At 37.8% G+C, this 144,179-nt stretch overlaps 5 protein-coding genes across 9 annotated transcripts in view; 2 read left to right on the top strand and 3 right to left on the bottom strand.

Annotated features, from left to right (window-relative positions):
* Window positions 1-1,373, bottom strand: part of LOC140139832 (large ribosomal subunit protein uL2m-like) — an 18,404-nt gene extending 17,031 nt beyond the window's left edge. The window contains exon 1 of the mRNA XM_072161576.1: window positions 1,279-1,373. The gene's annotated coding sequence lies outside the window, so the exon portion shown is untranslated. The remainder of the gene's footprint in view (window positions 1-1,278) is intronic.
* Window positions 1,374-1,423: 50 nt separating this feature from the next.
* LOC140139829 (DALR anticodon-binding domain-containing protein 3-like) lies at window positions 1,424-24,903 on the top strand. Its single transcript, XM_072161573.1, has 11 exons — window positions 1,424-1,534; window positions 9,793-10,024; window positions 11,507-11,683; window positions 12,899-13,044; window positions 13,856-14,393; window positions 14,695-14,941; window positions 15,811-15,893; window positions 18,134-18,263; window positions 19,553-19,725; window positions 24,068-24,136; window positions 24,750-24,903. Exons 2-11 carry the CDS (start codon window positions 9,812-9,814, stop codon window positions 24,867-24,869), a joined length of 1,896 nt encoding a protein of 631 aa, XP_072017674.1. The 5' UTR covers window positions 1,424-1,534; window positions 9,793-9,811; the 3' UTR covers window positions 24,870-24,903.
* Window positions 24,904-33,038: 8,135 nt separating this feature from the next.
* LOC140138962 (beta-1,3-galactosyltransferase 5-like) lies at window positions 33,039-34,178 on the bottom strand. Its single transcript, XM_072160742.1, has one exon. The coding sequence runs from the start codon at window positions 34,176-34,178 to the stop codon at window positions 33,039-33,041; it is 1,140 nt and encodes a 379-aa protein (XP_072016843.1).
* Window positions 34,179-60,135: 25,957 nt separating this feature from the next.
* Window positions 60,136-101,254, top strand: LOC140139826 (far upstream element-binding protein 1-like). Of its 5 annotated transcripts, none has more exons than XM_072161569.1 (21): window positions 60,136-60,309; window positions 65,118-65,265; window positions 66,173-66,212; window positions 67,620-67,685; window positions 69,262-69,317; window positions 69,798-69,869; window positions 71,999-72,056; window positions 72,619-72,763; window positions 73,782-73,925; window positions 74,789-74,875; window positions 75,691-75,793; window positions 80,235-80,335; window positions 81,660-81,930; window positions 83,935-84,086; window positions 85,300-85,394; window positions 86,333-86,480; window positions 87,981-88,200; window positions 88,697-88,792; window positions 89,918-90,138; window positions 94,548-94,607; window positions 98,800-101,254. In XM_072161569.1, exons 1-20 carry the CDS (start codon window positions 60,223-60,225, stop codon window positions 94,560-94,562), a joined length of 2,325 nt encoding a protein of 774 aa, XP_072017670.1. In that variant the 5' UTR covers window positions 60,136-60,222; the 3' UTR covers window positions 94,563-94,607; window positions 98,800-101,254. The 5 variants fall into 5 exon arrangements, with proteins under 5 accessions (XP_072017670.1, XP_072017669.1, XP_072017667.1 ...); XM_072161568.1 differs by having other exon boundaries at window positions 80,217-80,335; window positions 88,697-88,786; XM_072161566.1 differs by having other exon boundaries at window positions 80,217-80,335.
* An 8,114-nt stretch (window positions 101,255-109,368) lies between these two features.
* On the bottom strand, window positions 109,369-122,377 carry LOC140139830 (peptide chain release factor 1-like). Its single transcript, XM_072161574.1, is given in 9 exon segments — window positions 109,369-110,488; window positions 111,334-111,390; window positions 111,393-111,431; window positions 111,434-111,449; window positions 111,764-111,927; window positions 112,989-113,172; window positions 114,151-114,239; window positions 115,683-116,907; window positions 122,210-122,377. Coding segments are annotated over 8 exon segments (1,857 nt in total). The 5' UTR covers window positions 116,626-116,907; window positions 122,210-122,377; the 3' UTR covers window positions 109,369-110,123.
* Window positions 122,378-144,179: the final 21,802 nt, after the last annotated feature.

The raw sequence follows: 144,179 nt of genomic DNA, 5'->3' as shown, positions 1-144,179 counted from the left end.
CTTCAGCGCAGCGCGTAGTAGGCGACCTTGTCACTTCTACACGATGGTAATTCACCAGCGCGTACCCGGACCACGGAAATTTTATATAATAAAAGTAAGCTTACTTAAATTTATTTCACTAGTACACATATGGTCGCATGTCACAAATAGGTCACCCAAAAATTGAGCAGCCGTAACATGAAAACGCTTCCTTCACACTTCAAGTTAGGTTTATCCTAAAAGTATAATACCTATTGTAGAAAGTTTGATGTCATTTTGTAGATAATTATGTTCTTTTTCAAATACAAAAAGCCCCAAGTCAATTGGACAAGTACTTTGAGATTTATACCCCAATATGCAAGATGTGTCAATGGAGCAGCCGGTTCGGGAGAGCCGGTTCGGGAGAGCCCCATATGGTTATACACAAAATTGGGAAAATATGGCAAACTTCAAACCTTTGTATCTTGAAAAGTACAACTACATGTAGCATGGAACTCAAATTGCACATATATCATCCTGGATTGTAGATCTACCTCATAGTACATCAACTGTAACAAAAGATGTAACCAATTAATTGCCTAATTAAATGCCAATTAAGACAGTTTTCCCAATATGTTACTGTACAAAGTGTGCATACTATGCTCTGACATTTCTAAATTGACTATCTCTTGCCCGAGTCGCCCTGCTTATTCACAAGAACACATATTTTAAAGGAAATTTGATGAGGAATTCAATTATGCTATTAGTTTTAGTGCCAGAAATGGAGGAAAAAAGTTTTGATTGAAAAATGTCATAAAAATTGTGAAATTATTTTACAATTTTTGACCACCCTGTATGTTTAACGCAAGGGATACTAAACTCTTTCTTCCTAATTTGTTTGAAGGACCCATGCAATGTCTTTCTGAATCCATATTTATTTTGAATTACATAGCTTTCAGAAAATGAAAAATATGGGGTTCACCATGACAAGAAATAAGCTAATTTTGTTGTTGTTCCACCCTGTATATTTCTCACCCACCCTGTATTATGAAGTTATGCTTTGTTGATTTGGCATCCTTGTAATATAAGCTTTCCAGAAATATATACTTATAATGGTCTAAAATGTATTCATTAAAAGTTGTGTTGAATTGAATCAAAATAGGTGATATTTTTCTCATTTTACATCATGTTACACAAAAGATGACCAATTCATGACATCCGACCATATCTAAAATGATTGAACCCCGGGATTGAACACAACACCCCGAATATAGTGATGTAGTTTTCAACCCGTTCATGATTTTCACACTTCATAATTACCATGCTCCGCGTCGTTACGTTTTACTTAGCTTTTTCCATACAGCTGCACGTCGCCGGGGAAGTGAATTCGGCAACCCCACCGATCTTACTACAGGCTGTAAATAACAACTTGATAAATACTGCACATGCTCAGATCAATCATTCAGTGTGCAATATTGCAATTGTATGTGTGGTATCTATTGAAAAATGTCTAGATATTTCAGTAATTCCAAGTTACTAAGGAATCAGTCCTGAGTGACATTGTTTTTTCACTTACGTGAGTTTTTTTTCCTTCTAAGTTCTAGTTCCAGCATGCTAATTGCTAAGAAGATATAGATTTGTTTAATTGAATAGATCTGCTGCGCATTCAAATTGCATTGTATTGCATCGTAATTTCATTTGTGTTCATGCTAATTACACTACATGAATTCATGTGTTTTCAAGCAAATTCATCGATAATAGGTGATCAAAAGTGATCGGAATGTTACAAAACTACAGATCGCATTCAGCTTACTTCATATGAGATGACCTTTGGAAAAATACGGCATAATTTGCCATGGTGCTTGCGGAATGCCATGCAGTAAAATATTAAAACGTTGAGGCAATTCATGATTGACAACTAAAAATTGGCGTGTCGTTCGTATCCTCCGCTGTCAATTTCTTATCCACTCATTAGTCCTCACAAAAGCTTGGTGTTGATTACGTAGTGTGTGGAGGCAAATTGCAATATTAAAAAGTACAATGAAATAATGAGTAGGGCGGGCTCCATGGCGGGTTTCTTCTTCATCGTACGTAACAGTATTGTTCTCCAAAAAAAACCGGAAGCTTGTCGTCTGGCGCTCTAGCTGAAATACAGCAAGATAACGTAAATGTAAATCTGTATTTTAGCTATAGTATCTCGAGCTAATGTAGACGTTCGCCTTTCGTATCTCTTTCCTTGTTGAAAAAATTAACGTTGTGAAGACAGGACATCCGGGCCCTACTCTGCCATGTTTGGCTGAGTAACGGTACATGAACATGACCTTTTGTGCCTAGTATAGATATGGGCAATTCCACAGTAACTCGTGCTACACTTTATGGCGTCCTTTTGCATACTTTGTGCTCCAGCTTTTAAGTTGATTTGATTGGAATCTGAATTTTTTGTATTTTAATACCCAACATTCAAGGCTAGATCCTCATAGTATTGCTACTCAGGATATCAACTTTTGTATGTATGGGACAGCTGTAAAAATCGGTAACTCGTGCTACGAGCAGAGGACATGCTTAAAAATCACTCATTTTTATTTTGATGGTGTGCTAAAACAAAAAACACTAAAGCCTTATTGATTATATGATAAGTAATTGATAATAAGGTTTGTTTTGGTATACCTTAAAAAGTTGTGCCCCTCATAGTTTTACATTGACTGGCAAAAACATGGTAACTCGTACTCACGGTAACTTCGTGCTACAGTTTGTCCGCCATATATAAAATGGTATTGTTCATCTAAATGTCAATTTTTTTTTGATAACAATTCCTCAACAACTGATGATGATCAAATAACTCAATCTATGTACAAATAACCCATCTATGTACAAATAACACTATTCAGTGTATGTACCAGCATACAATGTACCACACACATTATACAAACATCCCAGCCTTACATACACCTTGCAATTGCTTGATCCTGTTTGGATATTTTATTCTAGGGCTTAAATTTAAACAGTTAAATTGAACAGTCAACAATTGATAAAACTTTTACTTCCATGTTATTTGACTCTAAATTCCCTCACAAAACTTGTAATGTTCATGGTTATTTGCTCTGTGTAAGTTTTTAAAAAATTGCTTTCTGAGTTAAAAGAATGTTTGGTCATCTTTTGGTTGAGACCATTTCCTGCTTGGTGCAAATACTCTACAGTTTGCCCGATTTCAATCACTTCACTAAGCTGGAAAATGAGCCTCATTACACTCAACAACAAACCAATTTCCAATACAAATCTCAGAACTATACAAATCTCAGTATCAACAATGTCACTGTGGCTGTTAATCTCAGGATTTCCAGTAGGCCTATCTATTTTGTTTGTTTTATTTCTTCTTTTGCCTGGGTTTATACTCATTCAGTGGATGTTTTAAGGTATCCTCTGTTCTTCCATGAGGCCCATATTAATTGATTGGTTCTTACAATGTAGGCTAGATCCTAGGGGGTGGAGGGCTAAAAAATTTGGTTGCATCATTTTGACCAGGTATTGATAGTGGGATATATGCTAAATAGCATGTTTTTTTAGAGAGACTGTACAATGTAAAGTCTTTGAGCTTAAAAAAAAAGGACTTTATTGGTGTGTGCAAAAATTTGGTATAAATAAATTTACACTATTTTGGCACATGATCGGGGTGCATGGAAACTGGTTCCTTGAATCTTATCTCTATCTTTGCCTTCCATATTTTTACTTTAATTTTCCTGCGACAGGAGGTCACTTTTCTCTTTAATTTTTGGCCCACACACATGTGTGGTTGCCTGGTTGTTTGTTTCTTTCTTTCTTTGTTTGGCTGTCCTGGCGGAAGCAAATTCATTAATCCACTGTACAGCTCCAACACAATAACTACAAACTTGGTACCGGTATGGTGATAGAATAATGGTGGCTTGATGTGCTGTGTAGTTTTGTGTTATGTTATTTGCATTTATGAATATTAATGAGCTTACAAATTTTGCCTACATTTTCATTAATCCACTTTGCAGCATTATAAACACATCATCATCAGTCGGCTGCTGGAGCAGCGACTACTAGCTTTCTCCAACTAATGCGATCTTGGGCAAGCGAAACAATTTTGTTTGGCTGCAGCATCCCTTCAGTATCTCCCAGGAGGTGCTGGACATACTGTAAAGTACAGTGTCTTGCGGCCGTCCCGGTTTCCTCTTCCCATGTGGTGGAATATAAAGCGCATATTCTTTCACAGGCTCGCCATCTTCAAGCGCAGTATATGGCGAGAAATTTGAGTTGATGAATCTTGACTCTGGCAACCAGTGGAGTGGTGTTGGTCAGGTTGTAGATGGTTTCGTTTGGAATCCGATCCACACGCTTGATGTTTAACATGACTCTGTAGCAAGATGTTGCAAATGCATTGATCTTGTTTTCCATGTCCTTGGTAATTACCCATGACTCGCACCCGTACAGAAAGACAGTAACACACGTTGTCTGAAACAGCTTGATTTTTGTTTCGATTGGCAGGGGACGGGCTTCTCCAAAGGCGTTCCAGTTTCCAGAAAGCTGCCCAGGCTAGTGATTTACTTCTTTTTAGGTCTCCAACACTAGAGCCCATCTTGGAACCCAAATACCTGAAGTCTGTGACATGGTTGATGGTACTACCATAGACTTCAAGTGCTGGTTAGGCGTTACAGTTTGCAGTCATATATTCTGTCTTAGGTGCGCTGATTACAAGGCCTAAATCTGCTGCTGCAGTTGCAGTCCTAGTAAGCTGTGACTGGGCCCGGTCTATGGAAGATTCCAGCAGGGCAATATCATCAGCAAAATCCAGGTCATTCAGCATCTTGGCAGGGTAGGTAACAATTCCAGCGTCAATTCCAGAAGTTGATTTCATCAGAAGGTAGTCTACCAGGATAATAAACAGGAATGGTGCCAACACATCACCCTGAAGCACTCCAGTTGTTACTTGGGAAGGCTCTGAGATACTGCCATCTACCATAACGGCACTATTGGAGTCTTTGTAGAGCACCTGGATGGCATTGACCACAACCTTTGGTATTCCATAATGCCGCAGCACTGAAAACATGACGGACCTGTTGATGGAGTGAAGGCTTTTTGAAGTCCACAAAAGTGACTGTTAAGGGAAGTTGGTACTCCTTGAAGCCTTCCATGATCCTCCTCAAAATGTGTATTTGCTGAGCACAGCTGCGACCAGATCTAAAGCCAGCCTGGTTGTTTCTCAGTAAAGGATCAATGTGGGGTCGGATCCTGTTCAGAAGGATCTTGTTGTACACTTTTGCGGCAATGGACATAAGCGAAATACCACGGTAGTTTGTCATGAGAGAGAGGTCACCTTTCTTTGGTAGAGGAATGATTACATTAGTAACCCATTGACGTGGTGGTGTCAGCGTTGAGAATACTTACATACAGAATTCGAGAATCATATCAATCATGCTATCCCATCCTCCCTGAAGTGCTTCTGCAGTTATAGCACAGTCCAATCCTGCTGCCTTGTTGGTCTTCATGGCTGCTATTGCTTTGACTACTTCTTCACGAGTTGGGGGCTCAGTGATAATAGGAAGATCTTCAACAGCTGGTGCAGGAAGTTCTGAAGCTGCTGTGCCACTGTCGTTGTTAAGGAGTGAGCTAAAATATTCCTTCCATTCCTCAAGCAGTTCATGGTCACTGGTTGGAGCTGATCCATCTCTCTTTTGACTTTCACCCCTTTCCTTGAGTTCTTCCCAGAAAGCGAGTGTATAATTTTCCAGGTGGTGGTATAATTCCCCATCTCGTCGGCCAGCTTCAGGTCTTCCATCTGCTTATTGAGGGTAGCAAGCTCATCAGATTTATAGGAGTTGTTAAGGCTGGTGTTCAAGTTCCTCCATCTTTCTCTAGATTGACGAGACTTTGAAATGGAGTACCGCTTTTTGGCCTCATCCCTTTCAAGTTTAAGTCTGATGGTTGCATCTGATACCCAACTTGGTAGTCCGCATGGCTCTTGCTTTCCAATAACTTTCTCGGCAACTTCACGGACCGCTGTTTGAAGGTCTCATACCTGTCAGAGATGGGTGTGGTGTCATCCATGCTCAAGATCTGGAATCTGTTTGATAGCTCCAGCTGAAATTCCTCCTTTGTATCAGGATCTTGCAACTTCTTCCAGTTGAATTTTGGTCTCTTGCAAGGTTTTCCTTTGCTAGTTCGCAGACTGGCAGCTAGACGGATGCTCACAATATGATGATCGGAGTCCACTTCTACTGAGTTGTATGCTCGACAGTTGCGGAGAGAATTTACCCACTTGCTGTTTATTAGTATGTGATCTAGCTGTGCATGGGTTGATCCAGCTGGATGGGTCCAAGTCCAGAGACGGTTCCTGGGTTGCGGGAATCTCATCTGGGCGGTCTGAGATTGTACTCCTGGCAGGTGTTAACCAGGCGCTCACCATTGTCATTTGTTGAATCATGGTAGCAATGTGGACCAATGACCCAAGGATGGGAAAGATGACGTACTGTCTGTTCCTATTCTGGCATTAAAATCGCCGAGGATGAGATGGATGTTGTGTCTTTTCATACCATCCAGGTGGTCAGATAGAGATGAATAGAATTCCTCCTTGTCAGAAGATGTTGCGCACTCAGTGGGTGCATATACAACAGTGATGCTGAGCTGAGGGTTGCCATGGAATGTTACAAATAGTATCCTCTCGGAAACAGCTTTACAACACTCTTAAGACATCTGTGAATGTGCTTGGACATGACCAGACCAACTCCTTCGTGCCTTTGCTTGGTAGCAGAACTGAATGATAAAACCCAGTTCCTATCATCTGACCAAAGTTCATCGGTTGGGCTTGGTGTAATGAGACGATGTTCTTGAATTCCGGCAGTGTCAATACCTGCATGCCATCAGCACAGCCCATGAATAGCTGATGCATTTTCCCTTGTTGATTTACAGTACGGACATTATAAGTAGATATTACAAGAGGTTTGAAGGTAGACAGGCGACAATAATCAGGGCCAACAGTTCGTGATGGTGTGCGGAGTTCCCGCTGGTCCGTCATGAAGTCAACAGTAGACTGCCGCTCATCTACCCTCGGTATTTTCGAAGATTTGCTCGTAATCATGAATTTTGCTGGGAATTATTTTGGTCCAGTCCCAGCAGCATTACGGGTGATCAGCCCTGTTTCAGCTTATTTCTGGACACACAGCAGCCGAGATCTACCAATATGTAGTAGTTCGCCCCTGATCTGGAGCATGTTGGCCAGTGTTGGAAGGTTGACCAATGATGACATGTTCAACACCAGCCTAATGACCGTTGAGAAGTAAATCTTCCTCTTCCGCTCTTTGGCCCATGATGAAGATTTAGAGCCATTGGGATAGGCTACTCCAATATGGGCAAATATTTTTTTGGAGACTCTGAGCTGCCCAGTAATCAGAGTCCCGAGCTTGGCCTCGTTGATGTAGTCCAAAGGAGAGCGAAGCAATACGTTTGGCATCAACTTGGATGCAGGAGCTCCCGGGAGGTGTTGAAGTTCATTCACCAGACCGCCTTAGGGGCTCCACTCCGGATTTGTGTAAGGTTTACTCCCTAGCCTTTGCCTCTCCCGAGGCGCTCACAAGGCAGTGAGGTTCATCCACATTTCTACACTAAACTCTATGATTGGGACAGGAAGAAAGAAAAGATGAAGAGGAAGAGGTAAGAATAGACACAACACAAGCTGGCACCCACACTAGCTTTTACCCGACAAAAGGAAATGGACGATGATGTCCGTCTGTGGACAACCTTTTAGTCCACAGTCCGGATTTAATTGACGGCATCGCCCATTTCCTGATGCCCGTGTGGGGTTACGCTGTCACCTTCACACTGGGGATCTGAACACAATAACCAATCAACTTCAAGCTTGGTTTGGTTGGATATGGTGGCCTGATGTGCTGTATAATTTTGTGTCATGTTATTTGCATATTTATGAATATTAATGAGCTTATTTGCATATTATTTTTATTTACAAACCTTTGTTATTTACACACTTTTGTGTGTGTGTGTATGGGCACCTTAATTATGAACTGCATAATTCTAGTTTGTCAGGGGCAGGCTGCCCCCCCCCACTGGCTACACTGCTGCTATAAAGCTGTTACCAATATCATGGTCACATATAAATGCATATTCATATAGTTGGAAGATCCTCTATTGCTGCCAAGTGGTAGATTCTGCATTACCTTTGCTGGTACAGGGGGAAGTGGGCTATGGTAACTCGTGCTACATCGGTAATGCTACTGGTAACTCGTGCTACAGTTTTTAATGGGTCATTATTATGTGATGGATAGTGTTTTGTATATTAATTTCTTATTTTACTCAAGGCACTACTAGTAGAAGGAAAATAATAAGTGGCATCAATTACATTGCCAACATTTTGAAAATACATAAAAAAATGCATCTTTCGGTAACTCGTGCTACGCCATATTTAGTGCTATGAAAAAGCAATGAAATAAATATATTAGTTGGGGCTTATTTATTTTGTGTTGGATGTTTCTTGAAGACCATATTTCAGAGATATAAAATGTATCAAATTTAAAAGAAAAGTGCCCATGTTTAATAAAATAGGCCCACTTGGAAAATATCTAAGTTGAACAGGAGTTTTTCACTTAAAATACACTCTCCAAAGAAACTTGAAAAAAACCACCAAAATGTTAGAAAAATGCCGAAAAAAGTTTATAACTTGAACCTTACATCTGTTTGGAATAATATAAAAGTTAAAAGAAATATATATTGGCAATTTCATTTTTTTGAGTCATGTCCACTTTTGCTTGGAATTGCCCATATGTAAATTAGTCATTGTGTATTACTGTGTTTATACTCGTGGGTTACTTGCTGCATGCTTGCGTATCATCATCAGACTGAATCATTGTCGTTTACAACTGTACAAGTTATGTGTGTAATTTTAGTGAACGTTGACCGACAGAGGGTGTCAAATATAGGCCTACGTGTGGCTTTTGAAAAACAGCGAATCATGCGCATGCTCAGCATGCAAACATGACGGCAATTTAGTACACTGATCATATGTGCGATTCAGTTTTATGCAAATGATCATAGCCCAAATAATTCAGTCCTAGAATATACATTGAATTTGAATGCATACATGTATTTACATATATGGTCGTGTTCTGGACCCGATCTGTTTTGCTTCTAAATGTGGATGGAAACTTGGACAAAAGAATTTAAAAGCACATGGAAACACTGATCATGTCACAGTTAACTTTTTAATCCCCTATTTTTATGATGTGAATCATTCTATTGTGGACCATCCTTCTTATACTTGAATGCTTGGATAACCAACAGCTTTGACAGATCTTTTGACTATATACTGGTACCTCTGTTAAAACAGACAAAGATCTTCTTAATGTCACAAGATGAACTTTCTGCATATAAAATCTCATTTAAAAAACCAGTCTCTTGTCTTGTCTTGTCTTGTCTTTGTACTGTCCAACACCAACTGTAAAGCTCTGTAAAGGCGAGTCAATATATATTGGAGTCAGGATATTGGAATATATAGTTATTTGTGGTTGATGTATTTCTTGAATTACTTTTGACGGGGCGCAGGAGTGTTTGTACTGGAATGGTGAGATGACCCGTGACTGCTTGCTGGAAAATTGTCAGGCGATCCGTCTTTCTTCTTTAATAGTTGGAAGAGACTCGACCCAATTCAGTTTGTTTTTAATTGCTGTGATGCTGCTCTTTCTTTCGTACTTCCCGCTGACAAATCTTGACTCCTCTATTCTACTCTGAACATGAATGCCAAATTATTATCCAAATGTTCTCCATGTTTGTGTAATTTTATTCATGTTTTTTTTTTAAATTTTGTAGATCAATATCACAGCAGTGAATGTCAGTAATGGACAAGGAATTCCAAAAGTTCCCCAAGGCAGTGGAGTCCTTGCTGATATTGCAGAGTTCCCAGTGGAATCCAGACAACCCCATGAAATGGAAGAGCAGCAATGTGATGAAGTCCCAGGTGGTGAAAGCCAATAGGAAGGTCAGGGATGGAGACTTCACTGTGTCTGCTGCATTGGTGAAGCAGGCTTTGCCTTGTCAAGAGGTGAGATTGGTTTAGAGTTAGGGTTAACTAGAGTTAGGATAAGCCAATATAGAAAGGTCAGAGATGGAAACTTTACTGTCTGCTGCAATGGTAAAACAAGGGTCAGGGATGGTAACATCACTGTGTCTGGTGCATTGGTGAAGCAATTAGCTTTGCCTTGTGAAGAGGTGAGACTTGGTTAAGGTTAGGATTAACTAGGGTTAGGGTTTTCCAATAGGAATTAAGGTCAGGGATGAAGACTTCACTGTGTCTGCTGCATTTGTGAAGCAAGCTTTGCCTTGTGAAGAGGTGAGAATGTGTTAGGGTTAACTAGGGTTAGGGTTATCCAATAGGAAGGTCAGGGATGGAGACTTCATTGTGTCTGCTGCATTAGTGAAGCAAGCTTTGCCTTGTGAAGAGGTGAGACTGGATTTAGTGTTAGGGTTAACTAGAGGCAGGATTAGCCAATAGAAAGGTCAGAGATGGAAACTTTACTGTCTGTTGCATTGGTAAAACAAGCTCTATCTTGTGAAAAGGTGAGAATGGGTTAGGATTAACTAGGGTTAGGGTTAATAGGGTTAGGGTTAGCCAATAGGAAGGTCAGGGATGGAGACATCACTGTGTCTGGTGCATTGGTGAAGCAATTAGCTTTGCCTTGTGAAGATGTGAGACTGGGTTAAGGTTAGGATTAACTAGGGTTAGGGTTTTCCAATAGGAATTAAGGTCAGGGATGGAGACTTCACTGTGTCTGCTGCATTTGTGAAGCAAGCTTTGCCTTGTGAAGAGGTGAGACTGGATTAGGGTTAACTAGGGTTAGGATTAACTAGGGTTAGGATTAACTAGGGTTAGGGTTAGCCAGTACAAAGGTCAGGGATGAAGCCTTCACTGTGTCTGCTGCATTGGTGAAGCAAGCTTTGCCTTGTGAAGAGGTGCAGAGACTAAGTTAGGGTTGGGGTTAATTAGGATTAGGGTTATCCAATAGGAAGGTCAGGGATGGAGACTTCACTGTGTCTGCTGCATTGAAGCAAGCTCTGCCTTGTCAAGAGGTGAGACTAGGTTAGGGTTAACTAGGGTTAGGGTTAGCCAGTACGAAGGTCAGGGATGAAGACTTCACCGTGTCTGCTGCATTGGTGAAGCAAGCTTTGCCTTGAGAAAAGGTGCAGAAACTAAGTTAGGGTTAGGGTTAACTACTAGGGTTTAATAGGATTAGCCAATAGGAAGGTCAGAGATGGAGACTACACTGTGTCTGCTGCATTGGTGAAGCAAGCTTTGCTTTGTGAAGAGCCTGTGAAGAGGTAAGACTGGATTAGGGTTAGGGTTAACTAGGGTTAGGGTTATCCAATATGCACTGAATTTGCAATCACAAGCAAGCTCTGCCTTGTTAAGAGGTGTGTTTGGGCTAGGGTTATGGTTAACAAGAGTTAGGATTAGCAATCAGGGATGGATTGTGCATGATAAAATGTATCTTTTTAATATTTAACTTTTGTTGATAACTTTCTCTAGCAAATAAAAAGTTTCATCGCACACTTAAAGACGGAAGGCCAGAATTGGACTTTACCAATACGAGATGTTGTCATGACAACCAAGGGACTCTTGAGTATCAAACTCCACAGACCAGGTATCTTCCAAAAAGTACTTACAGAAGTGTTCAGTCAAGGAGACAGATATGGAGAGTCACAGGTAGGCATGAACACATTTGTTTACATTGAGGGCTCACTTCGGTACAGAAGTTGTGACCGAAGACGCTGTCTTAACTACTGTTGTAATCCAATGGGAAAATGACAAAAATGTGAAATTTGACCCAGAACCTGAATCTTCGTTGGAAAAAAGACAGATGTGTAATCTTTGATACATGTATTATCATAGTCAGATGTAGGTTTTTATACTAGTGAAATATTTACACCTGTTGCTAAAATGGTCCTCTGTAGTACACAAAACAAAAATCAGCCCTATACGAAACAAAATCACTGAAAATATCACTGGAATCTAAAATATATTTCTGAGATGAGTAACACGTACTGTATAAATAATCACTGAAATATCACTGTAAAATTAGATCATTTCAATAGGATTGTTGAATTTCAGGGTGATTAGTGGAATGAGCTTGGACACTAATCACACTGTCGAAACCTGCCAATTCCACTGAAATGATAAAATTTTCTGAGGTGTTTCGTAGCCTTTCTGAAAGGCCGGTTGGGTATTTTCCCACAAAAAATACCCAGTTGTAAAATAAGCGCCCGCCCGATGGAGCCGCCAACTCGCTACGCCGCTCCCTCCCACTTGACAAGGATCGTCGGGAGGATAGTGAGTCGTCTTTGTCAAAGACTAGTGTTTCAGTGTTCATTTTAATGTTTATTACAGTGATGCTATTTCAGTGTTACTTTTGTAGATTTTATTTCATAGTGATATTGGGTCACAAAATTTGGGTTAATTCAGACAGACCAATTTGCTCATAATGTACAAAATGTAGCTAATTTTACCCTACAAACCTGATTCAGCCATGGATCCAGCATGGTCACAAAACAATATACATATTTCAGTGTTACTTTCAGTGATTTTATTTCTTAGTGATATTACGGGAACACCTAAAAGCCATTGTCATGTTGGGTCACATTTTGGGTTAATAATTCATCCATACCAATTTGCTCATAATGAAGCTAATGATTCACCCGTGGATCCAGGATGGCTATACGGGGTTCAGAGGAGCTGTTAGTGCCCAAACATTGTCAAACGTAGGCTGATTTTGCATGAATTTGTGAGAAAATACGTCGGAGCCTAAAATACCCAATGGATCTGCTACTGTGATTGACCATACATTTGTTTACCGTTTTTAATGAAAATAATTTCAATTGAAAATATCCTACTCCAAAATGTTCTGATTATCCCATTTTACAGGAAGATGGAACCAGTGGGGTAGTGGTGATCAATAATGCTGCATTGATGTCTCATCCAGATGCGAAATCCTCAGATGAAGTTGGTTTGGACAAACTCAGATGTGTTTTGTTTTGTGATCAGTTGAAGAATATACTTCGGAAGCTGGGGTAAGTTTACCATTACTTCTATGATACAGGTGTGCCAGCCAGCTATCATGTCAATGTGTGTGTGTGTGTACTTTGCAGAAGCTCAGACCAAATTTTCACTTAATGTTTGGTACTTCAGACATCAGTGCTGTTGTTTTTGTTGTCACATGCGTGTTGACAAACTACCCTTCTATGCGTGTGGGATTCAGTTAGCATGCACAATTTGCAAGCTGCGACCATCGAAATGGGCTGTTCCGGTATGAAATCCATACAGTTGGTATAGAAGACAGGACCTTAATCTCAGACACAGGGGGTGTCAATTTCAAATGGAGTCACGCAACCCAATCAAGTAACAGCATTTGAAATTCACACTCCCTGTTTTGACAATTAAGGTCATGTCTCCCATAGGTTGTGTATTGGTTTTCAAATAGAATCGTCCAATGCTTAGCTCTGTACTAAGATTGGCATCACATCAGTGTCGAATTGTTTCGACTTATATTTAACTTTTTGATTCCAAATCTGGTTTTGAGTCCTTTTTAAATCACTTTTAATTGATCTTATCTCTTGTACAATCATGTTCCTTTTTAACCCTCTGAGCACTACCTGCCGATCTAATGCCTCTGATTGGTCAATTATATGATATCTTAATTTTAATCACCAATCAGAAAGGAGCTTTGCAAATAATTCATCCCAATTTTTTTGCATGGTGAAATTATTCTAACAATGTTGCTGATTGGTCCAATTGATATGAAAACTTCTTTTTGACCAATAGGCAAGTAATTCTCATGGGGGTTAATGTGTAATAGTTGTTCACTTGTGTATTTTTTTTCAGATTCACTGTTCATGAAGTATGCAAACACCAATCTCCAGGATTTCGAAATGCCTTGAAGAACTTTCAAATCCAACCGCCTTCATTATCAATTGACCAAGAGAGACGGACACATATAGCGTCAAAGTTGATCAAAAAAGCAGCATGCTCCAAATTCAGAGCAACGAAGAAACAAACACACAAAGAAATGCCTCCAAATTCATCAAATATGGAAGTTGGCATTTCTCAAAATGCTGACCCAAGTAGAGAAAATACCGAACAAGTATTCAAAGCGATGAAGACACAAACTGATGACGACAAAATGTCTGAAAATTCATCGAATGGAGAAGTTCAAAGAAGTGATAAACATGAACTCCTATGTGGGGATTGTGTGTCTTTAGATTTAAAACAATATTTGACAGATTGTGGTATAGAACAAGGAAAGGGGAATTTTGATAGGAATATAGATATAGCCAAAGTCACTGATGGGGATGGCGATGGTACATCAGTATTACAACAGTGTATCTGCTTGGAGGAAACTTGTCAGTCATTAGGAGCTGAGGTGAGTACCTGATGTGTTAAAAATATGATATGAAGAAAGAAATTCTGGGGTGAACCAAACCTGCCTGGTTATCAAGTTAATCAGTGACAAAGTTATTGCTGAATTTGACAGGTGCTAATTGATGTTTTAATGTTATTGCATCAATTAGCACCTGTCAAATTCAGAACTAGCCTTGTCACTGATTAATTTGATAACCAGGCAGGTTTGGATCACCCCAAAAGAACTGCTCTGGTGAAGCTTCCTCTTTAAACCTTTGGTATTAAGTTTAATAATTGATTTTAATTTGCTTATTATTTTTCAGACCAACACGAAGGTGATTCATGTAGTACCAAAGACAAAAGAATTCCATCAACAGCTAGTCGATTTGACATGGAGAATAGTTTCTGATACAGACGGTAGTTCGCAATTACATGCAATATGTGGTCCTGTATTGACAAGAGCATCATCAGGTGGTAGTGAAAAAGACATGACTGTGGAAGAGTTTTACAGCATACGTGAAGCTCAAACGAGGGAGGCATCTGTCATGAAGTATGGGGATGAGGTTCAAGGTAAGGGCCAAAATGGTGTTGAGGTACAAGGTAAGAGCCAAAATGGTATCATTTCCAATGGCTTAATTCAATCTGCAAATTAAAAATCACACAATTTTTGGCAAACATATTTTGAAACTTTTCATAGTTTGTTCAGAAAATTTCAACCAAAATCAATCAATTTTGGCTAAAAGAGTCTTTTGGTTGATTGAGCCTGTAGAACAGTGTTTTTGTTTTTGTTTTTTTTGGGGTTTTTTGCTTACAGCCATACATGTATATTGTACATATGTGACAAGATCCATGGAGGCCAAAGGAGGCATTTTTGAAAATTGAGTTACTGTAGTTATTAGGCCTACATTATGTATACATACAATATACTATCATTTACTGAAAACACCAAAGGTCTAGCATTGGTTCAAAAGTTAAGAAGTTTTTTGATGTTGATTTTCTTATGTATTTTACTGTTTTTTTACTCCATATTTTTGCCTTTATCTCAGTTTCAAATTTACCGCCTTTGGCCCTCATGGACCAGATCGTGTCACATATTTGGTCAATTATTTTGTTATATTTATTAATTTTGTTATATTCATTTGCCAAATATTATGAAATAGTATTAGTATAAACTGTCAGGAAGTTTTCCTAGTCATGAAAAGCATGCATAAATTGCTTTGTTTTATCTTCTATCAGGAATTTTAGAGGGATTCTTAGAGTCTCTGGATTTGAATATATAAAATATTTTTAACAGGAGACTTGAAAATCGACCTCTCCATTAATTGCTCTCTGTCTGTGATCCTCATCAGCCATACTATTCACAACCTGTCCATAAATTGCTGTGTATCTGTGATCCTCGGCTATACTATCCTGTATTCACTACCTATTGTTCTTTACAGGTGATCACTGGAATGAAGTCATCAAGCATCTTACAATAGCGGGCATCAAGTTTGAATTACTAGGAATGCAGCTGAATAATCAGGTAATTTATGATCATCTTGGCGCTATACTTTAAAACAACTCATACAGAAGAGCAATCCAAAACAAATTGTTGACAATACCACCCTATGAAGATTGTGTCTATGAAGGTAGCAACAAATGTGACCCGCTCTGATAAAACCAGGAACAAGTCGCATTTTTGACATTTCATGATTTGAATAAAAATGTAAGCAATAAGCTTTGAAATGGTACCAAAATTATATAAATAGTATCAATACTTTTCAAGATGGATAATTTTGCAAATGATACCTTGAAATTTTTGCCCAATTGCTATTCTGAATAATGGACCAATTAGTTTCCTGCCTTACACAGGATTGAATAGGGATTACCCTAGTTCAACTGTTATTTATTGATTAAATAAACATCTTTTTAATAGGTACTTTCAATGATTTGAAAGTCCACTTAGTCTTAGTCCCACAGTCAAATACCATGAAATTAAGAATGCCAAAATTTGATATTTTTTTATGGGAATGTCATCTTTAAAGGCCTATAACTCAAAAACATGTCTGGCGACTTGTTCTTGCTTTTGTTGGAGCTGGTCACAAATGTGTACACATACAATTTCTTTAATCTGTAGCTTTGCACATGGGTAATATATGATGTGATCTATGAAAACCCTTCACATGTCACATTATCCTATTTTGTTTTAAAACTCTTTATTTTTTCAATCCTTCTTAAATTCGGTCATAACTTCTAACGTTGAAGTGACAGGAACAAAATGAAAACAATCCTAAGAGAGTTCTAAATCTGTGTTTTTTGTCTACAAAACTCAAAAATTAAAAATGTCACCATGGGAAGGATTTCCACAGATCACATCACATATTATGTGACCATTCTGTCAAAAGCAGAACTGATGGGACCTACATGTTACTGGTTACAAAGTTTCTACCTGCTCATTAATAAACACATAGATTGGAATTTTCCAAGCCTGGCCCTCTAAACGTACTTGAATTCAGCTAACGCCGGTACAACGTTCAAACCTGGCAACATCGCTCATCATACAAGCGAAGTGTCTTTTGTGTATGCTCGCGCTATTTTGAGTTCACTCACACAAACCTGACTATAGCGTCGACCCCCATAGGCAACATACTTTCCGCGGTATGATTGAATGTGTGTCCTGTACCGCAATGCAGTCTTTATGGTGCCAATTATTTAATAAGATATTACAATTAGAGGACTGCAGTAGGGGGGAGAGTGGGGTAAGTTGAGCCACTTTTTACATTTACTTTCTCTACGCTCAAATAAATAAAGCAGGACCCAAATGCAATGTTACAAATGAAACATATGTATGTTTACTTGGTTATGATACCACAAAATTGTAATCAATATTTTGCACTTTCGCACAGTGAGACGCCAAAAATTATTTGCAAATTGGCTCAAGTTGAGCCAGTCGCGGGGGAAAGTTGAGCCACCATAGAAATGCACAGTATATGCCATAGCTGTGAAATTCAATTTTGCCTTTTTTTTTAATTGTTGTTTTCAGGTATTTATTTCGAAAAATAGTTTGATATAGAGGTAGTTTGATCTAAATATTGCATACAAGTTATTTCTGACAAGATATTACTTTGAATAAAAAAATTGGGGAAATTTCTGCAGGTTGTTCCTATGCTCAACTTGCCCCATGGCTTTTGGCTCAACTTACCCCATGTGACCCTTTTTGTCAACAACCGAGCCTCCCACCTGACTAAAACTTGTTTATACAGTTGTAAATAGTTTTCTAAAATAGTGTTCATATATCACATCCTCAATACCCAGAATGCTATCATTTTAGCCTTTTTCTTTCTGGGTGAAACATTAAAAAAATTGGTTTTTGCCAAAAGTTCAACAAAAGTGTGAAAAATGAACTTTCTAATGCAGCTTTCTTACCCTATGTGCAAGTGATTCCATATTACACTTGAGAAGCCTTTGTTATGTCATATACAAATAAGTGGAACTGCAAAGTAAGATAAGTTCTTAATTTTCTTTCTAGAGGGGGTGGCTCAACTTACCCCCTGGCTCAACTTACCCCACTCTCCCCTAAAGTAAAAGAAATCTCTCAAATTCCTTGATTTGGAGCCAAACAAATCAAAATCAAATCAAATTTTAGACATAAGCAACATGTCGGCACCCAGTTAGGTCTGAATTTATAAGAACAGGTCACATATGCAAGTAGCTCCAGAGATAATCACATACCTGAGGTATTATGGTCTCAGCATTTAACATTGCTGATTTTCTTATCCTCAGGTCAAGTTAGATGTGTCAGACTCCAAACAGAACTCCAGCTGGCCTGACAGTCGTGATGGTGTGTTTGTCATGTATAACTATGCAAGGTTGGCGACTCTCTTCTCCAATTATGACCAGGAAGTTACAAATGGTAGGCGCAGTACTACTCCCCATTCCAGAAAAATACAGCACTTATTTTGGGGGGGATTAAAAAAATATTATCTTGTTTTGCCAAATGAAACATAGCTCAATCCTAATCATTCATTTAGTACTAACTGGAGATAAAAGAAATTTATCTAATTTCTTGAAAAAGAGCAAAAGTCTAAGCATGCATTTAAAATCGTGAGTATATGCCAAAATTTTGCTCTAATTTTCACTTTTTTGGATAAATTATTGGTTATAAGAATGAAACATGTCTTTTCCAAAAATTAGAATGCATAAACTGAAATTAGTCTTAGTACAAGCTAAGTCTTTGGACTTGATTGTCACAGCATACAAAAACACCCTAAAAACACATGTTTTTGGCCCTTGTTTCCAAAAATTGTCCAAACATTAAAATTTGACTTTTATTGCTAGAATAGGACTAACTAAAGGATTAGGATTTAGCTATGTTTCATTTGACAGAACTTGATAATATTTTATTAATCCCCAAAAATGATTGCTGTATTTTTATGGAATAGAGAGCAGTGTTGGATTATTCAGCTACTTGCATGGTTCGCCATTATGCACTATGTGCGGGAGAGCCTCGAACTGGCAGCATACATTTCATGTATGCTGCCAGTTCGAGGCTCTCCCCGCACATAGTGCATAATGGCGGAACCGTGCAAGTAGCGAATAATACCTCATTTGTCAACTTTGTGGGTTGACTATATCTAATGAGAAACTTATGGGTTATAAATGTGTCAGACTTACCACCAGAATCTGGAAGTATGAGACTGGGCAGTTGTGTGCGAGACAGCACAGTTGTGACCAAAATAACCTTTTGACCACTTTCCAACTACCGTATTCGTTCCAAAAAGCCCCCAATAAGTGCCACCCAGGGTATTTTCAATTTGCTAAAGGGTACCGTTAATGTTGGAGTGACTGATAGACGTTGATACAGTGAAATAGCTTGAGGATTTGAAGTCCTTTGTAAACTTGCAATACATTTACTGCATCAGAAAAGCTACTAGAACGTCTCGGGACCCTATTATAACGTATGTAAATTTGTCTCTAATAAACGGCCCTTACGAAAAAATTAGGTAAAACAAGTAAAATATAACCACCCAAAATGACTTTGTAAAGCGCCCTGGGTGCTTATTGGAATGAATATGGTATGCCATGTACCAGTATCTTATCACCACTCTTCAAGGTACTAAAAAATTAACATAATTTAACTTTCTCTTTTTTTCAGGTTTTTTTGTCTCAGGCTAAAACACCTGTCTCTTTCTTTCTTTTCAGGTACATACCCGCCCTTACCAAGTCTTACCAGTATAGATTTCGCCACACTCAGAGAAGATCAGGAATGGGGACTGCTCTTCAACTATGTCCTGCAGTATCCCATCATCCTTCAAGATGTCTACCAAGAGGTCATGTCAAACTTAGGGCCAAAGGTCAATCTACAGATGCATAAGGTATATTTACTGGCTACAACCACATACTGATGTTATGACTTGGGATTAGTTTGTTTGCAGTAAATCATACTGCCTTTCTGACAGTGCTTCTGATTGGTTACTTATGATCTAATCCACCAAGTTACCAATCAAAATAGAGCTTTTAGACCTAATTTTCCGGGGCACTCACATAAATGGAATGTACGCATGCGTGACCGAAAAAAACAAGTTACGCGAATGACGCATTTATGAAATAAAATCACTAAAAAATCGCTGAACTAACAAAAGTATCGGTCAAACTGAAACACCTGTTCAAGTTTGATAGATTCAGTGGGACTAGTGAGTTTCAGTGTGCTAATAGGTAATTCCACTACCGTAAAACCCCGTCTACAAGCATACATAGTGTTTTTTATGAAAGCTAAATTAATTCGAAGCCAGCGTAAATATACCAATACAATAGATTGGTCTTAAAATAATACTTGTTTGTATATGCTTGGATCCGTAATTTATTTGCTCATACTCCATAATGGCGCCTGGATTAATGTAGCTTTCATCAGAAGCACTCTATATGCTTGTAGACAGGGTTTTACGGTATTGTACATTTCAAATGCAATCACCCATAGGTTGGATTTCAACTGGAATAGTCCTATACCAGTAGGCTATATGTGAAATACTGAAAATATGCTAGGTGTATTTTTAGTATTTCTAATATATTTTGTGCATTTTTCAGACATTTGGGTGTATTTCTGAGACATTTTGATGTATTCCTAAAACGTTTGGGTGTATTCCCAATATATTTAAGTGTTGTTTTTGAAACATTTGGGTGTATTCCTAATACATTTGGGTGTATTCCTAATACATTATTGGGTGTATTCCTAATACATTTGGGTGTATTCCTAATACATTATTGGGTGTATTCCTAATACATTTGGGTGTATTCCTAATACATTATTGGGTGTATTCCTAATACATTTGGGTGTATTCCTAATACATTATTGGGTGTATTCCTAATACATTATAGTGTATTCCTAATACATTATAGTGTTAATTAGTAGGTTTTTAGCGGGTTCGCCATCGGACAAGTTTAGAACTGTCAAGCTTTTGTCAGGAGTAGCTCTGACTTCTTCAGGACAAAGTACCTAAGAATGAGACATGTAGACCGCCCCTTGTCTACTGATGACTCTGAAAAGAGCCGTTTGCTGAAGACTGCTCCTTGTCAACAGAAACTAGCAGATCTCGCCTATCTGCTGATTTTGTAAGTTTTGGTGGCTCTGAAAAGAGCCGTTCAATGAAGACTGCCCCTTGTCTCTACAGAGAACTAGCAGATCTCGCCTATCTGCTAATATAAAGGTTTTGGTGGCTCTGAAAAGAGCCGTTTGCTGAAGACTGCCCCTTGTCTACAGAAACAAGCAGATCTCGCCTATCTGCTGAATTTGTAAGTTTTGGTGGCTCTGAAAAGAGCCGTTTGCTGAAGACTGCCCCTTGTCAACAGAAACAAGCAGATCTCGCCTATCTGCTGATTTTGTAAGTTTTGGTGGCTCTGAAAAGAGCCGTTCACTGAAGACTGCCCACTTCCTACATCAAGAACTCGCAACATTTTGTTGAAAAGGCAGGGCAAATACCCATAGAACCAGGTGACTTATTGGTCAGTTTTGATGTGGTATTATTATTCACTAATGTTTCAATTGATGATGCTAGTAAGATTATAGGAGATATCTTGCGTGATGATGATACACTTAAAAACAGAACACGCATGACAAGCGATGAGATCGTAGAACTTATGAAGTTATGCCTCACATCTACGTACTTCAAATGGCAAGGGAAATTCTATGAACAAAAAGAGGGTCAGGCAATGGGTTCACCCCTCTCCCCAATAACATCTAATATCTTCATGGAACACTTTGAAACCAACGCACTAGATACGTATCCTTTGAAACCCGTTGCTTGGTTTAGATTTGTTGATGACACATTCGTCGTCTGGCGACATGGCAAAGACGAACTGGTCAAATTCCTAAGTCATCTCAACAATCAACACAAGTGTATCCAGTTCACAATGGAGATTGAGGAGGCGGGTGGCATACCTTTCCTTGATGTCAAAGTGCAGAGATCAGACACTAGCTTGAGTTTTGCCATATACCGAAAACCCACTCATACTGATCAATATCTTCATTTTAACTCTAGTCACCATATGTCTGCCAAGAACAGTGTTGTCAATACACTGGTTCACAGAGCACTGACTCTGTGTGATGAAGAACATCGAAAAGATGAACTCAAACACATTGAAAAAGCGTTGAACAAGAATGGCTATCCCTCAAACCTCATTCACAAGGCAATCAAGAAACAGACAGGAGAACGATCAGAAGAATTGGTGGACGATGAACACAAAGGCGTTACCTTCATGCCATATATCAAAGGTGTATCAGACAAAATCTGTCGGTTTCTAAACCGATCAGGGTCAAAACATTCTACTCTAGGTCGGCCAAATTAAGAGACATCCTAAGCCACCCAAAAGATCCTCTGCCCAAGGATCGTGCACCATGTGTGTACTCTATACCTTGCAGTTGTGGTGAGCAATACATAGGCCAAACCAAACGACCACTAAAGGTCAGAATATCTGAGCCAAGAGCCACAAGACAAAAGAAAGAAGAAGGCTCGGCATTAGCTGAACATGCTTGCAAAGAAGGCCATGAACCTCTGTGGGACGAAACAACAAAACTGGCACAAGTTTCTCACTTGGGGATGAGGTTGACCCGTGAAGCGTTGGAAATCAGAGTTAATGAAACTTCTACTATCAATAGAAATGACGGCAAAGACATCAGTCGTATGTGGCGCTCTCTATTTTCAAACAACCAATCACAGAGCCGCTAATCTGTACCACGTCCGCAATTAAGTGATATAAACGCTCATCGTGCATACAATCAATCAGTTGGTCCATGAGTGGCCAAACGGTTCCTGGTAAGCCGTATACTTCTATTACAGTATATGCAGTCTACATGTTCTCTGTTGACAAGGGGCAGTCTTCATTGAACAGCTCTTCCTCAGAGCGAACAAACCTTTAATTTAGCAGATAGGCGAGGTCTGCTTGTTTTCTGTTGACAAGGGGCAGTCTTCAGTGAACGGCTCTTTTCAGAGCCACCAAAACTTACAAAATCAGCAGATAGGCGAGATCTGCTTGTTTCTGTTGACAAGGGCAGTCTTCAGCAAACGGCTCTTTTCAGAGCCACCAAAACTTACAAATTCAGCAGATAGGCGAGATCTGCTTGTTTCTGTAGACAAGGGGCAGTCTTCAGCAAACGGCTCTTTTCAGAGCCACCAAAACCTTTATATTAGCAGATAGGCGAGATCTGCTAGTTCTCTGTAGACAAGGGGCAGTCTTCATTGAACGGCTCTTTTCAGAGCCACCAAAACTTACAAAATCAGCAGATAGGCGAGATCTGCTAGTTTCTGTTGACAAGGGGCAGTCTTCAGCAAACGGCTCTTTTCAGAGTCATCAGTAGACAAGGGGCGGTCTACATGTCTCATTCTTAGGTACTTTGTCCTGAAGAAGTCAGAGCTACTCCTGACGAAAGCTTGACAGTTCTAAACTTGTCCGACGGCGAACCCGCTAAAAACCTACTAATTGTTATGAATTCCCGTCGTAAAAGCCTATCCCACAATTTAACATTATAGTGTATTCCTAATACATTTGGATGTATTCCCAATATATTTAAGGGTTGTTTTTGAAACATTTGGGTGTATTCCTAATACATTAGAGTGTATTCCTAATACTTTAGAGTGTATTCCGAATACATTTGTATGTATTCCCAATACATTTAAGTGTGTTTTTGAGACATATGGGTGTATTCCTAATACAATTGGGTGTTTTTGAGATATATGGGTGTATTCCTAATACATTTGGGTGTATTCCTAATACATTATTGGGTGTATTCCTAATACATTAGAGTGTATTCCTAATACTTTAGAGTGTATTCCGAATACATTTGGATGTATTCCCAATACATTTAGTGTTTTTGAGACATATGGGTGTATTCCTAATACAATTGGGTGTTTTTGAGATATATGGGTGTATTCCTAATACATTATAGTGTATTCCTAATACATTATAGTGTATTCCTAATACATTTGGGTGTATTCCGAATACATTTGGATGTATTCCCAATATATTTAAGTGTATTTTTGAGACATTTGTGTATATTCCTAATACATTTGTGTGTATTCCTAATACATTTGGGTGTATTCCTAATACCTTAGAGTGTATTCCGAATACATTTGGGTGCATTCCCAATACATTTAAGTGTGTTTTTGAGACATATGGGTGTATTCCTAATACAATTGGGTGTATACTATGACTCTTCTCTTTCAGATCTGTGGTTTTCTGGTAAGCCTGAGCAGAGATCTGAGTTCATACTACAGCCATGTACACATTTTGGGGGTAAGTTTGCATCTGGGTTATACAATCCTAAGTCAGTTTATAGAGTAATAGTAATTAATAATTACCTGATTATAGGGAAACACAGCAAGATTGCACATGCAGTTAGTTTTATTCAGTTGCATGACATCAATCCGACCAAGGGAATAAATATGCGAAATGTTATTTTTACTGTAATCATGACACAATGGCTTTCACAATTAAAAAATATATATTGCCTCTCGGATCCATGACTTTTGAAATTTTGTTGAAATTTTATAAAAGCTTACAACAAAATTACAAAAACCAAGATCACCATATTATCGGGTGCATGGCAAAAAAAATATGGAGGTACACTTTTTGGCTATTCCAGTTGACATCCATATACTCCCTATGCAAAACATAACACAGGGAGTATGAATTTCAAATTGGGTTTCCTGGGTAGCATGTGTGACTCCATGTGAAATCTATACCCCCTGTGTGGAAGATTAAAGTCATATCTTCCATACAGGATGTATGGATTTCAACTGGAATAGCCCATTTTTCTCTCAGTTCATGAGTGACATTATTTTTGTGTGTAATCTCTTTGGATGATGCCAAAATAAACTTATATAAGTCTCATTTTTCTTTGTTGCAGGGAGGTCATTCTCATCTTTTACCAGTCATGTTTGCCAGACTCTATCTGATGAAAGCTATTCAACAAGTTATAAGAAATGGATTGTCTCTTCTCAATATTAGACCTCTAGAACAGATGTGAGGTCTTGATCAACTTATTCATCTTTTGCCAGTAATTGTAGCCGGACTCTATCTGATGAAAGCTATTCAACAAGTTATAAGAAATGGGTTGTCTCTTCTCAATATTAGACCTCTAGAACAGATGTGAGGTCTTGATCAACTTATTCATCTTTTGCCAGTAATTGTAGCCGGACTCTATATGATGAAAGCTATTCAACAAGTTATAAGAAATGGATTGTCTCTTCTCAATATTAGACCTTTAGAACAGATGTGAGGTCTTGATCAACTTATTCATCTTTTGCTAGTAACTGGGTGAAAAATGGTATAGCTCTGTTTGATGCACTATCACAAAACAATGTGATTTAATAATGACCCATAGATATATTCTCAAGTGCAGGATATCAATTTTGTGGAAAAGTTTGAGTGTTACTTATTTTAGCTAAATCATAATATCTCAATGATGCAATATGCTAATTTCATGTGTTTTTTTTTCTTGTTTTATTTTGGCAAACACATTCAGAGACAATACAAATCAAGAAATTGTAAACACTTCTGGCCATAGACTATGATAAATAAACCTAAGAGAAAGGGGTTCAACATGGGTAGTGTTTTTATTTGGACACCCTGTATTACAAAAGCAGTTGGAAAGCGACACTCTGTGCTCTAGCACCTCAAATAGGCAGCTAACACCTTTAACTTTATAAAAAATAATCAGATTTTAACATTTTTAAATGAACATAACATTAAAAAATATGCAAATGACCAATGTCAAGCAAGACTAATAAAGATGACTGAAATATAACACAAAGGAAGTATGTCGTATTGATAGCTGTGAGGTGTCATATTTTTATTTATGTATGTGTACAATATAAACTGGCCAAATTGGTTATAAGGCAGCTATTGCCGAGGTCCTTGGAGAAGTGTGTTGACATAAAGCCAAAAAAAATTGTTTGCTTGCCTTCCACCGACCGACCCAACATTGGCCAAAAATTTTTAGTTTATAACTTTAATGGTTTTTTATTACTTTTTCTGCGTCTAAATTTCATGTCAAAGCTAAATTTGGCCAACAACATTTTTCTGGGGAAAGAAGAAAATCATTACTGTAAATCCATAACATTTAGAACTATCCATTCATGCATCGATATTTCCAAAATCGTTCTAATTGAATCAATTTATGTGGTGTATCTTACCTGGTGGGAAGTATTGATGTATCTTTCCATATGACCAATGTTCATTGCCTACAGGCATATTCAGAAGTCATTATAATATTTAAAAGAATTTTTGCGACAGACCGATCCACCCCAAAAATCCCACTGGAGGGAAAGCAAACTTTTTTTTTTCTTGCCCTAGCAGAAGGTGTGTGGGGATGTACACTCTGTGAATGTAGTAGCTGTGGGTGCTTTTTTCTTTGTTATAAAATGCTAGAGTGAACAATGGCCAATGAGGAGCACAGGTCAAGATCTTACATAGGTACCTATAGAAGACAACTACATGGGCCAATCAGTGGTTCACATCAGCTTAGGAACAACAAGAGTGAAGGGGTACAGTGAAGCATCAGACATGTGAAATAAGATGTTTATGCACACTGCTTTCGAAGGGTGGTGCGCCGTTGTAGATCGTTCTCAGACATGTCTCTGACTACTCCATCTGATAGGTTATTCCAAACATGAACTGCAGTGTGGATGAAGGTCCTGCCAGTAGATATGTTCTAGAAACTGGTACGGCAAAAGCCATGGCAAGGCATGGACAAGCTGGAGCGGGGAGCTTTTCTGACACATTATCTTCAGATCTGGTGGGCACAAACTTGCATGCATTTAGTAGACGTCTATTGCTGCAGCCACTTGACATCTTTGATGGAGAGATGTGATGTTCAGCTCTGTACATGCTTCCTCTTTGTACACGCCTGTGATTCGAAGGGCTTTCCTCTGGATAGAGTATAGTAATCCTAGAGTGGTGGCGCTGGCATTCATCCAAGACTGAGGCTTATTCCACCACACTGCGAACTTGAGCCTTATAAACAGTTGCTCTGCCTCTGCCATTAAGTTCATTTGCAAATCTTTTTCAGAGCACCCAACTTCCACGGTTGTTTGATGTGATCATTTATTAAATTTTCTAACAAAACTTTATAAAATGTTCAATTCTAGACCTGCACAATATGTACATATATTTCCAGCTCTTTTAAATACATATTTTCGTTTCTTTTTCAACTTAAGTCATCTTTTTCTGCATCTTTTTATTCTGTATACTGTGTGCAAATTAAGGGCGCTATTTTATATATTTAGCCAAAAAGATATTCCTATCATTTCATGATAAAAAGTTGTTTGAAAATTTCGTTGCTATTTGTTAGTTCTTTTTCTGATGTTTTAATGGCAATATATCGGTGTCTACCCCTTGTAAAGATGAAAACATGATTTAAGATAAATAGCGCCCTCAGTGTTCACCTTTTCTTAAAAGTGACGTAGTTTTGCATGCTATCAAACAACTGTGCTTCTGTTCTGCTCTGGATGGGATGTTAGAAATGTGCTTTGTCCAGGTCAGCTTGCTGTATGTCGACTGACTCCTGGGATCTCCAGCTCCTCCTCAGCCAGTTTGGTGGTACCAAATTAAATAGAAGAGGTATCTCTCTTTCTTGATGTTGCCATTGCCTTACATTTTGATGGCATGAAGGTCACCTTCCATCTGTCTGCCCAGAGTCTTATTTCCTCCAGGTCTCTGTTCATGCAGGCTAGCAGTAACAGCTTCAGGGTCGTCTCTAGATATAATCTCTAAGGAAAAAGGTGGAATCATCTGCGTAGAGGTAGAGTTGGTCATCACACTCATCACCCAGGTCATCAATGAAGACAGAGGCGGGCTCAATATTAACCCATGGGGAACTGATGTCTTGAAGGAAGCACTTAATGACTGGAAAGATAACTGGCCAGATAACTTTGATGGAACGATCTGGCAAGTAGCTCCGGCAAATCTGGCAAATCCGCCAAGGTGAGTAGCTTGCCGGATATTCCTTTTGCCATGATTTTTGCATTACGTTTCACTACCTGGAGAGAATTGATCAAAAATTGAATTCCCTCCTGAGAATCGTATCTGTCAAGGAGTTGACCAGATCACAAGGATGTCATTATAGCTAGAGGCAGTATATAGCACAAATGGGTCAATAAGTTACATAAAAATGACCTTGTGTGGTATTTGGTTCCCAGGAAGTGAGTTTTGCCTGAAGCAATTTGTGGTTAAATGTTGATCCCTCACTACAAGAGTTATACCGTCGATGATTTGGTTGAAAAAGGAGGTGAGCCATGATCAGTCCATGTAAATGTGCTTTGTCCAGGTCAACTTGCTGTATGTCGACTGTAACTCCCAGGATCTCCAGCTCCTCCTCAGCCAGTGGTACCAAATTAGTGAGTGCTCAACATCTTCTGACAAGGAGGAATTCTATTCATCTCTATCTGATCACTTGGATGGTATGAAAAGGCACAACATCCATCTCATCCTCGGTTATTTTAATGCCAGAATAGGAACAGATACTGTAGATAGTCATCTTTCCCATACTTGGGTGATTGGTCCATATTGCTACCATGATTCAACCAATGACAATGGTGAGCGTCTGGTCAACACTTGCCAGGAGTACATCCTCAGACCGGCCCAAATGAGATTCCCCAACCCAGGAGTCGTCTCTGGACTTGGACCCATCCAGCTGGATCAACCCATGCACAGTTAAACCACATTATAATAAACACCAAGTGGGTAAATTATCTCCGCAACTGTCGAGCATACAATTCAGTAGAAGTGGATTCCGATCATCGTATTGTGAGTGAGATTTGCAAGAGACCAAAATTCAATTGGAAGAAGTTGCAAGATCCTGATACAAAGAAGGAATTTCAGCTGGAACTATCAAACAGATTCCAGGTCTTGAGCATGGATGATGCCACACCCATCTCTGATAGGTATGAGACCTTTAAGACAGCGGTTCGTGAAGTTGCTAAGAAAGTTATTGGAAAGCAAAAGTCATGTGGACTGCCAAGTTGGGTATCAGATGCAACCATCAGATTTAAACTTGAAAGGGATGAGGCCAAAAAGCGGTACTCCATTTCAAAGTCTCGTCAATCTAGAGAAAAATGGAGGAACTTGAACACCAGCCTTAACAACTCCTATAAATCTGATGAGCTTGCTACCCTCAATAAGCAGATGGAAGACCTGAAGCTGGCCGATAAAATGGGGAATTACACCACCACCTGGAACATCATACACTCGCTTTCTGGGAGAACTCAAGGAAAGGGGTAAAAGTCAAAAAGAGAGATGGATCAGCCCCAATCAGTGACCATGAACTGCTTGAGGAATGGAAGGAATATTTTAGCTCGCTCCTTAACAACGACAGTGGCACTGCAGCTTCAGAACTTCCTGCACCAGCTGTTGGAGATCTTCCTATTATCACTTAGCCCGGTCCAACTCGTGAAGAAGCAGTCGAAGCAATAGCAGCCATGAAGACCAACAAGGCAGCAGCATTGGACTGTGCTATAACTGCTGAAGCACTTCAGGGAGGAGGGGATAGCATGATTGATATGATTCTCAAATTCTGTGTGGAAGTATTCTCAACGCTGATACCGCCGCGTTAATGGGTCACAAATGTCATCATTCCTCTACCAAAGAAGGTGACCTCTCTCTCATGACAAACTACCGTGGTATTTCGCTTATGTCCCTTGCCGTAAAAGTGTACAACAAGATCCTTCTGAACAGGATTCGACCTCACATTGATCCTCTACTGAGAAGCAACCAGACTGGCTTTAGATCAGGTCGCAGCTGTGCTCAGCAAATACACATTTTGAGGAGGATCATGGAAGGCTTCAAAGAGTACCAACTTCCCTTGACAGTCACTTTTGTGGACTTCAAAAACGCCTTCGACTCCATCAACAGGTCCGTCATGTTCTCAGTGCTGCGGCATTATAGAATACCAAAGGTTGTGGTCAATGCCATCCAGGTGCTCTACAAGGACTCCAATAGTGCTGTTATGGTAGATGGAAGTATCGCAGAGCCTTTCCAAGTATAACAACTGAAGTGCTTCAGGGTGATGTGTTGGCACCATTCCTGTTCATTATCCTGGTAGATTACCACCTGAAGAAATCAACTTCTGGAATTGATGCTGGAATTGTTACCTACCCAGGTCGGTCAAGCAGGTATCCTGCTAGGATGCTGAATGACCTGGATTTTGCTGATGATATTGCCCTGTTGGAATCTTCTATATCCCGGGCCCAGTCACCGCTTACTAGGACTGCAACAGCAGCAGCAGATCTAGGTCTTGTCATCAGCGCACCTAAGACAGAATATATGAATATATCACAGACATTTACAATTACGGGAATTCGATGAGAGCCCAAAGTTTTTGGTTTGCGCACACCTCTCCTTCCTCGTTTTCTCCACCGTTTTCTTTTTGTGGTGTGTACAGATGAGTGAAAAGGACAGGCATATTGGAGTACGTTTTAGGGATTCCAAATGCCTACATCCACAGAAATACCACAGTCTATTGCACTAGTATCTAAACCAGGTGGTTTAAAATCTAATGAATGAAGAAAGTTCGATGTATAACAAATACGATCAATATTGGTATTGATGTTTAACAGATTTGTTTTGGTGTTGATTATACGTCGTGATTATACAGATAGTATCGATCAAAAATCCAATGGAGGTAACTACGGAATATATTTAATGTACAGTACATACCCAATCAATTACGGCAAGAGTTTGCATAAATATCTTAGAAATTGCACAGAATCCGGACATAAAACTCACATCATATTCATCCTGGTATAAATCCCCACATAAGTAAAAGTCATTTCATCCCAAAACACCAAACACAATTGCACAGTTATAAATCGGTAAAAATCACGGAGCAGTTGTACGTTGACGGAAGCGACCCGGTCAGGCGCTGCATCAACCATGGGCCAAAATCTTAGGCGTCTAAGATTTAATTGGCCAGTAATTGAATACGCTTAAGATGATTAGTTGTTTGTGATTTCTGCCCGGATTTCTAGCTCTATGATTCGTCGATTTAAGTCCATGCGCTACAATGTCAAAATTGTGGCTACATCATAGATATCTCGGGCATCTCAGAGCATTACCTGGTTTTTTCCATATGAAAGTAATTAAGGTGTTCCACCCTGGTTCCATCAAAGCTTTCGTCGTGTGCTGCCACCTAGCGGTGGTTCCGGGAACGTTGCGTCAAGAGTGATTGTTGAAATATAATACTATTATACTCTAATTAATAAAAGTTTTGGCATTTTATAAAGCCGATTATGTTATATTATTTGATTCTTTGCTTGTTCCTCTTTTTTGCCTGTATCTCACCCAGAGTGTATCTCATCTCAATACAATGTCACAATATGGATTACAGTCTATGAATTAGAAAAAAAGAAACAATTGGTATTTTTATACTTTACCAATAAACGATTGGAAAATTGATTGGATAATATTGACAAATATGGTGTTGTGTTATTTGATTATTGAATATTAACACATGTTTGAAGTAAAAAACAATGCAGTTGTAACATTTAAATCAGATAAATGCTGGATAAGCAAATTATACAACTTATCATGACATGGTCTGATCAAGAGGCTGTAAAGTTTAAAAATACTAGTTAAATTTTGTCGTTGTTGTTGTTTTTTTGTTTTTGTTTTTGTTTTTTGATAAAAGTCTGTTTATTCTTACTGTTTTGTAGTTTTTCTAATTTAAAGTGTTCTATGAACTCCAGGAGCCTCTTTGCGGTAGAAGTAAACAATAATGTAAACGTTTGGACAAATTTAAAAAAGTTTCTTCGTTCAAGCTTTATTTTTTTCGGTCTTTCACTACCTTATTACATTTCCACAAACTCAATCAAACCCCATTCCATGTTTTATATTTAGGATATTTCGTATCGAACTTCTTTAATTCCTTCAACATTTCAAATTATTGCCCAGATATCACATTCTTTCATTCTGTTATTTATTATGATGAACAATACATATGGTTTATTAAGTAAAATTTAATACTACAATGTTTCTACCATTAAAGCAAGACCTGGAACAGTAAATCTGCATGCCAGCTCAATCCCCAATATATTGAATAACAATAAACACACACACACACACAACAACAACAAAAGCACCTGTCTGACTTGTCAAAAAAGACCTAAAAATTGTAGGTCTTTTGGGAAATATTTGGTATATCTTACATACTAAAAGTCAAAGTCTCCATATATGATCCATGGACGGCTTTTCCTCCCAGCTACACTGATAGCCAGACTAGAGTCAAGTGACTCTCTAATTTGAGTAAACTAGAACTGACTCTCAAAAGGAGTCACTTGACTGTCACAAGAGAGTCAGTTGACTCTACCTATACCCGTGGAGTCAACTGACTCTACATTCAGAGTAGTCGACGGAGTCAAGAAATATATGACTCTTTAAGAGAGTCAGACTCTGGAATAGTTTGGCTGTTGACACCATGGAATCTATATTCTCCCATCCCTAAGGGATGGTGGTTCAGCCCAGGTATATACTTTGAATTTTTTTTATCTTCATGAACATCTATGTGTACATTATTTTGTGCTATTTCCGAACTGTCGGAGTGAATAGAATAGAATTTGGGTTACTCTGGATGCAGAGTCCAGCCACTACGCGACTCTATGTCTAAAAAAAATGACTCCATATTGGGAGTCAAATGACTTCTATGTAGAGTCATCAACGGTAAATCTTCCGCGGAGTCAAAAAATGTATGACTCTTCAAGGTTGTCAGATGACACCCAATATGGAGTCATTTTAGACTCTGCTTTTAGAGCCACCTTGACTCCAGTTTGGCTTTCAGTCTACATACACGTAAGTATACATTACATATCATTTCAGTTTACTTAAGGACTGTTAAATATCAAAAATTTACAAAATATCAATTTTCAATAATTTGCCATGAAACTTGTATTAGCATAAGCTCATATATATCGCAAATTTCGAAACAAAATTGTTTGATATCATCAGGAATTCTTCGTATTCAGAATGTAGTTTGGTATGTTTGATATTAAGTAAGACCATCTTCCTTTAGGAAGACGAGCGTTAATAAAGTAGGTCAGAATATTAGCTAATATTTAAGGAAAACATTGCATCATGGTAAAGTTGTCTCAATTATTCCGCAAATGACCTTAATTGACGTAGATATAATTGCAATGGTCATGAATCATTAATTTTTTGGACACTGTCTCGGATCAAACTCGCTCCATAATGTCCAAAACTTGTATAACTTATCTACAGGCTCGAAACTAGAAACTGTAAATACGTTTGGAAAGTAGCATAGTGAATTGTAAGTCGACTGTTTGGATTGCAAGGATAGTGACTTCTGTGTATATCGATGGTCTCCAGTTGCCATTACTCCTAGTGTCTTCATTAGCATCCCAATGAAAACATCTTCAATATGGAAATAAGGAACATGAGGAGAGATGGATACAGCTTGTTGAACCAAGTCTCCAGACATGAGATATGCAGCTCCTAATTCATACGGTGGATACGTTGGATGTGGGTACGTATCCAACGATACAAACCATTTACCCGTCCAACCTGAAGTTGATCTAACTGGGTGTGTCCGTATCATTAAGTGTCCTTCAAATAATGTTGTATTAGACAATTTTTCAAGATTTGGAATCATGTCGCTATCAATTTTCAGCACAAATTGTGTGGACCTGCAGAATGTGTTTACCCATTCCAACCCCATCATCGTTTTATGCGTTAAATTATTGTATGTATCCATAAAATCCTTCATGCATATATCCCGATGTGCTTTGTTTTCCTTCGCAATACGGAATTCAATATTGGTATCGGTAGTATTGGCTAATAGGAACACAACCACAATGGGCTTGCCAGACACGTGTGTTATATTTCCCCACGTCTTACGAATAGCTTCACGTCTTCCTATCTCTCCTGGTCTTGTTGGTACCATTACCACCAAAAATACACTCCCATTGGTGTTCCTGGAGCATAAATCAGAATTAGAATAAATATAATTAAATCTAGATCGATTCAACACTTTTTCCTCATAGAACAGTGTATTCTTCACATCATGACGGTATTCGGATCTCTTTGCATTGGAATTATTTCCCGAATTATTTGTCAATGAGCCATTAGAAGGTGCATCGGATGCTTTTATCGGATTGACATAGGACAATGTTGTACTGCTGCCGTTTCGTAAAGTTTCCACATGTGCTGGCAAGTGACGTAAAGCCACTTTGTTCCCAAAAGAACTAGAGCTCCACAAATAAACCCACATCCACATCACGGCGATGGACAGAGTAACAAGACAAAAATCCCGAGCTGCAGAAGCTACCATATCCAGCCAGTGGATTTGTAGGACACTGTACTATACTTTGATCAGCTCTTAATCGGCGGGAATTATTAGGCTTTTACCACTACGCCGAAAAGAAAACCCACGTTAAGAGTGATATAGTTGATTTGTCTGGTCTATATTTTGCTTGTTAAAGAGAGTAGACAAAGTCTAGGACTTCAATAAAAAATTTGTAATACTTCTGGCGAGATATCGCACGACAATTCTCCAAATAAAATGTATTGATATTAATCCGCGATGTTATAAGGCCCGCCGATTACGAGCTGATTAAACTATATATAAAATGTCAAATCCTGGTCATTCGAAAGGCATTTACGAGGTGTGTTGCGTAGCATGAAAATCACACAAACAAATGAACTGACTGCCCAGTTTTGAAATCGTACTGGTTTGGTATTTTCGCTGATGACTCTTACCCTTGATCTCTTGCGGCTGTGAAACCATATGTCGTGAATATGTCACGATTGCCACCACATCATGCACAACTGTTGTTTGAGATCCTTTGTATAGTTCCTCGATCGCGAGTAGTTCTCAATTATCCATTCATACAGAGCCAATCCCCTTCATTTTGATATATTCTCCACCTCTTAGGTAACTGTAGAAGAGTGATATTAAGTTCTCACTCAAGTATCCATTTAAAGCACTCTTCCTGAGCTCATTTGTAACTCGGAGGTATAACAATCCCTTAGAGGAGACCGAATAATTAGTTCTCAATTATCCATTCATACACCAACTACAAGTAATCAACTGTTTCCGTCTGTTTCCATCCTCTACCTCAGAGGTAGCTATCCCTGGCCCTCAAAAGAGCGAAAATGTGTGCTTATATCGCACACACCATATTAAGAGAAATCACCATTTCAGATGAAACCATCGTGTGTTTGTATGTGACGAACGCAGGGTTGAGGTCGGCATGATCTGATAGTCCGGTGTTCATGTCTTTATATGGCTTCCTGGCATTCCGATAGTGTTGGCTCTATAACTTCCTAGGCTCCTTGGCATCTGTTGGTTTTTTTGCGTTGAATGCGTTCATATGCAATTTTCTGTCCCATATCTGCTACTCGTTGCAAAGAATTTGGAACAGAATTGCACTATGACTGATGGTGCAAGTATTTGTACAATGTCAACCTATTTATTCACTGAGGAAAACACGTAGTTTTGAAGGGAAACGTTATTATTTTCTCCTTCAAATGCTTGTCGAGTAACTGCAGCAAGTGCAACACTGATGAAATTTGTTTTCACGTGTGAACGTTATCTGGTGTGAAATCCAATGTGATCTATACCTACTAATACCATGGATACTCACACAAATGTAACTCCTATTAATTAAATGTAACACCTATATTAATCGATAGCTGAACGATAGACAGGGAAACACTGCTGCAGTGTCGGGGAGCTGAAAATTACCTTTGTCAACACCTGCAACCCCGGTTACAAAGAATCAGCTGTTTCTGGTGCTGGTGTTGGCTCCCAGGTGCGGGCTGGTATTTTACCAGAGTGAGGGAATGAGCGCCCTCTGCCTCCCTAGCTCAGTTGCTGAACATGCCAGCTTTAGGGCGGAGGAAACCATCAGGTTCAACGACCAGTATAATGCATATGTCTTTGCCATTTGTTTTTGCTACTGTAACGATGTAGACAGTACAGCCAGCGACACAATCATGATGAGATATTACTCCGTTCTTTCTCCTTCTAGTTACTCATATCATGGTGTTCATGGCATTTGTTGGGTTAGGTTTAATACCAGGTCTTTCAAGAGCACTTGTGAGTTATGTGCCGGCCGGACTTTGTCCTTAAACTGCTGGAGAACAGTGCGGTAAGATCGGGTGCTGTTTTTCTGGTAGGGCTAGCTTAGTTCCAAGGTCTCTTGCCATGAACATCAAGCTCCATCTTCATTTTCTTGAGTATTCTAAGGGGTCAAGGACGTAGTGATTCTCTTCTTATTGGAGAAGCATATCCCAAATGGCTACGTATTTTCATCATGGGCAAAGAGCGGAAGAGGAAGATTTCCTTCTCAACGGTCATTAGGCTGGTGGTGACCATGTCATCATTAGTCAACCTTCCAACACTGTTCCAGATCAGGGGCGAACTACTGCATATTAGTAGATCTCGGCTGCTGAAACAGGGCTGATCGCCCGTAAAGCTGCTGGGACTGGACTAAAGTAATTCCCAGCAAACTCTACGATTACAAAAACTACATGCAAATCTTCAAAAATACCGAAGGTAGATGAGCGGCAGTCTACTGTTGACTCCATGACGGACTAGGAAGAACTCGGCACACCATCATCACGAACTGTTGGCCCTGATTATTGTCGCCTGTCTACCTTCAAACCTCTTGTAATATCTACTTATAATGTCCGTGCTGTTAATCAACAAGGGAAAATGCATCAGCTATTCATGGGCTGTGCTGATGCAGGTATTGACATATTGCCGGAATTCATGAACATTGTCTCATTACACCAAGCTCAACTGATGAATTTTGGTCAGACGATAGGAATTGGGTTTATCAGTTCTGTTACCAAGCAAAGGGGTGGGTCTGGTCATGTCCAAGCACATTCACAGATGTTTTAAGAGTGTTGAAGCTGTTTCCGAGAGGATACTATTTGTAAAATAGCATCACTGTGTGCCCACCCACTGAGTGCTCAACATCTTCTGACAAGGAGGAATTCTATTCATCTCTATCTGAGCATCTGGATGGTATGAAAAGGCACAACATCCATCTCATCCTCGGCGATTTTAATGCCAGAATAGGAACAGATAGTCATCCCCGGGGTAGTCATCTTTCCCATCCTTGGGTCATTAAAACGTTTCATGACCTTTATATAACCCGACATTTAAATGTTATTAAAATGTTTTGAAAAAAAAAAGAACATTTATGTGGTGGGTTCAAATATTTTAACATAATGTTATTTAAATATTGACAAAATATTTGTCAAAAATGTTTGCAAAAATAGTTTACAATAACATTTTTTGAAAACATTAAAAGAATATTGTTGTAGTGTGTTTTCATACCAAACGTTTTAAAACGTTATTATGGCCTTTATATAACCCGACATTTTAATGTTATTAAAACGTTTTTACCTAAACCAAAAGCTAAAATATAACTTACTTAAAACGTTTTTAAAACGTTTTTGTGTTTGCTGGGTAGACAATTATATCTGTCTGTTGAGCCTACTCAAGAAGCTGTTGATGCAGGCCTTGCCAAACTTGAAAACTGCATTGATGATGTTCGCGGGTGGAAAGGAAGTAACTGCTTGAAGTTGAATTACTCTATTTCTGAATTTCTGAATTGGTTCAAGACAGGAATTGGAGAAAGTCAACATTCCGCACATTAGGGTCGGATCTTCTTAAATATTGAATCATCCACTGACATAAGAAATCTGGGTGTTAATATTATTAAGCTGTGTTATGTTTGACACTTCATTGAAGGCCGGTTCAAAGTGAATATTCGAAGGCGAATATTCGGCTTCGAATACGTTTTGGGCGTCAAAATATATGCGGCTTCGAATATAAAACTATGAACCGGAGAAAGATATATTTCTACAATTCACAGCGTTGCCCGACTGTTAACAAGTATTGCCCGTTGACCAAGGTAAGCAAAATTTAGAAAATTTCTTTAACAAAGTTAATAAAATCATAATGGGTCAAAATAGGAGCAATGGCGTAACCAGTGGGGGCCGGGGTGCAAGCTGCCCCCGCGGACACAAAAAACCTGGAAGAAGAGTCAAAAATTGGGAAGGGGAAAAGGGGAAAGAGAGAAAAGAGGGAAGAAAAAGAGGGAAGAGAAAGGAAAAGAAGAAAAAGGGAAGGAGAAGAGAAAAAGGAAAGAAAGAGGGAAGAGAAAGTGGAAAGAAGAAAAGAAAAAGAGGGAAGAAAAGGGGAAGGAGAAGAGAAAGGGAAGGGACTCAACGGAGAAGAGAAAAGGAAAGAAAGAGAGAAGAAGATCTATATAATAGGCCTACTACTTTCATTGTGAAATTTGTACTCTGAAACACTGATATTTTCTAATATGCCAAAAACCAGGAGCTTCATGGCGCTCAGCCCCCTTGACCCCCGCCTGGGCTTTGCCCCTGGACCCCACCGACTCCACCCGTTTAACGCTTTGTGGCAAGCGAGCTTTCTCTCGAACATAAATACTAAAATTTTTGATCAGAAATTGGGGAATTTTTCCATCTTGCCCCCCCCCCCCCCCGGAAGGTCAGGTCTGGTTACGCCCCTGACCTGAATAGGATTCAAAAAGACTGTTTGTTTTTTCGGGGCATTTACGACCTGCCTGTAACAGGCGCAGAGGTTGACCCATACCTTCTTGTACGTTTCAACTGTAAAGCAAATCAACAAATGAATGAGTCAATAGATAAATAAATAAATAAATAAATAAAAAATAAATAAATAAGTCAATAAATACATAAATAATTAATTAAATAAATAAATAAATAAATAAATAAATAAATAAATAAATAAATAAATAAATAAATAAATAAATAAATAAATAAATAAATAAATAAATAAATAAATATATAAATATCATAAGATATGATTGAAGCGACGACAAATATGACAGCCCTCACAAGTGTTATATATGAGACCACCCACGGTGACCCACCAAATATAAACTGAGATCAAAAAGAAACTTATAATTTTTCACAAGGTCATATCTTGAAATCCTGTCCATCAAATTCTACCAAAATTACACACATGTTTACTTCAATACTCTACTCTTAACACATGTCAGTAACCAAGCAGTTATCCAACTGACACAACAGCAAAATGCACTGACATGGAACAGCTTCCTGGACCACATTCACAGCCCAGCCCTGTTTCATGAAAAAAGTGTATGAAAAGCAGAAAGCAGCACCGCTTTTATCATCTGTGCAAGGATTTTGTGTGCATTCTCACAGATTTTTTGAGCTGGATGCCAAATGTTGGGCTGTGAAAGTGGAGGAAGTCCAGGAAGCTGTCCCATGACAGTGCATTTTGCTGTTGTGTCAGTTGGACAACTGCTTGGTTACTGACATGTGTTTTGAGTAGAGTAATAAAAGTAATCCTGTGTGTAATTTTTGGTTCATTTTGATTGACAGTATTTTAAGATATGACCTTGTGATTCTAAGTTGTAAAAAATTATAAGTTTCTTTTTGAGCTCAGTTTATATCTGTCGAGTTCAACAAAATTCAACTCCCACAAATATATTTCCCGGTGAATACTTTTTTCATTGGCTGATATCCACTTGAGATCGGTATCATCAAAGTAGTATTGCTCTCATTTCATGATTCATTGAGCAATCAATTTTGGCATTTGACCGAAATACGCGTCAAAAGATAAAAAGTCTCGTTCCGAACTTGTGTAGGCCTACAATGCTAGGGCCTAAGTGTGTTTTAATGCCTGATTCACAAATTATAGAAATAAACAAGAATTTATTTTAAAAGAACACGCAATGATAGGGTACCAACGCTCGTGGTTTTGGTTGTTCTGCATAGTTTATGAAGATATTCATTGTGTTGCGTGCCGAGGTTCGGGGCCACAACGACAAAAGGGTGATGATCAGAATAAGACAAATTGGTTTCATGGTTTATTTCAGGAACAGTTTTATTAGCCTTTTATTATTCATCTTAAAATCACTAACACATGCGGGATTCCATCGGTCTTTCTCCTCCTTTTTTGATCCCGCCTTATCGGGGGAGAACCCAACAAGAAAAGTCGGAAGAACCGCTTTGGCTGGAGGGGCGCACGACCATATATCTCCACATAACCCCTCGCCTCCAAGCGAGATCCACCGAGCTGAACTTATTTACTTAAAACTTTGAACGGCATTATTGCAATTGTTACTTGATAAAGACAACTACTCCCAATTGCTCACAACCCAACCAATGAAGGCAAGATTGTGTGCAATTCTTTTTAACATTAAAACTGACAAATATCCTGAGATTTAAAACATGGAAAAGGTAACATCAAAGTTAAAATGTGGTAAATAACATTTTAAGTAAGCAGTGGTAATCACATTTATTTACAATGAACACAGGTATATGCAAAGGTTGAGAAATGATACGAGCACCAAATTCTACATCAGTGGAGTGTGCGCACAAACCACCAAGTAGAAGGGAGCCTGGGAGGTGTATTCATAATTCCCAAGGGTGATCAAGCCCAAGAAACCATGAATGACAACAACCTAGGATACTGAAAAAATATGAAGAAATGTGAAAAAAAAATTTGTGAAAATTTCAAGACCCAAGTGAACAAATCTCCCCCCTTTAATTTTTGTAAGTGAACACGCTCAAAAATCTGAAGAAAGTTACCCATACCAAAAATATGGCAAAAGACCAGGGATGGGTCCACGGGATCTCTTTTTTAAAAGTAGAAATACCGATTTTAACCGAGATATTTACAAAGTGCAAACTATGCACCAACATGGAAAAATGGGCAAATTTGAAGTGTCTGTATCATTTCTGAAAAACAAGTTCTCGTACTAGAAAATGATTTACATTATCAAGTATTCCATTTATACACCATGTTATAGTGTTTGTAGTGACACAATACATTACAAAGATTATTATGAACAGTACCCCAAATGGATTGGTATATCTCTAAAAATGGAGACAATTAGTTCTGTATCATAATACAATAATACATTTCACTGTGTCATCTATCTGAGGAAGAACATCATCCAGTGAATAAAATGAATCCTAAACTGCCACGCAAGAACTTTCCATAGAGTATTTTGGAACTCTGCATAAAAGAAAGTCAGAAGTATGCACAAGGTGATTTAGAACACTTATATTATAAGACACTGGAGTAAAAACTTTAAACGGTAATCTGATGATTTTATCATCAACATGAACTTTCCACAATTTTACCTGGCTTGCCCATATGTGTACATTTCACACATCACAGTACTCATACTTGTACATATCAGAAACCTACAAAACATATCATTTACCAAGCATTACTCACATACATGTTTCCCTTACCCTAGCTGTACATGCATGTACCACCCATTTCATCACACATTTTGAACTGAATACCAAGACCTTTCATACACATTGTATACAACACTATATAAAACATTACTTGAAATGACATGACTTGTAATGTCAACCTACATGTATCAAAATCCCACCACACCAGTGGTTGTAAATATAAAAGCAAAATCTGCTTGTTTCTTGTGCAAATCACTTAAATTTGGATCTCAATTTGGAATGTCACCAAATTAAAAGTAAAACTTTATAATCATCTGAAAAAGATGTTAAAACATCTAAAATGTTGCTGTACTTTCAGCAAAAACACACCATTTATGCCACAGTAGTAGTACTTAAAGCAATCTGAACTTCAAGAAACAAAATATCATACCATGACAAAAATATAAAATTAATTTGTACCTATTTTAACAGTCATGTTGCTCCTGAATCACATTGTACTGTCAAGAGCAGGTAAAACATGTAACTTTTATATGATAGACAGTTTATATAGCGAATGTCCACCGCTTGAATCCTAATGTAAAAAACGACAGTTTATATAGCGAATGTCTACCGCTTGAATCCTAATGTAAAAAACGACAGTTTATATAGCGAATGTCTACCGCTTGAACCCTACAAATGTAAACAAAAACACAACAATTTATATAGCGCATGTGCATCAAAATAAAGTCATTTTTACAGTCTTTTGGAGCCTCGCCATTTCACCATGTGAAGGCCTAGAGTCAAAATAATGGATTTTATTGCTCAAATATAATGTATGACACTTTGTCAACAAGAAATTAAACATTGTATGTGTTCTGTACCTCAAAATTATGTTTACCATTTGATACATGGCTCAAAACACCGGTCTGTGGTGATGTGCTCACATCTCCATACAAAGGCACCCAATGATTTATAAAGCATTTTGTCATACATCATATAGCTGGACACAATCAGACTTTGTACAATGTACAATATCAAACCCTGATTCATTGAATCATGTTTATAACAGCAGCAAATTTTTGTGAAAGAGAAAAGGCCCATTCCATGTCAACTCCAGGGATGTGCCGCAGCACCTCTTCAATTTTTTCTTTTTCTGTGTGGTGGTAGATATTGATGAGAAAGTAAAATCCTGAAAATTTGAGCTTCATACTCCATTTCGTTTTCCATGGCATCAATTTAATGAAATTTATGGAGAAGTCAGCAAAAACTAATGTGTTGAAGCCATCGAGAGCGATGTTTGGAGGTCCATAAATGTATCCAAGGAATATCTTTAAAACTTTGAAAAGTATGTATCCTGGGGCAAATTACTTCTTGGTGTAGGGAATTCAAATCTGCTATCAGAAAACTTGTAACTCCTTTACTTTAAAAGATATAGGGCCCTCAAAATGCAACTTGTCCAACCAGGACCAACTTTGGGGGGTCAGAACTCCAAAAGTAAAATAATTTTATTGTCCATTTTTTTGCCAGTCAGAGCCCTTTGGTAGGACATTACTCTTAGGGCCCAATCTTTGAGCAGTATTAGAATACAGTTTTAGCTAGCAGATTTGAATTTACACCAACAAAGTACCAGGATACATTTTTCAAAGTTTTGACCCCCCTGGTTCCCAATGTTATACATTTATGACCTCATCAACATCGATATGTTGAAGATATTTTACTTGACAACATTTCTAAATTTCAAATTGATGCCACGAGAAAATTAAATAGCGTATGAAGCACAAATATTCAGGATTTTATTTTATCATCAATATCTACCACCACACAGAAAAAGAAAAAATTGAAGAGGTGCTGTGTGCACATCCCTGAGTTGACATGGAATGGGCCAAAAGTATCATTTGAAAACACACTGAAATTTCTTGCAAATACAAACTTGTGTACTGGTGATGTGGGAAGGTGGGATTATTTACCTAAAACAGAGATGACACAAATTTGCAAAACCTGATGACACAAATTATACTTGAATCTATAGAGTGAACACCGCTGCAGTACACATAATAATACCTCACCAAGTTTGTATAGAACACTGATACATGTACTTACATGTATAGATTGACACACCCAGGAATTTTAGTTACACATGTCTTGGACATAAAATCACTTTGTACCATGACTGTTCATCTATCTGACACAATTAATTTACACATGTTGTGTACCAAAAATCATTTTGTACCAAGAGTGTACATCAGGCATGAGACTGCACTTTCCTAAAAAAATTTTTAAAATGCACATGAAATTGGGCAAAAGCACCAAAAACAGGCCTAAATTAAGTAAACATGCAGAAATTTTGACTACACTGAATTCAGTCTTAAAACTGATTATTCTCATGCCTGTGTACATGTATCAATAATATGCACTCATGTTTATATAGTAGGGATGACCAAAAACACAGTGTGAACTCTACCAAAATGGTCTCAAAACAATACTGCAAATCTGGACTTAGTACCAAAAAAAACTTGCATCCCTATTATAGTGTACGCTTTTTCTTGTTTGTGCATCTGCTCGTGCATACAGGTATCTTGTCTGTAGAAGTTTTGACAAACTGCTGACAAGAAGGATTTAGGTCAACAAACTTGACCCAACTATTGTCTTTTGTGGGAAAATTTCGCCATTTAACGCGATACTCCCAGTCATCATCTAGTGATGAGTATCGCTTTCCCACAATCTTTTCAATTTCAAAGTACACATTTGTTTGCTGGGCTGATTCACAATTATCTTTGTGCACTGGCGCTGTAGTGTCTTGATCTGGTACAGAGCTTGTAGCCTGCCCAGTGTCCTCGCTGTCATTTCCTGGCGCTACTCTATGGATTACTTTGTCAGGTGCAGCGGACACCTGGCCTGTACCACTTTGTCGTGGAGAGTCATTTTTCTCTGTATGTACAGGTTGGTTCATGTCAGATGGGTGTGTCATATTGTCCGCAGGCTGTGCCTGCCCACATCCATCTAACTGGTTATCTGGACGTCTCTGAACTGCCGGTTTCAGGCGATTAACATGAATCAGGCCAGTAATTAGCATGTTATCAGCTTTCTTGCGGAGACGGACATTAACATCAGACAATTTCTCACAAATGTAGTATGGTCCTGTCCATGGAGACATAAGCTTGGCTGACTGCTTGTTGTCGAGAACAGGTAGATATAAAAAACCTCATCTCCGACTAGAAAGTGTGGATCATGAGCAGTTTCCTTCCACTTATCAGCCATGTATTGTTTACGGGTTTGCATGGTAATTTCAGCATCCTCTCGGGCACATTCAACCAGATGTAAAAGCTCTGCTACATATTCCTGTGCAGACCGTGGTAGATCTGGGATTTGGGGAAGCAATGTGTCAAGAGGAGAGCGTAAATGTCTTCCATATGTCATAAATGCAGGGGTATAACCGGTACTATCGACACACGGCGAGGTGTTGTGGACAAACTGCACCAAAGGCAAATGGCGGTCCCATGTGTCATGCTGCTGATCTAGTCTCTTTGCCAATGATGCCAAAATGACTGACATACACCTTTCTGATTGGCCATTGCACTGTGGGTGGTAACTACTAGTTTGTGTCTTGGTGATCTGCAAAAGTTTGCAAGTTTCCTTCACAATATTTGACAGGTAATTTGTCCCTCTGTCAGAGTGGAGAAATTTGGGGGTTCCATGGCGACAAATAACTTCTTTGAGAAATGCCCATGCTACAGTGTGTGCTTTGATGTCAGGAACAGCCACCAACTCTACATACTTTGTAAAATAGTCAATAAACACAATCACATAGCGGTTGCCTGTGTGCTGACAAACAGGAAGTGGTCCCAAAATGTCTGTACTGATGCGTTCAAACGGCATGGTAGGCACTGGCATAGGTATGACCTGTGCACGTACTCTCACTGGTGGGGATTTCCTCTGGTTACATGGGATACAGGATTTGACCCAATTAACAATGTCACTGTACATTTTGGGCCAAAAGAACTTTGTGCGCACTTTTTCCATTGTTCTGGCTATCCCCAAGTGTCCACCAGCAAGTGGTGAATCATGAGCTTCTGTCAGGACTTGCGAAACAAGCTGCCTAGGTATAACTAACTGGACATGACTGCGAGATGTTTTGTCTCCTCTACCTGGTTGTATCCACACATGATACAGCAGACCATCTACTAGCATATAACTACTGAAAGTCTTGATTACAATGGCTGCCTTTGTAGATTCTAATGGAAGTTTCCCGACTGCAGAAATGTGATGACATCTTCATACTCTGGGTCTGTTTGTTGCAAATGCTGAAGATTTGGCAGGTCAAAGTTTACCTGTCTCGCTTTGTCTTGCATTTCTGGTGCCACACATTTTGTTGCTCTTTGCTGAATCTTGGCTACACTTATAGCTGAAATTGTGGCCTTTTTGGGTGGTAAAGCATCAGGAAAGTCATACTCAGACCCAACAAGTTGCAGATTGCACTCATCAAGTTGAAGATCTTCTTGAGATGATGGTGCATAGTCTCTCCTGCTTACACCATCAGCATTTTGATGAACGCGACCAGGCCTATGTACAATCTCAAATGAGTATGACTGCAGGTGTGTCACCCAACGAGCAAACTTTCCTGTTGGCTGTTGTAAGGAAAAGAGCCAACGAAGTGACGAAAGTGATCAACAATGGCTGTAAAATGTGAAAATCGAAGATAACAGTCTAATTTTCTAACACAATATACCAGTGCCAGACATTCTTTCTCAGATATCCCATAATTTCGTTCTGTGTCTGACAACGAGCGACCAACATAGCATATTACACGTTCTCTACTCTCTGTGTCATCTTGGCTCAAAACACCTCCCACTGCGAAGGAACTTGCGTCTGTAAACAATTTGAATGGGCACTCATAATCAGGATAGGCTAATACAGGGGAACATGTCAATGCATCTTTCAATTGTTCAAATGCTGAATGACATGGTGGGGACCACACAAATTCAATACCCTTTTTTGTTAGTTCATACAAGGGGGCAGCGACAGCTGCATAATTCTTGATAAAACGCCGGTAGTAGCCTGAAAGACCTAAAAAGGCTCTGAGCTGCTTCACATTGGTGGGTGTGGGGTACTCTTTGACTGCTGATACTTTAGCTGGGTCTGGGGAAATACCAGTGCTGTCAATTACATGTCCCAAATAATGAATACTATCTCTAGCAAATTGGCACTTATCTGGTCTTAGCTTTAGACCCGCTGAGAAAAAAAAAAAAAAAACGCTTTCTATGTGTTGTAAATGTAAATCAAACTGTATGAGAAAATACACACATCATCCATGTATACCAGACAGTACTTCCAGTTTAAACCATGTAATACAGCTTCCATGACCCTTTGGAATGTGGATGGACTATTTCGGAGGCCCATGGGGAGTCTCTTAAATTCAAAAACACCCAAATGACATCTGAAAGCAGTGTAAGGAGTGGAACTAGGATCTATAGTTACTTGGTAAAATCCACTCTGTAAATCTAAAGTAGTAAAGTAGGTAGGATGTGAGGATCCAACACTGGTAAGAGCTTCTTCAGTGGTAGGCAAGGCGTTCGCTTCCAACTCAATCAACTTATTGATCCAGCGGTAATCAACAACAAATCGATACCCTTTGTTGTTGGCTTTTGTAACCAACAAACATGGGGCAGCCCAAGGGGATGTGGAATGCTGGATAATATCCTGCCTTTGCATATCAGAAATCATATCTTCCAGGATAGCCTTTTGTTTTGGGGCCATTGGATAATAGCGCTGCCTAATTGGTTTGTGCTGTGGATCAATCTGTATCTTGTGTTGGATAACATCGCACTTACCTAACTTCTGATCTGGCCCCACAAAGACATGTTCATACTTATCAATTAAGGTACACAGTTGTTGTTTTTCTTGGTCAGTAACTTTCGACTTTGTTAAATCAAGATTTTGTGACACCCTATATGCTTGAGAACTACATGTATCACCATGATCACTACTAGATTGTACATTTGTCGCACCCTGTACCTGGTTACTCTTGGTGGCACCAACATCTGGAATTGAGACATGACTGGTATTGGGCACATTAATATTTTGAACAGTATCTTGTACAACAGAACTTGACTCTTGTTTACCAACATGTACTGGCACTGAATCTACATGTACTGTAGCAACCTGTGTGCCCACCTCTCTATCATCAGGTATATGATACAATTCATGTTGACGTGATAGGGCTGTGAACTTACCAAGGTTTGCACCCTTTGAAATTAGCACTGGTTCATCTGTGAAATTTGCACATGCATACTGTATTAGTCCATGTTTGTTAACAGATAATGACTTGGTAGACAAAAGCCCCATTGACAACAAGTTAGATGAACCCGAAGTCACGCCACACACCTCCGGGGTAGGGGTGAACCTCGTATCACGTGCAATAAATGCTACCTGTGACTTTGGGGGTACAGTGACCTGGGTTGTTGACACAATTTGCGTTTTGGGTTTATTGACAATGACATCATTCCGTCTCTGCCAAACTGCAGTCCAACTTCATACATGCAGTAAGAAAATCTTGCCCTAATAGGAGAGATGGCTGAACATTGGGTACAACATAAAAGGGGCATTGAATCATGTGACCTGCAATTTTGCACTTGACAAAAATCATACCCTGAATTTGTGTACGGTCACCGGTGGCTGTTTCTATGTAGTCCCTGTCTGAGGCGTGAATTTTGAGCCTCTGAAATTCACGATATTTAAACAAGTCTGGATTGAAACAGCTAATATCCGCTCCAGAATCAACCAGAGCAAACAATTTGAGTGTTTGAATCTGAACGGATGTATAATTGCCTAAACAAGGTGACTTGACTGTATGGACCTTTGCAACACGGGGTTTATCACAAGGAGGACTGCAGTTAGTGACCTGAGAAGAAATGTGTGATATAGGCCTACACATATGAGACCCAGACTGATTACCATCACTGCAATTCATAACATTGCCTGTACTAAAAGTTACACCTGGATTGGTATGTACATCATTTGACTTGACATGCAAATTTGAAATATCATTATCAACATTATTTGACACATAAGTTTCACCATTTGATGGAACACACATACTTGGCCTAACATTCTCATTATTTAACATGTCACTCACATTTGCATATTTATTTGACATCATAACAACATCATTGGGCAAAACATCTACTGACTGTGTACCTACATGCACATGTTGACCTAGATTTGTATTTGTATTTGACTCAACATTTGTTTTTGATACCAACACATTGTTATTTATAGTAGCTTTTATTGTTCGCTGTACTTTATTATCACACATGTTCATTGGGCTAGCAGTTTTGTGGGGCCCAACCTCCATTAGCGCCCGACCTTGAGGTTGTTGGGGTGGGCCTTGTCCGCTTCCCTGCAAACATTCACGCCGATAATGTCCAAATTGACCACACGCATAGCACTGCACTTGGTTGCGAGGAATCCTGGGGCGTCTGGTGGGGGGTGGGGGGGGGGGGAAGGTACATGACAGAACATTGTGGTGCGACATGTCCATAAGCATGACAAAGTTGGCATTGGGGACTTTGCACTGTCGCGACCATGGGAGCAGCTGACGTTGATGCTCGGTCTGCAGTACTGCTGACAATTGCTGCCGCCGTTTCTTCTGCTATGGCTGCCTGGAGTGCCTCCTGTAGGTCTGCAGGTTGGCAGCGAAGAACCTGCTGTTTAATGTGGGGGCGTAAGCCACTTATAAAGTGATGTAACTGCCCATCCTCGTCAATTTGCAATTTATGGCAGAGATTTGCAAGTTCCTCCGTGTAGTCCTTTACATCGCGGCAACCTTGTGTCGTGTTGCAAGCTTTTGACGTAACTGAAACATCTGAGCTGGTTGGAGTTTATACTTCTCCAACAATGCCTGACGCAGCGTTTCATAGTCGTCCAGTTCCTCTGCTGCTTGACGCCGCAGCCATTGCGCAGCTGAATCTTGTAGTAAAGCCCGAAGAGCATTGAAGCGTCTATTGTCGTCCCAATTTGCGTAGTCCGCATACCGGACAAAAGAGTCTAACCAATCCTCAACATCTTGATGTGAGCCTTTAAAGGGGGTCGGTTTGAATGCGTTTTGACACGCCATTTTGTGGCAGGTATAACTCAAGATCTGACTGGACAGTTAATTAATAAGTCATCATCATGGTCATGAAAGTTATATCAGTTTAAACACTACGGGGATAGCTCTTACGGTATCGGTGCATGGTGAGTCCTGCATGCCTGAGTCACTCGCTTGGCTTGGCTTGGCTGCGTGAGGTACCGTGTACATGTGTACTACAACTTACAAGTCATAATCGCCGGAATCCTCCACCATATGTTGCGTGCCGAGGTTCGGGGCCACAACGACAAAAGGGTGATGATCAGAATAAGACAAATTGGTTTCATGGTTTATTTCAGGAACAGTTTTATTAGCCTTTTATTATTCATCTTAAAATCACTAACACATGCGGGATTCCATCGGTCTTTCTCCTCCTTTTTTGATCCCGCCTTATCGGGGGAGAACCCAACAAGAAAAGTCGGAAGAACCCGCTTTGGCTGGAGGGGGCGCACGACCATATATCTCCACAATTGCAAAGCGCTATATATCCATTCCTACATATTACTTATTTTTCCTCTTCTATATAAACTAGCGGGTACCCGCGCTTCGCGCGGGCCCCCGCTAGATGAGTAAATGGGAGCGGTTAGTAAACGGGATCGGTTAGTATAAACGATGGAAATGGCAATCATGTCAATTGGTATCGCTTTTAACAGCTCAATTATTACGCGGTTAGTGATGTGGTAGGCCTACCATTTGTTGCCTCTACTTTGCAAACGACGTTCTTTCTTTCTTACTTTCCCGTTCTTTCTTTCTTGCTTTCCCGTTTCTTGCTTTCCCGTTCTTTCTTTCTTGCTTTCCCGTTCTTTCTTTCTTGCTTTCCCGTTCTTTCTTCTTGCTCGCTTTTCCTCCCTTTCTTTCTTGCTTTCCCTCCCTTTCTTTCTTGCTTTCCCTCACTTTCTTTCTTGCTTTCCTTTCTTTCTTTCTTTCTTTCTTTCTTTCCCTTTCTTTCTATCTTTCTTTCTTTCTTTCCCTCTTTCTTTCTTTCTTTCTTTCTTTCTTTCTTTCTTTCTTTCTTTCTTTCTTTCTTTCTTTCTTTCTTTCCCTCTTTCCTTCCCCTTTTTACTTATTTTTTCTGTCTTTCCCTTTTTTCTTTCTGTTTCTCTCTTTCCTGCGTTCCATTTCTCTTTCTGTTTCTTGCTTGTTCACTTTCTTTCTCTCTCTCTTCTTTCTTTCTTTCTTTCTGTCTGTCTATTTCTTCTTTGTTTTCGTTTCTCTCTCCCTTTCTCTTTCTTGCTTTCCCGCTTTTCGTTTCTCTCTCCCTTTCTCTTTCTTGCTTTCCCGTTGTTTCTTTTTCTTTCTTTCTTTCTTTCCCTCTTTCTTTCCCTCTTTCCTTCCTCTTTCCTTCCTTTTTCCTTCCTTCCTTCTTCTTTCTTTACATAGGCATAAATTCCGGGATGAGTAATAAATTCCTCAATATTTCGATAAGGGGCATGATCTACTGAATCACCTAATAATTATTTGTATTTATTAATTTATCTATCTATCTATGCATTTACCATTCATCTGGAAATGCTAGAACTTATTTATTTATCTATTTATTAATTTATAATTTATCTATAATCTCCGAGATGATACCGATGAATCGATTTAATAGTATAGATAAAAGGAAGTCGCTAAATCTTGTCCAGAAGCAGGCGCCGAGATACTTTCACTTTCAGCTCTGATTTTTGCGTACATTGATCGGGTACATATTGCCATTAAACCATCTGACGTTCATTTTTGCAAAACTATTCAATCACTATGGAAATAACAAAAAAAATGGTTGGTTGCTAGGCCGTTGAGGTCAATAACCTTATGGATTAGGTCATGACAGCACCCGCGTCAAATGCAGTGAGTGGCGAGTCACGCACCTGCGCGTACACGGCACCATAGTTTCACGCGCATTGCCGCGCATGGTATGGACGCATTTAATGTTGGCTTCCGCGCGTAGGCCTAGACAGTGGCGAAGTTTTTGCCGCCACCTTTTTGAATGGCCACGAAGCACCATTGTGTCGCGCGCCGTGCAGGGGGTTGTGTCCCCTCAGAATTGAAAACTTGGTGAGTAAAGGCCTTGAAGCCATTTCGGGGGATCATGGGTGTAAGCTGCTGAAAAGGGGTTCATTGGGTGACAGATTTGCAAGAAAGTGCACTTTTCAGAGGGAATGTTAAAATGTAGCCAACAGGGACAGAACTGTTCAGTATAGCCCGAAAAGGTTACATGTTAGGCCGTATAAAATTAATGTTTTGGTTCTCGTCCAGAGGATTTTCATGAATTGATGAGGGAGGGAGGTGTTTTTTTTTTTTTTTTTTTTTCAATGTAAAATTAGCATTGTCAGTAGTTTTCGGTCTTCTCCAACAGTGCTCGAGGAAACGATGAGGCCCTTTTTTTTTCAAATGTGAGATTCTGAGGGATAAACCCCCTAGAGTACCACAAAAAGACTTGGAAGTTATGCTTGTTCTCTAATAAACTTATTTATATGTATGAAGATTTCATAAATCATTCCAAAGTCTAAAAAAATTGAAAAATCTAAAAAAAAAAAAAAAATCTGACAAATCCCAGAAATTGAGGAGGGAGGGACGAGAACCAAAATATTAATTTTACACGGCCTTAGGGTGTGGGTGAATGTCCACATTTTGGAAATTCTGCGGCCCCCGCCTTGCAATTAAATCCTGGCTAGAATATAGGCCTTGCTATTAACAACACGGAATCGCTTAAAATGTTTTGCAGCAACTTTTAATGTTGCTTACGATTATAACCCGAAATTGAAACGTTTTCTAGCAACCTCTTCTAACCTTAATGTTTTATGTTTGTTGGGATAAAGTTAAAATCAATCATTTTGTCACGAGCTGTTTCAAAAGTAATCTGATGGATTGAATGAGTAACAACATTATCACAGGTCTGGATATGTATGATTATCAAGCTAACATGATCATATTACTATACTGGATGAATAAGATGATCTACACCAAGACACCATGATTATCATCACCGTTTACCATGTTTACTAACCACTCCCGTTTACTAACCGCTCCCGTTTACTCAACTAGCGGGGACCCGCGCGAAGCGCGGGTCTCCCGCTAGTAATTATTAATTATGATTATGAATTTGACTGATAACAACGCATTACATCTTTATTCCGCCCAAAATAACATCGTTTATAGGTGCCAAAAACGTCAAAAATTCCGCTAGTGCGGAAAAGATGACAAAAATGGGTGAACCTCAATGGCAAACGCATTTTTATATCAATAACCAATGATTTACCACCCCCAGACCCTCACACATCCTCTGCCAGGGGCAGATGCATATGGGGACCTAGAACTGGGGCCGGCCAAACATTATTTATGTAAAAGTAGGCCTATTTATTGTGGGACATTAGAGCACATCAGACATATCGAATAGGATTCTGAATACGAAGAATGTCCTTCTGATATCAAATAATTTTGATTTTTGAAATTCGCAATGAAATACACATTTTATGGCATATGATTAAAAATTGATATTTTTGATATTTAACAGTACTCAAATTAAACTTTATAAATCTGATGATTTATACTTATAGTGTATGTAGGTGGGATGAAAAGCCGACAATCAATTGACAATTTTGACCTTTCGTATTGAAGATATGGATTTTTTTCCCCCAAAACACCAAAAAAAATTAGGTATTTTTGGGAAAAAATCCATATCTTTAATATGTAAGGGCAACATTTTCAATTGATCGTCGGCTTTTCCTCCCAGCTACATACACTTTAAGAAAATATCATTAGATTTATAATATTTACTTCGAGGACTGTTAGGCCCTATATATCAATATGTGAAAAATATCAAATTTTAATAATTTGTCATAAAATATGTATTATATCGTGAATTTCAAAAAATGAAAATTATTTGATATCAGAAAGACATTCTTCGTATTCATAATGTAATTCGATATGTCTGATGTGCTCTCATGTCCCACAAAAATACTGTCGAAACGCTCAAAACGCTAATTCCAGATCCCTTAATTTTCATTGGGGATTTTTGAAATCATCGTTCGTCGAACGATATTCAGGTGACCTCGAGCCTTTCATATAAATCAATAGTATCTCGCTATCAGTTGCGCGATATTTAATCCGATTCAACTCGGCGTGTCATCATATTTTATTCGTTGCCGTATAGGCCTATATTTTGACGTCACAAAAAGTATTCGAAGCCGAATATTCGCCTTCGAATATTCACTATGAACCGACCCTGACTATGGGGAATCGGATCACGTCGATGTCCAAAGCTGCTTGTTTATCACTGCGCAACATTGGAATTGTACGCAAATATTTGACCAGAGCAGAAATAGGCCTAGGCCTACAGCAGAAACTCTCACTCATGCTTTTGTGACATCAAGAATGGTTAGGTGGTGCAATAATTATGTGTACCTGGTTTAATTATAGGGGCGGGGGGGTAAATATTTTTGCAGGCCAAAGGGGGGGCAAGCATTTTGGCAGGTCGAAAGGGGGGTCAAGCGATTTTTGGCAGGTCGAAAGGGGAAGTGATTTTGGGCACAGATATTTTGGGCACCGTTTCTAGCCTAGTGTAGGAAAACATTAGGAACACATTCAAATAATGCAAAATCTCGCTGCGCTCGCATTACAATTATGATAAGATAATTTAAGGTTTTAAATTCCGGTTCTCCAAAATCTTAGTGTGTAGGCCTGGGGGGGCAAAGGTTTTTGGCACGTCAAAAGGGGGGGCAAAGATTTTAGGCACAGCCAAAGGGGAGGGCAAGCGGGAGTGGCAGACCACTTTGAGAATTCACCCCCGCGGGTACACATTATTGCACAACCCCTTATGGTAGGCCTACTGGCCTTTAGTGCACGAGGTCCCGGGTTCAATTCGCGGCGGTGGCGATTTGCTGGGATACGGTATTGACTTGGGAAAAAAATCAGACTTCCGCTCTCCCCATGGTTCATTTAGAATTGGGTAAATGAATCATGAAAGTACTCCGTCCTTAAGAGGGGACGTTAAGCTGTCGGTCACGTGTGCAGAGAGCCATGCCTGTAGGCCTACATGTATCTCGCAGCCAGTTTCGAAAAGAGTAGGCCTAGGCAGTGTTAACCCCTGACTGGGCACGGTCCCGGTATTCAAATGGACGCTAAATTTCTTGGGTTATCCAGGGTTGTAAAAACCCGAACAAAATCAAATCAAATCAAATCTTTGGCAAAAATTGCATTGATCATTCCATAGCGAGTGTCAAATCACGGTTCAAATCACAGATATACCGTAGGCCTAGGCCTATGCCTACTACCTTGAGGCCCTTGTGGTTCCGAGTTACCGGTATGTTGTAAAGAGGACTGAAACAACAATACAAAGTATATGATTTGAAGAATGAACTTTTGCAAAACATCAAGGTGTTATTTTTCAATAATATTATATTAATATTATATTGATCTACATAATTATTAGGCCATCTTAATTAAATCCTGTGTCTCAAAGCTGATGCCGCGCGCGTTAGTAAAATCGTGCGCGGGCGCGGCGGAGTCCAGTCAAGAAATTCATTTTTTTATCTCTTTTTATTTATTTTTGTAACAAAGATGCTAAAATAAAACTCAAAATTCGTATTTGATTTCAAGTTTCCGATTTTTTCGCAAACTGTGGACATGAAAATAATAAAAGAGAAGAATAATAGTTTGTAGCACGGTCATTGCACAACATGCTTGTCCGAAATCCCCTGTAGGCCTACTGACACATAAAAAATGTTAAATTAATATGAAAATACAGTAAAAAAACACCGCATTCCGCATTAGGTTGTCAATTTCTCACAAGCTTTGAGACACAGGATTTAATTAAGATGGCCTTATAAAAATCGATTTGGGGGGGGGGGTTGCTTCGAAACAACAATACGTTAATCATGTCTCGCCTTGACTCGCCAATTATGACTCGCCAATTTTGTCTTCACAACTACGTCATTTCAAACTTGCCTGTGCTGCGCCTATGGACGCATATAATATTACTATTACTTTTATACTTGATTTTTAGATTGCTGTACAATATATGCACCTTAAGGTGGCTGTGTACTCTCAGACATGCATGTAGTAAAAGTGCAATAACTTTGTAATTATTCGCGCAAGACATATAAAAGTATACATTTTTATGACGGCAAGACATCAATAAATCTTAATATAAATACAGATTTGGGGTAAAAACAACAATTATGAAGAAAATCACAAAAGGTGAGTTTTCGGCAATATTTATTAGGTACATCATAACAAAAAACACTCTTTCCAAAATATTTTATTTTGTTTTAGCTCAATCTTGAGGCTCCATTCCAAAAACGGTTTTTTTATTTTTTTGATATTGGCCTTAGTTTTTGAGATATTGACCATATAAGGCATCAAATTTAACTTTTAAAATTCACAAACGCCTATTTGCACAAAATGATGCCTAAAATCGGAAATAGACCAAAATATAAAAAATGAGAAAACCGTTTCTTGAGTCGATCATGCTTTTTACGATGATCATATTTGCTCACCTATAGATGCTGTATTTATTGAGTTATCGTGTACCTAAAACGTCATTTTACCGAGAAAATGAACATTGAAATAATGGCCGTTGAAGTTTAAAGTGGTCACATTTTGCACTTTCATCGAATCTCACAGGAGAATGCGGCCGTTTTTATTTTTCTACCTTACATTACATAAACATCGGGTAAATCCACGGCCCCTTGAGAAGTTTGAGCGAAATCCATTCATAACTTGATATTTAAATCGGGGAAAGAACTTGAAAAAACCCACATTTTATCAGCTAAAACGGAGCCATTTGACCACTAGGTTTTTGTGCTTCCGTGGTGTTTCCATAAGATGCGCCGCGCATGCAGATAAGCGTCGCGTATGTGTAGCGTATTTGTGCGTTAACAAATTGCGCGTTACGCAACGCGATGAGTTGTTGCGCGCGTGTACCCTGCTGGTACAACAAAGATTTTCTTTCCTTTTCAATTTCAAACACGAGTGGAATAGTGAAATAAAATCCTTAAAATATTGCAGTTGGAGTTTACAAATCTGGATTTTCATTCCTTGTATTTATAAAAAACATAACAAAGTAGAAACATATCAAAAAAACTCAATTTTGCGAAAGAAACAATGTCTAGAGTACACAGCTACCTTAATATGTAAGTTGATCTGTGTTTTTGAATATTTGCATCTTAACTCCTATTAGGGGCCTACAGTGAACTCACACATGGCATGGTTAAACCTTTTGCATGAATACATTACATTATATATTGCGTATGCTCTCACTAACAAAGCTGTATTACATCGGCTATCTAACGCATCTGTCATCGATATTCAGTATTATGCCTCGATGAGCTTTCTGCATGTACATTTTTTACTTTGCACGAACTTACACTTTATAGTAGAGCTTAGATTAGAAGCTATTAGAGCAGACCCTATAGCATTTAGTTTTTGTTGTGGATTTTGATGTGTTTATAATGAGCTTTCTTCGCCATTTTGTATTGGATTCGTCATTATACAGACCTCGATGGACTAAAGAAATTAAGGAAAAATAAAGCTTCGCTCAACGGACCCTTCAACACAGCTGTGACAGCGAACTTGAAGGGGTGCGCCTGAAATAATAGGCGGGATATCCTTGATGATTCTGATTCTGATTCGGTACCCTCTGATTAAACATGTTATTTGTCGCCCTCTGTAGCTGCAATGCAGCATTGACGTCATGACCAAGCCAAGGATAATAGAATCAGGATATGGCAATCTATCATTAGCATGCTTGTGTCCAATTCCTATGTAAATATAATCTGAGACGAATATACCTCAAGTGTATTCGTCTCAGATATAATTAAAATCATACGTCGTGACCTTGCTGATAATATCTTAAAGGAGGATTTCGTGATCCCCGAATCCTAAAAACTTATTCCCAAATTTTCAGTCGATTCCGATTTTGCGTTTGCGAGTCATGCATGATTTAATTTAATTCAAATTTAACGATATGTTTGCTAAACGAATTAATCTGCAAGAATTTGTCCCGGGAATTTGTTGGTAGTACATAAACATTATGTAGCCAGTAGTCCAGTGGTATAAAAATCTCAACCTTTTTTGGAAAAAAGTGGGGGGATGAGGCTGTAGATCACGAAATGCCCTTTTAATCAAATAATTTAAAATAATAGGTAAGAATAAGATTCGCCATGTGGTGAATAGTGGTGACCTCAATTACATGGGTCAAGGCTGACACTATTAGTCTAGGATGCACAATCGTGTAGGCCTATCACCGGGCCTACTCAGGGCACAGTTCTCCTATACATTCATTGAATGAGAATGACCTTTGAAAATTTGGGTACAAAAACTCATATTCTGCTACTTGAGGTTGACCTCAATTACATGGGCCAAGGCTGACACTAGGTCTAGGATGCACAACGTGTAGGCCTATCACCGGGCCTACTCAGGGCACAGTTCTCCTATAGGCCTACATTCCCCGGATACATTCATTGAATGAGAATGACCTTTGAAAATTTGGGTACAAAAACTCATATTCTGCTACTTGAGGTTAAATTTTGCGCTATGATTGTTTAATTGAGGTTATTGAACTATGCCATAATTTGGTTCATGTCTGAGGCCATGTGGTCCATAGTGAATATTTCCCGGGAATATTTACAGAGAGTAGTTATTCTTGAGAGGGCACTCACCTCATTTGCATGGCAAAATTACCCGTCTCCTCTGCAGCCAATTTGGTTTCGCTCCATCGAAATCAAGCTGGTCACGGAGGAGACTACTTTCCTTTGTGTTTGTTCATTTGTGTATGGAGAGCCCTTCTTGGAGTCCGTTTGGACTCAGGCTACGCTCTCAGCTAGAGTCCGACGCTGCATTGTACTAGAAACACCTTCTCTGTGAACTCGCTAGAGCAAGGAAAATAAAAACTGGTTTCATTACTATCTGTTTTTGAGCTTTTTTGCAGGTCTGCGACCATGGTGTTACCACAACTGTCTTTGCGTCATTAACATGTGCTGGAGTCTAGCACAGGTCAACCAATGTCCCGGATTTTAATAAGACAATAATGATTGACACACACACCAGGAAGTTTCTCATCCAAAAGAATGAGAAAATTTAAATTCTCACCATTTTGGCCGTTTCTCATCAAAATGTCCGTTTTCTCATCCAAAACATCCTTTAGTGTATTAAGTTAGCTTAGGCCTATTGATCCTAAATTTGCTTCGTTTTAGGGGGGTGTTTAAAAAAGTTGGCCACACATGCGTATAGGCCTACATTATCATATTTGAGTGCCCCCCCCCCCCCCCCCGGTGAAATTTGAGACTCATTTGGTCACGGTCCTAAGCGTCCTTGCCCACACGAGTCGCCCAGGAGTAGGCCCTACCCGGCATTATTAATTACTAGTGGTTAGCCTCCCTAAATACAGTCGCGTATCGTGTTGTTAATTATCGTTACTTGTGTCCATGGATATGACCCCATGTATAAGTAGTCTTCATAGAATTCACACAGTCTATGCCATGTCATTTACGGATACAAAGAGGATAATAATTTTGAGGGCGCCCACAAAATCTTACACCGTCTTACACAATGTTCCAAGGCAAAGTTCAGTTTAATATTTACTCATCGTACAAATACAGACGTTTTTAAAACGTGATGCCAACGCCGCGCCTTAGGCGCACAATTGGGCTACTTGGCGATCACTTGCCGCTACTCAAACAAGCATGCCGCTACTTGTCTAAAATTGGGCTACTTTTGCCAGTCTCAGGCCGCGGCACTAATTTGATGTATTTTCCTTTCAATTTAGCCGATTTATAAAGGTTTTGAGTCTTTGACGCTCCAAATTGAAATTACAATGGGTTTTGTGACCAGTTATTGATCGGTCAGTAACTTCCCAGTAAGTACCGGAAGTTTCAAAGCCCGGTTTCAAAGTCAAGTGCTTTTCCGCCCAATTGGGTGTTTTGCGATCTAAATTCGGGTAAATCCGCCCAAATATCCGGTATTGGGCGCTTTTTTGGAAGCTTAAAAAATTGGGCTACTTGAGAATCCTTTACCGCGGCCTGGCGAGTCAATGCGCCGCGCCTTGACACTGAAAAGTTTTGGCAACACTGATTATGTGATGATGTTGTCTGGATGGGTGGACAGTTGTCACACTGTTGAAAAACAACAACCGGGAATCCGCATTCATTTACAAATAGCATTAAATTAGTATCACATAGTGGCCTCCGTGCAGTGGAAAACCTTAATTCTTTCATCAAAAAGAAATGAAAATGACAAAAAAACCGGATCCACCTGTACGCCTATAAAATGGGCACAGAAATTTGTCTCAAATATGAATGAATTTTAAGAAACATACGGGATATGATGAACCAATGACCTGACGCCATGATAGTAGGATCTATTAGTCGTTTTATATACTATATACCGTGTTGTCATAATACCAATATTTGACATAATATATAACGAGTAATATTTAGTATTGTAAATATGCAGTTCATATGCACAAACGAACACTGATCTTTATGATATTCAGGTTGTTGTAGGCCTACATCTAATATAACATGTCATATAGGAGGTCATATGTGTTGACCTTCTCCTATTGTATTTGTTCATCTGTGTATGGAGAGGATTAGCGCCATTAAAACTCCATCAGTATTTGGGCGTAGTTCAGTGAACTCACCAGATTGCTATTCCAAGTACTTTGATAAATACAGATAATATGTATTAATGGGTCGAGGCGATTGCATTGAAAAACTAATAAATTATGAATAACAGTTAGGTAATCAATCGATAGTGCGGACACTTTTCATTTACAAACCACCAAAATTCGTAATCTTTTAGCGTTGGAAAAGAAACCACTTGAATAGAGTGTCATAGCCCTGATATTTATATTACCTTGCCTCACTTTGTTTAGAGCAAGCCAACAAAATTAGCCATAGGTTTGCGTGCTAATACAAAAACCGTGAATTTAGTGCCACCCCTGCCTGACCAAGCTCATTAATTTCCATTCATCGCTGCATGTACGGATGTTTTCGTGGTGGTTGCGGGAACGAATGATCACAAATTCTCCAACCTCGGGGAAATGAACGATTTCAGTTCTGTTCCACCTACAGCTTCATCTTTAGACGGAAAAGCAGCATTTGCCGACGCTGTACAAAGAGCTAAGCAGGTAGAAATACATGGAATATTATTGTTGAAAATCATCAATCAGAATTCAGTCAAGTTTATTGTTTTACTGGAGGAAGTGAAGTGTTTCTAGAGGTCACCAACTTCCCTTTTGTCATGTTTTTTTAACTCTTCAACAAATAGTTACTTAGTATTTTGCAATTTTCAGATAACTATATTTTCGTGTAGTCTCCAAGTTAATTATTTAAACAGAGTATTATGAGTATCAGACAGGGTCTAATTCTGCATAAAACCGGGCAACGTTATTTCTATAGATCTGCTGCGCATTCAAATTGCATTTGTATTGCATCGTAATTTCATTTGTGTCTATGATTATGTTTACACAACATGAACTCACATGTTTTCAAGCAAATTCGCCGATAATAGGTGATCAAAAGCGATCGGAATGTTACAAAAGTGCAGATCGCATTCAGCTTACTTCATATGAGATGATCTTTGGAAAAATACGGCATAATTTGTCTTGGTGTTTGCGGAATGCCATGCAGTAAAATATTAATACGTTGCGGCAATTCATGATTGACAACTAACAATCGGCGTGTCCTTCGTATCCTTCACTGTCAATTTCTTATCCACTCGCTAATCCTCACAAAAGCTTTGTGTTGATTACGTGGAGGCAAATTGCAATAAGTACAATGAAATAATGAGTAGGGCGGGCTCGAGGCGGGTTTCTTCTTCATCTTGGGTCAGTCCATATGAAATCAAGGAGGCCCCCCACCTGACCCCCTCAGATTTGCTTGATATTTTAGTCATATGTTGTACCTGTAAAAATATTAAAAAACTGCAAATTTGAGGTCTGTAGCTCTTACGGATTTTCTGTGGCAGCCATTTAAAGTTGGAGTAGGGGGGTCTAAATTTGGACTCAAAAGTTGCCCTTTAAATAAATTTCATCTTTGGGAGTCTTAACTTCTTTACAAAGAGAGGGAGAGGTCTGAAACCTTGTATACACACTAACTGCATGTCCAATTTGTCAAAAAGTAAAAAAAAAAATATAAAAAATTATTGCGCTTTGTGTCACGGGGTCATTAAATAATAAATATGCAAGAAAAAATGTAATGTTTTATAAACTGACAAGTTTAGGCCCCTAAATTCACATTTTTTGTCAGATTAGTTATTGTTTGTTGTCACTGATGCTAAATATAGGATAAATACAATGCATATACAAAAAATTGAGCTCACAATTCATTTACATTTGAACAGCGCCCTCACAAAGATGAAATTTATTGCAAATTCAACATTTTCAGGGGCCCAAAGTCGATGTGGTCCACCTTCAAAATTGATAAAACATCACTTTTATATGACTACTAGTCTTATATTTACAACTTAGGTAAGTCCCAGTAATTGTCTAGGTTGACTTCATATAAAACGACAAGCCCAAAGTTGACCATTTTCTTATGATTGCATGTACTGCAAATGTGCCGAATTTGGAAGGCTTAAAAGTCAAATTGGTCACAATATTGAAAATAAAATGATTAGATGTGTAGTTATTGGCCCTATTTACTATTATTTCCATTTTATTTTCAATATACAGATTTTCTGTGGCAGCCATTTAAAGTTGAAGTAGAGGAATCTAACTTTGGACCCAAAAGTTGCCCTTTGAATAAATTTCATCTTTGGGAGCCTGTACCTTCCTAATAAAAAGAGAGAGAGTCTGAAACCTTGTATACACACTAATTGCATGCCCAATTTTGCAAAAAAAAAAAAAAAATTATTGCGCTTTGCGTCACGGGGTCATTAAATATGCAAGAAAAAATGTAATGTTTTATAAACTGACAAGTTTAGCCCCCCTAAATTCACATTTTTTGTCAGATTAGTTATTTTTGTTGTCACTGATGCTAAATATAGGATAAATACAATGCATATCCAAACATTTGAGCTCACACCTCATTTACATTTAGAACAGCGCCCTCACGAAGATGAAATTTATTGCAAATTCAACATTTTCAGGGGGCCCAAAGTCGATGTGGTCCACCTTCAAAATTTATAAAACATCACTTTTATATGAGTACTAGTCTTAAATTACAACTTGGGTAAGTCCCAGTAATTTTATAGGTTGACTTCATATAAAACAACAAGCCCAAAGTTGACCATTTTCTTATGATTGTATGTACTGCATATGTGCCGAATTCGGAAGGTTTAAAAGTCACAATGGCCACAATATTGAAAATAAATGACTAGATGCGTAGTTATTGGCCCTATTTACTTTGATTTCCATTTTATTTTCAATATTGGGGCCAATTTGACTTTTAAGCCTTCCAAATTCGGCACAATTGCAGTACATGCAATCATAAGAAAATGGTCAACTTTGGGCTTGTCGCTTTATATGAAGTCAACCTAGACAATTACTGGGACTTACCTAAGTTGTAATTTAAGACTAGTAGTCATATAAAAGTGATGTTTTATCAATTTTGAAGGTGGACCACATCGACTTTGGGCCCCCTGAAAATGTTGAATTTGCAATAAATTTCATCTTCGTGAGGGCGCTGTTCGAAATGTAAATGAATTGTGAGCTCAATTTTTTGGATATGTATTGTACTTATCCTATATTTAGCATCAGTGACAACAAAAATAATTAATTTGACAAAAATGTGAGTTTAGGGGGCTAAACTTGCCAGTTTACAAAACATTACATTTTTTCTTGCATATATAATGACCCCGTGACACAACGCCGCAATTACAGAATTTTTTATTTTTACTTTTGACAAATTGGGCATGCAGTTAGTGTGTATACAAGGTTTCAGACCTCTCTCTTTTGTAAAGAAGTCACAGACTCCCAAAGATGAAATTTATTTAAAGGGCAACTTTGAGTCCAATTTTAGACCACCCTACTCCAACTTTAAATGGCTGCCACAGAAAATCCGTCAGAAGAGCTACAGACCTCAGATTTGCAGGTTTTTAATATTTTAACAGGTACAACATATGACTAAAATATAAAGCAAATCTGAGGGGGTCAGGTGGGGGACCTCCTTGATTTCATATGGACTGACCCTCTTACGTAACAGTATTGTTCTCCAAAAAAACCCGGAAGCTTGTCGTTTGGAGCTCTAGCTGAAATACAGCAAGATAATGTAAGATAGTAAATGTAAACCTGTATTTTAGCTAGAGTATCTCGAGCTAATGAGTATGTTCACTTCATTTTATGACCACCATGACTTGGATTGGAATCCAAAAAACAATGCCAGTTTATGTGTTCTTCATTACATGGATCGAATCCATGGGTTCCTACAGTCACCCATGGAAAACAGGGTACTGAAAACCAGTACACCATGTTCATATGGGCCATGAGTTAGTTTGTTTACATTGCAGTATAAGTAATTCCCTCAGAATAGTCACTCAATACAGATTCCAAACAGATAAAACTTACCTCAAATCAGTTTTAGTTGCCCTTAATTAATAACTCCAAATTGACATGACATTGAAATTTATTTGCTCAATTTCATACCAAAATCAAGGAAAACATGGTTTTGTTATTGCAAAATAACATAGAAATCACACAGGGTTATATCTGGTTACTGCAGTAGGCCACTTGAGGTAATCAATATTGGTACTTGAATAGCGTGACTCAGTGACTTTCTGCTCATTGTAAGACAGATAGAGTTGTAAACTTGATTGCATAACATTACAATTGCCAACTGATATCCTTTGTATTTGAGTTGTCATTTGATGGTATTAGAATTGTCATAATGGATGTAAACATTAAAAAATGTCAACAAAACATGCTGCTGCAGAACTCTATACCTGTGTCGGGGTGTGTGTGTGTCTGAGGGCCGATCCGATGACACACATTCGATGGGTGTAGTTCTTCATCATGTTCATCCCTCACTGAATAAAGGCCGTCAGCCTTTCGCCATCTTGTGGGTACAAATGATACACGTTATTCTGTGTCGGACACTACGCGCAGGGCGCAGCTTGCCACGCAGCTGTTATCACGCATCACCACGGTGATTTTGCTGTTCACGCATGGAGATCGAACGACCATCGCAGCCTGTACCCACAAGATGGCGGCATATGACGTCACGCTGACGGCCTCTATTTGAACATTGTTGAATCATGGAATGCTTAGATTATTAATACACAGATTGGAATTGTCCATGCCTGTGCCCTCAAAGCGTACTCGAATGATCGATAATAGCGTCACATTTTGGCGAAAATCTGGATTGGAAACCCGGAAGTGAAACAGAAGTCAGTGTTTCTAGTTCATAGTTTGTCATTTTAGCGTGAGTTTAAAGTTTACCTAATGATTTTAACGGGAATTATCGTTCTAAAATTGACCTTGAATAACGCCCCTTGGGAAAATGTAACTCCCCCGGGGGTGTTTATTTGACTAAATACGGTATCTATGCTACTATCTACTATCCACGGTGACCCGATAGTTACTGTGATGTGTGGATAGAAGATCTAAGGGTGCTATAACACTTTCAGTCATCATAGCGTCGTCAGATTTCAAACGCATTAAAACAATTTTTTAGATTGTACAATTTAGCTTGGCTAACATGTGTATCTTAGCTGAAGGGTTTGCTTGGTTTTAACCGGAAACAACAGAAAATTCCGACCATATATATTATGAGTCCTTTTAATTCTGCGATCTTGCTTGATCAAAGTTGTTTTGACGACTGACCACTTAGAAAACAGCGCCACTCATTAAGGAAAATCCAGCGCTTGGCAAATCAGTCGATCTCCCGGTTGGCAAACGTTGACTTGTCATTGCAAATTGACTTTGTCATACAATTACAAATTACCTCTCTAAATCATGCTTTTTATTTATTTATTGGGTGCTTTTGTTTTCTTTCTAAGATTGCCGCAAAGATCGGGGGCGCTGCCGGTGCAGCATCGGCTGCCATTACCGGCGTTGCAGGAGATGCGAGTGGGGGTATTAAAAGACCGTTGGACGATACAAGCTCAGATATGGAACCGGACAGAAAACAAATCATGCACAATGATCGTAAGTAGAATTGGGGCGCCCTCAATAGGAAGTAGTTTAGCCTAAATTTTCAAGAATTCACATCAATACAGAGGACTAGACTGGAGGAGGTACAATAACATGTACATTTTGTATGTAAGAGTGATTTTCTCCCTGCTCTCATTTCTAGTGCTGTTAACGTTATCAAGATTATTTTTTGTTTGATGTCGATCAACATGTCAGAATTGAAATCTATGGCAACATAATACCATACAATAAATGTAGGATTGATCACAAAATGATAGAATTTTTTTTTTGTAATTCTAAAATCTAACATCCAGCATAGATTAATTAGATTAAAAATTTGGGGCAATGGGCCAGCAATTGGGAATGTAAGCCTTCCCTTCCTTAAATACATTTTTATTATAAATACTAGACATAGCACTGCAGACAGAGAGAGCGATTTGACACCATAAAGCAGCTTGGGTTCTTAATTTAGTCCGCGTCCACGTGCCAGATCCGACGGGTGCCGCCAACCAATTGTGATGGGTCCTCATGAACAGTTCAGACAGAAATATACATTAAACATAACAAAACAAGGGGAATTTGGCCCTCAAACACAAATCTTTTGAGAGCAATTGATGAGAACCCCCGCCATAAAGATTAAAACCTTAAAAATTCCAATGCAGGTCTCGTTTTATACAATATCCTCCGAAAACTAATATCACTTGAGAACCTTTTTATACAATATCCTCTGAGAACCAATATCACCCAGGAACTGGGCACATGTGTTGGTTCTCAGATGAATAGTTTTGGAGGCAATAGTATTAAAAAAGGATCCCTCTAGTCAGGCTATCTTTCCAAGTACGGTATGGTAGTAACTTAACGCAGTGTTACTGTGGTATTGAAATAGTTTGATAAGTTTGCACTCTCTGTATTTTTCCCTCAGCAATTGTGGCACAGTTAGCAGCTATGCAAAGGGCAGGGGGGTAAGTACGCACCTGTTTATTTTCATACATTTATCTTCTGTACATCCAAACATTTTGCACGAATTATAAAATTTGATTTGTAGTCCACAACTTGAGGTCAAATTTTATACTATATGATTGTTGAATATTTTGAAGTTTTGAACTAAAGTTTACACTAGAGTCTGAAGTTTACCGTTTTCTAAAATCCATTTTCCGTGTTGTAATTCGTGTTGTAAAATTTGTAAATCCGTGTTAAATGAATAAAGCTTAAAAAGTATAAACAATGATTTTAATGTCAGAATAAAGTGTTCAATATCGCAATCAATATGCTCTGATTAGAATATTCTCACAATGATAGACCGACTGTTACGATGTTTGGAGGGATATAGGGGGTTATGCCTTGATAACATACCTTTATTTCAGTATTATTAAACAGTATTTTTATCATAAAAATTGACACACACAACTCATGGTTGTTTTTAACATTTATTTCTCTTATCTTTTAACAATTTTTGTCACATCATACAAAAATGTCATTTTCTGTGTTGTACCTCCGATTTCGTGATTTTTTTTCTGTTTTCTGTAAAACGGAAAACTTCGGACTCGTCTACCCCTTCTAAGATGATACCGTTGTTTTGGGTCCAGTGCTTCATGCAAGTGCCATCAGTTATGTGACATTAATTTGATTTCATTGTGTACTACAATGTAACTGCTTTAAGGGGTACTACACCCCTGGTCAATTTTGTGCCTATTTTTGCATTTTTCTCAAAAATGATAGCGCATTGGTAACAAGTAAGATATGTATCTTATAGGGGCAAGGACTACAACTCAAGGCAAGTAGTTATTGATTTATTGATCAAATATTGGTTTTCCCTCATTTTTGACTGTAACTCCACAACTGTTGTCTGTGCTGAAATAAAATAACCAGTGCAGTAGTTGTAGTCCTTGCCCCTATGATATACATATCTTACTTGTCACCAATGTGCTAAAATTTTTGAGAAAAATGCAAAAATAGGCACAAAATTGGGCAGGGGTGTAGTACCCCCTTAAAGAGATTAGACCTAAATCGCCTAATAGACCAGGTTAAAAATGAGCTGGGTACCACATGTACCTATCTTGACTTCGCCATATTTGTGTGTCGCTCATAGGGAGCAAAATAGGGAATATTTCACCATACGCCTGATAAACTTTGATGTTGGTGGTACACTATTTTGTTCTCCATACACAACAAGACAATGTGGCACACCTTTCTCATATGATCAAACCACTTATACCCATTTTTCCCCTCTTAGATCATGATCTTCATGTCAATGTATGTGTACAATTCTAAATAAAAAATCACATTAATTTAAGTCACACGATATACATGTAACTAACGCACCCTTCTATTCAAAAGTTTGAAACACCGTCTCATTTTAACACCTGTAGCGACATGCCGACACATCTATGGCAGGATGGGAACAAGGGCGATGGGACGGAATTCGACCCAGCAATGTATGTTATAGTGACCCTTCCTGTTTCTTTCTTCCTTGACCCCCATGAATACTACCTGCTGATTGGTTACAAGAAGACTATTGTAATCTATTGAGCCAATCATCATCATGGTATTAAAGAATGGTGGTTGGGCTGAAGAGGATTGAGCTTAAATATGTAGAAGCTGTATTTTAATTGGTTACTAAGATGACTATCGCATAATTAGCCAATCGGAACGATGTATAGAAAGGCAGTAGTTCTCATGGGGGTTGAATGTTTTCTTTGCAATCCTACATACGTACATTGCTACATGTATTTACCATTATGCTAGTGTGTGGTTTTTTTTTTTTTTTTTTTTTGCGCTTTAGTCATATTGGGAAAACCCTTAAGGTTTGAAAATAAAGCACCTTTTGCAAAAGTGCCAAGGTACACTGTATTGGGATTTGTGACTAAAAGTTCAAATAAATTTGCTATCAACATGTAATTCACATTTTGGTATTGGCTGTTTTAAATTATTGGGTTCAAATTTAGCAGTGTGGCACTGCACAGAAAGGTCTTTGACTCTGACATGTAGCAGCCGACAAGTGCATCCTTTTGATATGGATGTACACATATATCAAATTTAAATGACCTCCCCAACCACAAAAAAATATATTAATGTTGGCAGTATATTTATGGCAGTTAGGTTACACCAGTCAATAATTTTTTTTGGCCTAGCTTAAACACCATGTAATGAATTTCCGTCCCATCGCACTGGCATTTTTAGAGATTTTTTTACAATAACTGTCTTTATAGTAGCAGAAAATTTAGGGTGTAAATGGTTTCAATTTATATAAGTGACCACTGATTGTGACTAGCTTAAGTGCCCGGGGTGCTAATAAGGTTGAATACAATAAGTCAAATGTAAATTAAGGCCATAAGCATCCGTATCACCGTAAAGTGGGGCATGTTCTACACAGTATTATACATGGTTTTTTGGGTGATAATTGCCGAACGCTGTAGATCCGTAAGCAGCATTTTCTCAATTTTAAAATCAAGAAGATGGGGTACCGTATTTGTTCCATTACCCCTCATTTTGGGTGGGCGCTTTATTTTTATTTTATATTCTTTACGTAATTGGGTGTAAATTTTATGTGTACATATACGGTTACATGTTCGATGTGTAGTTGGATCCTGCACATAATGATGGTGGATCATGTGTACATGTAATTGGATCCTGCACATAATGATAGAGAATCAATGTGTATTAAAGTTGCCTGGTGGTGCTTAGGGGCATGGACGGATAATGGAATGGATATGGTAATAGGATAGGAATACAGGGTATTGCAGTTTCCTCATACACCCAAATAATGTGTCCCCTGCAGTAAAATCTTGATACATTGATGGGTTCAGTTTTGATGTCTTTACTGCCTTTGACACATTACATTTTCTGGGAGTGTGAGGGATACTTCATTGCTTTGTTTAGTACCAAATTGATTTACAAGAAAAAAATTGTGATTATTATTTTGTATCAATTGTGTTTCTTGTTTAGATCAATTGTTTTTAAATATTATATTTGATAAATGTTGTTCATTATGAATTATTGTTATTATTCCAGGAATCCTGGAATTGTCACAGAAGAAAAACCAGTACCAGATAAGCTAGTTGGTCTCAGTAAGTATAATTTAAAACAAGTGAATGCAAGAATGCCCTTTTCTGCAATAGCTGCCATAGACATTTCAATATACTGTGACACCTGGCAGCTATTGAATGAAGGACTTTTTTGCACTGATCAACAGACTCTTTTGTATAAATCAAGGGGGTTTGATTTCAGGCTCAGAGCTGCCAATTCGGGAGAATTGGATACTTGCTTCTCTCAATACGATTCCCTAAGTTTTGTGAGAATCAACATCAATTGATCCTCCTAAAATCATCCACATGCAGAAACTTGCTTGATTCTCGCTAGATGAGACGTGAGAATCAATTTTGACTGCTAAATAAGCGACCTCGCACTGTCGCAGATTGAAAATGGAAATTACAGTCTCTCTTATAAAAGTTAAAATGAGGGCATTCTATTTCTAAAAAATTTCAGTCGACACCTCAAATGAAACTGTAGAGTTAACATTCTATCTTTATTTCTTTGTTTTGTTGCAGTCATAGGGAGAGGAGGGGAGTCAATCACAAGATTACAGAATGAATCGGGGTGTAATATACAGGTGGCATCAGGTAAGCATGATTGATTGATTGATTTATTAATCAATAACCAATAGGTAATTAAGTAGTCAATTAGAATCAATCAACAAGATTACAGAATGAATCAGGGTGTAATATACAGGTGGCATCAGGTAACATGATTTATTGGTTGGTTGGTTGATTGATTGATTGATTGATTGATCAATAACCAATAGGTAATTAAGTATTCAATTATAATTAATCACAAGATTACAGAATGAATCAGGGTGTAATATACAGGTGGCATCAGGTAACATGATTTATTGGTTGGTTGATTGATTAATCAATAATCAATTGGGAGTTAAGTAGTCAATTTGAATCAGTCACAAGCAGTGTTGTAGTCGAGTCCTCATCGTCCGAGTCCTTGGTGTCCGAGTCCAACTCCGAGTCCCTGCCAATTTCTGATGTCCGAGTCCGAGTCTTTATGTATCAAATTCAAGCCCCATGGTTTTCACCAATACCTTATCAACGTAGGCCTATACTTAACCAGAATTTTAGTTCTATATTATTTTCTTGTAAATACATAATTTGCTAGTGCCACTGAGCATGCCTAGTATGGTTTTGGGGCTGTGCAATAATTATGCGGAGTCCGGGGAGGGGTGAAATTGCAAAAAATGCTTATCCCCTCTCGGCCTGCCAAAAATCGCTCCCCCCCCCTCCTCCCGGCTTGCCAAAAGTCTTTGCACCCCCTTTGCACATGCCATTTTTTAGGGATCCCAATTGACAAACTTCAAATGATTTAGATATATGTTGCGAGCGCAGCGAGCAGGGAAATTTGCATTATGTAAGCGTTTCCGTACTGTTTTCTAAGCCTTTTTAGAGCGTTTTATTTGAAAACTGCCCCATATGTGCCAAAAATTGCTTGTTCTCCCCTCTCGACTTGCCAAAAATTGCTTCCCCCCTCCCTTTCAATCGGTCAAAAAATTTTACTCCAAGTTTACCTTCCCCCCCCAATGCTCATAATTTTTGCTCAGCCCCTTTAGATAGCAATTTTGGTTGTACTTTTATTTACAAACTGAATTTATTTGCAATCAAAATTACTTAAATTAATCATGTGATGTGATCATTGATCAATCATAAGAAGTTAACAATGAACGAAAATAAAATTAAAAGACCTAAAAAGACCCTATTTTGCCGGACTCGAGGAGGACTCAAAGCCGAGTCCTTGGGGTCCGAGTCCAAGTCCGGATCCTCAGCTTCCAAGTCCGAGTCCGAGTCCTTGAAAAAAGGACTTGAGTCCGGACTCGAGTCCGAGTCCCGAGTCCTCCAACACTGGTCACAAGACTACAGAATGAATCGGGGTGTAATGATTGATTGGTTGGTTGGTTGGTTGGTTGGTTGATTTATTGATTGATTGATCAATAACCAATTGGTAATTAAGTAGTCAATTTGAATCAATTACAAGACTGCAAACTGAATTGGGGTGTAGTGTATAGGTGACTTTACAAGCACATTGATTGATTGGTTGAATGATTTATTGGTTGATTAATCATTAACCAATTAAAGAGTTCAGATGCAAAAATCGATCTATCCATTTTTCTCAATTTGAGGTACAGAAACTTTTTGTAACTTCTGAAACATCATTTTATGAACCGAGCTCTACTTTTGTGAAAAGTAGAGCCCATTTGAATTTGATGTTGAAGTTGATTCAGAATTTGAGCACAATTGAGCAAATCTGACAATATTGCTGTAACATTCAACATTGCACTGCTCTGTTTACAAATGGCTTTAATTTAAACCCCCAGGAGCAACAACAACGATTTTGATTGGTTACAAAGAGGCTTATATCATATATTGAGCCAATCAGAGGTATGTGTAAAGCCTCCAGCATACTTTCCTGCCGCTGCGGCAAGCGGCAGGGCGTTTCAACCAATGACAAGCCTTTATTGTGTCCGTTTGTCTGCAATGCGCGTGCGCCACGCCGCTCAGCGGCAATAGTATGAAACCAGCATAAGAATGGCCAGTAGTAGGGCTGAAAGGATTAAGCCTAAAATTCCTAACAGATCTAAAAGTTATATTTTGATTTTATCCTGGAATTAACCAATCAAAAATGCTGTATTATAAAAAAGCACTTAGTTCTTGTTGGGATAACACTTATTGTGTTTTCTATTTCCTAATTACAGACAGTCAAGGTATGCCAAACAGATCATGCACACTTACAGGAACACCAACAGCAGTACAGTAAGTAACATACGATTCCATATAATCCTCTTCCCACCATCCCCCCTCCCCACCCCAGATGAAAATGTGCCCATCCTTATAGAGCTCTTGGTTGTTGTTTTTTGTTTTGTTTTAGTGTGTGTCCCTTATGCTTCTTTTTTTTTTTTTGCCGGTCGGTTTGGGAACTAAGTTGGGGCCCCATCCTTCAACATGGACTTTCCCCCTGGCAAAAATCACAGCTACAAAGCTCCTCTGATTGTTAAAATCAAATGCGAAATGGTATTGTTGTTGGTTTTTATAAATTGTTTTTCATTTGAGATATAATTGATTTACGATTGATAGGAACATGGTTCACAAATACAAAAATGTATGATTTGGAAATTTCATCTGTCGACTACAAATCACTGCCTCCTTTCTGTTTTTCAATGGTAATTGTAAGAATAAAATTGTTCTTTGACAATTCAAGCATGATTATTGACTAACACACACATTTTCTAATGTGTGTGGGATCACATTCAAATTAATGGGACCAAAGTGCAGCAGATTAATAACAATACTGTATGGGTGTGAATTTGATATATAGGATGGCCAAATCACTGATGGATCAAATCATTAATAATGCACATACCACAGAAGGAGTAGGCAACACAACCAACGAGCTGATCATCCCTGGTAACAAAGTGGGTCTTGTCATTGGTAAAGGAGGAGAGACCATCAAAAGCTTACAGGTGAGTGATGCATATACCATAACATCATATTACCCATAATGTATGAGCTGATGATCCCAGGTAACAAAGTGGGTCTTGTCATTGGTAAAGGAGGAGAGACCGTCAAAAGCTTACAGGTGAGTGATACATATACCATAACATCATATTACCCATAATGTATGAGCTAATGATCCCTGGTAACAAAGTGGGTCTTGTCATCGGTAAAGGAGGAGAGACCACCAAAAGCTTACAGGTGAGTGGGAAGTACATTATGTGATATGATCGAGCAAAATGAGTCTGATTTAAGGAATATTTATTTTGAGATATAAGCAATAAGAGTATTCAACTGCCATAAAATTGTATTGTTTTGATCAACACAAAAATGGCTGTATCTCTGGAACCACAAGTCTAAAAATATAAGCAAAATGATGACGTTGAAAACTGAATTTTGAATTTAATCAACCTCATTTGAAATTCATTCATTTCATTTCATTAAAAAAGCATCGTAGCCCTAATGCCAAATTGAGCAATTTTTTACATTTAAGACATCAAAATATTACAAATACAAAATATATAAACAACAAATTTAAATTCAAATAATGCAAGATAAAAAGGTAAAGGAGCGATCCTGTATAAACAGTGATCGGAGTGCCCATCTCTCTTTCATTGGCGATTGGGCCAGACTCCTCCATGTAATGTTGCTATAGGGGATCTCTACAGCGAGTCTGTTACCTTCCCAGCATTTAAGAATGCCGGTACCCATTTAAACACCTGGGTGGAGAGGAGAAACGGGATAAAGTGTCTTACTCAAGGGCACAACACAATGGCATCACCGGGGCTCGAACCCGCAACCTTTCGATTATGAGTCAGTGCCCGTTCCGCTAGGCCACCGTGCAAGATAAAAGATGAAAAATATTGCACATACATATATAAAGCGTTAATTCACACTCTCCGTGTGGGAGATAAGGTCAAGTCTTCCACAAAGAGTGTTTGGATTTCAACTGCAATAATTTAATTTGCTATATGGTTTTCCTTTCAGGAAAGAGCTGGTGTACGGATGGTTATGATTCAAGATAACTCCAACCAGTCAGATTCCAACAAGCCACTGCGGATAACAGGTGATCCTACCAAGATTGAAGAAGCGAAACGAATGGTAATGGAACTACTGGATAGCAAAAATGATGTAAGTATTTGAATATTCATAATGCCCTTCAAATTCAAATGCACCTTTTGAATATTCATGATGTCTTTTATGATAACAGGTGATTGGGGAGGCTGAACAACTGGTGATGGCACCACTTGATAGCAACCCCCCCTGTGTGGGAGTATAAGTCATGTGTTCCACAGGGAATGTATGGACTTTAACTGCAATAACTCGATCAGCAGCACTGTTTCCTAGGTTAAGCATAGAAAGCATATATTTGAACCACATGAGTGCATAAAATAATGTCAACTGTACCATAATGAGACTCGGCTAAGGCGCCACATTCAAATTTGTTTGATCTTTCATGCTTTGGATTGACTGTCGATACTGCTAAATGCTTGTTATATAATGAACTATCAACTAATTAATCATAATTACAGGTAAATTTGTATAGGTCAATAACATTAAGTGCAGATTCATGTGTTATCACAAATAATAAGGATCCACTAAGCGTCGATAGAAAGATTACACTAATTTGGTTCTATTGATTAAGGTTGAGGAGATTAATATGTGATAGATGATCTTCTTGGGAACAAATATGCTGTTGGTTACGGTTATGATATACAGCCCCTTTCCTCATCAAACTCCTTCCTTAAACTAGCATCAGCAGGTGACCAGCTAAGACTGTACTGTCCAATAGTATGATGCTAGAACAACTACGGGTAAAAAATTTGAAGGCAAAACTCATGGCATCATGAATTGATATACGATGGTGTGCACGCAGTTGGGCTCAGCACCGGTGGCTGTGCCAAGTCCGTTTTGTGTAATGGGCGACTGCTGTGGTACTTATGTAAATGTACCTCTTACTAAATATATCAAATACATGTCTTTTTGTCCAACAGAGAGGTGGCGGTGGAGGTATGGGAGGTGGACCTCCAGGCACAGGAGGTAGTTTTGGGGAATTTGGCAGACGACCACCTGGTATGGAAGTAAGTATTGTCATTTGAACAATGTAATTTTAACTTATGTGCAATATCGCTCTTGTGTTTTTTATGCTTTAGATTGTATTGCCAACTCATTGGTCATATGTTTTTGTCCGGGGACTAGGCCCCCTCTTTGCAAACTTTTCCCAGGGTCTTTATGTCCTCTCTTTTATAAGAGGACTTTTCCACCATGGGATTTGGTTGCGGAGAGGGTGTTTGGCCCATGTCGTCAAATGTGTGTTATTATTTGTTATATTTTGTTATATTTTTATATGTGAGTTTCACAGCAATTCAGCTTTTAGCTGCGAGTATGTTTGAATAAACCATGAATAATAATAAATAATAATAAGTAAGACAAATTATTTTCTGTGTAGGTTGGCCTGCTTTAGAAACTTATACTCGGGGTGTCAGGTCAGCTTGAGAAAGCTGCATGTCTTCCTGTTCCCCCCGTCTTCTTAAATACTCAAGCAGCCCTCAAATTAATTGAATGTATCATGGCAAATTGCCCTATGATGTTGCCTTGGTGCTCAAACTTACAGACCATATCCAGCCAAGATCAGGTCCTGAGCTAACAAGACAATATAGCAGTTAGTTCCTTGGCCAGGGGAATTTCAAGTTGTAGTTGTAGTAACTTAATGGTGCTGAACTTGCATTGCCAGTTTGTTTGTTTTTTGCCACTCACCAAGTCATAGTTTGTACCAATTAAGTCAACTCAATTTGACTGCTTAATTTAGGTGTACAAGTTTTGAGATGGTGGTTGTAAAACAATGTTATTGTTATTATTATTATGAATGCATTTCTTCTATTAATCTCACTCATAGATTGATGTACCTCGTGGAGCTGTTGGCATCATCATTGGTAGAGAAGGAGCTATGATTAAGAAAATCCAGGCTGATACAGGAGCAAGAGTACAATTCAAAGAAGGTGAGGAAGTTTTTTATTTTTATTATAGAGGGCAGCCTTAAATCGGTACTGAATCATTACTTCACATTGTATGGGCTCTCTTTTGGATGTAATCGGTAGAGTCAGAGGTTTTCACCCTACTCTTGTCAAAACTTACTGTCATATTCATGTATACACAGTAATGTCCTCCCAAAGGACAGAGTACAGGTTTATATACCTAATTCTAAAGGAACCATGGGGATAGCTGAAGTCTATTCGTTGTCAAAGTGATGTAATAATCAGGTTAACTCCCATATAGCAATAGGTTCAAAAAAAGATTTGATAATATTGCACTGCACCACAAGCAAGTTGCACTCATCACCTGTGCATGTCTGCAATCATAGATTGAATACAATACCGCTCTTTTCAATGGTACTAATCTTACAGCGCAAGTGATGTGCATGATATGAATATTCTATAGAATTACGATCCAGGTCTTTATCCCTGCTCTTTGACATCTATGGTTCAATGTAGAGGTACCAGTACTAGTACAGCGCTATATAATCAAAAATTGTTTGAACCTATTGCTATGGTAGTTAATCCGATTGTTACATCACTTTGACAGCGAATTGCCAATTATATTTAAGACTTTTTTCCAAGCCACTACTACCCCCAGCTAGTTAGCACCACTGGGAATTGAACCCAGGACCTTCTGCACCAGTCCTGGCTTCTATTCCTAGTGGTGGTAACCACCATGCTACGCTCTCCCACATACTGTATAGTGGTATAAATATATTTGCGCTTTTCACGGTTGATACGAGAACTGCAAATTGAATAGCCCGCAAAAATATTTTGTACCCATATGCTTTTATGTATGGCTGCTTCAAAGCGTGCATAAAATAAATGCACAAACTGGCCAAACAATTAAAATAAAAGAATGTGAATACCGCTACATTCACTGGTAATGGAAAACTACTCGTATTGGACACTTCTACTCGTTTTCAAAATCTCCAAACAATGAGGAATTAACCATTGTTCCTCCTTTGTTATGTTACCCAATCCACTTTAATACGAGTAGCAAAAAACGAGCATCGCCACTTGAAAAACGAAAGCATCGCCACTTGAGAAACGAGCAGCAAAAGCGAGTAGCAAATCAGCAAAAAGCACCCAATGCACAGCTTGGGTGTATTGGTTATTTTGGGAGCTCCAAACCCACTTGAGCTGAGATAACTATTATCTACATACTTCAGCGTCGCCGAAAGTGATAAAAGGTTCGATCGATCGTAGCAAATTGTTGGATGTCAAATCAGTAATATAAATAACCTAATTTTATCAACATTACTTTTAGCATGACCATCTTCTTGTCTCTAGAGTTTGCCGTTTAATATTTCTGTCACTGATTGCAACACAACAGCAACACGTGTTGATCACCAAGTTAAAATATAAATCACTCAAAATTTACATTATACTTGGAATAGGCCTACGAGCTCATACGTATTTTTTATTCATACTTTTTTTTGAACTACGAAGGAGAAAATCATGTGTCAATTAAAATTAGATTGCTTGCGTCTTTAATTATAATAATATTTGTTTGGCTGGCGATAAATTGTGTTGTCCCGCTCTGCCATGGATCCAGAGTAGGCCTACTAATTAATAACCAATGGATCAAGAATATCTATAAATGAGAACTAAGATCATGACAAAGTCTTTTATATCCGTTGTTTTGAAAGTTTATAAATCGGCACGGATGTGACGCAACGTGAAAAAAAAAAACCAACCTGCGTATGTAGTTTTATATGCCTACCGTAAATGTATTTTTGGCTTGTAACTTCTTTCATCTCGGGTTTCATCTTAATTTATATTCCTTGTAAGTTCATGAGTTGTATTGTTTGACGGACGTGTTCTGCTCCTTTCCAATTTTTTAGACCCAAAGCACTGCACATAATTAATAAATCACGTACATAAGTCCGGATCCAAGTGCAAGCCCATAAGTTATGAAGGCCGGGACAGTCCGGGATGATAACCCACACCGCACCGAGACCCACCGGCCACCCAGCCCGGCAGTTCCCGGCCGGTGAAATAACCAAATTTATGCAACATGCCGAGCATTTGTGAATTCAAAGTTGAAAGTCGATAAACCACCAACAAAACTGAACTGAGTCCTGAATTGAAAGAGTCGATCCTGCAGTATCGGGCAGTACTCGTAGTCGCACTCCGTCGTCCACTAATCTGAAGAAAGCCCGCCAAGCACCAACGTGATCTTCATCTCCGGTCTTCATCTTGTTTTTACTGATATGATAATGCAAATGCACGGACTCGTGAATGTCTCGGGAATGTCCATCAAGCAATTTAAAATTAGGCCAGCGCCACGGATCAGTTGACTCGATTTCAGCCCAGCTGAACATGCTGAATTTATCATTTTCATTGCGATACATTTGATTTGTTTATATTCAAAGTTGAATTCCCTCATCCATGTGTATTAACTGACTTTGATGAGCCCAACCTCATTGATGTTATTTCTGGGAAGCGGTCGTGACCGCCCTAGTTATTTAAATGAGGGTATCCATGCCCAGGGAACACATGGTACATGGTACCTATTTTTAGAACCACATTTCGTCGGAGAGTACATGATTTACCGCGTGCACATAAAATGTAAACAAACGACGTGTAATTTGGGGAAATTATATTTTCAATTTCATCAGAATCTGTATAATTCTGTGCTTGTAATGTTACGAACTTGTTTAACTGATTTTCAATTTTTTAAAATCAAACCATTACAATAGTCAGTATTTAATTTACACCAATACTGAGACCATATAAGGGGTGGTGCAATAATTATGTGTACCCCGGAGGGGGTGAATTATAGGGGGGGGGGGCAAAGATTTTTTGGCAGGCCAGAAGGGGGGGCCAGCATTTTTTGGCAGGTCAAAAGGGGGTCAAGCGATTTTTGGCAGGTCGAAAGGGGGGGCAAGCAATTTTTGGCACAGATATTTTGGGTACCGCTTCTACATTACGCCCTAAAAAAGCATAGGAAAACGTTAGGAACACATTCAAATATGCAAAATTTCCTGTTTCGCTAAGCGCCGTGATATATGATAAGACAATTTTAAGGTTTTAAATTTGGGTTCCCCAAAATCTTGCATGTGTAAGGGGGTGGCAAAGATTTTTTGGCACGTCAAAAGGGGGGGCAAAGGTTTTTGGCACGTCGAAAGGGGGGGGGCAAAGGTTTTTTGGCACGGCCAAAGGGGGGGGGGCAAGCGATTTTTTGGCAGACCATTTTGAGTAACTAGTACGCCCTATAGTATTTAAATACATAACATTTTAATCATGCCCGGTATGAAATTTTGCACGACCGGTTTAGACCATGTTTCAGATTTTTTTGTGAATAATCAGCACGTTGTTTTATACTTCGGAACACGAATAAGAAAGGAGTTTTAAACGACTGTATTTGATTGGATTGGTGAAGTACCTCTCTCAAATGTGTTTGTACTTATCAAGTGCTCGACAAAGAAGAGCAAATTGGATAATAGGCTTTATATGTCGCGCAACAACCCGCTCATAAATGATAAATCGCTGGGCAGTCGTGGCTGAGTAGAATAACTTTCGACGGTATTTATGTCTTACGGATTTTTATCAATTGATAAATCCTCTTGTACTTGCGGTGATTTGTATGTTTATGTTTGCTTTTTCTATAAAAAACAAAATGACCAAAAAACAAACGCTTAGTACTTTGTATAAACCGTGGACAAAGGCTCAAGACTAGAAGAAGACAAGGAAACTTGCCGTTATTAACATGTATGAATATGCGCGACAGGTTTATGTTCTTCAATCATGCATGTGTGATCCATCGGTAAACTTTTTTTTTTTTAAAATGCTGATCCTGCATGACCTGACATCGCGAATTTACATCATTAGATGATCCTGACATCACGATTTATAATAATATTCAAATATGATAAACGCGAATTGTAGCCTACTGTTTGATTTTTATCTCGATGGTTTGATGCTATAAATAAATAAACAAAGTACCGCTGTCGCGTGCGGTATCGATCGCGAGGGTGTTGAATACTGCATTCATTTTGGATGGTCTTGACTGTCGACTGCATTGGGTGGAAATCATATTGATTAGGTTGCTCTGTACTACTCGTATTTTCTACTCGTTTCTTTTCCATCACAATGGTTTATGGCCCATTGTTAGCTAGAGATTGAATACGAGTAGATTTGTCCAAAACGAGTACTTATGGTTTCACAGTGATTATCCTGCTGTATAGCACCTTATGACATTGAGATCACACTCACAAATTCTCGTAAAACATGATTTTGAATACTGAAAAGGCTAATATTTTACCAATATGTCGCAATTTTTATGAAAAGCTTGTGCTATATAAAGTTGTATATTGTTTCATGTATGTAAAGGAAGAATTAAAATGTTTACTAATTAGCAGATGACTTGGAATAATTTCAGCCTATGGTACTGTTTCAGATGACGGAGAGAGCCCAAACCGTATCGCTACCATCACTGGCGCACCAGACAGGGTTGAGGAGGCAGCACAGATGATCAATTCACTTATTGATAGTGCTAATGTAAGTGTATGAGATGTTATAAGATTTGAAATAGAAGGGTTTCAAGCATAAATTGTATCGCTACCATCACTGGCACACCAGACAGGGTGGATAAGGCAGCACAGATGATTAATTCACTTATTGATGGTGCTAATGTAAGTGTATGAGATGTTATAAGATTTGAAATAGAAGGGTTTCAAGCATAAATTGTATCGCTACCATCACTGGCACACCAGACAGGGTGGATAAGGCAGCACAGATGATTAATTCACTTATTGATAGTGCTAATGTAAGTGTATGAGATGTTATAAGATTTGAAATAGAAGGGTTTCAAGCATAAATTGTATCGCTACCATCACTGGCACACCACACAGGGTGGATAAGGCAGCACAGATGATTAATTCACTTATTGATAGTGCTATTTGTTATTGTATGAAGGGTTATAAGATTTCTGATGGGGGAGGGAGGGGGCTTAGAGTATAGATTGTATTACTGCCAACAGACAAAGTGGATGGACCTGTATCTGTGCTTGTGGATATATGTGGTGTTATCAGTCTACAAATTTTTCCCTTGGGGTGAACGTTTGCACCCCATTTTGAAAGTTGTGGTCCAATTTAACCTAACACAGTGCAGTCTCAGACAATCAACACATAAAGTCAGTGAAATGTGGTATCGCAATTTTGCACAATATTAGTTGAACCGCAACAGGCAAATTTTGGGATGCAAATTGCACTGCGATAGGGCTTATTTTGAACGCTGGGTGTTATATCATTTCAGGGAAGAGAGTGGGAGCTGAGAATGCAGTCGCTTGTTAACTTGCTATGGTTAATTTTTCTATTTGACTCGCATGGGAAAAGGTTGGAACATGCAGAGATTTAAACAATATTACTGTCTTTTGCCATAGCTTGGTTAATTGTATGGCATAAGGAAGTATCTTCTCATTGTCTTTGCAAGTTACATGCTTTACCATTTGAGGGGCATTGAAAAAAGTTGGTCAGAACTATGTTAAAAGAAAGTAACATGTTAGTAAAGTAAATATAAGGTATGCCCTTTTAGTTTGACCATAATTATGGCCAATCAATTGGGAGCAATTGGATGGATATAGGAATCATTGTCCAGCCTTCTATGATATAAAGTAGCATGTATTTTTTCATTCTTTTCTTTATATTTGGCTTGCTTTATGTGGCTATATCTCAAATTGAGAAAAATTGATTATATCGGTTTTTTGCATCTGAATCCTTCAATTGGCCCAAAACCAAGCAAATCTTTCATAATCTGTAACTAGTTAGTATGAGACTTAGTATTGTCTTTGTCTAATCTACATTCAATTTCTGTTTTTCTGCAGCAAAGGGACCAAGATAGGGGCAGTGGACCACCTGGCATGAGAGGAAGAGGCAGAGGTCGTGGGGGCCCACCTGGGTTTGGCCGTGGCGGCAGAGGTGGCGGATTCATGGGTCGAGGTGGCGGTATGGGCGGCCCTCCTGGAGGACCAGGTGGTCCTGGGGGTCCGTTTGGGCCTCCAGGGGTTCCTGGAGTCCCAGGAGGTATGGGTGGTGATGATGATACAGTTGAACATTGTGTACCAGCTACAAAGTGTGGCATCGTTATTGGTAGAGGTAAGCGTGCCCCCCTCACCAACCCATGTGATATCATTACCCCCTACCCCAGCGACATATTTACCCCCTACCTCAGCCTTGATATCTTACTTTCCATTCTTGTGTGAAGTCTGTTATATTAACATTTTTAAAATCAAGGTGATTTATGATGGTTTTGATTCTGGAAGCAGTTTATGTTGGACTAGTTATTTCCTTATGTGATGTTACTGATAATTACATGTACTGATACAGTTTAATGCCAATGAAAGTTGATCATTATGTTGTGTATGCTAAAAAACAACTTGTCATTATTGAAGAGTTTATCACTGGTATAGTTGATTTGATGCTGAAATTTGATACAATGAGGTTATATATCATGACATTGAATTATTTTCGTCTTGTTGTGTTTTTTATTTATGATGCAATTAATGATTATGCTGTTGCATGAGGTTTGTATTTATTTTTAATACAATGACATTTAGGTGATATTTTTGTGCAATTCATTGTTTGAAACATACATGTATTAAACAGACCTTGGGATTTTTGTTGTTATGAAATAATGTTTTGACTTGATGATGTACATGTATGATTTATATGCCATATTTTTAACCATCTTGTGCATCAGCCATTTCAATCTTGGGTAATTGATGACAGGTGTTGTATAGACTAATGAGTAGATGCAAACATTTTTATCACGTTATTGCTAGATATTCAAATGTATTACACTATTGCACCATTGAAATTTATGCTATGCATTTGTCATAATGTTCTGCCAAAAAGGCCAGTACAGCCAAATATTAAAAAACATGAAATAGAATAGCTACATTGCTGCAGGCTCCTTGTTTAGTTTCGTCCAGTAGTGCTTTTGATACTCGGATATGTACTGGTGGATCTTTCTACTGTACCATGGTGTTGTAATATATGCGAGCACAACAATGAACATTTTATTGTCGTTGGGCAGGGAAAATCTCCTATCTGCTTTTGGCCCCTGAACATGTGTAAAACAAAACTGCCAACAGGTTACATAGGTGGTTTTGATTTAAACATGTTCAGGGCGTATGATTTATAAGAGGTTTTTCCTACCCAACGACGTTATGCAAATCAGGGTATGATAGAAAGAGCCATCGGTACCAATCGGCCGATAGTGCTATAGGACTAAACTGGATGTAGGGCCTAAAGTATTTTATGCATATTACTGAAAAGTGTAGATGATGTGCTATTTTTTATGCTGCTCTGATCTGAAACTGAAGTATCAATACATGGAATTGATGATTCTTTTTGATAATATAATTTTCTATGTTTGTTTAGCCCCATCTTGTCACAAATTATTGTTTTATTATTTTTTTTACCAAAAACTGATCAATTTGTTAATTATATGATAGCGTAAAACATTTAAAAATGATAGTCTTTTCTCATGTATGTATTCTGGCAGCATTTGTTACAAATCATATATTATTCCAAACATGTCATCAATTTTGTGAAATGTTTGAACTTTTTTGTTTGTTTTGAGTTGAGACAGGTTTCAGGAGGCTGTTCTCTCAGGTTTGGTTGTAGTTTTTTCACACAAGAAAATTCATTGTGACTGATTCCATTCATGTTATTATGTTGTTGATGATGATGATGACTTGAATTTCACATTGTACTTGATATTTTATTGTCTTCAAAGTTTAATTTCTATAACCATGGTAACATGGTAACTAAATCTACCTACCTCTCACCTGTGTGTATAATTTGTTAATGTTGTGCCATCTTATTTTGTAACTCTTTGGTAACCATGATAACATTGCGTTGATTTCAAATATAAGAACAATAATTGAAAGGGTTCTGCACCACCTATGGCAAAGATATAATTTATTGATATACCGGTATATAGTTTGCTTGCATTGAAGGAATATTTTCACAAAGTTCTACATTGTCCATCACCAGATGTGGCCACTAAACAACACTGCTATTTTGTGTCTTTCCATGATATGTGCACTCTATTGCCCTGTGCTATGTCTGTGTCATGCCAAACATGATATTTAGGTGGTGAGACGATTCGGCAGCTCAAGGACAAGTCTGGAGCGCACATCGAGATCAGCCGTAACGATCACCCGCCAGGGGAGAAGGTCTTCCTGATCAGAGGGACGCCAGAAGCAAGACGGGCAGCCATTGACATGATCGAAGAGAAAATTACGGTAGGATTAAGGACTAATTCTAAAGTTCTCCATTAATTGTGTAAGATGGAGAAACATTGGAATTTAGAGTAGAACATAAAAGTTTGGAAAAAGTGCAAACAAGTTAATTGATGTGATCAAGCTAAATGAGTTCCCAGTTGAGGCTAGATTCATGAACATAACATACCATAAAAGGTAAAGGAGATGACCCTGTATAAACAGTGATCGGAGTGCCCATCTCTCTTTCATTGGTGATTGGGCCAGACTCCTCCATGTAATGTTGCTATAAGGGGATCGCTACACCTCCTCCACAGCGAGTCTGTTACCTTCCCAGCATTCACTCGGTCGGACATCCGGGAACATTGTCCCCTTCGTCCCCTTTGTACAAGCGCGCCCATAGCAACCAGCTCGAGAAAGGGGAACTGCACATGCGCTGCACATGCGCACACTGGTTTTACAAGGCTATTTCCCCTTTGTGACGTCAGCCCGACCAAGACAATTTAAGAATGCCGGTACCCATTTAAACACCTGGGTGGAGAGGAGTAATAAAGTGCCTTACTCAAGGGCGCTTAACACGATGGCGTCGCCGGGCTCGAACCCGCAACCTTCAGATTATGAGTCCGGGCCCGTTCCGCTCAGCCACCGTGTTCATACCATAAAGATTCGCCTAATGGCGCCAATGGGCTCTCTTGACATAACTAGAGTGTTAGGCACAAACTTAAAATCCCTTCTCGTAAAAATCCTACCAGCAAATAAGGGGCACAGACTCTTAATTCTTGTTGGGATTTTTAGAGGAGGAATTCTTGTAGGGATTTTTAGAGAAGGAAGCTCTCTATTTGTACCTGGAATTTACCTCGGTAAATGAATCCACATGTGCCATGCAAATCTTTACGGTAATTCACCCTTGGCCCTGAGTCAGTGTTCTGATCCTCAGAATCTACATGTGATAAGGCCTGCATGGATACTACCACTTTGAAGCCAGCCAGCACTGTGTTATTTTAGTTTTTATGGTGTTATGTAATGTATTTCTAATGTTTTTCATGTATTTTGTTTGACCCCAGGGCTAAACTGGTTATCAGTATTGATCACTGAGCTTTATACCCCAGGCAAAACAAGTTGTAATAAAATAAATAAGTAACATAACCACTTATTACACATTACTGTAATGCATTTGCTGCATATATAGATGCATCAGCTCCTCTAAAATGATGTACTGCACTTTATTTTCTTGCAGGATCGTGGACCAGGTGATCGGGGACCTGGTGGTCCTGGAGATCGTGGAATGGGTGCACCAGGAGGGCCTGGTGGATTCAATGGGCGTGGACCCGGGTAAGTCAAGTTTAACACTTGTTCATTTACAAATGTGCAGCTGTGAAAGTTTCCTGGTTTCCTGGGAACAAATGTTTGGGAGACATCATTGATTAGTATGAATAAGGGCATGCATGTGTGCTCTGGAATTGCGCTTCATCCAGCGCTTTGAAACTTACCTTGAAAAGGCGCTATATAAATGTTGTAGTATATATGTATGATCCCTCACATTCAATAAACAAAAATTGTGCCCCAAGCAGGTGCTCACACCTTTTCAGGCATTTTATTCAACAGTTACTTATATCCTTGAAAGTTCTGGGCTTTGAGGCATACTATTAGTTTTTGGCCTAATATTACAACAGTTTGGTATTCACTGTAAAATCACAATATGCACTTAACAACATTTAAGTCCTTTATTTTTCTTTAATTATCAGCCTTTTACAGTAAAAAAATAATACTCTCAAATAGTGTTGTTCTTTAACCCCCAAAATAAAATATGCAAATATAACCAAAGCATCCAGCTAGAACCCAGAATGTCAAATATCAGTGGATTCTGGACTTATAATGTGATGCAAAATAAACAAAAGAAAGCCGAGTTACAATTTTCAGAATTTCATTCAAGTTGATTGACTTGATTAATGAGGTTCTTGTCATTGGCTCTCACACACATGCTATGAGTTTATTTGACAGATGAATAAGAGATTGCGATTTGTAACAGAGCATGTGCTTTCCTTCGCCATTAGAGAAACTGGAAGCAGTTTAAAACTTGTCGACTATCGGCAGCACTGCTTTGAGTTGCAGTTTCAACCTCTTATCCAATCTACTAGTAATTTGATGCGTAATCCCATTCAGCCTGGTTATCATATCTCTGATTGGCTCAATACATGATACATCCCTTTTTGTAACCAGTCAAAATAGTTCTTAGATTTGTTCATTATTTCTATTTTCTTGTATTGCAGAGGACCTGGTGGCCCGCATCAAGGAGGCCCGCCTCACCAACAGCAATTTGGGGGCGCTCCTCAAGGCTGGGGAGCAGGAGGTGGTGGACAAGGAGGGGGTGGTAATAATTCATTCAACCAATGGAATTCACCAAATCAGTGGAATCCGGTAAGTCAAAACCATTAAGGAGCAATAATATTTTATAAATTCTAGTGAAATAATTAGAAGAAACATGGCCATTAAGAGTTAACTTAGTACTTGACAAAAGGTACATGTAGAACTTCAAATTGTGGAATTGTAAAAAAAAAAAAAAAATAATATATATATTTTTTTTTTTGCATTTCAAATTGGATTATGATAATTTGTCATAAAAAGAGGCAAAAAAACTGTTTAGGAGGGGGCGATACCCTGCATGCAGCGTATTCCCCGGACAAACCCCTCTAAATATTAATACCTACGCAAGCCCACAGCCACCTGTCCAAGTACCAGATGGATTTTCAGGAAATGGATATGTTGCCCATTTACATCCTTGATGATAACAACATTCCATTTACTTGACCTTCCAAACAATGAACACAGCGCAATGGGACGGGAAAGCGCTTTGGATTAGCAAATGACTCTATCTGTCATTTTTGAAATGTTACCTTATGTAAATTGCCATATTTTGCAAAACAAAGGTCTCTATCCAGGTTATGTATTGATTTTGTCATTAAGTATTAGGGAACAAACCAAAATTGTTGGATGAAATCCTTTAAATGAAAGTGCTTTTGTAGGATTAGTCCCGCTCTCTGAAAATTGGGAAATGTTGAAAAATCCGTTCAAAATGTCAACTTTTCTTACAAATCTAACTTTTTGACCCCCTTCCCCCTTAAGATTACAAGGACTTTCATCATGGGACACAGTGAAATTTTGTTCCCTTAATTTATAATTTCTTATAAAAACAGGGAAATCGATTCCAACTGACCAGCTGCTGGACCCAAATTAAAGGATGGATGTCAAAAGTAATATTGGCTCATAGTAAAGTGTGACAATACTTTTTGTGAGCAGCGTATAACTGAAGCAAGCATCCAGCTAGAACTCAGAATGTCAAATATCAGTGGATTCTGGGCGTATAATGTGATGCAAAAGTAAACAAAAGAAAGCCAAGTTATAATTTTCAGGATTTCATTCAAGTTGATTGACTTGATTAATGAGGTTCTTGTCATGGGCTCTCACACAACATGTTTGAAGCTGATAATTACAGCTGTTGTCAGCGATCAAACTTGGAACTTGTGTAGGAAGTTCAAGCATTCAAAAGCTGCCTTATAAAAAAATCATAAAGCCTGCCCTATAAGATTTATTGTTTAGTCATTCTTTGACAAAACATGCAATTGCCGAGAAACACATATTAAACATTTTTACGAAGCTTTGATTCTTTCGTACTTTAAAATGCGGATCATTCCACGTTTTAATTGCAATGACTTTCTATGTACATTTACCACATCAGCGTGTAACATTTACTGTCTTTGAGAGCATTTGGTGTTGTTTGTATTGAAATTGGGGGATGGCTCTGTATCTATCCTTAATTGTCTTATGGCCATCTCCTTCATAATTGTTTGTTTTCTTTTTGACATGATTTTGATTTATGAAATTGGCAAAATTTGGACTGAAATTTAATTTAATTTATAGCCACAGCAAGACCCCCAACAGCAACATCCGCAGCAGCAGCAGCAACTACAACAGTCAAACGAAACAGCGTGGAACCAATATTACCAGCAGCTGTATGCTCAGCAACAGCAGCCTGGGGCTGGTGGTCAGCCGTCAGCACAGACATCACAAGCAGGCAACGTGGCAGTGACGCCTAATGCCAGTAATTCCCCAGCAGTAGTGACACAAAGTCAACCCACAGGTAATGGTAGTACTGTCAATTTAGTTTCATATATTAGTACTGTAGTCACAGATCTAACTTGGCAGTAAATTGGTGTATATAAAATATGGAAATGTGAAAGAAAATCAACAAAAAACTTCTTTTTTGTACATTTCATTTTTATTTTTATTAGGGAGAGGTGGGTGATACACGTTTTCAATGGATGCACTATCTGAATCTGACATTTTTTTCCAAATATGATGTCAGTACACATAAAGTCGTCAAACAGATGATTGTACTGACATTTTTTAAACATCTTAACTAAATTTGTTAACCAGGGTTAACATGGATCAAACCAACATAGATCAAACCATGATTAACATGGATCAAAGCAGGGTTAATATGGATCAGACCAGGGTCACCATGTATTAAACCAGGGTTAACAAGTGAGGATGAGGAGGTTGATCAAATCATCCTCCTTTAAAGGAAAGGTAAATAAATAACCACCCATTTTTTTTCATTTTTTTTCCTGTAACAGGTGGTCAACCCCAGACTAGCCAGGCAGGCTCAGGTCAACCTGACTACACCAACCAGTGGCAGGAGTATTACCGTATGACTCAACAGCTAGGTACAGGTCTGTTTTGTTTAGTATAAACCAGGTTAACATGGCTCAAACCAGGGTTAACTTAATAACAAAATCCATTCTACTGCTTCCCACTGGTATTACCCTGCTTTCTTGTTTTCCTTGAAAAGGAGCATAAAAATGACATCTATGTATCAGGCCAACTGAACTGAACTGAAGCTCAATTTTCATTCAGTTCAACTCGGAAATAAAGCATGCATTCAAAATGCAATGTGGTATTAAGCACTAAGCTCTTAATTTTGAAAATTGTTAACCAGGCTTAACATGGCTCAAACCAGGATTAACATGGGTCAAACTAGGGTTAACATGGATCAAACATATACTAACAATAACATAATCTTAATCCTAACATACTGGTGAAGGAAGTTGTACAATTATATGTATGGTACGATTCTGTGTGCCATGCATACTCGCCAACATTGGAATGGATTTTGGAATACTTTAATCTTTTTGAGTTTTAAGAAAGGGGATGGGCATTAAAGTGTGGAATATTACAGAAGAACATTTTGTGTATTAACATAATTCATTGCATGGATTGGAATGATGAATTCAACATAGAACTAACTCATTCGTACATGTCTGAGGCCGCACAGGTTTAGTGTAGGGCATGGTGGTGCAGTGGTACGGGCTCTTGACTCATAGTTATGTGAATTTCCGCAAGCGTAAGGATGCTCGCTGATGCTTTATTATACTGCGTACACATCTGGTTCATGTGACCTGGTTTTCCGCTCGTTTCCGATGTTGATTTGAAAAGGTCTATTTTTTTTTAAATTTATTTATTTATAACATTCGGCCGAAGCCAGGCTAATCCCAATAGTGCTCAGAGGCTACTAAATTTAAGGGACGCCATACGGATATGACGGGACAGGAATATGGGAAGAGGTCCGATTTTAGATGCAGGAGGAAAACCGGAGCACCCGGAGAAAACCTGCGATGCATGACCGTGATGCAACATCATCCAAGAGGCACAATTCATGTCCCATTAGCACTTTCCAAGGATTACGCACTCTGTGGTGTTGAATCACTAGTTGGGTGTTTTTGTCATCCACTGTAGTATCATTCAGTGTAGTCATACATGTACGTAATGATCAATTTGTCTCATTCATCCCCTTACAGCCCAACAAGGTCAGCAACCTCAAGCACAGCCTCAGCAACAGCCACAGCAACCATCAGCAGCAGCAGCGGCGGCAGCAGCAGCTGCAGCCGGTGGTGGCCCTTCAGCCGGTGCAGGACAGCCAGACTACACAGCTCAATGGAAAGAATACTTCCGTCAACAGCAGCTGTACTACCAGCAGTCTCAGGCCATAAATCAGTCTCAACCTCAACCTGGACAACAGGTAAGTCATGTACCGGTGAATAGCCGGTGATTCACAGGCGATTCTTATTTGTGTTTATTTCATACCCCTGTGTGTTTCTGTTTTTAGAATGTGAAATATTTATTACTTTTATTCTATTCATTGCTAGTAGTAGTTGGTGAATCATTGATATCTTATCATTGTTTTATATAATTACATATAAACTTGAATTTGCATCTATTCTGCACAGACAAGTGACTTGAAGATTAATATGTTTACATAATTTATTTGAATGCTTTGATCATGAATCAGTTGCAAATTAAGGTTCCTTTAAGTTGTCCAGAAGAAAAAGAAAAGTATCCTTGATCAGGCTTCAAACCTGGGACCTCTTGGTTGAATTTTTTTGGCAAGAAACTTCGAAGGCCATGTCTTCCATAGTAGTTGTAATACAACCTCTATGGAAAACATGGCATTCGGAGTTTCTTGCCCAAAAAATTCAACCGTTGTATGGATTTAATTGGAATAGTCTATTGTTCAGAATCATGGCAGCCATTACCGTATATTGATTTTGAAGTCACTTGTTTATAGTGTTTGTGTTTGTCTCCAAATAATAATGTGTAAAATCCTAGTGTGTGTTAATAATCCCACTTGATGAGTTGATTTCAACATCTTATTAAATTTATTGGGGTCTTTTGTAATCCGGATTATCAATCTCTATATAAATTGTGAGGAAGGGAATAGAGTTCAACCAAATAACCCAATTTAGTGTCTAAAGGGTTACTTTGGTCCCTGCACTTGATAAAAAAAATTAACAGCAAGGAAAGGACCTTAATAACAGGGTTGCTTTATAAAAATATTTTTGGTGTAATGTAAGGGAAGATAAATTGAACTAGCTTTGCACATGGTGACACCTTTGCCTTTATGCACTTTCATTTAGACAATGTATGTGTTTTTGCAGTTGTAATGTAACATTTTGCCCATCATATCATCTGTATTGCTTTCATTTATACCCAACCAACTTCCTGACCACCAATTAGCTATCCTCATTATACCCACACAGCCTCCTGACCACCAATTATAGCTATCCCATTTGCACTGCATAGTTTGGCAAATTCCTGCTTAGTTTGCCTGCAAGTGTAGCCTAAGAAAGAGGCTTGTAATCTAAGAGGTGTCCCTGGGCATGGAAACCTCCTCTACATGTACCGTATTCGCTCCAATAAGCGCCCACCAAGGGTATTTTCAATTTGCTAAAGGGTACCATTTTTAAACTTGAATTTTAGAGCATTATTTGTTCATTTATTTTCTTGTTCTTCTTTTTTCCTGTCTGTGGAAAACTGCTATGAAAATTCTTAGCCAGATATAAATATTGGCCCAAAAATGTAATTCTGAATCAAAAATAGCTTATTATTATGCATTACTGAAAAGAAAAAACAAAGGGGGGATAAAGTGTGTGTACTGCTTTGTTGGTGTTCTATTTTCTTCCAAGACAAACTTTTGTTTGCCTAAATATGTTGAATTTATTTAAACATAGCAGTTGATGCACTCGAGCTAAAAGTCATAATTATGGCGAGAACAGATGAGGACATTTTTGACCTCCATCGAGTAAGATTTGCAAAAATTGGAAACATTTTGAAATCAGCAAAGGAGATGACCAAAGAAAGGTCTAAAGATTTGACCAGTTTAATAAGGACCTTGTTAATTTCTCAAAGCCAGCTAGAAACTTTTGTCTTGCCAGTTTTCATGGTTCCAGACAGGGTTGCTTTTTGTCAGCAACAACAGGTCTGCAATGTAGGAATAACTGGACACTAGATCAAAAAATGGCACAAAGAGTAAAACCAAAAGCTCATATGAAACGCAGCGTGTTTTTTTCCACCTGTGGCAAACCCTTGTTTTTAGATATTTTTTAACACCATAACTGAAACAGATATAACTTTTCCAGAATCGGATGCTAACTAGTATCTAAACATAAAAAGAGCAAATTTAAAAATTAAAACCTCTAGTAGCATAGCATATTTCCTGGACGAGCCCCCATAAATTTTCAATGCCGCAGGTCAATTTTCAGACAATGAATCTGTTACCAAGGTAATCGTCTGTGAAGAAAGATGAGAAAATCCCATTGCCAAGGATTAGAGAATTTGTTTCAAAATGCAAGTACATGTATTTGATGGAAATGGAGTTGATAAGTTTAGATTTGTTCAAAAAATCAATGTTTTTCACTTAAAATTAATATTTTATTGAAAGACTAGTCTTTAAGGTTGGTCTGAACCCTGGAATTATGGAAACTTTCGGGCCTCATAACTTCTAAATTGTTGGTCTGAAGTATATAAAAGTATACATATTTAGAATGGCAAAGACTTGATAAGTTCATCTGTGAGGTCAAATTTGGGCCAAATTGGCACTTTTGGCCCAAAATCCCAAAAATAACGGTTTTGGCCCACTTCTTTTTTGAGAAAAAATTCTTGAGCCAAAATTTTTTTGAAACTAATTTTTAAAACTAGATCAAAATATCTAGGACGCGTTTTTTCATTTTTTTGAATTTTGACCAATTTCACCAAAAATATTTGAAATTTGTGCCAAAATTGGGTTTTTTTATGATTTTTTTGAAAAATCAGCATTTTTTGATCATTTTTGACGCAAATTTCTTTAAGTTAGTCGAAATTCAAAAAAATGAAAAAACGGGTCCTAGACATTTTGATCTAGTTTTTAAAAATTAATTTAAAAAAAATTTTGGCCCAAGAATTTTTTTGTTACGGTGCACAAAAAAGAAGTGGGCCAAAAGCGTTATTTTTGGGATTTTGGGCCAAAAGTGCCAATTTGGCCCAAATTTGACCTCACAGATGAACTTATCAAGTCTTTGCCATTCTAAATATGTATACTTTTATATACTTTAGACCAACAATTTAGAAGTTATGAGGCCGAAAGTTTCCATAATTCCAGGGTTCAGACCAACCTTAATTGATATCTAACAGGTATCCAGAAGTCAAAATTGACAAATGTCCCTAATTGAAGAAGCATTATTTAATATTTGAGGGATTTTTAAAACTGAAGGTTTGAAAAGAAAAAAAAAAAAAAAAAATCTGACCGTCCGACCAAATTTCCCATTTTCCCACTTGAGGGCAACACAACAATTTTTTTGGCCTTATTGTGTTTACATATTTATGTCATCAAAACAATGGTTGTCATGTTAACAGCAATAAGCACCATTCAATACACACACAGTAAATACATGCTGAGTCAAAAAGAAGTAAACTCATGTTTGAGGGGCTGTAACTTAAGATCTGTAAGGAATCTGCAAACAATGAAAATACCACTGGAAATAGCAAAGTCTACACGTCTAAATAAAAAAACGAATTGTTGCAATTGCTCACAGCAAACTCATGTTATACTCATTTGAATACAACCACCCATTTTTGTAGCTGCACACAGTGTCACTTCCCAAGTAGGGGCCTACCCCTGCTATATTGATTGGTAAGGCGCAATATTCAAATGCAAATAAAGTTCTGTGCCAGGTGTGGTTTCGATCAATAATGTTAAAGGGCTCTTTTCAATATGAATTTTACCTCATTATAATACAATTTTGAACTACATTATAATAAAATGGGCCAAATGACAACATGGCACCACAATTTACTGCACGGGCGCGCACGTTTCTGTCGACGAAGTATCATGAAACTAAGAGTCCCACTGAAGTTCAGCGTCTTTTTCGTCTCCAATTTCCTATAGCTAACCGGGTTTCATGTAAGGGAGGAGTATATAAGAATGTGAACAAGCTCAATGTGCATGGGACACTAAGAAACAGACAGCCGGAAGCGTCAGGCAGACCACGAACTGCTAGATCACAAGCGAACATTGCTAGAGGCAGACATGCGTTACATCAAGACCAAAGATCAGCTCAATCCTTTACCCAACATTCCCCAATCAAGCTTCTGCTGGATCGTTCGTAAACACTTGAATTGGTATCCTTATAAACTATATTACCGTCATGGACTTTGTTGAATATTAATTAAAAGCAAAGGTTGTCTTTTCAACAATAAATCCTGTCAGCACTTTTCTGATTTGTCGAAAGTGAAAAGCTTTGAAATGGATGAAAATCAATCAGCCGTGTGCAGCTACAAAAATGGGTGGTTGTATTCAAATGAGTATTTAACTTTAGTTTGCTGTGAGCAATTGCGACAATTCTTGTTTTTATTTATACGTGTAGAATTTGTTCTTTCCAGTGGTATTCTTATTTTTAGCAGATTCCTTGCAGATCTCGAGTTACATCCCCTGAAACATGAGTTTACTTCTTTTTGACTCGGCCTGTATGCATGTTTGTTATAAAAACTGCAATAATTTTGTTGGAATGTTATGGTGATGATGATATGACTATTTTATTTTTTGTGTCTTTTTTCTCCCATCGGCATGTAACTTGCAACAATTATTCTCTGCTATGTTCACTCCTGGCTCTCTAGGCTCCTGGCTACTGAAGGAGAACCAGTGACATTACAGCACGAGGGCGCTTTTCTTTAAAGGTGAAAAAATCCTGGCTTGGCTCTTCATTTAATGATTTTAAAACTTTTTAGGGAAATGATGATAATGAATGCAGTAGCCTAAATCCTTGTCATGCTGAATGGTGATTTTGTTTTCATTTTAATTTGTGTACTACATGTAAGGATTAATTATATTTTAGTGTGTATTATCATACTACTACTAAAAATTCCTTTGTGCTTTAAAGAAGTATTTCAGTCCCATATGTACTGTTATGAAATTTCAAGTAGAAAGTTTTTAAACTGTTTGAAAAGGTGTAAATCGGAGATTGGGTCCTTGGGGAGTTTTCTGAGTCATATGACACAGGAAGTCAGTAAATTAATTGTGCCCATTTTTAGGTCATCCGAAATGTCCGAAAGAAAAGACCTCATGGCATCATGAGTCTTGTGTCTGTGTGTCAGTCAGTCAGTCTGAAGAATTTAATTACAATTTGGTATACTTCTGATTAGTATATTTAATTGAAGTGTTTAAGAATTGGAATAAAGGTATTGTTTTTAGGTGCTGTTGTGTATCTCTCGTCTCATAACATATGGGCAACATGTCGATATCATTATTTTTGGCGTACGTAAAACAACTTGGCTTATAATATACGGGAAATTCAATCAAATACTGATAAATATAACATTTGCACTTCCAAGAATTTGAACACTTTGTTTGTTTAAAACTTTTTTTTTTCAACATATGTAGTGTGATCAATAAAAATCAGTCCCCATTGACCCCATTGAATTTGGACAACCAGTTCAAAAGATATGAGCAGTTAGTAGGGTTGGGATTTTCGGGTAATTTTGTGCCCGGGTACCCGTTTATTTTTCGGGCGGGTACCCGAAATTCAAAAAATTCGGTTTTGTAGTGTCCCTGGACCTAGACCTAAATGCTAGGATCATTCATGGTTGACCTAAAAAAAATTCAAGATGTTTTGTATTTTTAATATGAAAATTGATACTTTGTATTCATGTCAAAAATGCATTGAATTTGAATGCATTTTGATATCATTAATAGAGTATGACATGAATACAAAGTATCAATTTTTATATTAAAAATACAAAACATCTTGAATTTTTTATATTTTTTTTTAGGTCAACCATGAATGATCCTAGCATTTAGGTCTAGGTCCAGGGACACTACAAAACCAAAATTTTTTAATTTCGGGTATCCGGGCATGGAATTCCTGCCCGGGTACTCGGCTACCCGGGCGGGACTCGAATTCCCGGGACTCGGTCCCTACCTTAGCAGTTAGTGTCCAAAACAATAGCAAACAAAAGGAAAAATTGATTTATAGTGCGCTACCCACAGGCACAACGCCTAGTCATTGATCCACAAGCCTCGGCACACTTTACAGGTTGTCGCTGACCACTACAGCCCCACATCATTCCATATACCATTGAACAACAATTCAGGGACTTTGCTGCTACAAGAGCGCACACCCCAGACATTCCACAAATAACCTTCGCAACCAGGATCAGCTCCCGAGTTTCGTACTGGTTACAACAAGACATTTAGCAGTCAGTTTCCTTGTCCAATGGAATTTCAAGCTAACTCAATTTTTCACGAGAATGCGAACGCAATTTTTCACGAAATACTTCCTTTGTTTGGCTATATCACAAAATCAATATTTCCGACTTGCGACTGATTTTGCTTGATCACATCTCACATAACTAAGTTGCGTAAAGGTGGGTGGTGCGATTGTAACATATGATGAGAAAAACCGGCATATCACCCAAACATTCTTATTCCAAGTTAAATATTTTTCCAGCAGTTTGGAATCACAAAGCAGTCACCCGTAGTACAGGAAACACCCACCAAAACACCAACATACCACCAAAGTGAAACTTAACTCGGGCCCAAAATTTCAGCTTCAACTGATTAAAAAACATAATTTTGATGGAATAAAGTGTGAGGATGAGGCTGTCACTCGGGTCACCCACCTTCAATAATAACTTGAAAACTGACTATGGGTAGAATTCCATACTCCAGTGTGATGACTTGTCAGCTTTAAGTCTTTGATCCAGGCTGCACTCTCAAACTTTTTCATTTCAATTCTTTCTTTGGTCATTTCCTCATCTCTCCCTCTTCACTTTCCACTTCGTTTCCTCTATATCCCTCTGTCTCTTCTCTTTTCTCTCCCTATTCCCATTCTAGCCTTTTCACTTTTATTTGCACGCTTTAATGAGCCCTGTACATTGCTTGCAGAATTCAACTAACATGATTAGTGTTAACAGAATACACTGTGCAAATATACCTCATGTTGTAGAAATAAGATTGGGTTATAAATTGCACATTTTACTCTTCAAATTTTGCAATGGTTCATAGAAGGCACACTCAATACATGGTGTATATAGTACAGCGATATTCACCAAATGGTTACATGTAATGTTTTAGATCAAGTTTATGCAATGTGAATCACATGATGAATTGCTACTGTCCAGAACATGTCTTTTCTATATGCTGCTGCTTTACTGTTTGATATTGAATTAAAAATGTGTCTTTGATATTTTGATATGAATTTAGAATAACAATTTTTATTTTTGATAATTGATTTTTTACTAAATAAGATAATTGTTTCATTTGTTGATCATGTTGATTAGAGCCTTTATAACACTACATAGAAACTTGTAAAAACACAAATATTTTGGTATACATGTATTCATTGCATTATGATGTGTCTTTATTACATGTTTTGAATTGTTTGAATTCTCACATTAAATTGTTACCATTTATAAAAGAGGTCAGGTTTGGTAATTGTAGGCTGAATTTTTATTTGTCAAAACCAGGCATAAACATTACTTGTTTTGGCTGTACAGTTTCTTCATTTGTAAAAAAATATAATGTGGTCAAGTTAGCTCTGCGATTTCGAGCCAGCGTTGAGCTAACTTGAAATTCCTATGGGCAAAGAACTAAATGCTTATTGCCTGATATAATTAGGGGAACTTAATCCTGGCTGCGCCGGGTTTATTGTTGTATAGTGTGTGCTTCTTAGCTGCAAGTTCCAGTTTGCTCTTAAATGGTTTATATGACATGTCTTGGCCCTCAGTGGTCAGCAAATTCCTGTTAAGTGTGTTTCTGCTGAGGCCTGTGAGTTTATGCCTGTGCTAGGTGCACTAATAAATCACTGAGTTATTTTTTTCCTTTTTTTGTTGTTGTTTTTTTGGTGTGATGATCGCTACTGGTAGTGATGCAAGACTTACTTGCTGTCTGAAGCAGTCGGTGGATTGTAAGAGAATCTTGAGTCGCATATATGGTCCACTCTTAGACTACAACTAAATCTAACATCACTTCCAGAAGTGAATTACTTAATGTAATGGCTAGATTTTCACACCAATATCATCTTTGACAAATTTCATGGATTAATGTCAAAACAAGTTTTTGCTTGGTTTTGACAGACAAAATTCAACTAAACCATGCACCAGGGTGGGGTTGATTGCACATAAATTCTATGATTAGGCAGGTGTGACTTGAATATTCTTTGTTTTTCCCACAAGGAAACTGTTGATTATTGGGTTTGCCAGGTCCATATTTGAGATGTTTTCCCTCATGAATATTCATATTTATTTGCCGATTGCATGCTCATTTATGACATCATTTTGTAGTATCATTTTAGCAGCCACTGTAGAAATATTTATTATCTAATACAGATTGTTTTATTGTTTATGAAAATGATGCACTTGAGGTCTACTAACCTATTTCGTATCCTCTGTAACTGTTTTATATTATGAAACCTTTTGACTACTTTCTATGCACCAAAATGTGGTTGATGTTGCTAACTATAAAATAGTTCATTACTCATTCCAGCTTATTACTTTGTCACATGTGCTTTGTTAATATAAAAAGGCAATATCCTTTACTCTTGTGAAAACTTTTTTCATAGAAACAATGTTGTGATAACTATGAATGCTTGTTTTGCTATGTTGATTATTAATAATTTATATTGTTTTCCATTCCATTTTGTTCTGTCGTGCATTTGTTTTTGTTTTTTATGTAGTTGTATTTTTTACAAATTGTTCATTAGTGTAGATTAGATGTATCAATGTGGTTTTTAATTCTGCCCCGTCTCTTACACAAGTCAGACCAGAACGTAGGTAAGCGTTGAAGGGTGGTCGCTGCGGAGACTGGTCGGTAAGGAAATCTTGTAACAGAATTTGTCATTTTTCTCTTTGTTCTTCTTATCCATGTTTTCAGAGCCAGTGATACAGAATTGATGGATTATCAAGTTTTATGCTGTTCCAATTTTCGTCATTGTACATTGTTGCTGATACCTTTCATCAAAGTAGTATAGTAGCATACTTGATCGATCAGATGATCGACTTCATAGAATGTTGTGCACACGTGCAGAATTTGCTTGTTGGTTAAAGATACAAGAATGGTGAGATGTATTATGTGTAAGAATTACAACTTTTTAGTGCATAATAGATGGTTTTACTTTTTAAGTAGTATAAGAATTAGGTTTAGTAATTTTATGTATATGTTCAATACAAACATGAGGGTAAGTACGTATTTCAAGTGAATTCATTCAAGTTGTTTTGATATAATTATATGTATGCACATGTTATTTATGAAGATTTACCCGTATTAGGTTTATTAAGGTATTAAAAAGTTAAACATTTTGTTTTGTACTATAGTAACTATATAAAGGTGGTTTGGTGATATTATTATGTTGTAGTTTAAGGTATTTTTTGCTCTTCCTCATAACAACTTTTCTATTAAATATTTGCTACATATTATAATATGTGATACACAACAAGTCTTCACTTTCATATGTCATGAATGAATGAACCCCTTTGATGATGAAATTATTACTATCATGAAAATATTCATTATTTATATGCATTACTATTATGATCACTATTATTTTTTGTTTCAAACTGTTGATAACTTCATATGCATATTGTTTATATGTGAAAAAAACAATCTTGAGAAACGGACCATGATTTTGTCTTTTCTATAAATGCTTTATTTGCTTGTTTACCATTTTGCCAATTAATAATGTTATTGTCATTGAATGAACCTGTTGATATACTTGCAATGATTGATTGATTGATAATTGATGATAATCGTGAAATGATCAAATGTTTACCATATCGATATATAATTGATCACATTTTTGATGATGACTTATTTTGCTTATGTTTTTATCGTGCTATGAAATGCCATTTTAAAATGATTTGAAGAAATGAATAATACCAAAAAGTTGTTACCATGTCTCTGATTGGCTCAATACATGATAGTCCTATGTGTGTAACCAATCAAAATAGTTGTTGCATATGTAGATTCCTTCCTTGTTTTTCAAAAGAAGGTGTGATGAGGAGAGAGCGTTTAACTATAGAGGCGCTACATGGGCAATAGAGGCATAAGCAACCCAAGCAGCTGCCTCGCATTTTTTGTAAGTAGACATAAACTATTAAAGTTAAATTAAAACATGTGTTATGTTCATTCCATGTTCTTGTATAATTTAATCAGTATTTTTGCTGTACTAGGTATAAAATGGCCATAATCCGTATACTATAAGTATTTATGATGAAAAAAGTTTGTGATAAAATGCTGTTTTAAATATGATATTGTTTCTATAATATTGTACAGTTAGGCACCAAACCCCAAATAAGGATTAACATTAATAGTTTTACCTGTTATTTTGATGTGCATACATACATTCATGAAGTAGTGGAAGAAAATGACAATTCACTCTATATACTGTAATATTTATTAATGTAAACAAATACATTTTGTTAAGAGTTGTAGTATGTTGATAATGTTTTATACCGGGTAAGTATCCTTCATTCAATTTGTTACACTGGGTAAGCTTCCTTTATGCAAGTTAGTGTGAAGGGATACAAGTAACAAAGAAATAATTGGGGATCCCAACAAGTATTCAGTATTTTGATGTTGAAGGATAAATTGTGTTTTGTATACCAGCAATTTCAAACCTGGGCAAATATTGTGTATTTTTCCATGTGCATATCTGCTGGTGAAAGTTATAGAGTATTGTGTATTTAATCTGTTACATTGTTCGTTTTATGCAAATCCAAGAAAAATGAAGATGTTAAACTCACATTTTTAGTGACGTTCACCACTACACTAGTGGTTTCATCAGACTGGCAACTCATCACATCTGACTGCTTCCTTTTATAGGCATCAGGAACCACTGTAGAGGGCGTGATGAGTTGGTCAAAGATGTTGTTGAGTCAGTCAGTAGGCCTCCTCTATAGCGGTTCCTGTTGCCTATAAAAGGAAGCAGTCAGATGTGATAAGTTGCCAGTCTGATGAAACCACTAGTGTAGTGGTGAAACGTGGTTTAACGTTTTTATTTTTCTTGGATTTGCATAAAACGAACAATGTTAACAGTTAAATCTAACAATCCAAATGAACTTGTTCAAAGAGGTTTATTTAATCAGTTTATAGCAAAGATGTGAATTAACTGAATTTCATTGAGATATAATAGTGCTAGTATAAGTGTTCCACAGTTTGCTTGGAATTAGTATTGTTCATAGAAGTTAAGAAAAAGATGTAAATCTGGACTGTAATTTTTATGTTAAGAACTGAATGTTACAGTGAACTGAGCAACTTACTTAATCTCAATACATTTTTACCTATTTGGTCATGGAGGGGGTGTTAATTGTGTTTATTTACCTCATGCGGAGGAATGAAAGGTTTCATGAATAGGAAACAGTATGTTTTCAGAGATTTCCTTGCAGAACAAGTTGTTTGAAAATTGCAATATTCATTATATAGTTCTGTATCCTCTTTAATCCAAAGGTTGGATGATTTGTTTAATTATTTCTGAAAACAAAAATAGATATTTATTACCAATGTTTAATTCCATTACAAAATGATAACTGAGATTTAAAAAAAAAGGTTCAGTACACTAGAGACATTGTTGACCATGTTGACTGGCATACATTTTTAAGATTGTGGCTATACCTCATATGTATTTAAACAGACCAGACTTGGGCCTGGCCAGGATGATCCAGCCATGGAATTCCGTTACAGGATGTAGTCACCTGACTGGCCTTCCATGGCATCAGGAGAAATCAACTGTGGGTAAGGTCGTAGATTTAAGAACATGTTCACTCAGTATCTACTGTACATTTGTGAGATATGCTTATTCATATATTACATACTTAGGGTCCATTTCTAGATACAAGTGCACAGCTTTCCCCAGCTTGGCTGTGGAATCTCATTCAATGGGAGCTTAAGCATTGTTGGTGCAGTAAGATGCAACTTGGCTGGGTAGGGTTGTACACTGGTAAAAAGGTACGGATCCTTAATGTGTGTTGTAATAAAAGTTCACCAAATAGTAACGTTAAACAAACTGGGTATTGTTCTATTACTTTTTCACTGTTAAATACACTGAAGTACAATATTTTATTACACCTCATACTTATTCATGACACCAATTCATTGGTCAATCGCAACTTGGCACAACCCAAGTAGATAGACCTATCAGTACATTGTATCCTCAGAATGACCTATCTTACCGGACGATAGTTTTTCCTCCATTCACGATATCATCCTTAGAGACAAAAGTTTGTACTACCTTCTTTCGTTAGCGTGTTTTTCGAATCGCGAAGGTGGGGACTTGGCATTTTATATTGCATCATGGTTCTCCGTATGATAAAACAGGAATTAACCAATTTATTATAGCAACAACAAAAATGGCAAGAGTCCATGGAAAGAAGTCCTTCCCTGTCAGATGCAGATATTGCAGAGCTAATTCCACAGGATGCTTGAGAGCTTTGAAACACCCAGTTTATGATTCATAAAGCTGTGAAGCTGCTCAAGACATATTATGAGGAGAAGGGATTGGCTCTCAAATCCAAAGGCGCCTATTTTCTTATTAAATGTTATGAATTGGTGTCATTCTCTCATAAATATGTATGAGGTGTAATAAAACAAATACTATATGGTATTCTCAAGGAAATATGGTCATTATTTTCCCCTCAGTACTGGCTACAGGCTTACCACCCCTCATCTGTCGGGTTTGGGGTGGTAGGCCTGTAGCCAGTACCTTTGGAAAAATAGTTTCCCCTATTTCCCTTCAAACCATGTAGTATTTGCATACTACCAAATGACTGGCCGTAATAAGGTTATTTTACTTGCAACTGCACCTGAGTAAGCGATATCTGCATTACAAATTCCCAATTGAGATAAAAATGGTTTTGTTTGTTAGTAAAACATTTAAGCGCTATTTTATAAGCACATAAGTAATTTCCCTGATAGGTCAGAGAGAACAGCTGTAACAGTGTTGATGCCTGCCCATAGCACACTGTAAATCACTGCACTTTTTTAAAACCATACTTCCCAATGCTCCCACAATGCTTTAGCAATTTAATGACAATATCGGTAATTGTGCTTGGAATGTCAGTGATATTGAACAATTGATAGTTTAATCCTCCTTTTACTGCATAATGGTGTTTTCTCATCTTCTCTGATATAATTCACCGACCCTTCAAATATGTTATGAAAAGGAAATTTAATGGCCTGATCTAGTCAACAGAGGGAATTTGAATTAATAATTTTAGCACCCCCCTCCCTTTGTTATACTAATAAAGGTCTAAATTTCCTGAAGTATGGTCATATTTTATAATCTGATTATCTAAGGACAAGTGAGTGGTGCGTATTTTTATTATAAATGAAAAACAGTTGTTGCCAAGCATTGTGAGAATTAATGTAAAAGTAAAAATAAATGTGCTTTAAGGGATCTGGAATGAGCGTTTCTACAGTATTTTTTGTGGGACATGAGAGCACATCAGACATATCGAATTGCATTCTGAATACGAATAATGTCTTTCTGATATCAAATAATTTTTGAAATTCACGATATAATACAAATTTTATGACAAAAAATGAACAAAAATTACACACAGGATTACTTCAATACTCTACTCTAAACATGTGTCAGTAACCAAGCAGTTGTCCAACTGACACAACAGTAAAATGCACTGACACGGAACAGCTTCCGGGACCACATTCACAGGCGAATAATTGGAACCCAGCCATAGAAATCTGTTGGGCTGTGAATTTGGTCCAGGAAGGTGTTCCATGTCAGTGCATTTTGCTGTTGTGTCAATTGGACAACTGTTTGGTTACTGACCAGTGTTTAGAGTAGAGTATTGAAGTAATCCTGTGTGCAATTTTTGTTCATTTTTATGGAGAGGATTTTAAGATATGACCTTATGAAAATTATAAGTTTCTTTTTGAGGCCAGTTTAGTTTAACTCTTGTGAGGGAGTCAAAATTAGCTCATTACTCCCATAAGAAACCTTTGTTCCCGATCTAAAAAAGCTGCTTTAGGCGCGTGAAAGTCGATTCGAGTTTATCGTCCCCGCCAGCGTCACTTTTTGGAAACCAAAACACCAGCGTCAAATTTTCAAAATGCCAAAATAATTCATTATTTTCAAAGTATCAGTGTTTTCACCAGTTTTAGCAATTGGAAACATATATTTTTGTTTGTAAAACATATAAATTCATAACTTGGAAGCAAAACCAGGCTTTTTTCTAACTTTTCTAGTCCCTACCTGTATAAAAACATGTTTATAAATAACATGTATGAGTGTGGCTTTAAATCAACATGCATTTTAGGTCAATAATGAAATCTGATGAAATAATGAAAAATGAAAAAGTCACCTCACCAACCTGGGGAAAAAAAAGGGACGATAAACTCGGAATTGACTTTCATGGGCCTTATTACTTTATATAGTAAAAAACACGTAGTAGCAATTTACCAGTCTGAATTTCACTCATATATTATAGAATGCATTTATATGGTTTCAGATATGGGTTGATTACTTACACTTTGAGGTTGGTATTTGAATAATTATTGAGTTTTAAATAATGGGAACCATTGTGAAGAAAGCATGATGTTATATTATGAATGTAAGATAACAACATATTGACTTAACTTGGAAAAAAGATTTATAACGATTGTATTGTGTTATTTAATATTAAACTAGTGATGATGCAATTTTAAATTAAGGTTTACTACGTATATTGAAACATGTAAATGGTGAATGATCTTCTATGAAGACCAACGTTTTGTGCTTATTAACTTTTGTTTGTTTAAATGAATGATAGAAACTTATTTTTGTGCTCTTATACCATAAAGTTTCCATTAAACTTTCTGCTATAGTATGTCATCTGCAATGAAAAGAAGTGTTGTAGTTTCTTTTATTTGTGTGATTGGGTTCTTGGGTTATCATAAACATCTCAAAAAAAGTAACTAACCCCCCTTAACTAATGACCATTATTCAAAAACGGGTGATTGTATTACAAATCTGTAAAATGCGTTGGAAGCAGAATTTCTTTCTGCACATTTTGACACCTCATTTGTAGCAATTGACTAAATATTGACGTCACAGCGTACATTTAAATCAATGTAGCCCAAGATTTGGAAGTTACAGTATATTCTATTGATTTTGCATTCAGTGTAATGGAAGTAAATCTGTATAATGATATCTGAGTGTTTTTGTATTGTAAAAATATGTAAGTGCAACTTTCAAATCTGGACCTCACTACATTAAATTAACCGGTGTTTTATTGTTTTCTGAGCTATCGTATCAAGTGAGGTGTCAAAATGCGCAGAAATAACTTCTGCTTACGCATTTTTTAACGCCTTTTTGAATAATGGCAATTATTTAAAGGGGGGTTAGTTACTTTTTTTGAGATGTTTATTTTATCATTAGCAGGTTGCCCCATTTAATGGCTATTCTATTTGAAATCCACACTATCCCTGTGGAAGATTTAAGAAAACAATTACATAGATGGAATGTGTTTTTCAAATGGATGAGCTAGGATTGATAATTTTTTTTTACTCCTGTATATTGTTTTACCTAATATCTTTCACAACTGGGAGTTCTTGATATACCAATCCAAATAAAGAATAGTTTGCACTAAAGTATTTTCCAAGGTTCCTTTGACAGCTTAACCATCAGCGTATACGTGCGCGACGTTAAGCGTGTGCATTGGACCTTATGCAAAATAATACGCGCTGGACGGCGAGCAGTACGCTTAATTTATAAAAGGAAATCTGAATAATACTTTATGTAGGATATTTTGTTACCACCATGGAAACAGCACAAAACAGTAATAATCAATTAGGACTGAATGGGTAACAAAAATGTCCTACATAGTACAATTAACTATTTCCTTATTGTGATATTGGAACAATTTTGACCCCTGTATAAACTTTAACCCTGTGATTTCAAGCGGTGATTAAGTAATTATCATGAAATACAGCCCTGAATCCAACATGACTGCCATTTGTTTAAATGGTTGCTCCATGTGCAGACACGCTTGCGTCGCTCCTAATGGGACCACCAGGCTCGAACAATGTTTAGCTAGGCTATAAAAAAATGTGAACAATTTTACTGTCAGCCTTTGGGTCAAGTAAAACAAATAATCAGTCAAATCTTACCTCCCACTGAGGCTTGAGTTTCAATTGTGCCAGAGAACTATATACATCAGAACAGGTGATTAAGTAATTATCATTATTTCAAACCCTTATATACTGCGCCAAAAAAGTATCCTTACACTGGGAAAAATAATCACAATATCAAAACAATATTTGGGTAAATTTGTTTTTAATAAATGCACTATCTAATCCTGCACATTATGTCAAAACAATATTTGGGTAAATTTGTTTTTAATAAATGCACTATCTAATCCTGCACATTATGACACCACATCACATCCAATTTGATCTCAAGAAGTAAAGTTACAAGCAATTGAATAGACAAAGGTCCAGGTTTAAAAGTGACAAACTGGCCTATACAAGACGCAAAAGGTTTCCAACAAGCGCAACAAAGAGACAACACAGTTTAGCTTTATTTAAAGCAGTTTTTATTTCAGTTTTTACTTCCCTGTACTTTTCATAACCTCCATTTTATTTGTCAGTTCTTTTGTTTCAGTTTTCTATTGTTCCTTTTGTTTTAAATTAAAGGCACACATAAATTAGCCATTCACCACTCTCAAACCTGTGCAGTCCGCAGAGTTTTGAATAGGCCAGTTTGTCACTTCTATAACTGGACCTTTGTCTGATCAAATGCTTGTAACTTTGATAAACAGAGATTTTAAACAGTTCTCTCAACTTTGCTTGTAACTTTGTCACATTGGATTCAGTGGGGTGTCATAATGTGCGAATTAGATAGTGCATCTGGCCACGCTGCTTTTGAACTCGCCACCCAAAAATGGTGGTTTTGTTACGCTTTTCCAAATCGAGACTCGTTCAAATTGTTATATCTCTGCTTAAACAAAAGGTATTGAAGTGTGTTTGGTGTCATTTTGTAGCTAAATGAGACCTCCCAAGGAGAATTGTTTATCAGCTAAGATAGTGGAGTTAGAGTCGTTTGAGTTCAGAATGACCGAGGTGGTTGATGAGGCGGTGGCGGTATGTGCAAAATCTATGGGAAATAAAGATTTTGTGTGTGCGCGTTGAATCAACTGATTATATCTTTGCATCCATATGGGCTACAGACATGGTTAAGAGCTCTTTTGAAAGATTATTAATTCTGCTAATTGTTTTTAATCATTTTGAACTCTTTATGATTGGTTTAGTCTATAAATGCAAACTTTTATGTACAAAACTACCCGTTTTCATATGAAACACTGTAGTAAGCAATGCAGATGTCTTCAAAATCTGAAAGTTGCTGTACATTTTTAATTGCTTATCCTATCATAGTCAAAGTTTACATTTTTTTAGAGGAAATTTGATGAGGAATCTAAATATGGACTTACTTTTTTTGTATGGGTTAGGGGTAAAATGTTTCAGTTCAAAATATGTTGAATTGTAAAAAAATTACAACATATTTTGGGACACCCTGTATCCGAGATTACCAAACAGCTGTGATTTTTTTCTTCCAAAGTCAGTAGGCTCCCCCTAACCTCTAACCAAATCAATGTAGTTTACTTTCAGTTTATAACTGCAAGTTAGTATTAAATAAGCAATGCATTAAGTGACCCATTTTTTATTTGGATTTTTTTTATTCTACCCTGTACAATGAGTTGAAATGTGTATATTTAAATTGCTTTTGCCTTCAGCTTTCCAAAAATGTATACTTTTGCTAGTTTAGGGTTGATAGTTGTGGAGATATTCTAATTTGAAACTTGATTGGTGTAAAAATTCATAATATTTGTGATGTAACGCTTAGGGTGGCAAGTTCAAAACACATGGCCATCTATTAAACAAGTAAATTTACCCAAATATGGTTTAGGTTTTCCCCCAAGTGTAAGGATACTTTTTTGGTGCAGTATAGTTGTTACTACCAATATATCCTGTTGCAGAGGGTCTATTGTATGTACTGCATTACCGTATTCATTTGAGTGAGCGCTCATTTTTTACATGGTTTATCTAATTTTTTCCTAACAGGCGTTTATTAGAGATGAATCTATGTACGTTATAAAAGGGTCCCGAGACGTTCTAGTAGCTTTTCTGATGCAGAAAATACATTGCAAATTTACACAGGACTTCTCTAATCCCCCAGTTATTTCACTGTATTGACGTCTATCCGTCACTTCAACATTGATGGTACCCTTTAACAAATTGAAAAAACCCTGGGTGGGCGCTTATTGGGGCATGGGCGCTTATTGGAACGAATATGGTAATTGTATTTTTATGTTAATCAAAAACAACATAATAATAGCTTGGGTCTTCAACTAGAACCGAGGGGAGTCGTAAGGTAATTTCTGGGGTCATTTTGAGGGTCATAGACTCAAAATAACTGTTGCTCACCACCATTTTTAGATTAAGCAGGTCCAAATTAGTAAAGATACCTAGGTGATCAACTTTTACTCAAAAATGCTTCAACAATTTTATACAATATGCAAGAACATATTTGAGATTTTCATCTGGACTATATTAATAATTCAAACAAAACATAATTTTCACAATTTACTGAATTGTTACCTTTAATTCTACTATAGGGAGTTCTCGATTTCCATGACGCATGATTCTTCGATGGCTAAACACCAAATGTTGTCATCGTCGACTTTGTATTGCGTTGTTGTCCAAATTCTACAACATGCCACGAGTCTGACAACCATCGTGCGACAAAGTTGGTGTTTTACCGTCGCAGAATCATCCGTTGTGGAAATCAAAAATCCCCAATAGCTTGGCCAGTATATGAAATGCCCTTCCTGAATATAAATTGTGTCTACCAACCCGGCTGAACTTAATAGACCACTTGGCATCTGGCGTCATTGCCCGGCAGTATCGCGCGCGATTATGGCAATTTCAATTGTTCTTTGCCCTGCAGTGCGCGACGCATCGTAGTCTGCTAAGGGCACGTGCATTTTAAATCGCCGGCCACATTTCATATAGTACAGGAAAGCCATTGAACAGTGTAGCGGCTCGTTCGAGCATATCGATAGACGAGTCCCTCGCCTTTGTTGATAAACAGTGATGTCAAGTGGTCTATACGCTTGACATTACAAGAAAAAATTAGAAACTGTAACTACAGGATTTTATTTTGATATGGCACTTTAATTTATTCACATTGTGTACGCTTTGTGATAGGGTCTATGCCCTAAGTTGAGAATGGACCTTCCCACTCGATTTGTGAAAGGGTCGCGAACAGTGTTTACTCTCTCTGGAAATTGAGTGCGCCAAATGAAGCATTTCTCCCCAAAATTGACTCAATTTTGTCTCAGTAATTCCTCAAATTGACTAATTGTAATACAGCATTGCAAATTGTTGTGGGCCAAATATAATTTTCACTGGGCCAAATTTGAGACATACAGCCTCTGAGTAAACACTGGTCGCGAACCCTTTTGGTGGACCCAAGTATTACTGCCTAAAATGAGGCAGAATTGAAAAGAAATAATTAATGGGATTTTAAATTGAATTTTGGAATTTGAAATGAGTTTGACCACAATTTTTTATTTTTTCAAATACATGAATCTAAGCTAATTGAACAGACAGTAGCTGTATGGAAGATTATGGCCATGCCCTTCCATAGAGTCATTAGGAGGTGTATGGATTTCAACTGGAATTACCCATTTTCACTCCAGGCAATAATATGCTACTCAATTGAAAAACTCTGTTGGAAGGTGTCAAGAGGGGGTAATTGGGTAATTTTGGTAGTGCTGTAGCCAGGACTTACAAGTGAAGTCACCAGTGATGTAGCCAGGACATGTTCAGATTAAGTGGGGGCAAAGGGGGAGTCAAGTCGACTTTCAACTTCAAGGAGGGCACAATTTGATGAAAATTGTCAACAAATGGGCCAAAAAGTACAAAAAGGCCTACAAATCTTATTTAGCAGGGTTGCCAGCATCCACATGGGTAGAGGTATAGGCTTACGGGGGATAAGACTTCTCACAGGGGGGTAACTTCACACAGGGAAGCTGCCCCCCCTGGCTACACATCCGGTATAAACTCCTATAAATATCATCGAGTGCCAAATCCATCGTAAATCTTCCACAGGATTTTATATATTTGTTAGAGTTACGATGAGTCTGGATATGAGTTTGGACTTATGATGGATTAATGGACTTGAGTGAGTAAATCATCCTCTGGCTTTAACTAAATGCCATCCCTGATTTAGATTCCATAAACTCTTCAATCAAGCCTCTCAGTCTATTCTGTTGATCCATCTCAAGCAGACTATCAATCATATCATCCAGTTCCTGCTCTCCTTCCAAAAATCCATCCAGATGATGAACGGTTATTCCTGCTCTGTGATCCGTTATCCTGTTGTCGCGGAAGTTATAAGTGCGGATCTTGTCTGAGCGTTCCGCCAAGCCAATCTGATCCTTACGTAGAGATCGCTCTGTTTTGACATGTCTCTGTAGTGTTAAGTTGTAGCGACGTACCTGTAGGATTTCCATTGCGAGCTGACGGTTTCTGATTTGAGAACGGTCTTGCTGGCATTCAACACTCACACCTGCGAAAGAGACAACAAAGAGGTACATTAGCAAGGTCTGATTTGGTGCATCTTGCCGTGTAAGGTAATACTAAAGTTTGTTCAGCTTATATAAGGCGAAAATTATTCCGCTTTTGTTACTGTGTGCGTCCCAACTGTGTAAATTCACATAAGCATTCGCCAGTCACGTATTACATATTTAACGCACAACTAATGTAAGCACTAAGCCCAGCAGCGTGCATGCCATTATATATCAATACACTGTATTATGAGGTTTAATTTTTCCCCCTTATGTAAGTCGAACAATCTGAGAAAGTCTGCTTTGATAACACTCTTGCCACCTCTCAACACTCACAATTGGATGCAGGATAGTATAATTCAATTTCAGGGTTTGAAAATTAGCATGAATAAACAGCACAATTCTCAAACTTTGCTGTTAACCTGCGAATCAATTCTTTAAATGATTCTTGCACATCTGCAAATTCATTCTCAAATTTTAGTGGTGATTTTCAAAAAGATTCTTGAAGTAACAGAAAAATTTTTCCACAAAATATTTTGAACAAAATCATATAGCAATGATCATCTGAATACTGGTGAATCACAGATTACTGCAAACCAGTCTTATAAGTTTCTAGCTCTCAAGGTATGTGTAATATGCTAACAGCACTGCCTGTGGTATTCATATGTTGTCCCCAAACACTACTGGCCTTAAAGGTTTCTTACTCTCAAGTGTGTGGGGTGAACACCTACCTGTAGGTATGTGAACCATAGCAGTGCTATGTGTATTATTCACATGTTTTTCTCCAGCACCTCTTGCTTGGAAGGTCTCTTACTCTCAAGGTAAATATTGTATTGTGTGAACCTACCTGTTGGCAAGTGTACTATTCTAACAGCACTGTCTGTGGTATTCACATGTTGTCCCCAGCACCACTAGCCTTGAAGGTTTCTATCCTAAGGTCTTTTTGTCTATCTTGATTTCAATCTAAAATGCAATTTAAAGAAATGAAAGTGTGGCATTAAAAAAAAATCTGTAATTGATAGTGATGTCTCTTGAGTAGGTGTGTGTATGCAATAAATGTTAGCAATGCCAAAATGAAATGATTTTGCATCCATTACAATTTTAGGGGGATGGCTTGACAATGCAACTGCCGGAGCCCTGACAGAAACTACGGTTTAACCGCATTCTATTGTTACGAAAAAGAGTAACCAGGCCAAATCACCACTTTGGCCAGGGTGACGGTGGTATAACCCAGCAATTTTGTTTTAAAGCCATCCCTATTTTCACCAAGTATTTACCTTTTTAGGTTGCGGCAGTATAGCTACCGTCATGGTACTCGTATGCATTCGTCCTGATCTCTCTGTCTTCGGTACTCTCTGTACACGATGAACACCGCCCTCATACTTCATGTAACGGTTCACTTGATGACCACTAATACTAACGATAGCACCTCTTACACCACCTGGGATAGATAACAAATTAATAAATAACGATTTTTTTTTTTTCTGTTTGGTATAGTTTGTCTGCTCAGGTGCACAGTGATATTCATCACTTGCTCCATGCACATTTGTATTGTTTGCTTTATTCCTGATGGTCCCTGTCGTTTTGTGGGTTTCATGCTTCTGTATAGTTTGGATTTGGTAACTTTTGCCAAAATTTACCTACATCTGTACAATACATTTTTTTAACATCCTGCATTGTCTGCTTTTTTACTTGTTTGACTACAAGTGTTTGAATGGTTTCCCCCATAAATTTGACCAAAGGCCAGGAACTTTATGCCTACAAGCAGTCTATTTTCCATTATTGGTGTTGTAATGCGTTATGGTCGCACATAGCGCACCGCAGATGTTAACACATTGCATGGCCATGGCATTAGCTGTAGGAGTGATCAAAAAAGTAACTTCTTTCAAAGCATTCTCTATTGCCTAATAAAATAGAGCATGGCTCAGACACGAGGATAAGTAAACAAGCTTGCCAAGATTATTATATAACTGTTTATGAATTAGTGGTGACTAGTCAATTACTGAAAACACTAACAGCGTACGTACATGCCATACAACCCTAATGGGATATCATGCAGGCATGGACAAAATGGATATCCAGAACTAATTCCAAGGAAATGTCAGGATTTGTAAGAAATATATAAGAAATGATGGGAAATGCTGGGTATATGATGGCGTGCAACCCCAATGGGATATCAAGCAGGCTAATTCCAAGGAAATTTTAGGATTTGGAGAGAAATTTCCCTCCTTCTGTAAGAAATATATAATAAATTATGGGAAATATTTGGTGTATATCCATGGTGTAAGACATTCATGAGTTGTTTAAAGACTCTAGATTGACTTATTAAGCAGCTTACGGAATAAAGATGAATAATTCCTGAACAGAAGATTTCTGTGCTAGGCTAATTCAGTGTAGTTTTACACAAAGGATATGGTGATCTTAAGAGTATTATTTGGCTTTAATATCTTCCCAGAAAATAAACATTTTCCAGCCTTGTACCTGTGCAAGAAATATAAATACCTATGTCTGTTGTGTGGTACTCAACCACTCTAAATCTCCATCCTTTATAGGCTGCATAGTTCTCATACATATTGAACATATCGCCAGTGAAGAGCATCGCTTCTTGTCCACCTACTCCTGCAGAGAGTTCCAGTAAGATATCATGTTCATCTGTTTGATCTGGTGGTGTAAGGAGAGACACTATCTGTTGGAAGAGAAGATAAGCAGTAATGAAGAGGATGTTAACAAATATTCCACACACCCTGTCTACTGTGTTGAGTTCCTACCTCGTCTTGTAATTCTACCTCTTTTTCAGCAATTTTTTTCATCTCTGTATGGATCGCGTCAAAACCCAACTGCCGATCTATCGCCAGATTGCAGGCAGGACCGGTGGTTTCATCATCATCAGTCGGCTTTCTCCAACTATTGCAATCTTCGTCAAGCGAAACAATTTTGTTTGGCTGCAGCATCCCTTCAGTATCTCCCAGGAGGTGCTGGACATACTGTAAGTACAGTGTGTGTGTGGTTTAGCCATGCTCTATTGTTCCGAGCAATAGAAACTAGTCCCAATCACCGGTGTTGCCAGGGTGCCAGCAGTGGACCAGTGGTTGGGTTTTGAAGTCATCCCTTATTCAGTGGCGCCATTAAGAATTTTTTTCCAGGGGAGGGGTTTCCAATAAATTTTTGTTCTGACAGTGGGCCTTTATCTTCCTTCAGACACCCCCCCCCCCCACCCAACACACACAGAAGGGAAAATCTGTTCCCTACCAGCTACCTCTTGTACATGTAGTTCTTGTATAGATTTTTTAAACAGCAATCTTTTGAGGCTATCTTCCAATACACAGCCACAGTTACGATCTATAAAGACCGAACAAATGTTATTGTACACAATATAGGGTAATTTGACTCCCTTGCTTAATTAAGTGTATTTTCCTAATTGCATGATTGTAACAGTGCACATCTTGTAATTCTTATACAGCTCCTTTGCAGACTCCTATTCCGTCAGCAGTAAGCTCTGGATCTTCTCTCTCATCTACATCCCACCCCTCACACACACACAAAGTTATTTAGCTCCTCTTGTAATTCTTGAAGAGATTCTTTGCACACCTGTACCTCTGCCTCAACAAACTTCACACAACCCATCTTCTACCCCTCCACACATGCATCCTGCAGAGTTCCTTACCTCATCTTGTAATTCTTGTATAGATTCCTTGCACACTCCTACTTCCTCCTCAGCAAGCTCTTGCATCTCTTCATCTTCCTTACCATCTCCTAAAAAAATAAAACAAAGATTACTTGAATAACAAATATATCAGGATCGGTAGAGTAAACTCCGTAGATAAAGTTCTTTGTATCAATGAACCGTCTCACTATGAGGAATGGTATTTTACCATCATGTTCTTTTTCGTAAGTGAATTTAACAGGGTCTGTGCTGTTGAGGTGATCAGTAAGGTTGTCAACTTGATCAGATTTTAGTAGGGCCCATTTTCTAGGGGGCCCATTTTCTAAGTCGCATCTATGACCCCATCATCTCCACGAGTAGTGCGCCCTCTACAGTCCAAAATTCTTCGGGGAAGATGTGTGGACATAGCTCAACACTCTAAAGAAGAATGTCGCCCATGATATTCGAAACTGTCAGGTCAGTGAACAATATTTAATTGGTTTTGAAAAATGAACTTTGTATTCTGATTTTCTGCAATCCTGATGAATTTATTTACGGATTATTTTACAGTTTACAAATTAGCTCTTTGTAAGCTGTGATATAATCTCATGATTATTTTTAAAAGGGAACAAACTAAAAGTTTGATGACATCCTAAACACATCAAAAGAAATAAGTCCCCCTCTGAATATGTCGTCATAACATTGTAAGGTTTGGTTTTGTACCAACAAAGCTAATTTTGAAATAATTATATGACTGTTTACTAAGTGCTGTGTGAAAATGAGGGATTTCCATGACTTCAGGGCTGAATGAACCTAAATTGAAGGCAAAAACTACCCTTTTCAAAAGTAGGCCTATGCTTATCACAAAAGTTGATTCATGGCTTGTTACTAATGGAAAACCCCATGTGTTTGAGTGCAGTTTAAAATCCTTACCAAGTGAACATTTACTGTAATGTGTATCGATTCTTGATCATTCAGCCATGCAAATCCCCTTGGTGCAGAGTTCAGCACAGTGAGTTGTAAGATGGCCAGTTCCATTCCTTGTCCCAATACGCCTTGCAGTTAACAAGCATAGGCCTACTTTGTGACTTTTGGAAAGGGCAGTTTTTGACTTCAATTTGGGTTCATTCAGCCATGAAGTCATGGACATCTTTCATTTTCACAAAACACTTAGTAAACATCATATAATTATGTCAAAGTAAGTTTTATTGGTACAAAGTTTTACTTTACGATGTTATGACGGAATTTTCAGAGGGGGACTTATTTCTTTTGATGTGTTTATAAAAAGGCCACACTTATGTAACCCATCCTACACCAAAACCTGATCTTGTTACATCAATTTGATTGATCAGGTTGTGTGCCGAATCTTGTCAGCTCTAATTTGATACCAAATTTGCTACAAAACACTATAAATTGACAAAGATTAATTGTCCATCTGGACTACTAATTTTCTGTTCGTCTAATTAGCAATTATGTAGCCAACTGGTGAAAAGGTACATAATATTATGCCACTTGAAATCAAATGCCATTTCAACACGACTCACATAATTTACCTTTTAATAATGTCTCAATTTCCTTCAGCTCCTCTTTCTTCTCATTCAATGCCTTGATGCGATCCACAATGTACCTCAGCTCCAATTCTTTGTTCTTATCACCCATATTAGCCGCCATCTCATACTCACTGATCAGGTGTGCTAAATAATCACAGAATGCCTGACTATTGGGGTTTGCCGGGTCTTCATAATCAGTATTTTTGCTATAATATCTGGCACAAAATTTCCGTCCATGTTGCATTGCTAGAGACAAAATTGCATGGTGATATCCATTTGGGTGTATTCGCAAGACATTTGGGTGTATTCCCAAGGCATTTGGGTGTATTCCCAAGGCATTTGAGTGTATTCTCAAGGCATTTGGGTGTATTTCCGAGGCATTTGGGTGTATTCTTGTTAAATTGTGACAAGAATCATGAAACAAGGTTCTGACTATAGGTTGGTTGAAACAATGAGTGTTCATCTTAAGTTGAAAGCCCTTTGAATAAAAAATACTTGAGGCAAGTTTTGTGTCACACATAAAGTTTGTTTTGCGTAGAGTATCTCTGTTCCTAAGTTGGGAGTTGCATGTAGCAGGTTGCGAATGTAATAATGCATTTGTCCGTCGTAAACTGTTCGTCTGTGTCAACAATTTTGCACTGGAACAGGTGGTCGGAGTTCTGACTAGCAATCTTTCAGTAGTGTAGTAGTGCCTACATTTAGGGCTGGCGCTCTGTTGCAGTACTATACCATCATTGTGTGATGGTGTTCCTCCTCGTACATGTGATACCAATATGGGATGAGCACAAAGGCTACATGCTGATCTGCGTACACATACAACACTGCGATGACTGATACATTTGTGCATTTTCACTAAATTCTGGTAGTTTTGAGTATGTAAAAACCTGTTTAGAAACTGCAAGCACAGCTTCCTGGATACTGAAGGTGCATCTGCAAGCATCATCATTCCTCTAAGAACTATTTCGATTGGTTGCAAAGAGGGTTATATTGAGCAAATCAAAGATGTGGTAGTAAAAAAGTCAGTAGGACTGAATGCATATCAAAACTGCTAAGAGTAAAAGCTCTATTTTGATTGGTTTCTCAGATGATTCAATCATATAACTAACCAATCATGGTCTCTGTAAGAAATGCAGCAATATGGCAAGGATGGTGGACACTATATAGACAACAAGTAGAAACTAGCTATGCAGAGTTATCACATTATCACACCTGTAGTCGTTTTGTGGATCTGAAAGAAAGAAAGAAATAGTAAACATATTTTGATTGGCTATTTAGAGGATTATATTATGTAACTAACCAATCATGGGTATTGTTAGAATGGCAGCAATGAAGTTGGTAGTATTGTTGGTAGACACTTTGTAGGCTGCACACATCTAAACTGAGTAGGACCAAACCAGAACACCCTAAATTGCATCACATTCACAACAACACATTCCATTGTGAATGTGATCACAGCTTTGTTTACTTCTGAATTCCCGTTGCTTTACTTTAGGTTTTACAGGGTGTCATGCCTCAAACTACACCACCTAGAACATTGATATTCACTACTCTATTGTTGCTGTTGTTTTTTTTTGAGATGGGGGGGTTGCAGATTTTATATTTGCACATAGCCATATCTGCCTTCTAAATAAAGTATAGAGACTTGAACTATACTTGAGGGGGAGGGGTCTCTTCACAGAAACTACCTATATTTTTCCAGTTTAACTTTTGGGAGTTTGTAGATAATATTAATTAAGTATGGTACTAACTCTGTGTGTATCAATTAAACTAGTCTGAGCTCAACTAGCTACTCTGGAAAACTTCATAACTCATAAGACTCATAAGCCTGAAATCCCAAAATCAAAAGTTGCATTTTCAACGACTTTCAATGGGAACGCATCGTTGTATTACACACAAGCACCACGGGCCAATCAATAAAGCACACAGTGTAACAGGCACAATTGAATCGTTAAAATTGCAACTTTTCATTTTGGGGTTTGAGAGTTTGAGGCGCATATCTTGGTCAATACTTGCTCAATGTTCACGAACAGGGTGTCAAATGAGAAAGAAAAGTCCAATTAACAAAATGTATATTTCAGAATAATCCAAAATTATCAAGTTATTGAACAGCAAGGATGAATATAACTGACGAGTTTTTTTTGTGCCTGGTGTATATCGGTCATAACTTGATCCCCCTGAAAACCAATGTCACATGTTGGGCACTAGTCCGAACAATCAGTCCCAGAACAAAATATTCATTTACTGACATGATCGTGTTCTGGGCCTGAACTGTTTCTGTATCATTTCTACTACTTTCCATGCTCATCTGAAATGTTAATATCATGTTACCAATTTGGTAATATGAAACATGTAACATCATTTTTACTATGATGTGAAAATTCAAGGTTAGTAAATTATATTTATGGTATGTGCTGAAAGTCAGTAGAAGCTTTTGGAATAATTGAACATACGTTTAAATTTATTTTTGTCTGTCATAGTGTTACCGGTATATATATTATAATTGTATGCTAAATACAAAAAGCTGGTGTTTAACCACCAGGCTCTGTTCTTTTTTAGAGCTTGGTTCACAGGATTTTGGTGTGAACATGGCTCCTGGGTGGCGTGGGTGCCTGCTAATATTTCCAGGCTTGTTTACACAGTGTCATGCTTCAGGGAATCTGACTAGATTTACAATGCAACAGTCTTGAATGTGAAGCTCATCGATGAACACATTCATGGCTAGACTTCTCGAGTAGTGGTAGTAACTACAAATTTCGAACGTTTGAGGACTTGTTCACGGTCGGAGCTGTGAGTTCCAATTATTGGAACTACTTCCTTGAGCAAATTCGGCGAGGATCAAACAGAGATGTAGACAAAAGACATGTCAAAATGATTTCTGTTATCCAAATACTCAAGTATCAGAAAGATTCATGCAGCATAAATATGGGAACAAACAGGCTTTGCCGTGTAGATTTTAAAGGCGAGTGGTCAATGTTTACATCAATGACAGAAGTACTCCCATAATTGAAAACTCAAATACAAAGGACATCAGTTGGCAATCTTAATGTTATGCAGTCAAGTTTACAACACATCAGTCTTACAATGGGTAGAAAGTTACTGAGTCATGCCATTCAAGTGCCAATATTGATTACTTCAAGTGGCCTAGTGGAGTGACCAGATATAACCCTGTATGATTTTCATGTTATTTTGCAATAACAAAACCATGTTTTCCTTGATTTTGGTATGAAATTGAGCAAATAGAATTCAATGTCATGTCAATTTGGAGTTATTAAGGGGGTACTACACCCCTAGCCAATTTTGTGCCTATTTTTGCATTTTCTCAAAATGATAGTGCATTGGTGACAGGTAAGATATGTATATTATAGGGGCAAAGACTACAACTACTGCACTGAAAATTCAGCAACTCAAGACAAGTAGTTATTGATTTATTGACCAAATATTGGTTTTCCCTCATTTTTTACTGTAACTTCACAACTGTTGTCTGTGCTGAAATAAAATTTTCAGTGCAGTAGTTGTAGTCCTTGCCCCTATAATACATACATATCTTACTTGTCACCAATGCGCTATAATTTTTGAGAAAAAAAAAAAAATAGGCACAAAATTGGGCAGGAGTGTAGTACCCCCTTAAGGGCAACTAAAACTGATGTGAGGTAAGTTTTATCTGTTTGGAATCTGTATTGACTATTTTGAAGGAATTACTGCAATGTAAACAAACTAACTCATGGCCCATGAACATTGTGTACTGGTTTTCAGTACCCTGTTTTCCATGGGTGACTGTAGGAACCCATGGATTCGATCCATGTAATCTTTTGTCCAGTACGTTGCCATCAAGATTTCGAACAGAAACAGGTCAGGCCCAGAACACAATCATGTCAGTAAATGAATATTTTGTTCTGGGAGACAGGTCATCACTCTCAGGTAAGCTTAAATTAAGCCGTCTTATTAAAGCTTAAGTTCACAGTCCAGATATGTAGATTGAGCATTAGCCCGAGGTACTCACACCCCCGTCACTACGATTTCCACTGTCCTTCTCCGTACGGTACGAAGCGAAGGTCTGAGATGTCTACCTGGCTTAAACCTTTCCAGGGTACACATAAAATACCACTTTTTCTCATAAATACCACTTCCTACTACAAAGTTCTACAAAGTTCTTTAAGGCGCAATTCGCAAAGAAAGCATCGTTGCGCTTACAGTAAAAACAAATACATAACATTCCTCACGTGAAGATGAGACTTAAACAAAACATATTTGGTGTATGTTCCCCGGGGCATGTTCGTAAATTTTGAGCACATTTGAGGATGTAAATTGTAAAAAGGTTAAAAGACCAGACTTGTGACTGTTATCGTCGCCATGTTTTGAATTCTTCCTATAAATAGATGCCGTCAGTGTGATGGCATCACCATGACATATGAGTTCAGGGTGCCCTGGCTTTGTAAATGGTACCGCGTTCATGATGTTTCGGGCTAACTGAGCATGTGAGAGTTCCGCTATCAATCATGGCTATTGCAGATGGATCATAAGACATAAACTTAGCTTCAGACGTTAAATTAAAACTTAAGTCGTGATCCTAGCATCCTGTATTTATGTCATTTTTCATTAGATATCCACGAAAAAACCTATTCCCAAAATTTCAGTTGATTCCGATTTTGCGTTCATGAAGTTATGCATGTGTATTACTACCCTGAGTAAAGATAGTCACTTGTGCTGAGCATCAAATTGGTCACTTATCGCTCACTGTTCAAAATGTGACATCTACATGTACACCAATTACAGTCCCCGAAACTGTCTACTTTTTAGCCGACCTCAATTCCGAAACATTTAGTGATAGTTAAAAATGCAATCCCCAACCCTTTGGTTACCTTTGGACGAATTTTTCGAAATCTCCGTGGAGTCTCCGTGTCTGAAATCCCCGGTACAAACATCGAAAATGTCGCAATTCTCAGTTCCGGTGATGATACTATATCCGCATCGCTGTTTTCATACATGAATATATGCTTATCTCTGACCCTGTAAGGTCAAAAGCGTGGCGTTGATTTCAACCAATCCGATCCACCGTTTAATAAGCAGCTTGATACTGACGTCATATCTGAGGTGACCAGGAGGCAGGAGCTACCATTTTGGTAAACTGAACTCGAGTCGTATGCGTTCTTTTGGTTCACATAAATCGAACAAAATTTTCAATAACGGGTAATAGTATGATTTCAATTTTTATTAATGAAGTTACTTGTAGTTTTGAGGAATGACAAAGTTGTTTTTGGAAACTTAGATGTTTGTTTCAACTGATGATGTAGGATCGCAAGGTGAGTGAATTAAGTGAAGAGATTTGCTTGTTTGAGTGATAGTAGGATACGGGATGTAGGCTAGTCCTCTGTGTTTGGCCGGCTCCGACGTCTCAATTCACGACGTCTCAATTCGTACCTGCTTACCAGACAAGTCCCATATCACATCGTTATCGGCGATCGAGGTTTTTTTTTTTTCTGAAGTTTGGTTGGTACCCACCAGCGTCATGCATGTGACGTGACACGGCTAAAATAAGCGACCGGAAATCGGGGATCTTTAAAACCGTCAACAAATTTCAAAACATAGAAAGCAGTAAACTTATTGGCGAGCGGTCCGAATTTTGAGCCATAAGTTTACGTGGTGAACTAGTCCGAATAATCAGACCCAGAACAAAATATTAATTTCTGACATGATCCTGTACTGGGTCTGAACTAGACTCGCTGAGTCTCATGGACGCCGTTCCTATGTCCATCAGACTCGTATTTCCCATTTTGGATGTTAATGGGAAATACACACTTAACGATTTGCGCCGGTTAGAAACTTGAAAAAAAATCTTAAAAATTTTATCAATGTATATAAAAGTGGTACCAACCTTATTGTGCTTGCTAATTTAAGACTCGGTTGAAACAAAATTAAGGATCGAATGCATTTTAGTGTCCAAAAGGCAAAATTATCGTCAAAGTTCTGCGAAATCGGCACCCTTGCGAAGGGTTCAGAATTGAATCGAAGCGAAAATATCCGATCTTTGCGATCAAAAACACAAAATTACAACTTTAAACATACTATTGGCAAAAGACATTATTACCAAACAATATAGAATAGAAAATTTGACATCATTTTCTCAAAATATTGAAGAAATTTGCTCACTAGACATCGAAAAAGCACGCAATCCAATTCCCGTTCAAGCAGCGTGAGAAACTGAAAGTGCATAATCCCGACTAGTCTGAACTGTTTCCATATGAAATCTTGATGGCAAATTGGACAATAGAAGCACATGGTTCTACGACGTGACAGCTTTTTAATCCCTATTCGTGTTACGTGAATCACGCTATTGTGGACCATCCTTCTGATACTTGAGTGTTTGGACAAGCGGGACGGTCTTTTGTCTACCTCTCTGTTTGTAAACAAACCAGGAGGTCGAAATCGTCCTCCTCGCCGAATACGAAAGTCGGCGTAATAGTACGGCACTAGTGGTGAACTAGGGGATGAGGCTGTGGATCACGAAATGCCCTTTTATTTTTTAAGCTTACCTGAGCATGTGAGTGAGTCTGAGACTGAGTGATGACCTGTCTCTCACTCAGACCCAGTCTCATGTCTCAGTCTAGTCTGCTGGAATAGATCAAGTCACACAATCCAGAGATACTAGAGCAAGAGTCTGTATTACTACTCTCTCAGTCACAGTATATAGTACAGTACACACATATATATGCCCATGCATTTTATGATACTGACAATTACTACAAGGGAAAGATCCTGTGAGCCGGGATGAGCAGGGTGCAGGGTGGTGAGCCCGCTGAGCCGCCCTGGAGGGCGCACACCTCTAATTCACTCCGCGCGCGATGTAATTTGGATGAGTTCCGGTAAAAATGAAATCTTTTTTGAGGTATTTTGGGCTTTTCTGTGGGCTTATAAGGAAAAAGAGAAGCATGTTATAGCTTTAATAAAAGTTTGAGACCTATACACGAACTTGGATCCCAAAAAAGGGGCATAATCCAATTTTTGAAAAAAGTAGGCCCTCGGATTGAGAAAATGACCAGAAACGGGTTTTCAGGGTAAAAACGGGTCGAAAATGGTCATGGTGCTCTTTAAACGCCCATATCTTGAAATCTAATCGGAAGACTACCCGTACATTGAAACATATATTAAATTTTCATCGATTTGCAATCGATTGGTGGTATATTTATGTTCAATTTGTTGCCGAAAAGGTCTAAAATCGGGCAAAGAAGAGACGTGTTTTCACGTGTATTTCAATGGGACGCGCTATTGGTGGTGTGCGCCCTTATAAGGCATAATAGGCTTAATTGGCCCGAAGTAAGGTTTTTACAGGAATCGTGTCAAAAACAGGACGGATATGTGTAAAATTCCAATTTTGCGATCTGAATTAAAACTTTAAAAGCCATTTAATGATTTTAAAGTGTTTTATAGTGAAAATGTTATTTAAATTTCTTAATTTATATTGTTAAAGTTCATTAAAGTGATGAAAAAGTAAGCAAATTCGGCGTTCTGAGAGTTTTCATTAATTTAATATCATGATTAAATTTTAGCACGTGTCCTTAAAACGACTCAAATGTCAGTTTTATTCGGGGGGGGGGGGCAAAATGATACTTAATATAAAAATATGAATGTGTAGAAAATGTATAAACTTACTTTTATTACGTTTAAAGAAATAAAAATGTAAATATACCATTCAAAAGACGCTGATGCGAGTAGCATTTTTGAAGAAAATGGCCAAGACTGCTAGAATGGTCAAAATCACAAAAACTGTATATTTTCTGCATTGGACACATGACTTCAAATGTAATTTTTTCTAAATCTATTTATCCTAGAGCAATAAAATTTGACAGTTTAACTCAAAACTTAATAAAGTTTGCAAATCTATGACGAAAAGAATCGACTTTACATATGTGCATTATAAGGCATAATAGGCTTAATTGGCCCGAAGTAAGGTTTTTACAGGAATCGTGTCAAAAACAGGACGGATATGTGTAAAATTCAATTTTGCGATCTGAATTAAAACTTTAAAAGCCATTTAATGATTTTAAAGTGTTTTATAGTGAAAATGTTATTTAAATTTCTTAATTTATATTGTTAAAGTTCATTAAAGTGATGAAAAAGTAAGCAAATTCGGCGTTCTGAGAGTTTTCATTAATTTAATATCATGATTAAATTTTAGCACGTGTCCTTAAAACGACTCAAATGTCAGTTTTATTCGGGGGGGGGGGGCAAAATGATACTTAATATAAAAATATGAATGTGTAGAAAATGTATAAACTTACTTTTATTACGTTTAAAGAAATAAAATGTAAATATACCATTCAAAAGACGCTGATGCGAGTAGCATTTTTGAAGAAAATGGCCAAGACTGCTAGAATGGTCAAAATCACAAAAACTGTATATTTTCTGCATTGGACACATGACTTCAAATGTAATTTTTTCTAAATCTATTTATCCTAGAGCAATAAAATTTGACAGTTTAACTCAAAACTTAATAAAGTTTGCAAATCTATGACGAAAAGAATCGACTTTACATATGTGCATTATAAGGGCGCACACCTCTAATTCACTCCGCGCGCGATGTAATTTGGATGAGTTCCGGTAAAAATGAAATCTTTTTTGAGGTATTTTGGGCTTTTCTGTGGGCTTGTAAGGAAAAAGAGAAGCATGTTATAGCTTTAATAAAAGTTTGAGACCTATACACGAACTTGGATCCCAAAAAAGGGGCATAATCCAATTTTTGAAAAAGTAGGCCCTCGGATTGAGAAAATGACCAGAAACGGGTTTTCAGGGTAAAACGGGTCGAAAATGGTCATGGTGCTCTTTAAACGCCCATATCTTGAAATCTAATCGGAAGACTACCCGTACATTGAAACATATATTAAATTTTCATCGATTTGCAATCGATTGGTGGTATATTTATGTTCAATTTGTTGCCGAAAAGGTCTAAAATCGGGCAAAGAAGAGACGTGTTTTCACGTGTATTTCAATGGGACGCGCTATTGGTGGTGTGCGCCCTGGATGGAAGCTCCATGGACTGAGCCGCCTGTGATTGCAGTTGCACGCCCTATAAAATAATGTAGGCACTAAAACATAGGCCTATGCAGTGACGGCGCTACGGGGCACACCGACACCGCCTGGTGCAGAACCCGGGGGGGGGGGCACTCGAATTTTTTTTTGGTAGGGGTGTGCCACCGCCAGTTTCGAACTTGAGGTCTAAGGAACTGATCGGCCAGCCAAAAAGGAGGGTCTAGGGAACTGATTGGCCGGTCAAAAAGGGGGGTCTTGGGAACTGATTGACTGGCCAAAAGGGGGGGCTTGGGAACTGATCGGCCGCCAAAATCTGAAAAATCTCGGCATAACAGTCACATTATATGCCATTTCCAAAATGGGCGTGTGTGGATTCACAAAGCCAAGCTAAGCCACTCCTATTAAACTTACTGACTGACCAACAATAGCCAATGAGAAGTCTGCCTTGAGGCTCAAAAGCTGCCATTTTCAGTTTATAATATACTATACTGGTACATTTTGTGTATGAGTTCATTCATGCAGGCACAGAGCAGCTATGGATGTGATATCAGAATGCATCTATTCAGGTTATTATTTGCTCAAGGAATGTTTACTTATCAGTGTTTGTAACTTCTCTATTCATTCATGATAACCACGAATGGGGAATTATTATCCACGGATTTACTTCTGATGGTTTATTTATCTAGTTTGCAATTTGTAATAAGTCTGCACAAATCTGTGGTGGTTTTTTACATGTAATATTTTATAATTCATGCAGCATGTAGAGCCTATACACAACTTGACAATTCCAAAAATATTTTCTTTGTGTTGGATAATTTACAGGCCTAAATGTACAATGTAAATTCCAGTTTAACAAAGCACTTTCAATATTTTCTGACATAGCTGATGATATAAATACCGGGTATAAATAGTGTTATACCTATACTCCATTGTAAATATATGATGAACAGTGAGAACTTAAAAATTAGATACATTTCTTTATCATTATTTTTTGCCTATACACCACCTCTTCAACAAAATCTCCATCATGATTTAGTATTATTAATGATAGTATAGGGCCTATATTTCTGTTTATCAAAAAGGGAAAATTTCAAACTAGGCCTGGGCCTACTATCATGACTATAATACTATAGTAATGATCCAAATCCATGCTCTACACTATATAGCAACATTACTATATATAGAGAGGAAATAGTAAGAAATACTGAATGCATTTTATTTATTTTTGAGGTCTGTTTGGCATTTTACCATTCATTTGTCCTTGTAGGTATTGTAAATTTAACTTAAAGCTCCGGCTTATTACACATAATTGCATAACTTTGCTTGTATATAGTATGACTTAAAATCTTTCAAACTGGAATCAGTGAAACTATGTGCATTTCATCACTGGCGCAGAGAGAATTTCCTTCAGGTCTGAGGAAATTTTAGGCCGTTTTAGCATAGTCTGTTAAATTCAACTTTACAATAATTTTTTTGTCAAATTTCTTTCTTTCTTCAAGTTTCCATCCTTCTTTCTTTCTTTCTTTCTTTCTTTCTTTCTTTCTTTCTCCTTCCTTCCTTCCTTTCTTTCTTTCTTTCTTTCTTTCTTTCTTTCCTTCTTTCTTTCTTTCTTTCTTCATTCCTTCCTTCCTTCCTTCCTTTCTTCCTTCCTTCCTTTCTTCATTTCTTTCTTTCTTTCTTTCTTTCTTTCTTCCTTTATATGCTATGACAAATTTTTTGTCAAATTTCTTTCTTTCCATCCTTCCATCCTTCTTTCTTTCTTTCCTTCTTTCTTTCTTTCTTTCTTTCTTTCTTTCTTTCTTTCTTTCTTTCTTTCTTTCTTTCTTTCTTTCTTCCTTTCTTTCTTTCTTTCTTTCTTTCTTTCTTCCCTCCCTTTTTTTTTTTTTCTGTCCTTCCTTCCTTTCTTTCTTTCTTTCTTTCTTTCTTTCTTTCTTTCTTTCTTTCTTTCTTTCTTTCTTTCTTTCTTTCTTTCTTTCTTTCTTTCTTCCTTTATATGCAGGGCGTTTCAACCAATGACAAGCCTTGATTGTGTCCGTTTGTCTGCAATACGCGTGCGCCACGCCGCTCAGCGGCAAGCGGCAGGGTAGTATGAAACCAGCATAAGGACAATGAAACAATCAGGTTTTTTTAAATAGAACATTTTAGGCTTACATGAAACTTTAATAACCTGGAATCATGTAAATCTTTGGACCTTGCAACTGCTAAATTGTTGATCGGCTATGATTTAGCTATTGAAATAGCCTACTGAACAAAAAGACACAAAAAGCATCACAATTATCTCATACCATTGAGGAGTTATGGCTTTTCAAGCTCAAAATTAGGCGAAAAGTGCATTTTTTCCCAAATAAATTGTCAACCTGACCCCAACTTTCTAACCCTGTTACGAAAAATAAGAAACAGATTTATCCCGTTTAATGATTTGAATATCACAAATCCCTTGTCACATAATTAGCATAAACAATTAGGCTATGCACTACTCAGTAGTTTTCATGTTCATAGGCCTACACTCAGCAAGTCAATTTTTTGTCACCCCAAAACGGCCATTTTCGGCCAAATTGGACCAAAAATTAATTTTTCTCAAAATCAGTGAAAAATAAGGGATTTTAAGTGTCCAAAATCTGAAAATATGTGACATTTTACCCCTAGAAACATTTAAGTAATCAAGAATTTTGACTGTTTTCACCCCTAAATATTTTTTTCACACGACACGCGTGTCCGCCAAACGTAAATCAAAACTTGAATGCTGTCATATCATTAGATTTAGAAAGTTTACGTCGAGGACTGTTAAATGTCAACAATTTAAAAATATCAAATTTTAATCATTCATAAAATTTGTATTATATCGCGAATTAAAAAAAAATGATATCAGAAGGACATTCCTCGTATTCATAATTCAATTCGATATGTCGGATGTGCTCTCATGTCCCATAAAAAATACCAGAGTACTGGATCTAGAAAATGAGCGTTTATTGCGTTTCGACAGTATTTTTGTGGGACATGAGAGCACCTCAACCTATCGAATTGCATTCTGAATACGAAGCATGTCTTTCTTATATCAAATAATTTTCATTTTTGAAAATCACAATATAATACAAATTTTATGACAAATTATAAAAATTTGATATTTTTCAAATTTTGATATATAACAGTCCTCGAAGTAAATTATATAAATCTAATGATATATTCTTAAAAGTGTATGTAGCTGGAAGGAAAAGCCGACGGTCAATTGAAAATTTTGACCTTTCATATTGAAGATATGGATTTTTTCCCAAAAGACCTATTTTTTTTGGTGTTTTGGGGAAAAAATCCATATCTTCAATACGAAAGGTCAAAATTTTAATTGATCGTCGGCTTTTCATCCCACCTACCTACACGTTAAGTATAAATCATCAGATTTATAAAGTTTACTTCGAGTACTGTTAAATATCAGAAATATCAATTTTTAATGATTTGCCATAAAATGTGTATTACATTGCGAATTTCAAAAAATCAAAATTATTTGACAAAATTCTTCGTATTCAGAATGCAATTCGATATGTCTGATGTGCTCCAATGTCCCAAAATAAATACTGTCCAAACGTTCATACCCCTTCCCTTAAGTGCAGACAATACAGAGCACATGCCTCCAATCGATTTGAAAATATTTAGAAAATCCCACAGGAAAATTGCCAAAAGGGCTTGTGCCACCCAATCAGGCCCAGCTCCCCAATCAACGCCCCCGCCCACATCCTTGGGTCCATGGAAATACATATCAACATGATCAACGTAAATTTGAGCAGTCAAATTTCTCCGGGTTCCAAATACGTTTATGCGTTTAAGGGATGGGGTATGAACGTTTGGACAGTATTTATTGTGGGACATTAGAGCACATCGGATGATATCGAATTGTATTTTGAATACGAAGAATGTCCTTCTGATATCAAATAATTTTGATTTTTGAAATTCACAATGTAATACACATTTTATGGCAAATGATTTAAAAATTGATATTTTTGATATTTAACAGTACTCGAAGTAAACTTTATAAATCTGATGAATGTTGACCTTTCGTATTGAAGATATGGATTTTTTCGCCAAAACACACAAAAAAAATTAGGTCTTTTTGGGAAAAAAATCCATATCTTCAATATGATAGGTCAAAATGTTCAATTGATCGTCGGCTTTTCCTCCCAGCTACGTACACTTTAAGAACATATCATTAGATTTATAAAATTTACTTCGAGGACTGTTATTTATCAAAATGTGAAAAATATATTGTCAAAAAAATTGTATTATATCATGAATTTCAAAAAATGAAAATTATTTGATATCAGAAAGGCATTCTTCGTATTCAGAATGCAATTCGATATGTCTGATGTGCTCTCATGTCCCACAAAAATACTGTCGAAACGCTCAAAACGTTCATTCCAGATCCCTTAATAGAAACGGAAAAACCATGATAAGACACTGGATGAAATGGTAAAACGGCTTGATATTTATAACTCAATCTTTTTTTATCCTATTTTCCCTGCCCCTTCTAATTGGGACAAAACCCGGAAGGGGCGGAGGCAACCGAATATAGGGGTCATTCAGCGCAGCGTAGACATGGCAGAACCTTAAAAAAAGCTTTAAAAAGGGTGTGTTTCGGTGCAGGTGGACTGCTAAAAAGTGAGGCTTATGAAAAAGTTAGTAAACTGGTCATGTTTAGGTAGTATTTATCATTAATCATGTTAATATGAACCATGTACAGTCTACAGGCTACACACATAGGCTATACATGTACTTCTAGGAGAAAAGCTGACCTGAATTGAACTGCTTACAGCCTTGCAAGCCATAATCCCACCCAAACATACTGAATTAACAAAAAGATATTTTCCCAACTTTAGAGCTTATCAAGGATATTGAGCATAAGCAACACAAACAACAGCTTTACATTTGTATAGTTCCATCTTATGATCATCAAGGGTCTATATTATGACTGTGCTCTCTCATTTTTGTGGACGGGTGGAAATGTGCCCTCTTTAAGGCTTGCTCTAAATTCGAGTGATAAAAACGTTAACCGATATTGAGGGTGTTGTAGAGTGAAATTTACAGTACAGAAAACATATTTTAATCGCATAGTATGATTAGTTTACTAATCATACTATGCAATAAATTTCTGAACTGCCCACTGTAAACTTGTATAACTTAGCTGATAGTTTAGGATTTGCTCACCTATGCGCCGATGAAAGGGAATTGTGCGAATAAGAATTTTTTCTCAGATAATTTTCCTGTAGGTTTTAAAGAGTTTGATTTTTAGTGTTCATACCATTTAATGGGGTGTGTGTGGGAATAATGGGGAGGGGGTAAAACAAGGTACAATGATCCCAAAGAGGATCCAAAAGTTCAGTGTTTTAGGGGAGAAGAAAAATAAAATAAAAATCAATTTATGCGATAATTTTCAGCCTATTTTGGGAGCCCATTATGAGACCCACAATTGGAGGTAAAGCCCGGCCTCAGTGCAGGGAGAAAATAATATTATTTTTCCACGAGAACTTTTAAAAACAAAAGTGATTAAAGCACAGATTTAAAGCCAACAGGATAGAAGAGCAATTTTTTCTCAGTTAGATAATTTTCCTATAGGTCTATATACCTCAGGTAGAGGAAGCATATGACTTGAGACAGTGGGTATATATGATTTCTGTGTATAGATAGTCAGGGGAATAAGTCATGAGAATCTCGTTAAGTGAACCTGCAGCCAACCCCCCCCCACCCACCCACCACAACACACACACACACCACCACCCACACTTTTGAAATCATGTGCCCGTAAGAAGGATCCAAAAATTCAAGACTGAAAAAAAGGGGTGATCAATCAAAAACATTTCACACCGTAAGGGTACACAGAAAACTAATTATGAAAGAGCATACATGTAAGTTGAATATCCATGTCCTGCGTGTATGTTCATAAGTCATAAATTGCATAATTACCATCTTCAGTACATAGCGATAAATTACATAATTATAATGAACACCATGAGTACAGTAATCAGCAGTTAGGTATACTATTAAATGTCATAATTACTGTTTTCAGTAGATCGCAATAATAAACTTCATACCCAATGATAACTATAGTACTGTCTTCAATACAGTAATATAAATTGTCGTCTTCCGTAGTAATCAATATGAAATCACATACTTACTGTCTTCAGTAGATAGCATTATTAAATGACATAATATTAATAATAAATTATATAATAACTGTCTTTAGTAGATAGCAATATTAAATGACATAATATTAATAATAAATTATATGATAACTGTCTTTAGTAGATAGCAATATTAAATGACATAATATTAATAATAAATTATATGATAACTGTCTTTAGTAGATAACAATATTAAATGACATAATATTAATAATAAATTATATGATAACTGTCTTTAGTAGATAGCAATAATAAACATAAGTACAGGGTGAGTCAAAAACTGCAATAAAGCAAAGAATCAATATTTATGTAAGAACCAAGTCGAACTTCCCCAATATTGAAAAATTCTATAAATGCTACACTCAATGGCCACCTTCTGTGAAAATATGAAGTGAATCGCGACTACCGTTTAATTTTTATGAGTCCTTTTGTTGCGATACCCAATTTCGTTATTTGTCCACGAGGTACCATGTATTTTGAATGAGAGCACACAGTGCACGGTAAAGACACCACATCTGAAACTGACTTTAACTTAAAAATAAGGTTGATTTTATGTTATTTTAATTTCTTTCTGTTTTTCTGTTCAAACAATTACTTTAAGTCCTTCATACCTCACTCAACTCCAACTCCAGTTTTTGTAATCCCAATATGTCCAACTTACTGGATATTTTGAAATTCACTCCACTTCAATTTGCGCTCATTTCATTTTGACATTAGAAAAACCTGCCTACAAATTTATATCTTTTGATAGAGAATAAACATCTTTAAAATAAAGGTAAAATGAAAATAACAACCAGTGGCGTAGATTTCTTTTTGACATTGGGGGGGGGAAGGAGTTTAAAAAAATTCTCGAAGTATAGTCAATCCAGCACCTTTTTGCGACATAATAAGTTTATGTTACAAAAGCGCACGAGAAATTTTGCTATTTTGAAGCTAATCTGATTAAATATGGTGTAAAAGTAGAATAAATGTATTTTGGGGGCTAAAATGAGCAAATATGAGGTTAATTTGATCAGAAAACCATTATCAGGCGTCAACATTGGGGGGGATGATTGTATGGACCATCCCCCTTGCAAAATATTGGGGGATAAATCCCCCATCCCCCCGGATCTACGCCTATGATAACAACAAATAATGTTTCTTCTCCTTAAACAAGACCAAGGGCAATAACACTTTGGGTGCTCCATTTTATAATAATGCCAATGAGGTTAAGAAAATGGCAGTTGTTCCAAACATGAAATCTACCTTACACAGAGTGGGATGACATTCAAATTTTAGATGTCTCTTGGACAAACATTAAAATTGGGTAGCGATATAAAATGTGACATAAAAACAAAACGGTAAATGCTAATTCCTTAATTTTTTCACACAAGGTCACTGATGGATATACCATATATAAAATGTTTTAAAACCTAAAAAGTTCAACTCGGTTCTTAAATAAAAATGGATTCTTTTCTCTATCGCACTTTTTTGACTCACCCTGTAGTACAGTAAACAGTAGCTACAATCAACGAAATTAATAGTTGGCACACCTTGACAATATATATTTTGGAACTCTTCATTGCGTCTCTGATAGTTCAGTTGACTATGTGTTAGTACAAACCTTCTTCTTTCCCCTTCCCTCCTCCATTCGCCCTCAATCAATGTTGGGGAGAGCCCAATGGAAAAAGTGTTTTCATCAACATTGAACTGGGGAGGGTGGGGATTTACATTAGTATGCCAGAGTGTGCCAACATTTCCTTGATTGTTGGTAGTAATATTAAATGTCATAATTACTTTCTTCAGTAGATCCTAATAATAAATTTCATAACCAATGATAACTATACAGTAATTATAATAATAATAATATAAACAGGGTACATAATAGCCGTCTTCGGTAGATATTAATATAAATTCACATGATTTCTGTCTTCAGTAGTTAGCAATATCAAATGACATAATTACCATCTTCAGTAGATAGTAATAATAAATAACATAATTACTGCCTTTAATAGATATTAATAATAAATTACATAATTATTGTCTTTAGTATAGATAGCAATAATGAGCATAAGTACATACAGTAAACAAACAGTAGCTAGGTACTAATATTAAATGTCATAATTTCTGTCTTCAGTAGATCCAGATCATAAACTTCATAACCAATGATAGTACTGCCTTCAATACAGCAATTATAAATTACATACTTGCCGTCTTCAGTAGATATCAATATGAAATCACATTATTGTAGATAGTAATATCAAATGACATAATTACTATCTTCAGTAGATAGTAATAATAAATAACATAATTACTGTCTTCGTACATAGCAATAATGAACCTCATAAGTACAGTATTTATGTATATTAAATGAGATAATTATTGTCTTCAGTAGATCACAATAATGCACTTCATTTAGCAGTAATAAATTACATTAATAATTGTCTTTACTAGATAGCTATATTAATGATTACTGGCATTTGCCGAATCTGAGACGCAGAAATGACACCGATTATTCAGTGTAATGCGGGGAAAAAGCCAAATTTTCGTCCCTATTTGTCAATTTGTTGTCCCATTGCTAGGGGGGGGGGGGGCAATCAGGGTAGGCTTAAAGAATGGCGGGTCCTTCATTCTTGAAACAATCTGTTGCACAAATTTGCACAATTTGCTGACCCCCGAAATTCACTTCCCCCGCCCCGAAAAACATTCTGGTGCCGCTACTGCCCATGGGGGGGGGCAATCAAAGGTAGGCTTAAAGAATGGCGGGTCCTTCATTCTTGAAACAATCTGTTGCACAAATTTGCACAATTTGCTGACCCCCCACCGAAATTCACTTTGCCCCCCCCGCCCCCGAAAAACATTCTGGTGCCGCTACTGCCCATGGGGGGCTAAACCAAGTTTTCGTCCACGACACTTTTTAATCTTTGCCGTTCCTATTTCTCTCAACATTTTCTAAGGAGGGGGGCAATTTGGCCTTCGGCTCCCCTGGCTACGCCACTAGCACTGGCCCGATCTAATGGAACCGGGGTTTTTTTCAACCCCGATTTTTTGGCATATTTGTAATGTTTACACATGTCCCAAGTTGCACATATGGAACCAACCAAATTTGTTGTTTTTGTACATAGGTCAACAAAGCAAAGTACGACACAAAGTCCTATTATGACTTTATGTCCTCCCATAAAACTACATTTTGTTAAACGGCCAAAATAACCAGTATAGGGTTTCTTTCACTTTACCTTGCGATTTCAGCAAAATGGACAGAAGCACTTCGCGACAGATGAGTATAGATTAACAAATCTAAAATTGGAAGGAAATCGTACATGGCTTTAGTATAAACCGTCCACATCAGAGTCTCCGGAAGATTGTAAAATTTAAGATATTGGTGCATGGGGGTGGCACCTGGCTCCAAGTTATTGGGGAGGGGCAATGGTACTTGTCCATAGTCAAAAATTATTCGTCACTCCTCCAACCCCCTCCCCAACCACCCCTCCTCCCAACCCACCCACCCCATCGGTTCCGGAGGCATTACCCCCGGTAATCTAGAAAACAGGACTTGAAAAATGGGACCCGATCAGTTTTATTTATATACATGTAGTAATAAATTTAGTTACTTTGCATACATTTTTTCAGGCCTGTTTTAATATATAGGGTAATCTGGAAAAAGAAGAAACAAAAAAAGGGGGTGGCGGTCACATTTTTCGAGAACGGGGACAGACCTATTTTTAAAAAACGGGGACTGACATGAACCCATTTTCCAGTCACTTGATCGCATTGCAGTATAAAAACAAGTACAGTTAGGCTTATTTTGCTTTTTCTGTTCCCGTTTTTCAATTTTTTGCGTCCCCATCACTGAAAATTTCTGTGGGGAGAACTCTGCCTCTTCCCCACCTAGCTACGCCACTAATAAGGGACCGTTCACAAACACTTGTTAGGGGAGCCTGATGCAAGGGGGCTGAAAAAATGACCAGAAATTTTCCTGAAAAATTTATATGCATTTCTATGGGGTTGACCCATAATTTTCATGTCAAAAGGGGGCTGAAATTCTTGAGGTTTGTAAAAGGGGGGGGCAAAAACCTACTGCAAATATTCTTTAAGTGTTGGCAAAATATTTGGTAAAAATGTTTGCAAAAATATTTGACAATAACAATTTGAAAACATTTTCAAAATATTGTTGCAGTGTGTTTTCATACAGAACGTTTTTTAAAACGTTTCCATGACATTAATATAACCCGACATTTGGTGTTATTATATAATGTTTTTATCTAAACCAAACCCCAAAGTATAACATGTTTAAAACGTTTTAAAAACAATTTTGTGTTTGCTGAGTAGCCTAAAATACATCAGAGGAAATGAAAAAGATCTTCCAGCAAAAAGATTTTACAATATACATGTAGGTTTTTTTTTTTTTTTGAGACTTTCTCATAAATGTAGGTAGTGTTATGAACACATTTTTGATGAGATATGCAGGGGATTGATTAGGCATGAATGCGAACACTACCAAATCAGAAATAATAATTTCTATCATTCAAATGATATCGTTTCAAAATCTTACACAGATGAAGTTAGATTTTAAAATATGAAACATATAAAGACTTTAAACAAAAGTGAAAGATTATTCTTAATTACATTTAGTGATTTATCTAATATCCTTGTACGATGAGCGTTTGGACAACATATTTATTTTGTAGGACATGATGAGAGCACATCAGACATATCTAATTGCATTCTGAATACGAAGAATGTCTTTCTGATATCAAATAATTTTGACTTTTTGAAATTTGCGATATAATACAAATTTTATGACAAATTTTAAAATTTTATATTTTTAACATTTTTGATATTTAATGATACATAAAATTAGAAGAAACAATTATTCCATGCTGATTCACCACAGACTGTTTTAAATTTAATGATGTGAACTTTAAAAGTGTATGTTGTTGTTGTTATTGTAATATTAGTTATTTTTGCATATGCATATTATTGCGTAATCAGAGGGTAATAACAGCATTGATTTATTTCACCAAAGACAGAAATAAAGCGATGGGGTATCATGTTTAGACAGTAGGCTTATTTTTTGTGGGACATTAGAGCACATCAGACACATCGAATTGCATTCTGAATACGAAGAATGTCCTTCTGATATAAAATGATTGACCTTTTTCGAAATTTGCGATATAATACACATTTTATGACAAATGATTAAAAAAATGATATTTTTGATATTTAAAAGACTCGGAAGTAAACTTTATAAATTAAATGATATGTACTTAAAGTGTATGTAGCTGTGATGAAAAGCCGACAATCAATTGGAAATTTTAGTATTTTTGGGAATGAATAATGTCAGTAAGTTTTCTATGTTCATGATTAACAAATCTGTGTATAATTCAAAATTCAAAACTTTTTGAGAGGCTCATATCAAAATTATGAATAGGTCTCCATGTAGGATGTGTGAAACAAGAATACATTTTAGATAAGTCACATTAAAAAGTAATAGGCCTATGGGTTAATGCAGGGGGTTAGTTGATAAGTCATGAATGTTAACATTAATAAATTTATATTATATACCTAGGCCTAGCTTTAAAATCTTAGCATGCTTGGAGAGATGACTCTAAATATCCTCAAACTTACTCAAATAATAGGCCCCTAATTAATATTCTTATTTTCACTAGCATGCACGACATGAGTTTGTAACTGCCTTCCTGGTAACTTTGTATCAATCAAAATTCTAAATTAATGGCTTGTTTTGCACCACAAATTAGTCAATAAAAACGAACCAAAATAACACTAATTATTTGCCTGATGTAGCTACACTTGAATCCGCTGCGTTGAGGGACGTTGAGGTTCCTTTAAAACCAGAGAAGGTCTGCTTAAACCAGAGAAGATGAGAAGAATTTCTCATCTTCTCTGCTTAAACTATAGGCCTACAAGTTATGGCTCAATCTGTAATTTTATTTTATATGTTTAATATGCACATAAACCAATGATTTGGCATAAAGTTTGATCATTATTTGATCACACTGCACTATACTGGTACTCCTGCATATGATCAGACGAAAATGATGGTATATGAGGAAATATAAAACTCAAATCTTATTTATTCAAAACTTTCAAATAGCATTATAGAGCATTCGCCACTTGCACGGTTCCGCCATTATGCACTATATGCGGGGAGAGCCTCGAACTGGCAGCATACATGAAAGGAAGATTACGTAACCTTACACAGAATGTTATATGACTGGTTCAATTCCCATTCATGTATGCTGCCAGTTCGAGGCTCTCCCCGCACATAGTGCATAATGGCGGAACCGTGCAAGTGGCGAATAGCTGTATGATTATAGTATTCCAATTGAATGAACAGCCTTGAGAATTCTGCCAAATGAATGAATAGACCATGAATGGACTATATGGAGTTGAAAAGACTGATATTTACTTTAACCATGTTTACTGTCCATTCAACCATATCTCATCAACATTATATGCAGTGACCAGCCACTTGTCTGTTATTACCATATATAGACATATGTGATCCTTTTCTATTGTTAACAAACTGTCTGTAATCTAGCTTATGAATAATCAGTACTTAGTCCAAAAGTGGCGTATAAGTTGACTGCTATGAAACTAAACCCGCAGGCCAAACCATGGTTCAATTTTGTTGCGTTTTTGCCACAGATTTTTGAAGGAATCGACTTCACTTTGAATTGTGCATTAAATTATTAATCAGGAAAATCATTAATGCAAAATAGGTCTGGTTTGGCCCATTACGATGGAAACCTCAACAAAGCAAAACAGCATTCAAATCAAAATTACTAGACCCTGTAGACCTACAATCTATGCTATTAGCCTACTGATAATTATAGCAGCATTACAAAAGCCCACCATAAAAACAAACCCACAAGAATTATTTTTTCAGTGCCGAATAGAAAAACATTTAGACTACATTGAACTGTCATGCTTATACCATGAGATGATTGAGTGAAGTGTGCAGAATTTGACAGCCATTCCACTCCCGATTTTACTAGACCAGTAGATCGTAAATTACCTTTTAATTCATTGTTTATGGAGAGCTGCAAGGATGTGTACATAATTATTAAGGTACTTTTCCTCATATTTGGCAATTTTATTCCAAAAAGAGATCTCAAAATCATTTATTTCTAGCTAAATGTTCACCAGCTGGACCCGGGAGCTGGACTCTCGCGATCGGCATTGCTGCAATGTTTAGTTATTATCAGTCAACCAGTGTTGCCACTACTAAAGGAGCCCAAAATCCCACCCAAAGTTCACCTTATTCCTTACAATGTGTTTCAATGGGGAAGAAATTAATGGAAAATTCCCTTTGAAGTTTTGGGCTCGCAAAAGTAGCTTTTGGGTCTGCTTTTGGGCTTGAAATAGTAGGACAGAAAACACGTCTCTCAAGATGCCGATGAGAGCGGAAATCGATGATCTGAGGGTCTATGGAACGGCTAGAAAAATTTTGGGGCTTCAGAGCGGGCAAACAATGAATTCAGAGGGTCTAAGGAACGGCCAGTGGCTCTGAAAAAGGGGGTCGTCGCCGCGGCACATACCCGTATAGCTGGAAATGTGAGTGCCCCCCCCCCGGGGTGCAGAAGGGACACTAAAATGAATACACGGGATCGATACACGTTAATTGCTATGCACGATTTTGATATCAGACGAAAATCTTCTGATACCGGGTTAGAAAATGATGAATATCTCCCGTCATGATTTTTTCTCAAGAAACCAGATTTGGTCTCATAAACTTGGAAATACGTGTTGAACAGATATGATAGTCGCTAGAATGCGCTTTGAAAATTGGCCGTGCGCTTTGAACTCAAAATTTGACCATTTTATATTGCGTTGGTCCTGTTATGGACTACAGCGTGCAGCGTGTAGTACAGCTGCACTCACTGTAGGCAGTATAAAGTCGATGACCATTGACCTCAATGGGGTATACAAGCTTAATCACGCACAACCAAGATCGATTACCCGGCTATTGTGAGTAGCCTTAGTTATGTCCCTCGACTAATTATTAGTTTAAAAGAGCTTTAAAGGTTTGAACCAAATGGCTAATCGTGGCTGTGGATTTAACCTACCATGGCGATTCCTGCCATGAAGATATAGGGTCGAAGACACTGTGCGGGGGGGACAAGGGAGTACCGTATTCCCCCATTTATTTTTTCTTGCCCCCCCCCCTTTCCCCCACTTTTGATGGGGAAAACCCCAAATTACGTAAATTTCCACCTTTTGTGGCAATTTTGCGTAATAGGCCAAGGTGTCGATTTTGCCCCCCCCCCGAAATTCACCACCACCCCCCCCCCAAAGTTTTAAAGTTTTTTACAGTGTAAATTACTGTTGAATCATGGATGGCATAGGCTACCAACACCCGGGGGGGTGCACTTATAATAAACACAAATGACCATACGGGTATGCTCCGACGGAAAGTCCCCCCTTTTTTTTGGATTTTGCAACTCAGCGAAAGACCCCCAGTAGGCTATATTTGACCAAAATCATTGACTATCGAAACAGGATATACAACATTGGCCCAATGCTGCAATGCCAACTATGGAAGCAGGAATGGTATTTCAACATTGGCCCAATGTTGCAATTACCAACTATCGAAACAGGAATGGCATCAGGGGCGTAACCAGACTTGACCTTCCGGGGGGGGGCAAGATTGAAAATTTCCCAATTTTTGACAAAAAGTTGTAGTATTATGTGCGAGTGATAGCCGCGAAGCGATAAACGGGTGGGGTCCAGGGGCCCGACTTAGGGCCCCTGGTGGGGTCCAGGGGCAAAGCCCCGGCGGTGGTCAAGGGGGCGGAGCCCCCTGAAGCCCCTGGTTTTTGGCATATTAGAAGCTAAAAAATCAGTGTTTCTAAGTACAAATTTCACAATGAAAGTAATATAAATCTTCTTTCCTTTTCTCTTCTCCCTTCCCCTTTTTTCTTCCCTCGTTATTTCTTCTCTCCCCTTTCTTCCCCTTTTTTCTCTTCTCCTTGCCCTTTTTTCTTCCCTCTTTTTCTCTCCTTCCCCTTTTTCCCCTTCCCAATTTTTTGCTCTTCTTCCCAGTTTTTTTGTGTCCGGGGGGCAGCTTGCCCCCGGCCCCCACTGGTTACGCCACTGAATGGCATATCATCCCATCGCTGACGCCCAACATTTTCACTGAATCCCAACACTGACGCTCAAAATTGTCGGGCGCTTGGCGCAATTTTCAGCACAAGTCATTTGAAAGATCAATTAAGACCGAAATGGGGGTGGGGCACACCGACACCGCCTGGCTAATAATTATTTGGTGTAGCAGAGACACTAAAACGAATACACGGGATCGATACACGTGAATTGCTATGCACGATTTTGATATCAGACGAAAATCTTCGGATACCGGGTACTAGAAAATGATGAATATCTCCGTAAATGAATTTTTCTCAAGAAACCAGATGTGGTCTCATACACTTGAAAATACGTGTTGAACAGATATGATGGTCGCTAGAATGCGCTTTGAAAATTGGCCGTGCGCTTTGAACTCAAAATCGGACCAACGCAATATAAAATTAGAGTTTTGGTCCGATTTCGGAGTTCAAAGCTTTGAACTCCGAAATCGGACCAAAACTCTAATTTTATATTGCGTCCTGTATGGACTACATCGTGTACAGCTGCACTCTACTAGGCAGTATAAAAGTCGATGACCATTGACTTCAATGGGGTATACAAGCTTATTCACGCACAACCAAGATCAATTACATGGCTATTGTGAGTAGCCTTAGTCATGTCCCTCGACTAATTATTCGTCTCAAAGAGCTTCAAAGGTCTGAACCAAATGGCCAATCGTGGCTGTGGATTCAACATACCATGGCGATTTCTGCTATGAAGATATAGGCAGGAGGGTGAAAGTGCATAGGAACAATGCCGGGAACTACGTCACGCTATTGTTCGACCTAGGCTACATCATTAGTACTATCATTTTTAACGCATGCGTGTTCGTCAATAGAGCTTTAGTCTCCTCCACCTTCGCAACACGGTACGTGGAGTGACTGAAATCACACTGACGGCGGAGGAGAATACTAGCTGGTCAGACAGTTTAATTCTATCAAGCATATAATACCTGAACAATCACCGTCATTTCATCGATTTACTACAGAATATATTGTATACTCAAAATATAATTTTAAAATTGTAAACCTGTTAAAGCCATATTATAACATTTGCTGTTGAGGACGCCCTCACTGATTTTTTAAAATTCATTTTTTTACACAATTATATTGTACTTTAATAAACCAATATACTCTGCAAAAATCAAGACTCTAGGTGCTGTAGTTTTGTCAAAATCCGATATTTTGAATAAAGCGCCGGAACCGGCGTCTTATTATTACGATGGAATTATTAGTCGAACGCATACACGATGTTCATAACACACAGTGCGGGACGGTGATCTACACAACAAAGGGTCGTACCATAACATGACCGAAGGAGTGGTACGTATTGGCGACATACGCGCTGGTAGTAAATTTCAATTTTCTTTGCTTTGACGTAGTTGTTCGGCTCAAAAATAAAGGGGATATATCTGACAGTAAAACTAACATTTTATGTCAAAGAAATGCTAATCTATTTTGTATGATAATGTTATAATATTGCTTTAACTTATATATTTGTGTACTAAAGTAGGCCTATAAGGACACGTGAATAAAATCATGTAGAAGACAAAATGGCCGCTAATCCGCCTATTGTCTAGACCTAGGCTACATCTTCCGGTTTGGTTATGTAACCTAGGATGCTTATCCCTTCGTATAGATCCCTGATATAGGGTCGATGACACTGTGTGGGGGTGGCGGCATCATGAATCATTTGCTCCGGGCGCCACAAGCCCTATAGCGACGCCACTGTTCAGCATCTAAACGTATCTCGGGCGTTAAATTTTACTCATAACCCAGGGGGCCACTCAAGTATGATAGTGTACGCATGCGTGACCAAATTTTCTTTAAACACCCCCTATAAATCGAATTTAACCCTACCAGCAAGTTTAGGCCCTTAATAAGGTAATTTAATATAAAATTTACCCCTTATGAGTTTTTTGGCTAGTAAAAATGAAAAAAATGTACATGTACCCTTTTGGATTCGTATAATTTACCAAAAATTTGAAAAGGTAGGCCAACCCAAAACAAGTTCAGTTTCAGAAAACTACCCTTATTCTTGAAAATTGGTGTTTTTAGACCCTAAATGCGTCACTCGTGTAACTTGCCTTGCCTAAAAAAACACCCCTTTTCCTTTTTTTGGTCACGCATGCGTACATACCATTTATGTGAGTGCCCCCACCCCCGGGGTCCGATAATGAGAAAAATATGAGATTTCTTTTTATACTAAAATCTCAGTTTTGTTGAAGTAGCCTAAAGATGAGGCTGTAGATCGGACCAAGGGTCTTCAAAATGACCATACAACTTTCCTTGCAATTGCTATACTTATGATATTTTACAATATTTGGCAAAAATAACTTTGCCCTAAAGGCTTTTATGATAAGGCCAGATAAAATTAAAAACTCGATTCACGCGTCTTCTCGTGTGAGATTTATTTATTTATATTTGTTGTTGCAGAATTATTGCTAGCTGGTTTCAGTTAACTTTGTCACGTGTGTACCCCGGGGTGGTGAATTATCAAAATGATCTGCCAAAATCGCCCCCCCCCCTTAGCAGTGCCACCACCCTTTCGTGCCAAAATCCTCAGTTGCCACCACACCCCCCTTTTTAGGTCTATGGCAGAATTTTGGCAACTCAAATAGGCCTAAACCAAAACCTTAAAGGTGGATAACCTGATTGACAACCTCATTCCCCCACTTTAAATGTAGATTTTGGTATCAGGTGAAAGCTTATATTTAAAATATTGAAATTAGGCGTTCTAAATTGGTATATTTCCGGAGAAATCATCCAAAAATTGTCGAATTGTCTCGACTGTGGTATATAACAGCGTCATCATCCCGATATCTTCGTGTCAAAAATTGCCGTGATAGTACGATGAATCCTCTCGTTTTTTAACAGCTACGCATGGCGATTTTGTTCGAGATAGGCCGAGTGACTCAGGCTAAGCATACCATTTTACACACAATGCCTGCGATATGAGATTCCACAGAGCCTGCCACACAGTTTCTGTTCTATTTTTTACGATTTGCGCATGATCAGTATCCCATATGATATTTCTATTACAAGAAAATTTGATTTGTTGTCATTAAATCCCATGTTTTATTTTTAATACACTAATTAGCGGGGACCGGTATTTTGCTGTGGATATATTTTACTGCATTTTATAATTAACGATTTTAATCTTCAAAATAAAAATTGTGATATATTCAACTGTTTGAGAATTCCAATTCTATAAAGGAACACATGTATTAGAAAATTAAACCACAAGTCATACAATACACACTATTCCACTTTCTTTATCTGCGTCAATAATAGAATATCGATTTTAATCGAATTGAATACATCGCTCCATTTTGAGTTTGTAGTTCAGCACTGAGCGATCCAGCGATCGATTGCTAGCCAATCAGATAGAACTCCTTTTCTTTCGTTCGGTGAAATACCACTCGCCCGTCGCTCACCAGCGGAGTATTAAGTTTATATTTATTATAAAATAGGGTGTCGACACTGTACCACTTTTGAGACTAATTCAACACTTTTTAATGATATCTTCGGAAATAGGGCCTGCACCGATTTGGAACTCCTAATTTTAATATGTTAATGAGAAAAACAGGATCTCTCATTTGATATCAATTTATTAGGCCCTATACATGATAAAAAAAAACACCTTAGACTACCAGTGTCACGCTCAGGCCCGTACGCAGGATTTTTTTTTGGGGGGGTGCTGATTATCAGGCGGGTGTTTTAGAAGTAAGAAACTTTTGCAATAAATAAGTGACCTAATTGAAGCGATTTAGTGGACCATTTTGGCATTATTAGTGTGTAAAATTTTAGTCTGAAAAAGCCGACAATTTGTGAAATGAGCGGTCCATGCCGTATACCGGTAAGTGCCAAGTGCGAAAAAGAAACTTGGCGACCACCTTGGGAACTTGAATCAATTAACAATAAAATTGGAAACAACTGGATGATTGAATTTGAAAAACCATTATTTCTCGAGGAGAACACAAATACCACCTAACTTTGGGAAAAAAAAAGGGGGGTCAGAAAGCAGGAAATAGAAAAGGGGGTCATTGAGTACCTGATTTAAGGGGGGTCATGCATTCCCAGGATGCATTCAGGTATTAGGAAGGACAATAACACAAAAAAGGGGGTCATTGGGTACAAGCCGGTTTGAAATAGTGGGTCTATCCCGAGGCACATGATCTGTT

The sequence above is a fragment of the Amphiura filiformis genome, chromosome 18 (genome assembly GCF_039555335.1).
Source record: "Amphiura filiformis chromosome 18, Afil_fr2py, whole genome shotgun sequence".
NCBI classification, from domain to species: Eukaryota; Metazoa; Echinodermata; class Ophiuroidea; order Amphilepidida; family Amphiuridae; genus Amphiura; species Amphiura filiformis.
Note: the sequence above shows the minus strand (reverse complement) of the source record. Positions and strands in the feature narration are given on the sequence as shown.

Excerpts from the sequence above, each read along its gene's own strand:
- LOC140139829 (XM_072161573.1), top strand. The coding sequence starts at position 9,812 with ATGTCAGTAATGGACAAGGAATTCCAAAAGTTCCCCAAGGCAGTGGAG. Across the intron at positions 11,684-12,898 it reads ACAGATATGGAGAGTCACAG|GAAGATGGAACCAGTGGGGT; the intron begins GTAGGCATGAAC and ends CCCATTTTACAG. Across the intron at positions 24,137-24,749 it reads GCCATGTACACATTTTGGGG|GGAGGTCATTCTCATCTTTT; the intron begins GTAAGTTTGCAT and ends TCTTTGTTGCAG.
- LOC140138962 (XM_072160742.1), bottom strand. The coding sequence starts at position 34,178 with ATGGTAGCTTCTGCAGCTCGGGATTTTTGTCTTGTTACTCTGTCCATC.
- LOC140139826 (XM_072161566.1), top strand. The coding sequence starts at position 60,223 with ATGAACGATTTCAGTTCTGTTCCACCTACAGCTTCATCTTTAGACGGA. Across the intron at positions 60,310-65,117 it reads CTGTACAAAGAGCTAAGCAG|ATTGCCGCAAAGATCGGGGG; the intron begins GTAGAAATACAT and ends TTTCTTTCTAAG. Across the intron at positions 67,686-69,261 it reads ACGGAATTCGACCCAGCAAT|GAATCCTGGAATTGTCACAG; the intron begins GTATGTTATAGT and ends TTATTATTCCAG.